This window comes from Gobius niger (assembly GCF_951799975.1).
Source record: "Gobius niger genome assembly, chromosome: 16".
Classification (NCBI taxonomy): Eukaryota; Metazoa; Chordata; class Actinopteri; order Gobiiformes; family Gobiidae; genus Gobius; species Gobius niger.
In genome coordinates this window covers 22,664,263-22,808,441 of record NC_136867.1, presented here as the reverse complement: position 1 = coordinate 22,808,441, position 144,179 = coordinate 22,664,263, and the positions used below count along the sequence as shown (strand labels likewise).

General features: G+C 41.5%; 4 protein-coding genes across 5 annotated transcripts; 2 read left to right on the top strand and 2 right to left on the bottom strand.

Annotated features, from left to right (window-relative positions):
- Positions 1-30,905: 30,905 nt before the first annotated feature.
- Positions 30,906-45,085, bottom strand: hhipl1 (HHIP-like 1). Its single transcript, XM_079573445.1, has 9 exons — positions 44,342-45,085; positions 41,018-41,664; positions 39,597-39,740; positions 38,574-38,902; positions 37,201-37,327; positions 36,970-37,115; positions 35,369-35,450; positions 33,580-33,662; positions 30,906-31,752 (listed from the first exon to the last, which is right to left on the bottom strand). The coding sequence occupies exons 1-9, from the start codon at positions 44,639-44,641 to the stop codon at positions 31,184-31,186; spliced, it is 2,427 nt and encodes an 808-aa protein (XP_079429571.1). The 5' UTR covers positions 44,642-45,085; the 3' UTR covers positions 30,906-31,183.
- A 257-nt stretch (positions 45,086-45,342) lies between these two features.
- Positions 45,343-92,051, top strand: ccdc85ca (coiled-coil domain containing 85C, a). Its single transcript, XM_079573545.1, has 6 exons — positions 45,343-46,180; positions 81,975-82,054; positions 84,824-84,916; positions 88,128-88,220; positions 88,301-88,399; positions 91,152-92,051. Exons 1-6 carry the CDS (start codon positions 45,535-45,537, stop codon positions 91,239-91,241), a joined length of 1,101 nt encoding a protein of 366 aa, XP_079429671.1. The 5' UTR covers positions 45,343-45,534; the 3' UTR covers positions 91,242-92,051.
- A 46-nt stretch (positions 92,052-92,097) lies between these two features.
- Positions 92,098-99,556, bottom strand: LOC306976298 (cyclin-K-like). The gene is made up of 9 exons (XM_079574218.1): positions 99,003-99,556; positions 97,347-97,428; positions 97,120-97,251; positions 96,943-97,048; positions 95,317-95,544; positions 94,904-95,070; positions 93,837-93,867; positions 93,688-93,759; positions 92,098-93,457 (listed from the first exon to the last, which is right to left on the bottom strand). The coding sequence occupies exons 1-9, from the start codon at positions 99,176-99,178 to the stop codon at positions 93,012-93,014; spliced, it is 1,440 nt and encodes a 479-aa protein (XP_079430344.1). The 5' UTR covers positions 99,179-99,556; the 3' UTR covers positions 92,098-93,011.
- A 1,983-nt stretch (positions 99,557-101,539) lies between these two features.
- On the top strand, positions 101,540-127,338 carry setd3 (SET domain containing 3, actin histidine methyltransferase). Of its 2 annotated transcripts, none has more exons than XM_079573492.1 (13): positions 101,540-101,648; positions 105,942-106,060; positions 107,245-107,337; positions 107,433-107,581; positions 108,019-108,091; positions 109,065-109,321; positions 113,601-113,659; positions 115,440-115,554; positions 117,026-117,100; positions 117,361-117,527; positions 121,792-121,877; positions 124,381-124,541; positions 125,968-127,338. In XM_079573492.1, exons 2-13 carry the CDS (start codon positions 105,958-105,960, stop codon positions 126,403-126,405), a joined length of 1,776 nt encoding a protein of 591 aa, XP_079429618.1. In that variant the 5' UTR covers positions 101,540-101,648; positions 105,942-105,957; the 3' UTR covers positions 126,406-127,338. The 2 variants fall into 2 exon arrangements, with proteins under 2 accessions (XP_079429618.1, XP_079429619.1); XM_079573493.1 differs by lacking the exon at positions 101,540-101,648 and adding an exon at positions 101,661-101,742.
- Positions 127,339-144,179: the final 16,841 nt, after the last annotated feature.

The window sequence follows — 144,179 nt, the reverse complement described above, 5'->3', positions numbered from 1 at the left end:
TTTGGCTTGATTTTGCGTGGAGAGATGGAATGGGTTTGTGGTGTGGTTGTTTGAATGTTTTCTATTTTCTCTCGCATGTTTGGAGCCTTTCTGTGTAGAGTTTGCGTGTGCTCATGTCTGGGTGCTCTTGTTTCTTCCAAATCGACCTAAAACCTGCACAATAGGCTAATCTTCCAGCTTGAAAGTCTCCTTGCCGAGACACTGGCTCAAGATCTGGAGAATTGCCCCTGGGCGTTGCACTTTGGTCGCCGACCGCACGGTTCACGCTCTATTATCAGGGAACAACGTTTTTACTTGAAACATCTGCGCTCTCGGTTGTGTAACGCTTAATTGGAGCGTTGGGGTTTGAAAAGATAACGTGAAAAGGAGACAGAGCCGCGACATCGTAACCAGTGTCACATGCTGCAGTTATTTTGGTCGTTAAAGGACCGTACCTGATTTTGTTTCTCGTAATGTAACAGAATTAGCTTTGTCCTCTTCCAGTATCGTAAACTCAGATAATTGTGGAACTTATTAAAGCATTTGTATCGATTTCATGGACTTGCAGGATAAGTTTGGACCACAACTTACAATTTAATTTACCTGCACTGTCTTTAAATCAGGTATAAGGCCTTAAAGGGACTATAAGGAGTTTAAAAATGTTAAAATTATGTATTTTCCTCGCCCTACATGTTCCAACAATGCCCTAATGTGTAGAATGAGCCCAGACCTTTTCACCACAACTGCCTCTAAAATCCTGCACTGTCACTCAAAAAGGTGTCATGCACGAGCTTAATATAGAAGGTGCAGTTACACGTATGACCTGAGGTGGCAGTAGTGAGCATAAAATGGCTAACTTGCATCTAGCCCCTTTAAATGTCCTCTGCAAACACAACAATAACAGTGATATGCAAAGGTTTTTGTGCAGTACCTTGTGGTTGCAGTGATCCCTGTTGCTCCATCTGTCATGTTAAAAGTGAGAAAGTTACAAGTTGAGCTGTTACTTTTTTCCTTTGGAGTTTGACATTTGTTTAGTGACAAGGTGCAACATGGCGGCAGATGTCACGTCATCTAGCAAAAAAACGATTTTCTAAATTGACGACAGGACTCGAGGTCAGCTGATTGGTTTTTCCTAAGGCCGATGCCGATATGCATGGATGGTATTATCTGATTTTTTTTCCAAATGTCTTGTCTATGATCCTGTGCACGATGCTTCTAAGCTGTAAAATGTGTCAGTGTTGAACTGTGACAGGAGGGGGCGCTTTATTAGAGGCAGGGGCGGATCTAGAGGTGGCAGCTTCCACCCCTAGTAAAGGTCTTGCCACCCCATGTCAGTCAGGTTTTGTCCTTGTCTGGAAACCTGGCTCCTCCAGGTGCCAAGATGATGATTTTTTTTATTATTTTTATTTTTTTAACTAAAGTTTACATTTTACCTGAGTATTTTTTTTAATTGGTTTATTTGGTCGGGGCAGTGCATGTTAATGAACATACATGGGTCTCAGAAAGGCCCCGTCCAGGTGGGAATCGAACCCGAGCCCTTCTAGCTGTGAGGCACGTGCGCTAACCGCTAACTAAATTGACATCCAACTTTAGTCGACTTAAACGAGACTAAAATTGAAGGACATTTTCGTCTAAAATAGGTTGTCAAAATGAACACTGCTCTCAATCACTTTTGGTTCCAGAGAAATCGGCTTTTCTTGGCATTAGATCGCCCGATAGCTGGTATGAAAAAACACCCAAATATCGGCCCGATAAATCGGCCTCTAAACAGGACCACGTGAAACAGCTACATTTTACGTCAATGTTCAATTATAAACCTTGATTCTCATATCTTTATTTTAAAAACAGTTGGTGAAATACAGTGTTTTGTGAGTGTCGTCACCTGAAACCTCACCATAACCAAAGAGGAACGTCCCGTTGCGAATCTCTGTCCTCTCCCACATAAAATAAATGAACACAATCCATCTCCCCAGCCCCCCCACTTAACTTACTACTTTTAAATGAGACTATATTTCTCACTCAGGAGCCTGGGCCTTTCCCTTTGTCAGTTTAATGTGAAGACTAATATTGTTCATTCCCTTTAAACCAACAGGACCACCCCCCGATAAGCAGCGCTGTTTCAAAGAGCGCTCTCCACCGACCCCGCGGCCCCCGCGTCAACAAACAACCAGGAGGTGACAAGTTACAGCGGGGTTAAAAGGAGCTAATGGCACTGTCAGCAATTCACACCTAACCAGGCACTTCAAAGAGGAGGACGTCGCACTGCCATGAGACAATGAAACAGGGGCAATATATTAGTTAATGAGAAAAGATATAAACAGGGCATGGGTTAAAATAATGATGTAAGTTTGCAGGGAAAGTTAAAGGATTGTCAGCAGGAAAACACACTCCCTAAAAACAAATACACAAACATATAAAATGAAGATGATATGAATGAGTTGGAAAGTACTACATGGGTTAAATGAAAGGAATAAGCCTGAAGCTTTTTGGATACTTTCAACAAAGTAGTATTACATGATGGTTTATAAGTGTAATCCATCACAAGGGTAAAATAGTGAAAATAAAATAATAAAAATCCCCACTAGCTGTGCTTTACAGCCAGCTAGTCTTCCTGGGGTCCTTGTTAAAAGCATACATATACAAACATTTTGTCAATATGACAGACAACAGACATGAAATACATTATAAAAGAAAATACAACAAGTACAATGTAAACTTGACATCATTCTCCATCCTCAAAGATATTCAACACCAATATAGTTCTTAAATTGTTCTTTAAAAACAGATTTGTGGTCTATTTGAACCAGGTTTAGTGGCAAGACGTTCCATCCTTTCATAGCCCTATGGACAAAAGTGTTTTTGAGAAAATTTGTATTTGCTTTGGGAATTAAAAACTGTCCTTGTGATGCATGTCTAGTGCAGTCACAAGCAGCAGTGTGTTGAGATGTGGATCCATAAAGTTTCTCATTCCCATTAGGCTGTGCTATGCTTGTTTGGCTAAGGTTAATGCTTTCGACAAGTGCATCATACTTAATTTGTGTAATTATTTATTTGCAGGCAATGGCTTACATTTGTATTGTTCTCTACAATCTGACAAGTGTCCAAAAAGCTCACTCTGGGATGGTTGTCTGACAAGTCTGCAGTTGCCCTGGGGTAGTCTAATGGAAGCAAGGCTGCCAATCTGTGCCAATGACACCACAGAGTCGCCGACCACCACCAACTAAACACAAAGGACACAATGACAGCCTGCACAAGTTACACACATTGATTGTAAACTAAGAATGGAGTAATTGTGGTCTACTTCTTCCTGAAACCCCGAGAAATAATGATAATAATGGCTGACTCTGGAAGTTCCTGGCTCCTGTGGACTTTCCATTAAAACTCTTTTGCTCTTTCGCTAAGTCATTATTGAACACAGACTTGACCTGCATGTGTCTGTCTTAATGCCCACTACACTGCCCTATTTTCCCCCCCATGCTGAACACGATGGGGGGAAGCCATGCCCTTTCCTGCAGTAACATCATTTAGAACTGCTGTTTCAACACACTTGTTAGTGACCGGGTTCAAATTCACAGTGAAAACCATGTAATCCAAGCCTTAGTCTGGACAAATCAATCCAAAACCAGATCCAAAAGTCAACCAGATTTGTTTTTTACAGTGCAGTTTAAATTCAAGATAGCAGCAACCTCCGACGGGCATCTGTTTGGTCACAAAACAAGGGGCATTATGGGAAACGAGCCGGAGGAGGCGTGGCTGTGAGCATTTGCTTCACTTCCTGCCGAGAGATCAGTGAAAACAAAGTGAAAGATGGAGGGTCAGCGGAGGTTAAGTAACAAGAGTCGGCCCCCAAAACAGAAAAACAATCGGATCGGGCTCGGCGTGTTTTAGTTACGAAGATGAAAGGGCAGATATAGAGGGTCATGACGCCGCCGCTGGAGGGGCATGACGTCAAATCCCTCAAAAGCACTTAGTCATTAGAAAGCGTAAATCAATACAGAGGTGCCCGCAGCTGTTGGCCTAACCTGTGGCTACAGCTGTCCCGGGGCACGATGACGCAAATGTCACGTCACAAGGACTTAATCGAGTTTGAAATTTGACGCCCAGAAACCCAACACACTAAAAATGTTCAACCTATATTCTGATTTTTAAAAAAGCCTGCACTCGCTACACTGGGCGATGACAGATCTCAACTTTATCTATCCTCAAAAACAGATCGACTATGACTAACTACGCTGCCTGACCAAAAAGATTTCAATAGTTTCCACTCAAAAAAAGGACAAGGTAATCTCATTGGACCGCCTTTAGCTTTGATTACGGCGCATTCGCTGTAGCGTTGTTTCAATAAGATTCTGCCATGTCAAAAGATCCAGCGTTGAGTTAATTTTTCACCAACATCTTGTATTGATGATGGGAGAGTGTGAGCCCAGCACAAAGCCTTCACCAGCACATCCCAAAGATCCTCAATGGTAGATGGACTCAACTTATTTAGCGTCTTGTACCTTTATCAGGCCCAAAGTGCTTTACAGTAAGGAACCAGTCGCCCAGTCACACTCTCATTCACACACTCTCATTCATGACAGTGTGCATTTTGCGGAAGCTGGGATTTGAACCCATGACCTTTCGATCATGAAACGACCTTCTCTAACACCGTCGCCTCAATGGGGTTAAGATCTGGACTCTGTGACGGTCAATCCATGCGTGAAAAAAATGTCTCATGCTCCCTGAGCTCTTGGCATTGTCATTTTGGAATATCCCTGCACCATCAGGGAAGGAGAAATCCATCGATGGAATAACCCGGTCTTTCAAGATGTTTGGCTGATCTCATTCTTTGGGCACATCAAGCGCCCTTTCCACGTAACACGCCTCGGTCTACGTACTCGCCTTGTCACGTATCAGTACATGCTTGTGTTTCCAGATGGAATCATTCAGAGATGCCAATGGCAATACTAGAGGAATTAAGCACCTAAAAGACGAACTACGAAGGTAAGCAACATGCAATTGCTAACACCACCTAAAGTTGCACTAACAGCAGCTAAAGGCTAATATAGGCAAAATCCCTTTTTAGAAGAGCAGTATGATGTTGTGAAATATTAAATCCATATGACCAGCATGTTCCCCTCCTGGGCTTCGTTCCCCTGGTAGGGTCTCCCATGGCAAACAGGTCCTATAAGTGACGGGTCAGACAAAGAGCGGTTCAGAAGCCCCTTATGAGAGACCAGCAGGCCTGGGTAGAATCGTGAGGCCGTCCTTCTGTGGACCCACCACCTGCAAGAGGAGCCATAAGGGGCTGGTGCACTGTGATTTGGGCAACTCCAATAGCTGCCCCCACAACCCGGAAACGGACAAGTGGAAGAAAATGGATGGATGGATGGATGGATGGATGGATGGATGGATGGATGGATGTTAATATGAGAGCTGTCCTGTCTCTCATTTCCCAAGCAGAGGCCAGAGTCTGTTCACATCACGTGAGTCTCGGTTCAGCATGCTTTGGCCACAGCCAGAGGTCGGTGCCAAAACCAATGCCTAGTCAGACAAGGTTTGGCCTCGGCAGTTGAAAAGCTCACCCAGCCGGGTTGACCAGACACTGGGCTGTGTGTCTGTCAGTGGAAACGCCCCTATTTAGTGTTGTTGAACCTAGAACTGAATCTATTTGTAACATGTTGTAGAACCTTTACAATAACATGTTAAATTTCAACATTCTCTTCCCGCATTTTAGTAAAGCTAATCCCCTTTATGGCTCACGGGGTGGAGCAAAGGAGTACTCCTTGTCGGACTGCATTATATTGTTGTTTTAAAGGTCAAGGTGTGCTTCACTGTGCCCATGGGGAAACTGGTCCTCTCCATTCGACCCATCCTTCAGAGCATGGGGCTACACATCCGGGGCATTGATTGACGGCAGTGCAGTCCCCAGTGGCCCATCTCTGGAGTTTCAGCTATTTGGTTCAGGAAGCGTTTTCATGTATGGATCGGCCGCCGCAGAGTCCAGATTTTAACCCCATTGAGAATCTTTGGGATGTGGTTACACTCTCCCATCATCAATACAAGATCAAAAACCCATATGTGATCATTTTCTGCTGACTTCTTAGCCAGGCATTATAGCTTTTATCGATACGTTTATAAACATGTCTTAAAGTAGGCTGTGTTTAGCATTGACTCACACATGTTGCTGTTTTAAAATCACTTTTCTGGATATATTTCTGTCAAAGCGAGTCTCAGAGCGCTCATGTGAAGTGGACTCAGGGGGGGGGAGAACATGAAGTGAGAAGTCATTACAAAGACTTGTTTTCCTAAGCAGATAAAGCCGTTTGAAGGTTTGACTCCCGAGACCCGAGAGTCCGGAGAGGGAGGGAGAGAGATGAGCGCACATAGAGACACACAGACCGAGGCATGCGTGGTTTATGGTTCCGAAGGGGCAGTAAACCGTCGGGCTCCACAGAGGTGAGGGCCAGGGCCGTGAAACCAGATGTCGAGTTTCACAACATACCGCAAAGACGCACCGCGCTGATGGACACATGTGGACTTGTACTGCTCATCTGATACTCGCCAGACACCACAGAGTCTGGTTATAGGTAACACAGTGTTCTTGACTCAGTTTCCAAATAATAGATCTACACAAAAACGTATTATTTCATTCATGCATTCATGTATGTCAAATGTACAATGCAAGATACGGCACAATTATTTGCCTAAAAACCTGTCACTGCATCGGACAGATCAGTTTGTGGAGGCTAAACAACTTTCTCCAGCTAAACTCATGAGATGATTGTTTCTGGCCCATAGACACAAAGAGAAAGTGTCATCAGTCACCTTGAGTCTCTCTCTCTAAAACCTAAAAACTCAGGTTAGAAATCTAGGAGTAATCATGGACTCAAACCTGAACTTAAACAGCCACATCAAAGCAATAACATCAGCAGCTTTTTAACATCTGAAAAACAAAATCAGACTTAGAGAGACTTGTCCATGCATTTGTCTCCAGCAGGTTAGACGACTGTAACGGCTGCTCACTGGCCTCTCTAAATGAGCTGAAAGCTGCAGTACATCCAGGACGCTGCTCCTCGAGTCCTGACAAGAACCAGGAGATATGACCATATTAGTCCAGTGCTCCGGTCTCTGCACTGGCTTCCTGTCACTCAGAGAATAGACTTTAAAACAGCTCTGCTTGTGTATAAGTCTTTTCATGGTTTAGCACCAAAGTACATCTCTGACATGTTACAGCCATAGCCTGAGAACTTCAGGGAGGAGTTTCCTGGTGGTTCCCAGAGTCAGGACTAAACATGGCGAGGCTGCGTTACAGTTTCATGCAGCTAAAATCTGGAACAGTCTTCATGAGGAGTGAGACAAGCCTCAACTCTGACAATGTTCAAATTCAGGCAGTGTTTTTTACCCGTGCAAATGACAGTCAAAAGTGTTTTATCTGCACTCTTGCTTTTTACTGTAATGAATACATTTTTACGTTGATGTTTTATTGATTTTATCTACTTTTATGTTTTATGCAACTGTGAAGCACTTTGAATTTCTTTGTGTATGAATTGTGCTCTACAAATAAACTTGCCTATTTGTGTTGTTTTTACGGTGTTCGATAAGCCCAAGTACAGCCCTTGTCTTTAGTCATTTCTGAACTCAAACAAAACAAAAATACACCTGGGTTGAATACATTACAAAAGCATAAATGAAATGATTCCTATAAAATGTCTAAAATTGCAGATGAGTACCACCTGAAGAAGACAAAAGGTAACAAACTTCGCTCTTTGCGCAGCCTTTCAAATACGCTCCAGTCACATTCAAGCAAGTGTCTTCCTCAAGCTGGACTCAAACCACCAACATTTTATTTATTTATCCTGGTTTGGCATCGACCAGCTGAGCCACAACCTCCCCCAGTCGCCCCGAACACTGCCCCCACTCATCGGCGAAGGCGAAACCCTGGGTGCGAACTGAACCATTAGCACTGGCCTGGAACCTGTTTACTCACAGGCCACTTCCCAGAACTTGTCTAATGCAATTCGGCGCGATGCCAGAAAACCCAGAGGCTGGAGGAGCGCGGAGGCAGGGAACCAAACACAAGCCTGCCCCTGTGTCTGTGGAAGCCTCTGACAGATGTCCAGTTTCTGTAAGCAAATATTTGACAGGTATTTAGCACGAGGATGAATGGGCTTAAGAGAGGGGAACGGGGAGAGCCTCACTGAAGTCAGAGGCGTCTGGAGTCGACAGAAGATGAACTATTACCATGCGCTTGAGTAGCCAAAGTGTGTTTCTCAAAGTAGTTTTGCCACACAGTACTTTTTTACATCTACTAATAATGATTTCAAGCAACAATAGCCACTCAAACATTTGGTTACTCTGTCGAAGGAGGAGGCAGCAGTAACCGGGCTAGAGCCAGATTTTTTCATGGACAGTAGCACAATTGTTCACAGGCAGTAAGCGAGGCATTGTAATGTACATTCATCATCTTCCAAAGTCCACAGATCGTTTTTATATGATTTATGACCTGTACGCTGAACATGCCATGATGATGTCTTGATTTCTGGCACTGCTAGCGTGAGATAGTCTGTCCTTGGCACATATTCTAATCGTATAAGAAAGGTACAAAGATCAAAAAGTACAGTATTTTAATATCATTTTAACACAATACACAAATAAATACCAAATAAATCTGAGTTTAGCGGATACATTTCGTACTTGGCTGGATCTTAGAGTTAAGGGGAACTTTGAGTAGAAATAAAAGCTTCGAGGGGTATGTGAGACAACAAAGGTCAGGAAAGACTGGTATAAACCATGTGTATTCATTTTACAGTTTCATGCTTTATCCATAAACTCTCCAAATGGACTTCTATATTTTGCCAAAACTGGGTGACATGTCTTGACCAAGGACACAACAACAGTATAATAAATTTGAGTAAAAAGAGAAACAAAACACACAATCATAAGACACATAAAACAAATGCCAAACAGTATCTTCAAAATCAATCCATCAATCTAGAAATTGCGAGCGTAAAATCAATACAACATTTTATTTTAACCCCAGATTTTCTCCAGTTTGGCATCATCCAAATCTAAAAGCTTCTTGATAGAAAGAAAACAAAGAACAACAAAGAAAGAACTAAATTGTGACAAGAAAATGATGAAAAAGTGACAAATAGCCACAAAAAAGTGACAAAAGAGTGGTGGAAAAAACGCTTTCAAATGAGACGTTACCCTGGCCTATAGGCTGTAAACTCATGATCGAGAAGCTTTTAGATTTGGATAAAACTGAACTGGGGAAAGTTTGCTTGGTAAGTTCAGGGGATAAGAGGTTAAAGGTGCATTATGCAACCTTTTACATGGGAAAAATATGATATTTGTGCGTTTTTGACCTTGTAGTGACCCAGCGGCTGTATGAGTGGTCAGCATGTCGCATTTATTTTCCACAGTGGTCTCTAGGAAGCTACAAGACCAATTGTTTGGAAGACATATAGCCGCTGGGTCACTACAAGGTCAAATACGCACGAATATCAACTTTTTCCTCATAAAAAGGGACTATACGGAGTTTAAAAATGTTGAAACTAAGTATTTTCATCCCCCTACATGTTCCAGCCATGTCCTAAGGTGTAGAATGAGCCCAGACCTGTTTAAAAAACTGCCTCTAAAATCCTGCACTGTCACTCAAAAAGGTGTTAACTCGGGTCCGAAGTGCTGTCCTGCACAAGCTTAATATAGAAGATGCAGTTACAAGTATGACCTGAGGTGGCAGTAGTGAGTATAAAATGACTAACTTGCATCTAGCCCCTTTTCCCTCTTTACTCAAGACTTTCAAAGCAAAAAAAATGATTTTGTTGTTTTGCCATTTCCCCTTCTTGTCATAATCAGTCCATAATGTTGTACAACTAAAATAAGTTGACAGTATGTTAAAGTAAAATAAGTTAAACGTATGTTAAAGTAACTACCACCTCTGTCGCCTTGTCTCTCATTTCCCCCCCCGATGGCGTCTGGGTACAATAAGATAACAGTATGTGGTCTGTAATTTCCAACCATTAGTTTTCGGGGGGGGCTTGTGGAAACCCATTCAGAGCCACACCAGTCCGGGATTAACGGGAACTTGAGACCTCCAAAGGCAAGGTGTTTCCGAGGGAATTATCTGTTATCTCGGAGCCAGAGGAGCCCGGGATTATGTCCGCATTAAAGAAGCGGAAGGGCCAATTCGGGGTCAGTTTACAGATGTGGAAACTGTCACACGTTGCAAAACTACTTCACTGTGCCAACCAAAGCATGCACAGAACGCTGAAAAACCTCCAAACCCCTGAATTCCACTCATACAGCAACTATACACCCCCCTTTTTTTGGAAGCGCAGCTCAGCTTTTGCAAATTTCTGTCTTGATTTTCCCCAGACCTGCGCTCCCTTCAATCCCAGATGAATATCAATTTTACATCTTACTCCCGAGAACTACTGAGCGCTTTGTTAATCCTATAACTTTTATCATTTATGACACACAAAAAGGCCGAACCCTTTGGCTACATCTCTGTCGGTTTTCCCACAAGCAAAAGAGTGTGGAAGAGTCAAAATACAGACGCTTTGACCTAGTTTATGGTTAATTTCTCCAGGTCTACCTCCGGGAAACAAAACGTGCATGCGAAAAAAGAAAAGAATTGGCCTATACAAGAGTAAAAACATTACTCAGTTACACAAACATTGTTGTCAGCAGACATTAGAGTAGATATATGGGGCTTAAAAATAGACGTTAAGGGACTATACGGAGTTTAAAAATGATCAAATTAAGTATTTTCCTCCCCCTACATGTTCCAGCCATGTCCTAATGTGTAGAATGAGCTCAGACCTGTTCACCACAACTGCCTCTAAAATCCTGCACTGTCACTCAAAAAGGTGGTAATTTGGGTCCAGTGTCCTGTTGCACAAGCTTAATATAGAAGCTGCAGTTACGCGTATGACCAGAGGTGGCAGCAGTGACTATAAAATGGCCAACTTGAATCTATCCCCTTTAAAAACAGGATTTTGGGCACCTCAGCGTCTCTGTAAGAATTAAATAGTTATAATAAAATTTGCTCGAGCTTGTGGATACTTTGACTGGGGCTACTCCTGCTGGCAGCTGCCGGAATAACTTTCTGTTCCGATTTACGAGGTGGTTTACAGCTTCAGCACAGCGTTATAAACACACTTTGGGCAGAGAACAGCTCAGAACTGATATAATGTTGGATCATGAGCTTTAAAACCAGGGAGCACAGTTCTGTGTACAGAACAAACAACAGTGTAGAAGAAGATAAAGCTTAAAGCAGTACTAAGTAACTCATGCCCCTAGATGCCATAAGCGCCACTGCAGGTGTCAAGTTGCGTTTTTTTACTAATTATTTGTCCATGAGAGTAAATACTACACCGACAGAAAAGACAAAGGGAGAGAGGGATATTGTACATCCAATTACACAATGCAAATACTTTTCTTCACTCAAACTTGGCTGTAAATACAGTTTAAGTGGCGCTAGCCCACAGTCAGCTTTGCCTGTTAGCCTGTTAGCTTCTTCTTCGTGATTCCATTAGTGTCTATTGGTGACTCCAACCCAGAGGCAGGAAAGTTGCAAGTGTGGTTTTCTGGCCAGGGGGAGATGAAAGACCCCCCCAATCATCCCATTAACCCTGGTATTACCCCCAGAAGGACTACGAAAAGGAATTATTGAGGAAAACAAGTTACCTAGTGCTGCTTTAAATTAATAGCTTAGCCCAAAACTCTGTCTTTGACGAGGGAACAACACGTTCATTTAGAAGGATATTGCCACCTGAAGACTGAGCATACTGATGAGTCTAACCATGTCCTTTTGTAGATTTTCTTGTTTTGAAAATAGTGCTTCATCCACATGATAATCAATTACTCCATCTTAGATTTTGACAGAGTGAAATTCTATATTGAATCTGGAAACAGTTCTTTTTGGCTGTGCACACATGATTTGAAAACTAACCCTGTCCCTGAAGTAATTTAGCTGCTCTGCTTTAGAAGCCATAAGGAATACTGTAGTTGAGTCCTTGAGCAAGATATTCCACCCATGTTTGGGCCTGGCTTGGTCAGTTTTGGCGAAAAATAATAGTAGCTTAGCACAACTTGGGAGTGAATGAATAAAGCATGATCAACAGGATAATGGGAATCTCCTCCTGGATGTTCCACTATGTTCTGAGCCCAATCACGAGAGAGAGAGAGAGAGAGTCTTTTATTTTAAAAAAGTAGCTACATTGAAGTTGTCGTATGGGAATTTGAGTATCTAAAGTGCTGTGGTCAACTTTATCGAGTATACAAGCAATGCCCATATTTTTAAAGCGTATTCATGTAGTAAGAAAGATGGAGGGCTCATAGCACTAGCTCACCCTCTGCCTTCACGTGTTAAGTATCCCATGTTATCAGCACAAAGCCTAATCCCCACGTTCCCTGAGCGCAAGTGGTCCTAAAGCTTCGGGCCGCACAAGCCAAAAGAACCAGTGGATTCAGCCAAAGTTTCCTTATGTCTGTAATTAAGTAGCCTATGTGTTAACAGGGAAGAGAGGGAACACGCCAACGAAAACAGCCTCGCGTTTCTCATGTGCTCTCGGGCCGGTAAACTCTGACACCTTTAAATAATGAACCAATAATGCAATCATTCTGACAGAGGACTGCTGAAAACTTACAGCTTACTGTAACGTTTAGAACCGACAAGTGATTGTGCCAGAAAAGCTTTTTTTTTGTATTCACGTTTTGTTTGACGACTTAAAAGCCATACAAAACCTAACCTTGATTGTGCTGCATGAATGCTTTGGGGTCTGGGCTGCAGTACATAAACTTTACCAGGCTGAGGGTTGTGAGTTCAACTCCCTGACATTTTGCTGAAGATCTTTTCTCACTCTTCAACCCTCATTCATATTTGTCATGTATAATAAAGCCTGCAAGTCATATCTTAAACTAGATCGGGGTAAATCTTAGGGTGTTGCTCAGGGATCTGTCCTTGGTCTACATTTATTTTGCTTCATTTTGACAGACATAACACAAATACAAGATAATGTTACACCACAAAGCATGTGAAATGGTTTTAGGCAAAACATTTTTAATGTATTTTACATATGTTATATACTCAGCCCTGCTATTGAGTTTTTATGGCCCCCTATTCAAAATCATGGCCTATTCATGACGTGTAAAAAGTTAAAGCCACACCGCATAACATTGTACTGAATGAAACAACATTTATTTTAACACATTGAATGCCAAAAACGTAAAAACTTGTTTTTTGCCCCCATGCGTTTCAAAACTACACTCTAATACACCTTATGTGTGATTTTGGGAGCTTTGTGATTAACAGAACTGAAATAAATGATCAAAAACTTGTCAAACTTAGTCACAATCTGGACATTTCACAATATATTATTGCGTTTCTTTTCTTCTTCTTTTTTAGTCCGAGGGGGCGTGATGTTGTGCAGCGAACAGCTGTAGAGCCGACACTTCTCTCTCGCTCTCTGCTTTGACAAAGCTGAGCAGCTTCCCATAGAAAGATCGAAACACTTGAGATTAACATTAGATTAACATTTCTTGGAGTCTTTAAATGGTTAAAATCGGTCCAAGGACGGCTGACAACACGCAGTGTTTCTCAACTTGTCAACAATGTTGTCCTTGAAAATTGACTTGAAACTGAGTTAGTGCCCATCCAGAGGAGGAGAGAGCAGTTAATCAGAAAGGAGAGTGTTTCATAAAACACGCAATATCAGTTTCTATAAAAAAACTTAGACATAGAATTAAACGGTTTTCACCTACGGAGAGTTTCCAGTCTCACCTTTCAAACGAGCCATGGCAGTGTCCATGGCTATAACATAGAATATGCTGTGCTGCTACAAATATCATGAAAATGGTCTGGATTGTTTCCCAAAACAGTGTGGCACTCAATGTGTTAATATAGATATTTTTAATAAAAATAAAAACAGCCCAAACTGAGGGGTTCACCTCTCATCTGACTTGACTTGTTTCCATGGAGATGTTAACTAAAGGCAGCCAAATATAACATTTAAATAGGTCAGGTTCTCATCCAAATCAATTGTTTGATTACCCACCACAAAAAATAAATTTAAAATTTTGCTGGTCATGAGGAGCATGTTTTGCATCTGTGGCAACAATGTTAACACAATTACGCAGTGTGCCTTTAAGGTTAAGGTGTTCTTTATTGCCCCTGTTGGTAAAATTGTCATTGCATTTGCACTGTCCACTGGGGCAACCCGTAAGGAGAGTGGGTGCAGCAATAGAGCTTCCATGGACTCATCTCCAGGAGGATGAAGTGTGTTCAATGTTTGTCCTCTTAGGTGTACAAAAATCGCAAAAACCTTACGGTAAATGATGTTTTCAAAATGGCAAGTAACAAATATGTGCATATGTTCATTAAAAACTAAATATGTGCATGTTATGTAACTTTGGGGCTTTGTGCAGTGACCCTGAGGCCCAACTTATCACAACAGAACAACATTGTAAACAACACCCTTTCATTAACACCAAGATGAAGTCATGCGATCAGAATCCCTGTATAATTTGCCCTTCAAACCTTTTTCTTAATATCAAGTGGTACAGGAAAGCCTTTTGCAGAACGGGGCAGTCATAAATAACATCTGGTCTGAAGCTGAGGTTGATTCATGTTTCTGTTGGGGCTGTGCATCTTGAGTTGATGCCTGTTTATGTTGGATTTTTACAGCATATCACTCTTCTATGGCGGCAGTGTGCGGGCCAACAGTGCAGCTGCAGGCATCTCAGCGGGGAGCCATAAAGCTTAACATATATACTACAAGGGCCCGATGCCAAGAGGAGACGGTAAAAAGCGCGGGACAATGCTGATAGATAAGAGGGAAGAAATACATTGGAAGTTCAGAAGTTGATTGATGTGTTTGTTCCTCTGGCGGCTTCTCAAGACAAACTCAGGGCAAATAAAGACTAACTTGATGCATTATTCAATAACAAAGTTGGATATTGTGACTATGATTTAGAATATTTTGATACACTAGTTGGACATAGGAGGAAGACTGGAGTTGGAGAAATGTGTGAGGAGGATGGAAATAAAGTAGAGGTGCAGATATCGATGCAACAGAAACGATGCAACAGAAAAAGTTTTGATGGAAGCAGGTTCTGTTAGTGGAAGAGCCGATATACAGTACTCCCACTGCATCGTATTTATTGTGATACGCATTGGATGGCGGCAAAAGTGTGTTGTCCCAGCCCTACTGTCTACACCGTTCACAGTTTTCTTATTGGAGATTCCCTAAATTGAATATAGCCAAGCCAGGAAGTTTGTAAAGTGACAGAATAATAATATGTTTAGTGGACAAGAAGATTACTGAATTACTGACATATACAATATTTAAACTTTATTACTGTAAATTAAGGTTGCAATTTTCACTACAGTACACAGTAATTGATATTACAGGAGTAATATTGTTTTTCTTAATGTAAAATCACAGTAACTTACCGTAGTTCACATTACAGTATCACTAGAATGAGTGTAGCAGTGCATGTTCTCTCTTTACCCACATCTAAAAGCTGTTTAATGACAGTGTAATGCCTCATTTGAAAGCTAAGACCTACAAATGTTTATTGTCGCTGTGTTTATGTCACATTTTTGAAGCGCTTTTGTCGCTTTTTTTGTCGCTTTTTTTTCCATTGCTTTTATCGTTGCGTTTTTGTCACGTGTGTGTCACCTTTTTGTCGCTCTTTTGTCACTTTCTTGTGTTATTGATGCTTTTCTGGCACTTTTTGTCGCTCTTTTGAGACTTTTGTTGCTTTTTTTTTTTTTTTTTCCATTGCATTTCCACACTGGTTTCCGTTGCTATTTTGACGCCTTTTTCAAGAAGCTTTTAGATTCGGGTAAAGTCAAACTAGAGAAAATAGGCTTGGTTCAGTTGGGGGTTAAGAGGTTAATATCACTAGTGTAATTGGCAGTACAGCAACTTACTGGAACCCTGTTGCCAGTTGGTTACTGTAAAATCTGCAATAAATGTCACAGTGTTTGACTGTGTTGACAATATTATCTGTTTGTGGACTAGATAAAAAAAATAGACTTTAGACCCAACAGTCTTATCAAAGGGCTGCTTACAGTAATTTAAAAAAAAATCTTTTTTAAATAGCATTGCTACCCCATTGGAATATGATTGTTTAAAAATATATCAGCAATGTCATATACTATCGGTCAGCTATTCAACGCCTTATAAGTGAATATAAATCTTAACAATCTAGTTAGGACTTCTCGTACCAAGAATTCCCGCCATGTAACCTCTTGTGACAGCCCTTATTTTGTAGCGCTGTGATAATATCTGCCTCATACATCTGCGTAACAATGAGGACACCGCAAACCAGATCCGATCACAGTGATGTCATGGCCGACTTTTCTCCCTCAGCGCGGTGCAAATCAGCGCTGCCATAATGTTTTCATTTCCACAGGATTACTTCAAACGGGGCCGGGGTACGCAGCCTCACCTCGGTCCCCCCAAAGGAGCCAGCGCAGGGGGAAGGAGCGGCGTCTGAGGAGGCTGTGGTGACACTTGACCTCGACTTAAAGAACGCCAGGTGTTTGAGTGTTTACGTACAGTACGGAGAAGAGAAAGTTACTTCATAAAATCCCCCACGATGACTGACAACATCCACACAATCATTGCACTTTTGCCAACATCAACACATACTCTGTGCCCACTGAGGAGCCCTTGATAGAGAATATTTATAACATTCAGCGCTCGTGCTCCACAGCTGAAGGTTAATTTTGTGTGGAGTTTTCCCTGAGCTTGCGTAGCTTTCCTCTGGGTACTCCGGATTCCCCTACCACTAAAACATGTACAATAGGCCAGGATGTGTGAGTTCCATCAGTCTAAACCAGGGCTAATTGTGAAGCAACTTTAGGCGTCTGGAAAAGCCTATTGCAACCTATTAACATCTTTCTGTCATCTTAATGTGAGAAAAAACTTATATATTAATGTGTATAGAACCTTTCAGTGACCCAGCGGCTGTATGGGTTTAACTACCCATGGTGCCTTTACTTTTCATCCTGGGCAGGGACGTAGCACCAAATTCTGGGCCCTGGGTACTATATGCTTAAATACTAGGGAGATCCTCCCGTAGACCATGGGTATAGCTATAGTTAAAGATCCATAGGACATGGCAGTAGCAAAGAGGGACTACTTAGCCCCAAAACAGCAGTTATTTTTCAGTCAAGAGCTCCTTCCTACGCTTCAGAACTCATTTAAAATCACTCGCCTCTGACGACTCAATCAAAGTCTCCATCACGTTCGGTCTGAATGCAGTATAATAGCAACAAGAATTGCGCTGGACAACAAAATGAGTAATTTTTTGATCACAGCGCTGCTCAGTGAATGAAATTTTGGGAGAGCAGAACGCCCAAATTGAAAGTGCTGGTTTTAGATAGAACATAATAATTATTAGCATACCACATTAAACCAGAGGGCAGCATGGGATATTTGTGTTGGGAATAACACATTTGTGACTTAAAAAAAGGCATTAAGATGCTATTTTATATATATGTATTTTTTAAAATGATACTATATGTTGTCTCGATGGCCCACAGGCATGAACAAAAAGTGAAGGGCTTCAGCCTGATTCTCTCGTTTAGGTCACTTTATTTCGGTCACCTTTCTGCCACTCTTTTGAGGCTTTCTTGTCGATTTATTTTGTTGCTTTGTCATTGCTCTTTAGTTGTGTGTTTTTGTCACTTTTTTTGTTGTGTAGTGGTTGCTTTTCCAGCACGTTTTTGTGGCTCTTTTGCTGTGTTTTTGTCAAATAATAGAAGTGTTTTTGTTGTGTTCTCGTCTTTTGTAATTGCTTTTTGTCGCTCTTTTGCCACTTTTTTTGAATATGGTTCCCTGATCCACTTTCGGGTCCTGACCCACCAGTTGAGAACCACGGTCCTAGAGGCCACCGGGATGGAAAGCAAACGCCACTGGGCCACCTCGCCTTTCCCCTATAAAAGTTGCACAATGCGCCTTTAAAATATCATAAGGTATGATATTGCAATAGCAAATTTAGTCGATTTACAGACTTCGATTGGTCATATTTCTACTCTTCCTTCCACGGCTGAATGCACTAAGTCTCTAAACTATTCATGACACATTATATATATGAACAGTTTATGAAAACGCAAACTCCAGTATTTTATCCTCCATTGTTTTACGACTATCTGGCCGACAATCCTTTAATGCTTTGGATTCACATTCACAATCCATATATTTATCTGTGTATGTTTTCATTTAAACATATTTGCATTGTGAGTCATGGGACATAAATATATATGCACCAACATATGGGGCTCAAGCCACTTCAAACCCTCCCTAGAGCCTGGGTTTTTAATATATAGCGAGCAAGAACAAAGAAAAAAGCAGCATCTGGTCGTCGCTTGACGATACACGAGCATAAACAACAGGCTTAAAGGCTTCACGTTAAATGAAATGTTTGAAAGATTGTCCTTAAAGTATGGTACTGTATTATTCATGCCATAAAGTCCAGGTATGCCCGATCGTACATCTGTTCTTCGGGGGCGAAAGGAAAGTATAATTTCAGGGCCAGTGGCAAAAACGCTCTTACCTAACAATCCGCTTTGAGAATGGAATAACCTTTACTCTCCAATTACCTCCGCATAAATCCCTTCCAGAAAAGAAAAACTTCCACAAAAGTTCAAAAACATGTGGTCCAGCAGCGGAAACTGGTTCTGATTTAGTCAAAGATCTGAAGTGTTGCTAGCGCTGAGGTAAAACGGTGAAAAACGCAATGGAACTTCGAAAAAGGTAATCGTACTTTTATCAAAACATTTTAGCTCCACAGAATTTGGCAGCCGCGGTGTGTTTAAAGAAGGCTGTAGGAACGTCTTTTATTAAATGCACAGCAAGGAGGTTTGCAGTGGCCAGAAATCTCCATGAATCTCTGCTGGTGACAAGGTCAGAAAAGGGGGTCAGAAAAGTCTCTTCCAACAATCTCGAACATGTTTGGGGAAGTCAGTCTTTGGATCGGCTCATTTATGGTAGTTCCTCCAGACAAAGCGTATTTACTCTTCATTGTGATAAAGTTCTGACGTCTTTGGGCTGCACCAAAGTTCATCTTTTGTGTGTGTGAGTGTGTGAGAGGTGGTTTGGTCCATAAAAGTCTGTTTTCTTAAGATGTTATCAGTTCACACAGTTTGTATTGAGGACCAGCTTATGCTTAAACACAGTAGTTCTCAAACTTCATCGGGTGGTACTCAGGAAAACCTGCAATATTAATCAGATATTATTTCATTTATGCTTTAGTAATGCACATAAGTCATGTGTTTTTCTGATTTGGCACATTTGCAGCTCACGACAGTCAAGTGTTCCGCCACCTGTCTATGTCACTTCTTTTTCTTGCAGTAGTTCATGAGAAAAATAACAGAAGCACTAGAGAATAGCACTATTTATGCATAGGCTTCATGTTTTGAAAAGCTTGGGATCCTTAGTTTAGTTTAGTGGTCCACATCCATCCATCCATCCATCCATCTTCTTCTGCTTTATCCGGGGCCGGGTCACGGGGCCAGCAGTCTCAGCAGAGATGCCCAGACTTCCTGATCCACACACACCATGCCTGGAACACCTCCCGCGAAACAGATGCCCGAGCCACCTCTATGCCGTCCACTGTAGCACTTTGAGATTTGGTGTCAAATGTAAAGTGCATTATAAATAAAATGTATTATTATTATTATTATTATTACCTCAGCTGCTCCTTTCGACGTGAAGGAGCAGCGACTCTACTCAGAGCTCCTCCCGGGTAACTGAGCTCTTCACCCGATCTCAAAGGGTGCACCCAGCCACCCTGCGAAGGAAACTCATTTCGGCCGCTTGTATTCGCGATCTTGTCCTTTCGGTCATGACCCAGATCTCATGACCGGAGGTGAGGGTGGGAACATACATCGTAGGGCTGCTCGATTATTGAAAAAGTAATAATCACGATTATTTTTGTCATAATTGAAATCACGATTATTCAAACAATTATTTGTTGCCTTTAAAAAAAAAATATATATATTTATTAATATAAAACCTATGCTGAATATTTTCTATTTTCTGAACAATGATCGCGAATACAAGCGGCCGTAATGAGTTTCCTTCGCAGGGTGGCTGGGCGCACCCTCCGAGATCGGGTGAGGAGCTCAGTTACCCCGGGAGGAGCTCGGAGTAGAGTCGCTGCTCCTCCACGTCGAAAGGAGCAGCTGAGGTGGCTCGGGCATCTGTTCCGGATGCCTCCTGGTCGCCTCCCGCGGGAGGTGTTCCAGGCATGTCCTATTGGGAGGAGGCCTCGTGGAAGACCCAGGACACGGTGGTGGGACTATGTCTCCGAGCTGGCCTGGTGTCGCCTCGGGGTCCCCCCAGAACAGCTGGAGGAGGTGTGCGTGGATCGGGCAGTTTGGGCATCTCTGCTGAGACTGCTGCCCCCGCGACCCGGCCCCGGATAAAGCGGAAGAAAATGGATGGATGGATGGATGGATGAACAATGATAAAAGTAAAAATAAATGATTTCAAGTTTGCCTCAATTAAGGAGAGGTCTCTGTTTCACACCTGCCCCCTGCTGGCCAGCCCTCACACCTGCGCAAGTAAACTGAGTAGCGCGGCCTGATGACATCATCACACAGCGCTGTTTGCTTTTATGTAACTCAAAAGCATGAGCCATGGCACGTGAAATGCGAAGGGAAAATAATCCCAGCGCCATGAAATAATGCAAGCATGCAAAAAAAAAAAAGTGTAATAATCAAAATTGTAAGATACCTGAGATACCTGACGCCGCAAGCATCTCGGTTGTTCACGAGCGGTCCACATTTAGACCTTTATTTAACCACTAATGTGCCAAGACTCAGAATGTCTTTGTCAGGGAGTCCTGGCCTCGGAGAGAACCTTACTGCATGTTTTTGGTGGTTGAGGAAACAGAATCTACACAGACCCTGTAAGCACCAGGTACCTCTCAGCCAGTCTATAGTCCTTCGCTGGTCTGTATCTCCAGACTAAACAACTCCAGTGTTGACTATTTGATCTGGGCTGAAACACTGAGGCTCCCAAAGTTCACTCGCACCTCCCTCGCCTCACACTCACGCGGGTCGTTCCCGTGTTTATCTCCATTATCTGTTCCTTTGAGTTCCCGTGTTTGCCCAGCCTTTACAGCCGCTAAGGGTCAGCGGAGTCCAGAGCTGCCGGGATGGAGAGAGAAATGAGGATGTTTGAGAGAGAGTAGAAGGAGAGTTTTTTTTTTTTTTTGGTGGAAATTATGACCTGGGAAACATGGCTGAAGGGATCTAAAGGGGAACAAACTAAATGAAAAACAAACGTTAGCCATCTGTGCTTTATTACAGTAAAGGAACAGGGAGGACTGTACAAAGATGTGGTTCTTGTAATAAAGTTCCGGATGCAAACACACTGACATGGGACAGCGGAGTAAATGTCAATCGCTGCGAAACACTCTCTCCTCTTGTGACGCCTGAAACGCCAAAGTGCAATGGGATTTGAAAAGTTGATTTATCGACTGCTGCGCTGGCAAGAAGACCGCATTGGAAACAAACTGTGATTCATTATTATCTAGCCAGGATGACAGACCACATCTCATCGTGAGGCAGATTTTGTGAAAGCAAATCTAGGAAAAATTGTCCTCATTTGATCCAATCCTTCAAAGGCACTGGATAAGCCTGACGTGGGGAGTTGGGAAACTGCAGTTCAGCGGCTACATGACCTTTATGAGAACCAAGATCCTGGACAGAAGTAAAGCGCTGGGTAGATTTTTTTGGGGTATTTCCTTATATTAGGATTCTCACATTAATACATTACTTTAACTCTTACTTGAGAAAAGGTTTTGGCTTTTCTGATGCTGCTGTCTTCATTAAATAGGACTTTATACATTTAATAAAGCTGGGAGTGTGGTATGATCTCACTCAAATGTTTTACTAATGAAAGAGCCCCCCTGCAGCACAGTGGAGGTGTCACGAGAGGAGCTACAGCGACAAAAAAGGAACAAACGAGGAGGTATCCGGGCAAGACTCGCAGCAAAGCCACACATGCCTCTATCCCTACTATTTTTCTGTCTAATGTTTGTTCACTGGAGAATAAGATGGACTGTGCTCTCCCCAGAAGATGGTGAAAGACTGTTGTGGCGGAAAAAGAAGGAGGAGGTGAAGGAGCTGACCAGTGCAGGACACCACGCTCTGAAACAGGGACAAACCCAGGAGGTGGTGCACCATTTCAGAAGAGTATTGAAGGCAGCACTGCGGTTTCCCTATACCTCCTAAAACCTGCTGGTCAGGTTTCGTTGTACTATTGAATTCAATGACAAATAAAGCATTCACTCACTTATATTCATGTATAATTTAGTCATGTTTGGTGTTCACTGGATTAGACGAGTTTACACCCAGTTCAGACATAATTTTGTCCAAAAAAAGTCTATTTAGACACTTTTTAGATCAGGTTTAGTCCTGGTTAGATGTTGATTTAGGTCTGATGGTACTTAAAAGGTAAAGTATTAATTAGGTTATCCTGTATATCATATCTACAAATATAAAATAAAACATAATTCATCCATCCATTTTCTGCCCAAATCACATTGCACCAGCCCCTATGGCTCCTCCTGCAGGTGTTGGGTGTTAGAGGGTAACATTAAATCACTATTTATCATACTAGGTCAGGCTGTACAGTGGTGCTATCTCAGTCATAGCCTTGACTGTGGTGCTCAGACTCTTGTGTATCAGTGTGACGCTCTGAGAGGGTATTTATCCCTTTTCTGTGGAAGCATAGACAGATTTGAATGGTACGACTAGCGCAATGTCTCGAGTTCACGTCTCCGGGTCCCGCACCGATGGTAAATAAACTTCTCCTGTATAAGACATCCAGACTGATGCCTGTTTTTCATCTATCCTCTCGAACACCATTGTTAATTCTCTAATAGTGGGTTCAAAGAAGGACAGCTTCACGATTCTAACCGGGCCTGTTGGTTTCTCATGAAGGGGCTTCTAAACCGCTCTTTGTCTGACCCGTCACCTCGGACCTGTTTGCCATGGGAGACCCTACAGGGGCACAAAGCCCCCGACAACAGAGCACCCAGGATCATTCAGGTGCTCAAACCCCTCGGGGTTTGTTGCATTATCATCCTCGTTTTCAACTCATTTTTTTTCACTATTAGGTATTTTTTTCAAGATTTTTTTTAGATTTGGGTGAAGCCAAACTGGAGAAAACGTGCTCAGTTCAGGCGGGGGTTAAGAGGTTAACTTCTTTCCTGCCAAATATTACCTTGCAGGAGGATTACGGTTCTCTGGCAGGTTTAAACGGACGGGGAAATCCAGAGAGACCAAATTTCAATCCCAGGCAGAAAGTCCCGGTGTCAAACCTTGAACCTTGTAGCGGTGAAGCGAAACTGCTCACTTTGTGCCGAAAATGTCTGCTTTTATACTGAAGGACAAACCCATTTTCCCAGGTACGAGCCTTTGATAAAACCATCAGCTTCACATGTTTCGCAACCTGCCAAAAATGGATATCTGCTGTACATGACTCTAATAATACCTAACATGTACATGCATACGGCCTCATCATATAAATATAGCTCGCTGTTCACACTATTCGGCCGAGGAGCGTAAGTTGTTTGGTTTGAGTAACGTTAGCCGGTGTCGAGCATTATGCGGCTTCCCTCTGCACTCGGGGGCCTTCTCATGTGAAACCATAACCGCCGCATTACCGAACTGAACCGTGGGGATCAGGACTTACCGAAATAGGCATTACAGAGATCTCCTGAATATATTTAGGAGGCGTTTACAAGAAGGAAAGGGAGTTGTTTTACTTCATTAGAGACTCAGGAGCGACACAGCAGCCAGAATCGAACAAATGAATCGTTACTGCGAGATTTTACTGTGATATTAGCCTAATTATTCCTGCAAAGTTTAGAGACCTACTCAAGCAACTGTTAGTGACTGAGGTCCGCTTTAGTACTGAAGCAAGAAAAACAATTACATTTGAAAGTTTCTGTTACAGAAGTAGAGCAGCACAATATACTGTAAAATCATTGGTTAAGCCATTCCCAAAGTGACGGACATCGCGGCCCCCTGATCCCCCAGTATTAATAAACAGATCCATTTACAGGAATTTCTCATTATTTTACAGCTAAAATATCAGATCGGATCTCAGTGCTTTTGCTGCAATTACCAGTATCTCAATACTTTCAATACTTGTGGAGGTATTTTTTATCCTAAACTCCTTTGTTTTCCAGAAACATTTATAGAGCACTTTGTGTTCATGCACTTTTCAATGTTAACACTTCCATATACGTCAAATGTCATTTGGTTTATAAACTTTGGACACATGATTGTTTTCTTTTGACACATTTTATGGTATATATGACATATTACTTATCATAATGACTTGCTGTATTGTAGTACATATCAGATCGGCCCCTGAGTATCAGGATACATATCGGATCGCAACAACAATGTATCGTCCCAGCCCTAATAAATACTGTTTTTGTGCATTATAGGAAATAAATGTATTTTTTCCTTTTTAAATCAATATTTTTCTCAGTATTTGTTTTGTAAACAAGCTTTGGGGACCACCATGTTGTGCCCCCCAGGGGGCCCCGGACCCCACTTTGGGAACCACTGGGTTCTGCACAAATTTCTAGAGCCAATGTGGAAACCAAGCTATTGACTACGATCCATTAATATGGACTGCTGCTACAGAGTATTAATACTTAAGGCACACTGCGTAACATTTTGCATTCCTTTTTAGGCTATTTTTTAACGATAAACATATCTGTAGCACTATAAATGGTTGTTTGTTATCCTATTTATTGGGTGAAATGTTACTTGGTGTGGATTTAGGAACTGTTGCCTGGAGGTCATCACACTTAGTCTTGGACACAGCCTTTTCTAGAACCGCCACATCTGGCAATTTCAAACTTTGAAATCTATTCTAATAATCTGTCTATTGTATGTTGCTTTAGAAGTAATTTACATATATCCATTACTTTTTTTTATTTATCTATCTCGTTATTTATCCTGCTCGTGGTCCCTAATGCGAGGCTTAAAACCAGGAGAACATGACCTTCTCTGTGGTCGGTCGGTCCCAGGCTATGGACCATCCAGCTTTATAAGACCCACTTTTAGTCTCTGGCTTTTTGACGCTACATGAGCTTTGATTTGACTTTACTAGTTTAGTTTTAATATGGACTAGTGAAGATAGATGAAGCACTGATTCTGTTTCCACACTTTTCAGATATTGACCCTTCTCTCACTGTTAAAACATGCTATGTAAAAAAATAAAGCCAAATCTCCTGCGCTGCTCCCATCACGCCGCATGTAAATGATCTATTCAAAATGAAAGTCAATACCCACCTTAATTTAGGAGACATTCGCGGGAACTTTGCGGCTCGGCGGGTGCATTTCAGTGACACAGAGGGGTGGGGGGGGGGGGGAGTGATGGATGAGGGGGAGGTTGGCACAGCGTCGGCACCCCAAGCTGTGAGGACACTAGGAGGGGAGACGAGGAGGCGAGGAGACGAGGAGGCGAGGAGAGGCTCTCGGCTGGAGCCTTCATCCCCTCGGTCCAGTCACCGGTGCGTCGCCTCAGGGCTAAACTTAGGCCGCTCACGTGCTTCTTGTGGTCGGGCTGCGGATGGAAAAAGACATAGTGAAAATGTATGTGGGCGGAAGGAGGCTAATTATGCTGATGCTAACGCTATTTAAGGTCGTGGAGGTACATGCAGTATATACCGCAGCTTTTAAACGTTCACACAAAAACAGCACTCAGATGGTTTAAAAATTGATACCCAAGTCTGTCGTGCAAGTCGAGGGCCTCTACATGAGCCACTTTTACGTAACAAAAATGGCAGAAAGCTACTGAACTGCCAAGAAAAAAACGGCGACAGAGCGAGTTACGATCAGTTTTGTAGGTTGTAGCTCTCAAATGAGGCGTTACATTGTTGCTCTCCAGTCTAGATGCTTTCAGATTTGGGTAAAGCTGATATACTGTATAACTCTGCAACTTAGATGGTGTTCAGTCACAAGATTTGGTAGCAAAGATGACATTCCAACACAATATGCGCCTAAATGTTTACAGAACGTGCTCCAAAACAAATCATTTAGCTTTGGAGGGCTACTGTTACATTGGAGTTATTTTATTTTTATTATTTTGAGACAGCGAATGGAACAGGCCACCGTTTTTTCCATACTGAGATATGTTCTTACCTGAGCTTAGACGAGTTGATACGTACCTGTCTGGTCTTTGTGCCCGTGGAAGAGATTAGTAGCTTCCAACTTCACCCCCGTTTGGAGCTATAGGAATACATTGGGAGAGGCCAAATGCAAACAACATCTTTGGTCGTTTTGCGTGACTGAGGGCACGCACAAAGACCAGACAGATACGCATCAACTCGTCTAAGCTCAGGTAAGAACATATCTCAGTATGGAAAAAACTGTGGGCTGTTCCTTTAAGGGGCACACTAGCAAACACACTCTCATTTAACCTCGTACCCCTCGCCTGAACTGAGCACATTTTCTCCAGCTCGGCTTTACCCGAATCTAAAAGCTTCTCGACTGGAGACCAACAGTGTCACATGAAAGCTAAGATCTATTAAACTGATTGCAACATTTTTGTCACATTGTCACAAGTGTTTTTGTTTCTTTTTTGTGGCTTTTTGTCACTTTAAAAAAAAAAAGTGTCTCTTTTTCTCATGATTCTGTCAGTTGTTGTTCCTTTTTCGTGTTGCTTTTTTTGTCACATTTTTAAGCGTTTTTTGTTTGCGCTTTTTCTATTTTTTTGTCAGGATTTTGTCGTTTCTTTGGTTGCTTTTTTGTCATTTTTTCGCCACGCTTTCGTCACCTTTTGTAACCTTTTTTTAACAGGGAGAACATGCAAACTCCGGACAGAAAGGTCTGAGAATCAAACTCAGGACCTTCCCTACTAAACCTAAGTAAAAAGTGTGGGTTTCAATGACTTTTACTGTCAGTTTTCACTGATTAAGACTTTGTTCCAACTCTCACCTGGAGTACTTGTTTCATGGCATTTCTGACTGCTTCTGGGTTCATCTCACCTGAAATGAGAAAGTAAAACAGTCAATAGAACAAAGAGCAATTTTCTATTGGCAAATATATGAATCTAAAATAAGATTCAATGTAGTGAAACAAGTATCAACTAAATAATAACCTGAAATTTAGATTATTATGCTGAATATGCATACAGTATCCAACATGTTGTCAGTGGTTGTCATGGCCAGATGTTTTCCCTTTTTTCTTAACTTGTCACTCAAATCGTGTGCAAACAGAAATGTAACGGCTCTTCAGGCCCGACACTCTCCCAGGCTATACTTTCCCAGATGAATATATGTCAGGTTCTGCTGACAGGAATCCATTCAGGGCTGAGGTTCGAACCACAAGCCACAGCCGCCTCGCAGTTTGTCAAACGGAGAGCGGCGAAAACCTCCTAAACACACTGAGGTGATCTTCATGTTTTCACTGCAATTAACGGATTAGAGGGTTTGACAGAAAGAGCTGCAGTTTTCTGACCTTAAGGAATGCACGTGTACGAGCGTCATGCGTTATCTAAACAAAATCAGGGAGGAAACAGGTCTGCAGCGGGACTGGACAAGGTTTAAATAGGAGCTAGACTAGAAGAACTAAACCAGGAATAAAGTAGGTGTATAGAGTTCTGTGTAGCATATTAATACGTTTTTATTATGTGTACCCAAACTTTAGGCTTTGAAAAGGTCTGTTTGAATCATAGAGCTGTTTTTGGATATGGTCACATTTATAAAGCGCTTTTGTATCTTCATTAGACACTCCCAGTGCTTTACATCAAGGAACCTCTCACCCATTCATAAAGTATTTTCCTCCCCCTACATGTTCCAGCCATGTCCTTATGTATATGAGCCCAGATCTATTCACCACAACTGCCTCTAAAATCCTGCACTGTCACTCTAAAAGTTGTTAGTTCGAGTCCGAAGTGCCGTCATGCACAAGCGTAATATAGAGACTGCAGTATAACATGACCAGCTTGCATCTCGTCTCTTTAAATAAAGATTTTTTAAGAATGTGCTAAAATACTGTTGGAATAATGACCAAATGCCCTTTTACTGTATAATAGACAAGACTAAACCAGAGATGGTCAGGTTAAAAAGAAAAAGAGAAGTCCTGTGACTATGACATGCCTATAACAGGTCGAAGCCACAGAGGCACATTAAGAATTTATTAACCTCTTAACCCCCTCCTGAACAGAGCACATTTCATCCAGTTTGGCAATACGCAACTTCGAAAAGCTTCTTGAAAACAGTGTCATAATAGAAACAAAAATGAGATAAAAACAAGGATGAAAATGCAACAAAAGAGCGACCAAAAAAGGGACAAAAATACGACAGAAAAGAAGCAATGTCAAAAAATGTCCAAAAAAAGTGACAACAGTTCAAGGAAAAAGATCAGTTTAGATAAGTTTTGTAGGTCTTAGCTTTCAAATGAGGCATTACACTGGCCTTATAGGTTTGAGTAAATCTGAACTGGAGAAGATGAACTTGGTTAATCCCTTTATAAGTAACTGTGTCTTCACTCAAGGCCAATCTCTGCAGAGGAAAAGATCAAGAACCATGTTGCAACACTGCCATCTAGTGGTGAGCCTTACCTTTACCATATGGTGAATGTTACTGTTGTTCCTCTGTGCCTTTTTCTCTTTGGACTTCCTGTAAAAAAACAAACTATATTTTAAAAAGGGGGAGATTTAGATGGACATATGACTTTACTGAAGCAATTCACGCCAATACTACAGATAAATATTAATGGAGAGTAGCATTATTACTTGACCACATGGGGGCAGCATAAACCAGACCAAGGAAAGTGCACTTCTGGTCAGCTTTTTCAAACTACTCGGGACCACCGTAGATAAATTATCTGTTGTTGTGATGATTCTGGGTGTTTGTGCCAAAGCTTCTGTAGAAAAAGTCGGCACAGGCCCCAGCGAGGATCGAACTCGCGACCCCTGGTTTACAAGACCAGTGCTCTAACCACTGAGCTATGGAGCCAAAGATGCTAGGCTAACAGGCTAATTCAAATTTCACCATATGTTCAACGCGCACGTTCATATTTCCTGTAATTGGGTCAGACAGTCAGCTCTAATCTAATTTACGCATCATTACGCACCCGATTGTTAAGAGTTTAGATTGTTTTAGCTCCAAATGTAATATGTAATTAGTGATTTAAATTAGCCTAGATTTTACTGACTAAATGTTTTCAACTGTGCAATATAGTCCTAAACAAATGAACAATTGAACTTCCTTACCTTTGCTGGTTGGTCAGAGTTTGAAAAAGCACATGTTACTTTAGTTAAATCTTTGTTTAGCCACGCACATTTATCTGACATGGCTGACTTTAACCCCTTAACCCCCGCCTTAACTGAGCACATTTTCTCCAGTTTGGCATTAACAAAATTTAAAAGCTTGAAAAAAAAAATCCAAGACGAAAACGAGGACAAAAACGCAGCAAAAAACACAACAAAAAAAACAACAAAATGTGACAAAAACATGAAAAAAACAAAAAAACAAAAACATGACAAAAACGCAACATATATGCACTGAAAAAGTAACAAAAATCGACATAAACACTCGCTTGATCACCTTAATAGGTCTTAGCTTTCAAATAAGGTATGACACTATTGCTCTCCAGCCAAGAAGCTTTTAGATTTAGGTAAAGCTGAACTGGAGAAAATGCGCTCGGCTCAGGTGGGAGGGGAAAGAGGTTAAATATGAGTGCTCACAACAGTGATCAAAACACCTTTAGTCTATATGAGGAAGAACATTATTTGAGCAAAAAGCCCAAGAAGTGACTTCCTGTTTCAATCCAGCACACCAAAATAAAAGCACCATCTTATTCATTTGTTCAACTTTCTTTCTGCCTAACTATTAGCAGACAAAACACTTCAATGTGTGTATTTAATTATATTCCTGTAATGTTGCAAGTACCTGCTGAACTAATCAATGAGAAGAGCTGTGTGCTTTTATTCTGGCGTGCTGGATCGAGACAGGAAGTCATTTCTTGGGCAGCGTTGTTATGATATGAAGTTATGCAATCAGTAATGCGTCACAGCTCTACTTCCGGGGTCGTAGATGTGTGCGAGAAACTACAAAAAACTCTTTAATACCACAATCAATGTTTCTGAAACTCAACAGAAAGTTACTGAACATACTTATTTATCAGGCCCATTAGCCAAAAATGCTTTACTGTATTTACCAAAATCTGTATTTCCGGTTTAGCGGAGAAAAATGCTAACGGCGCAGCAGCTACGCTAACCCCGGAAGTCCTGACTTTAGTAAATATTACATTTTTACCAGTAGGTGCGGCATTTTTGGCTAATGAGCCTGAGAAATAAGTATGTTCAGTAACTCTCAGTTGAGTTTTTCAGAAATATTGATGGTTGTTTCTAAGAGTTTTTAATGTTTTTTTCCTCGCATATTTGCCGGTTTGCTAGTACCCGGAAGAGGAAGTCGCGACGTCACACTTAACAAACGTATTGTGGGTAAAGGCCGAGCTGAGCGCCTCATCTTTTGGGGAAAAAAATAAATAAAAATCATCTACTGTACTTTACCCAGTCCCTTTAAAGGGGCTAGATACAAGTTCGCCATTTTATATTCACTACTGCCACCTCAGGTCATACATGTAACTGCACCTTCTATATTAAGCTCGTGCATGATGGCAATTCGGACCTGAAGTGACACCTTTTTGAGTGACAGTGCAGGATTTTTGAAGCAGTTGTGGTGAACAGGCCTGGGCTCATTCTACACCGCATATTGTTGGAACATGTAGGGGAAGAAAATACATAATTTTAACATTTTAAACTCCGTATAGTCCCTTTTAAGACGGGGCTAGTGCATCACATCCATGCCTCTCACACAGTCCGGTTAAAATACAAAATAGGCTCATCATGTCGTGGATTCACTGATTCAGTTTAATCTTTACATTTAAAATAGGCAACATGTCGATTTCCTGAGTTTATTGTCGGGCAATGCTGCTATAGTGGGGTTACTGCTTTATCTACGCACAAATTTACATTCACATCAAAGTTCAGCCGATACATTCAGTCTATCATGATTAAAGTGCTTGTTTCAAAATTGAGAGAAGTGCAGATTTTAGTGTTAAGTGAGCCTGCGAGATGACGCCAACCTTTTCTGTTAGTAACAAAGTATCATTTTTTACCCTAAGATCTCTCCAAACGTCGACATTTCAACATTCTCACACATGTGCAGACCCGGTGTGCGCATGCTGAGCACAGATCACCCCCGCGTCTTCGTAATGGGCGCAGTTATGTTTGCCCACTCCGGCGTGCCTGCAGTCCAAAAGGGTGGCCTCCGTGCCCTCACACTGCACATCGTCCAGGAGGATGGGCATGTGCTTCCCCTCTCCAAACTCAGAGTTCTTGGCCGCTTTGAGGGCGTGCCTGTAGCCCAGCTGCCTGCACACCACCGCCGCGTTGCTCATGGTCCACAGATCGTCGCAGACTGTGCCCCATTCCCCGTTTATGTACACCTCCACCCTCCCCTGGTCGGTGCGGCCCTCCTGCTCCCCCGCCAGCCTCACTGCCCCGTCCAGACCGTCGCCCTCGCTCCTGGCCTTGCCCTTCTTGCGTCTGGGCTTCCTCCTGGTGGTCCTGGGTTGCCTGGTGGTGGTTGTGGTTGGCAGAGGAGCGGTGGGGTCCAGTCCGACTTCGCCTAATTGATCGATGAGTTCTTGTAGCCAATCGTAGGACTCAGTGGGCGTCGCTTCTGGATCTTTCTTGTTGGACGGTTCAATACCTATAGGAGCTGTTAAGAGAGCAAAGAAGAGATTTACATAAGCATGAACTGGGCCCAGATTACCCAGACATTCTTTTTTTTTTTTTTTTTTTAAGGAGGGGTATTATGCAAAATCAACTTTTTAGAGCTTTAACATGTTACAATAATGTACTCTCATCATAAAAGATACCTGGGTGTATGTTTCAATTAGAGATTCAGCTTTTTTGCTTCTGTAAGATATTCTGGGGGTTTAAGTATTAACACATTGAGTGCCAAAAACGGAAAAACTGTTTGTTTTTTTTGTTTTTCTAATTGCGAAACTAGATACTCTAATACAACTTATGTGTGATTTTGGTAGCTCTGTGATGAACAGAATTGAAATAAATGATGATCAAAAACATGTGAAAAGTCACGATCTGGACATTTTTTTCTTTCCTTGTGTGGTGTAGCAAACAGCTGTAAAGCCGACACTTCTCTCTCGCTCTCTGAAGCGTGTTTGAGAAAGCAGAGTGGCTTCCCATGTACAGATAGAAACAGTTGAGATTAACATTTTTCTGAGTTTTTAAATTGATAAAATCGGTCCAAGGACGACTGAGAAACATCCTGTTAAAGTCTTCAATCCGAGAACCAGGCTGTTTAAATGCACACGCGATCATTAGCGAAAGCGATCGATAACGCGGTGTTTCAAAACATGTCAACAATGTTGTCCTTGAAAATTGAATTGAAACGGAGATATTTAGACATTTGCCTCTTCCCATAACGTTAGTGTCAGTCCACTAGAGAGAGGAGGAGAGAGTTGGAAAGAGGAGTTAATCAGAAAGGAGAGTGTTTCATAAAACACACATTATAGCTGAATCTAGAAAAAAAATCTGTGATTTTGATCAAAACTAGCCTCTGTTTAGCTTTGATTTCTCAGGAACTGAGGCACATAGAATTAAACTGTTTTCACCTACGGAGAGCTTACAGCTTTCAAACGAGTCATAGCATGTGTCCATAAGTATAACATAGAATATGCTGTGGTGCTACAGCATAGGTATCGGTTCAGGATCGGGTATTTGGAATGGATACACGATTTTTCCCAGTATTGGCGCCAATATCTGATACCAGTATTGCATCCCCTATTTTCGACCCACTTGTGCATCTTTGAGTAATATCTGAGTAATATCTTCTTGATCCCTTGCTAAGCTTAATCCTTTCAACGCAGAGTAAAACCACTTCACTTCTGCCATGAGTTGCCAGATCTCTGTCATTATTGAAACAGCTGCGCAGCAAAGGGGAACAAGAGGAGGGGCTTATGGGGAGATTGCTCAATAATCTGGAAGTGAAATTACTGTATATTCATTCAGCTGTTTTAGATCAATATTACATTTATTAATCAGCAAAGGTTAAGATAGAAATAAAGATAAAGATACCAAATAGCTGTAAAAAGCATAATGTGGGGGGCTAGATGCAAGTTGGCCATTTTATACTCATTACTGCCACCTCAGGTCTTAAGTGTAACTGCACCTTCTATATTAAGCGCATGCATGGCGGCACTGCAGACCCGAATTAACACCTTTTTAAGTGACAGTGCAGGATTTTAGAGGCAGTTGTGGTGAATAGGTCTGGTTCTACACATTAGGACATGGCTGGAACATGTAGGGGGAGGAAAATACATAATTTTAACATTTTTAAACTCTGTATACTCCCTTTAAAATAAGGCCTTCTCAAATTTGTTCTAAGCTCAGGAAGTGCCTGCACTGAACTCCAATAGAGCACTTCCAGATTGACTTGTTTCCCAATACTAGAATAGAATGCAATGAGAACCCCCTGGCCAAGATAGTATAAAAAAACAAAAAAAAACAAAGCTTCACTCACTTTCCTGGGGAACAAACTTGATGAGGTTGCTTTTCACTCTGACAGGAAGAGGCTCGTAGTGGCACTGTCTTGGCGGAGCACGTCTGAAAACCAAACACGTCCAGAGAAAACAGAAGCCGTATGTTTTAGCTGCAAGTTTGAAACAGTCTTACAGTGTGTGCGTTCTTATTCAGCCTAAATCAAAACACGGCTTTCGAGAGGTTTCTAAATGAGTTTGATGGCTTGAAAGCAAATTAGGCGACACAATCATCCGCCGCTGTGAGAGCGCGGGACCGAGCCAAGAGCTGTCTGCAGAATCGTCAGAGAGGGGAGATTTGCAGAGGCAGCTTTTTAACACTTCTGCCAACTTCAATTCACCGCTTTCCTTGAGCAAAAACAGTGAAAAAGCCCAGTCTTAATCAAAAAAAGAGACAGGGAAAGCTGCGCAGAGAAAACGCAAACTCGCTCCTAGCGTTTCATCCCATGGGCTTTTTTGGAGAAGAACGACGCGGCTGGTTTTGCAATTGAAAACATGTGTGCGACTTCGGCATGCAGAGTCGATAGTTATTCAAGCCATATTACCAAACAGGAGGAGGATCCAGACTTTTTTTTATCCAGTGAGCGACTTTTATATGACACAAATGTTAAAAAACAAGGGAAATTAACCTCTTAACCCCCACCTGAACCAAGCACATTTTCGACAGTTTGACTTATGCCAAATCTAAAAGCTTCTTGAAAATAGCGGCAAAATAGTGACAAAAGCGAGAAGTAAATGAGGAGGAAAAAGTGACAAAAACGGACAGAAAACTGATGAAAACGGATGAAAAAGTGACAAAAAACAGATGAAAAACTGATAAAAATGGATAAAAAAATGACAAAAAACTGATAAAAAAGGATGAAAAACTGATAAAAAAAAAACTGATTAAAAATGGATGAAAAAGTGATGAAAAAGTGACAAAAAAATGTTAAAAAAACGATGAAAAAGTGACAAAAAATGGATGAAAAACTGATAAAAACGGATGAAAAACGGATAAAAAGGCATAAAAAATGACAAAAAACTGATAAAAAAGGATGGAAAAACTGATAAAAACTGATGAAAAACTGATTAAAAACGGATGAAAAAGTGACAAAAAAATTATAAAAAACTGATGAAAAAGTGACAAAAAACTGATAAAAAACAATGAAAAAGTGACAATAAATGGATGAAAAACATATGAAAAACTGATAGAAAAACAGACGAAAAACTGATTAAAAGAAACTGATGAAAAACTGATTAAAACGGATGAAAAAGTGACGAAAAACTGATTTAAAAAATTGATAAAAAAGTGACCAAAAAAAATATAAAAACTGATAAAAAAGTGATGAAAAAGTGATAATACAAAAAGTGACAAAAACTGTTGACAACTGATTAAAAAAAAAAGTCCAAAAAAAAGTGATGACACGGCAACAACACGAGGAAAAAGATCCACTTCAGTGCACTTCAGTTTTGTAGGCCTTAGCTTTCAAATAAGGTGTTGCTCTGGCCTATAGGCTGTAAACTCCAGTCGAGAAGCTTTTACATTTGGATAAAGCTGAACTGGAAATGCACTCGGTCAAGGCGGTGGTTATGAGGTTAAAGAGAATGACTTCCTTTTTTTAGCAGTTTTACCTAAATGTTTGCAGACTGTGTTTAAATGTTAAAAGACAGAGAAAATGCATCTGACTCATCGAGCGTGAGTAGAAATGTGGAAACCCTTTGGGAGCGACTCTGAAAGGACTTGCAGAGAGACAAACAGTGGAAAGTGTTAAAAGTTCTGTTATAGTTTCTTACCTCGAAGGATCCACTACTTTATAAACAACCCCGGTGGCTGAGGTAGCACTCGGTATCCCCGTCGACATGAAGTACAGCTCGCCTGATGGAAAGACATGACATCAGGAGGAAGGATTACATAAGAACTCGAGAAAACTACTGCTGCTGTTTCCACTGTGAAGAGTGGACACGAAGCTGGAGCTCAAATCTGATTTTAGTGACAATTATGGTGACATGTTTCTCAATACCAGTACTTTAACGACACTTGCGATACTTTTTCAGAAACTTATGCTGAAATATTTGTCATTTAAAACCAGAAAACAGAGCAAAAATGTGCGGAAGATCGGGATCCAATGTCAAGAAATGTGTGAAAAATGGGGAGTCATTTTGGGGAAAATTGGGAGAAATTGTGCAAAAAAAAAAATAATTGTGCAAAAATAAGGAAGAATGGGGGTAAAAAATTAAGAAATTGGGAGAAATAGAGAGTAATTGTTGGGGGGAAAAAAGAGCCAAAATGCCAGGAAAAAAATTGGAAAACGAGAAAAAAATGGGTCAAAAATGTGAAAAATATGTGTAAATTGGGGCACTGCACAATTTTGAGGAAATATGTTATTGCAATTTACTAATATTAGGTTTGCAATTTACATTTTCAACATCAACATTCACAGAAACCGATTAGTAACATTTGATAGAAGATGGAAGAATCACATGCATTTCTGATCATATTTGTAGAAGTCTAAACTACAGGGTTAGCAGGATGTATAACATCTGTGGTTCCCTAAGTAGGAGCCACTTTTACATTTTTGACATTTAACCTCTTGACCCCCACATGAACCGAGCACATTTTCTCCAGTTTGGCTTTACTCAAATCTAATAGCTAACAAAAAGGAGAAGAAAACGAGGATGAAAAAGCAAGAAGAAAATGACCAAAAAACACCATAAAAGAGAAATAAAAAGAAACAAAAAAACTGGTGAAAATGCAATAAAAAAGCCATCAAACAAATCAACAAACAAAAAAGGAATGAAAAAAAAAAAAAAAGTGACCTGAAAAGGACGAAGGTGCAACAAAACAGCAAAAGAAAACGCAACAAAAACATAACAAAAAAAGCGACTAAATTAGATGAAAGAGAAGATGAAAAAAGCGACGACAACAAGGCAACAAATGAAAAAACATCTTTTAAGATCAGTTTTGTAAGTCTTAGCTTTCAAAGGAGGCATTACACTGGCTCCATTCCAGAAGCTTTCAGATTTGGGTTAAGCCAAACTGGAGAAAATGCACTCGGTTAAGGTGGGGGTGAAGAGGTTAATTTGATGTATTTTTGAAACAACATATTTTAGTGAAAGCCAAATATCAAAATCCAGTATTCAAACTAACAACATTAAACCAGATTTAAAATGTTTTGCATCTTAAATTATTATAAAAGCTAATTATACTTTACAGAAGCGAGTCCCCAGTGGTTTTGGGAGTCGTGACCTGAAAAGTGTGGGAACCCCTGGTATACTGTACATACTAAGACCCCATGGAGGCAGTGCAATCGGACAATTTCGACTGGGCTTGTGTTTCATTGATCAACTCCACTATATCTGGTAATATTTCTGGTTAAACGCCAGCGGTTCAGTACCTGCTTCGTCCTCAGCGAAGGAGATGATGTACTGGTGGTAGTTGTTGATGAGTCCGGGGAAAGCGCAGGTCAGGCCCATGCCCATACAGACCTCATTGTAGCGCCACTGCCCACTGTGCCTGTCCTCACGCAGGCTCATCAAACGCCTGCAGAAAAGTACACACATCAAAAGATAACAAATGATGACTGATATAAAAGGTGGGGTTTGTGAGGATTTGGATAAAGCCGCACCCGCTCATGAAGTCTCCGAATATGTACATGCTGTTGAGGTTTGGGTATTCACAGCCTCTGTACACGTACCCTCCGGTCACTGACTTGCCCTGTTTGTGAGGGTAGGCGTAGATCGGCAGGACATCGTCTACAACAAGAAAAAAAACATATTATAACACAATGTTGCATTTGTGGGAGAGGTTTTCAAAAATAAACAAGAGGGAGTTGTTGAGAATTAGAGATGTTCGAGTTCCAATAGGCCTTTTTTTTACCCTGGTGTGAAAACTGTTTATACTTTAATTTTGGGGAGGAGTTAGACAACTTAAACTTAAAGGCGCATTGTGGAACTTTTTGTGAAAAACACACACAAACTTTCTATTAGCTTGTACCTAAAGCAGAACTAAGCAACTCATGCCCCGAGAGGCCATACGCGCCACTGCAGGTGTCGTAGCATGTTACGGTTCTTTACTCATTAATTGTCCGTGAGAGTCAATACTACGCTGACAGAAAAGACAAAGGGAGAGAGGGATATTGTACATCCAAATACACAATGGAGATAATTTGTTTCACTCCAACTTGGCTGTAAATACTCTTGAAGTGGCACTATCCCACAGTTAGCTTTGCCCGTTAGCCTGTTAGCTTCTTCTCCGTGATTCCATTAGTGTGTATTGGGGCCTCTGACTCGTAGGCAGTGAAGTTGCAACTGTGGTTTTCTGGCCAGAGACACCAGGGGGAGATGAAAGACCCCCCCAATCATCCCATTAACACTTGTATTTCCCCCAGAGTGACTATGGAAACGATTTATGAAGGTAAACAAGTTACTTAGTTCTGCTTTAAGCTTTTGGTGGCCCAGCATCTGTATGAGTTGTTAGCATTGCGCCTTCACTTTCCATCACAGTGGCTCCAGGATCAAATATTTTTAGAGTTTCTGGTAGGTTTTCACTGCCTGACAGACCCTCTCACCAGAAAACCTACAAAACAACTGATCCTGGAATTGTAGAGACCACTGTGATGGGAAGAAAAGCCGCCATGCTAACCACTCATATATACTTTTTTTCCCCTCCACATAAAAAGTTCCTTATGGCACCTTTAAAGCACTGCAATACAATATGATGTTATCGCCAAAAAAGCAGATTGTCATAGGGATCAGATCACGATATTGCCCCGCCTCTGTCCTTGTTGAGTTTTACATGTCCATTTCTGTTCGGTAAAGGGTTTAGACAAAAAATAGCCTCTTCACATTTGCATTGGTTTCAAGGGTTTGAAAGTTATGCCCTTGTGGTTGCAAATCTACTTAAAATATATCCTACATCCTGATTCTAGGATCCACAACCGGAAAAAGCCATGTGACTAAAGCCCATGAGCATGTTTAGGAGTTTACTGTCAGGTCAAACCTAGCGAACTGTTGCGACACAGCTTCTTGTCGTAGCAGGAGAACCCCTCTTTCGCCCTCCAGCCGTAGTTCCTCCCTTTCTCGATGATGTCCACTTCTTCGAACTTGTTCTGTCCCACGTCCCCGCAGAAGATGCGCCCCTTGCCCTCTTTGGAGTGCGGGTCGCCCCTGTCCACGGAGCACCTCCACATGTTCCGGACCCCGTAGGCATAGACCTCCGGCCGCGCACCCCTCTCGTGCACGAAGGGGTTGTCGGGGGGGATTCTGTACAGTGGGCCTCTGTCGTTGTTGTCCACGTCGATGCGGAGGACTTTTCCCAACAGAGCAGACCTGGAACAAGAAGACTGAAGGTTATCGTAGTAATTATACAACCACAATGACCATGATCCTTTGCTTCATTCCAGTGCAACAAACATAAACAAAAAATGCTAAAATACAAAAATACCCTGACTTTAGAATTAAATGTACAGATTTTAGTTATACTGAAGGAGGACAGAACTATTTTTTCTCTATTTCTTGAAATATAATAAATTATATAAAATATGGGGGGAAAAATGGACGTAAATGAGGAGGAAAACGAGGCAAAAAAGGCGACAAAGCAGTGATGAAGACTTAATAAAACCGCAATAAAAAAGTGACAAAAACACAACAAAAACCTGACATAAAAACATGACATAAAAACACCAAAAATATCAGTTTAGTAGGTCATAGCTTTCAAATTAGACGCTACATTGGCCTTTATAGGCTGTGAGCTCCAGTCAAGAAGCTTTTAGATTTGGGTAAAGACAAACTGGAGCAAAGAAGAAGAAGAAGAGGAGGAGAAGAAGAAGAGGGGAGAGGGTGAGAAGAAGGATAAGAAGAAGAAGGAAACGAAGGAGAAGAAAAAAGTAGAAGAGGAAGGAGAAGAAGAAGAGGAGGAGGAGGAGAAGGGGGAGAAGAAGAAGCTCCATGACGATTGCCTTGTCAAAACATTTTCAATTTCAAAAGTAAGGTGAGCTGCATATCATTCACTGGATCTCCTTACTTGTTTTGTGCGTTCCCGAATTTTCCGAAAGGGTCTCCCGCCATGCCCCCATCCCCTGTGAAGATGTACAGGTATCCATCGTCTGCGAACAGGAGTTGACCTCCGTTATGGTTAGAGGCCGGTTCATCGATTTCCAGAATCACTCTAAAAACAGACAGCATTGTAAAGAGCATTATAAACAAAGTTGCCATTGCCAAAAAGGCAAAAGACGAACAAAAAAGTGACAGAAGAGTGATGATGAAAAAAAGTCTAAAAGGTGACGACAACAGGGCAACAATGCGAGGAAAAAGAGCCATTTCAATCAATTTTGTAGCTTTAAAATGAAGCCTATAGAGTTCGGGAAAGTCCACAGGTACCATGGAGATCCGCCATCTTTGCAGCTGTTAGCATACATTTCCATTGACTAACATTAGCTAAAAACAGTATAAAAAGTGGTGAATAAAGCCATGGAACAACTCCATTAGCTGCTGAGTTACTGCTGGTAAATACATCTAACACACTGTGGTGTCCAAGTGTTTTAATGTGAACAATAACTGTAGTATTTAAACCAGGGGTGTCAAACATACGGCCCGCGGGCCTGATCCGGAGTTATGCATTTTTAAAGAATAACCAGAATGCTCATTTTAGCCACTAGGGGGCATTAAATTTAAAAAAGGAAAGAGTTCCACACGTGTCCAGCAGAGGGCACTGACATAATAAGAGCTAAGGATATAAACAACACATTATGTAGCCATGTGGTAAATGGACAGTCTGCCCCAAGGCGGCTGTTGCTTCAATAACAGCTTACCACCACTGAGTGTGGAGTCAATGAATAATGACTGTAGTCATTATGTTGTAGCACTTTGAGGAACTTGTGACACAGGCTTGTAAAGTGCAATACAAGTGTAAGCCGTTGTTATTAATGAAGCTACAGTCAAATTGGGGCTTTGACCAAATCACAGCTTATTATTATTATTCATTTTTAAGAAAAATGTTCTCTATTTTATGCGACCCGCCATGGGAACTGAATTTCTGAATTTCCGTGACCCAAAACGAGTTTGACACCCCTGATTTAAACTTTTAAAATCTCCATTAGTTTACAACTGCTGCTAATCCCATAATGCTTAGCGATATGACATCACATTCCCGAACTCTATGGGCTGTAAGCTCCAATCAAGAAGCTTTTAGATTTGGATAAAGCCGAACAGGAGAAAATGGGTAAGGCGGAGGATAAGAGATCAAACCTGTCATATACACTCTAATGCTTATCAATGACATTTACGACATTATTGATAACGGCACAGTCAATTTAAGGACTTGTATTGGTTTTTAATGCCCTGATGGAAGGAACACACACAGCAGGACATTTTTATTATTTGCTTGTGAAGTCAAATCTAACCTTCAGCTTCATAGATGCCTGTAAATAAATATTCCACACCTACCTCTCAGATCTGTGGTCCACTGTGTTCATATCATGCGCCGACACCCGAAACTCGCTGATCCTTATCCGCTCATCGAACCCCACCTCTATGGAGTAATACACGTACAGCTTCCCATTGAGCTTGTGCTTCGGGTGGAACGTCAGCCCCAGGAAGCCTCGCTCGTCGCCTTCCCACGACGACGTCAGCACGGATTTGCTGATGTTCAAGAACGGCTTCTCCAGCTTGGATCGATCGGGGAGGTACGCCCACACCAGGCCCACCTGCTCGGCCACGAAGAAGCGATGCGTGCCGTCGTTGGCGTGCACCATGGCCAGCGGGTTCCTCAGGCCGTTCGCCACTTCTTCCAGGCACAGCTGCAAACAGCCGTCGGTGTCGTACTGGACGCGGCCGAGGTTCTGAGACAGCTGGGAGTTGCTGAGGATGTGGGGGTAGCAGTAGTCGGTGTCGTCCAGCTCCAGGTACCGGCACAGCTGTCTCGGGTTGTCTTTAACTTCGAGGATGTGCGGGTCGTCCGACAGGTGGGGGATGGTGGCGTTGCACTTGTGATAAAACTGGGTGCAGAAGTCGGGGCAAAGGCCGGGGATGGAGCGGACCGGGGTGTTGGGGTCTTCAGCGTCAAAGAGGTGGGCGGCGTAAGGAGAGCATTCCTGAAAAAACAGAAACAGTTCATTGAGTTTTGAGTCGTCAAGTCTTAGGGCGTTTTCACATAGGCTCTAGTTAGGTCGACCTAAAGGTGCAGCTCTCTTTGAGGTCAGTGAGAATCCCCTTTAGGCCGGTCTAAACAGCCGCTCCGAGTCCGGGTGAAACAGGCGATCTCGGAGCGACTTTACTCAAACTCTGTGTGAGGCTGTGGTGTGAAAGCGGTCGACCTCGGGCTGAACTACTCTCGCTTTGATGCCTCTTTTATGAAAGAATGAATACGCGCTTGTTACGGCCCAAGGCCTCCAGGTTCCCTCCTTTTTGTATATTTTTGTTTGTGTGGCCTAAACCTGTTGTCTCCCATGTACATGTTGCTGCTGTGGTCCTGGACTGCGGTTGGTGGAGTGCATTGGGGGTCCTGGCTGCTGGTTGGGTCTCTGGCTTTGCTGCCGCCTGATTGGGGGAGCAGCTCAACACCTGTGGGGAACTCGTTACAGCCACCTGTGCCAGCCACTCCTATAAAAGGACTCCACCGTGGCTCATTCAGGGCTGCTGGTCATTGTGGCCAGTACGCCATTTGTATTTGTGTCCCTTCGTGTCAGTAATGACTGTGTGTCCAGGGAACACTCGTGACATTTTGTCTGTTTTCCTTCGTGTCTGTCATGACTTTCAGTGTTTTCCCGGAACACTCGTTTTAGTTTGTCTCAGTTTGTTTTGTTACTCGTTTTGTTATTAGGGCTTTTGTGACAAGTTTTGGAGACACTCGTAAGCTTTTGTCTAGTTGCTTTTGTACACTTGTTTTAGTATCTTGCGTTTGGTTAACCCTTTGTACATATTGTAAGTAGCCTTTGTTCTTATGGTTATTTTTGCCATTCCTTTGTTAAATTTACCTTGTACACTCCTTTTATTAAATTACAACTTTATTTTACCATTTTATATCTTGTTTTTTGTTACTTCCTATACCTAGCAGAGCCGGGTCATAACAGCGCTGCTCCTGGTCACCTCTCGTGAGAGGTGTTCCAGGCATGTCATAGTGGGACAAGGCCTCGTGGAAGACCGGGTGTCGCCTCAGGGCCCCCCAGAACAGCTGGAGGTGTGTGTGGATCGGGAAGTCTGGGCATCTCTGCTGAGACTGCTGCCCCCGCGACCTGGCCCCGGATAATGCTGAAGAAAATGGATGGGTGGATGAATACATGCTGCATGAGGACGTTTGGATGTCTGTTCTGACGAGACAAAATAGATCAACTTCATCCAGGTATGTCTCTCTTTCCTGTCTTTCCCTTTCTGCTGCAGTAAAACGTTTCTCTTCATGTGCTGATAAAGTGTATTTCTCCTTGTTTGAGTCGCTGCATTGACAGGTCGATGCCCGTTGTCATGGGAATAAGTTTGTTGGCTGTGGCTGATGGTGCAATGTTTGGTGTGGTCAGGCGTGAGAACATGGACTGAACTAACTCTAAAATAAATACAGTTGGAACTCCTCCCAAGAAGACCCAGGACATGCTGGTGGGACTATGTCTCCGAGCTGGCCTGGCGTCCCCTCGGGGTCCCCCCAGAACAGCTGGAGGAGGTGTGTGTGGATCGGGAAGTCTGGGCATCTCTGCTGAGACTGCTGCCCCCGTGACCCGGCCTCGGATAAAGTGGAAGAAAATGGATGGATGGACAGTTGGAACTAGGGCGGTCTCATCTCCACAAGGCGCTCCAACATGTGTGAAAACGCCCTTAAAGACACTACCCCTAATATTTTTACCATGACAGGGCTGGTCATTAGGAGCATGCTTTGTATTGCTGGCAACAGGAGAATCCAAAATGTTACACAGTGTGCCTTTAAGTTGTCAAACTAACTTTCGTTACAGAACTTCACCGGGACGAGTCAAGCACATTTCACACAATTCTGGAAGAAACACTGTCACGGTAATGTAGCCTAAACAAAAACTACCAGCTATTTCTGTTTCACAACTAGAAAAAATAGACAGTGCAATTATTCATATTCTATAGCAGTAACAGCACCCTGAATGGAGCTTGTTGGAATAAAATGACCAGTTTTTTGTGTTTTTTTGTGTGTTTTGTGAGACAGCATAGATCTTTTTGTATAAAAGGCTAAGCACTACAAACTTTTAAATCTGTTTAAAGGTAGTTCTTGAGTATTTTTCCTCATCATTTTACTGGTTTAACTTAAGCATATGTGTAACAGCGCAGTACTTGCACTTCTAATTAAGTAGATTTTAAGCTATGTACTTTTACTTATTAATCATATAGTCTTAAAAAAACACTTGGTTTGGTGTTTTCAATAAATTGTTTACTTTATTCTTGGTTCACTTTCATCTTTGCTTTTGGCATTGTAAAGCTTTGAACTGTATTAAGATTAATCCAACCAAAATGTCTCCAATTTTTCAACTGCTTTTAAATTTTAATCAGGGGTATTACAGTGTGTTATGTCAGTCTGTAACTCATCTTTTATAAGTTATCTATAAATCATTTGCTTAGTATTATTCGTTGTTTGACATTCTGAAAAATGACCACATGATCCTACAATCAACTCCACCTGACTAAAGAATAAATGGATTCTTAAATACAGCCAAACACGCGCGGTTGCTGTAAAAGTTACCATGTTTTAGTGCAGGCTGGACTTGTTTTGGACTCCACAGCCCCGCGACCTTTGTCCAGACATGCACGCGCGCACTTTACCTGGCACAGCAGCTCCTGCACGAACCCGGCGCAAGACGCGTAACCATTGTAGTCAAAACGATTCATGACCCTGTAGTATTTGGCCATCAGCTCCTGGTCTCTCTGGTAGTCACAGCAGCCAAAGTCCTTGTACATTATGCAAAACTCCAGCTCCCTCAGCGGGCGAAACGGCGGCTTGAAGTCCAGACACTGCGGGTGTAGCAGCGCAGGTGAGATCCACAGGGCCAGAACCAACACGATGCCGCCGGGCCAGAAGAGCCGCGTGTGCCCCGGGACTTTGCCACAACACTCCCGCATCATGGCGCGCGTCAGTCAGTGACCGTGGACGAGCTGCGCTGCTGCTCTGGCCTCTCTTCCTGTGCGCACTTTGCTCGGTCTGCGGGGATCAGCTCCGTGGCTCTGACGTGGTGAGTGTCCTCGATCACCCCGGGACAGGCGCGGGACAGAGAGGCGTGTGGTCAGTTGTTCAGACACACGGGCCATCTGCCGCTTCAGCGCAGAGGGAGGGAGGAGGCGACATGTGAGGAGGTTACAGCAAAAGTTCAATCTTCCTGAAATAGGCTTTGATGCTTCGTGTCAAACACATTTGGTTTGTGATTTTGTTTGTTCGAATCGTCTTCACTCGTGCGTCATGGTCACAATATGTTTAACCTCTACTGTCTGAGGCTTTATTTTAATGCACACTTTTTATGTATCCTATAACATCTGACTCCTACCTGAGCCAGTAGATGGCGCCACGTGCTTATGTTGAAATAGGGCAGTTTTAACCATACACTTTTACAGTTATATTAAGTTGAATTTAGCCTATACATTACACATCGGTTGCTAAACTATGTCAAAGTTTCTATCAGGGGGAAATAAACTAATGAAGTCCATAGCTGCGCAGGCTGCCTCCGCCAGCAGAGGGCGCTGTGCTGCTATGTGCCTGTCTACAGAGGGAACACCCCCTCCCTGTGTGTCCCTCCCAGGCCGCTGTTGGACACCGGCTTTAGTGCGTGCCTCCGCGTCTCCAGGACGATCTGCAGTCTGAGGAGACGCACTGTCCGCTGCTGGACTCGGGTCAGTGCTTTTTGGCCTCGTGTGGACTTTACTGCCTTTGTGCCGGAATGAACCTGCTTTTTATGACAACGTAACCTGACCATCTGAGCCCGGGGGACATTTAGGCTGTTCATAGGTTTTGAAAGAGCGGCACCATGGACGGGGCGGAGGTGAGCCAGCTGCCCGACGAGGAGCTGCTGATGCTGGGGAAGGAGGAGCTGCTGCGGCGGCTGCGGAGGCTGGAGAGCCGCCACATGGAGCTGATGATGGAGCATGGGAACATGATGAAGGACGTGAACCGGAGTCTGCAGGTCCATCTGCACGAGATCCGCGGCCTGAAGGAGGTCAACCAGAAGCTCCAGGACGATAACCAGGAGCTGCGGGAGCTGTGCTGCTTTCTGGACGACGACCGGCAGAAGGGCAAGAGGGTGTCCCGGGAGTGGCAGCGCTTCGGCCGCTACACGGCCAGCGTGCTGTGGAAGGACGTGGGGCTGTACCAGCAGAAGCTGCGGGAGCTGGAGGCCGGTCAGGAGGCGCTGAAAGCGGAGAACTCGGAGCTGAAGGAGATCGTGTTGATGCTGGACGAGGAGCGCAGTGGCGCCGGCTCACGCAGCTCCATCGACAGCCAGTCCAGCCTCAACAACCTGAACGGCACCGGGAGCGTCCGGGATGTGGGCGACGGCAGCAGCACCTCCAGCACCGGCAGCGCAGGGAGTCCAGACCACCACAAGTCCTCAGAGGCCAAGATGGCATCACTCCAGAGGTCCATGGACGACCTGTCCCGAGGAGCTGGACTCAACGGTAAGAGGCTGATGTTGATGTGGTTTTGCTCTCACAAGAACAGCCTTTTACTTTAGACTGTCTACATTTGTTTTACATTGAATTTCACTCTTCACTCACTTTGGTTTCTTTAGTGCCAGTTCCCATCACCAGGGGCACGTTGCATAATTCAAATCAACTTTTAAAACCTCTGAGATAAGACAAAGATGTAAACGAGTGGAGTGCTCTGCTGTTTCACTCGACCTCGGCCTGGATTATCTGCTGCAGAATGGCCTTGTAAAACTTTTATCTCGTTTTGCATTGGGCGATAAGTGTTCAGTAAGTTTCACTCTCAGTCACAGAGTTTACTGGCAGGAGTGTTGCCTCGGACGCTTCCTGCAGACCATTACAGTCACAGAGTAATTGTCAGCAGACCCTCAGATCTGAGCACACATATCCCTGCCTGGATGATGTTATATTGTAGTTTTTCCTGATACCATCTCGGCTCCAGTTGCCGCAGCTTAAATGTCAATGACTTCGAAACAAACAGAGCTCTTTGTAGGTGAGGGCAGCCCCGGAGAGATGTGTCCTTTCACGCTGCGCTGAAGCCTATATTATTCATAATAAACAGCACTGTACTGACATCGTAACCATAAGCCATCCATAACTAAACACAGTGTTGCACAAAGAATGGTCTGTGCATGTCCATCAGCTACATGTAAGCTATTGAGCATCTTTTAGGAGGACTGAATTTTCCAGTTTTGTGAGAACAGGAGGAGACTCTGCGCCTTAGGAGTTTATAAACATCAGGCAGTCGGTCTTTACACGCTACTTTTGTTCACCAGCATCATTGCAGAACATGAAGTTGCCTATAGTGTTGAGGAGACTTTTGATTTCACGTCAGGGGCTGCACAATACTTCACCAAATTATTGTTATTGCAAGAAGTTGACGTAATATCCGTATCGCAAGAAGCCAAAATATATTGCATCAGGATTGAGGTCTTCATCCGACTGAGATTTTGTCACGTTTCTTGCCAACACGCCTAAACTTAAAGGCTTAATCACTTAGAAATGTGCAAACGATCAGATATAGTCATGATTTTGCTTGTTTGGTTGAATATTGGTCTTGTTTTTGGTATTTTTCTGTGTTGTTTAGTCAATAAGGTGTAAAATTACGATTTGTACTGGAAGTTACTGTGTTGGAATTGTCACATTTCCTAATGTAATGTTGAAGACAGTCGTCGAATATCACAATTTATTCTAATATTGTGCAGCACTGGTTCACTTAAAGGGGAGACGTCACAGGCAAAACCTTTTCTTTTTTTTAAATTATCTTTAGGTTTTGGTCCAAATTTGTCTCGTGTAAAGCGTCACCTGGAAACAAAAAATCATACAGAATCTTCACCATAACATTTCAATAAAGATCAAGATTCAATGTTTCTCCATAGATTTATTTGGGAAATGGTCATTTCAAGGGCCATTTTCTCAAAATGCATTTTTATCACATTGGTGCAACAAAATGTCCACATAAGTAGCACCTACAGACTTCAAATTTCCAGCCTTGGACTGGAAAATATTTTTGGAAGTTTTTTTCAAAGGGATTTTTTCAATATCTAAGTCAGTATTTCCCAACCAGGGGTACGAGGGGATAGTTGGAATTATTGCAGAGATGATGACTCTAGTATTTCTATTATTTTCAAAGGAAAGTTAATTTTAATAATGTTTCTCAGCATAAGGTTTTTAATTTGAGAGTATTTTAGCTTCATTTTGAGCACAACACTCCATTAAATACTGACATAAATGAGTTTAAGTGACCACTTTGAAAAAATACTGGCAAGATTGTGGGGTATGTGAGGCAAACATTTAAATTTATACCGATTTTTCCACTAATAAACAGCTTAAAGCTAGATCTCCAAAATCCTCTCTGAAACAAATCTTTGTAACTAATATGTCAACAAAGAAAACACATCAATTTAAACCTGGTACAATCCATTATTCAGATTTTGTCACTGAAAATACGGGAAATTTGGGTCATCTTCAAACAGAAAACTTGCAATGCATTTTTTTCACATATTCATGCCCGCAATCTACAGCCAAAGTTTCAAATTGATATCTCTAAATGCAAAAAGTTTCCCTATTCACCTGCAGTGCCTCGCCTTAAGTTTGTGAGTGTTGCAGGCGATGTTGCTGTTACCATTTGACTTGAAAGGCTCGCCTATCTTATTTCACTACACCCAAACCCTCTGTGGCGGTGGTTTGCGGCGCACGTCTCCCTCTTCCTCCTCAGAGTCACCTTGTAGTCTGCTGACGGGGGCTCAGTCTGGTCGGGTCTGGCGCAGCGCAGATGGCACGGGCCTAATTACCCCAGATCATCACGGCTGAAGTCGGGGCTAACGAGGATTTAGTGCCTCGGCGTCCTGTCAGCGCCGCTATAACTTCTGTTGCCAAATCACGGGCTGGAATGCACCGACGTATGGGCACGCTACAGAAATATACAACAGTAGTACGGGTTGTTGAATAGAGAGAGGCACGCTATACATTTCCTATGTCACAAAATAGCAGCGTATTGTTTCTCGTCTCATGTGTCGCGCTGGTTTGTCTGAGGCTCCTCTTGTTTACTCCTGCCTCTGGACATGAGCTCAGGCTAAAACGTGTTCAAGCATCGGCTTCATATTCTTGGTATTTCTGCGAGACTGTAGCACACGTGTCAGTCTGCTATGTTGATTTACTTAGCAGTGATACAAGGTGGTATATTTGTTAGAGCTTGTACTTGTGACTTACCTGGTCTCCTTATGCCCCTAGAGGCCATAAGCGCCACTGCAAGTGTTGTAGCATGTTGCGTTTTGTTACTCATTAATTGTCCGTTAAAGTAAATACTACACTGACAGAAAAGGTAAAGGGAGAGAGGGATATTGTACATCCAATTACGCAATGGAGATCATTTTTTTCACTCAAACTTGGCTGTAAATACTGTTTAAGTGGCGCTAGCCCGCAGTTAGCTTTGCTCGTTAGCCTGTTAGCTTCTTCTTCAATATTCCATTAGTGTGTATTGGTGACTCCGACCCGGAGGCAGGAAGTTGCAATTGTGGTTTTCTGGCCAGAGACACCAGGGGGAGATGAAAGACCCTCCAGTCATCCCTTTAACACTTGTATTACCCCCAGGCTGTGAGCTCCAGTCGAGAAACATTTAGATTTGGGTAAAGCCGAACTGGAGAGAATGTGCTCGGCTAAAGTGTAAAAGCATTACATCAGTTTGAGATTATCAACATTTCTCAGAAAATATGTTTCCTAAGAGAGGGAACTCACAACAATGACATTGCTCAACTATTTTTGCTGCGCACATTTGTCAAAAACACAAAAACTAAGGACTAAAACTAATTCAGCGCCAGTTTGTCTGAAATGTTACAATCTTTTGCCCAAAAGTTGCGCACTATGTCCAATTTGGTTTTGAGTATCGACATTTTCCCTCACACCCTCGTTTGAATGTTTACAAATCTTACAAAATGCAATATGCCAAGATTTTTTGCATTTGTGGCATTAAAAATATAGTTTATGGGCATTAAAATGGCATTACCTGTTCCCACCTGTAGAACCCCTGAAATATGACCTCATAAAATGCTTCATTACCACCAGGCCTAGATCAAGAACAAATCAGGACTAAATCAGGACTAAAACGGGTTTGTTTTGCTACTTTTCCTACTTTTCAAGTGTCAGTGCTGAAGAATAAGATAGTTATTCTCACATGTCTTTCTGGAGAGATATGCAAAAAAGATCCAGACTTACTATTGTGCCAGTAATGAAAAACAACAACCCTGGGGCTGTCTCAAGTTGGTTCGGTTCGAGCCTCCCTGACCGCTGCAGCTGATGGGGATGAGATGAACTTGTAGTCGGTGGTTTGTGGGTTTGTAATAGGACGGTCAGGGCTGATGAATGAGGACACAGTGACTTTGGGGAGCGCAGCGTGTGCAGGTGATGGATCCTGATTGATTTCACAGAGAGGAGTCTGTCATTTTTCAGGACTGGGCTCCTCATGGTCAGGGTCTGAGGCTGCGAGGAGGACGAGATGTCCAGTCAGATCGATTTTACAATAATTTTGATAAAACTGGGGAGTGCTGACCCAGAGCTGGATCTAAAATCAACTATGAATGCACCAATGCCGATATTGACTCAAAATTCATTGTTGACTCTGTATGTCGTAATTTATGTGCTTACAGGTAAGAAAAACAATATTTCTTTGCATATTGGGGTCAATTTGGAGATACTTCTTTCCATTATCCATTAATGGCAGATACTCAAAAGTTAAACTCAATTATCGGTACTAACATCTAGAGATCGACGGCTTGATAATTGGGTATTTGCAATATCGGCTATCGGCCGATCTAACGCCGTTAAAAGCCGATATCTCCAGGACCGAAAGCGATAGAGACATCTCGTTTTCACATTGGAAAGAGATAAGTCAGGGCTTTAAAATGAGTTCTCCCACAACTTTTCAGCCTCTGGGGAACTGAGAAACATCGCAATAAAAATTGGTTAGCTACAAGTTTGTTAAATACAAGTTTCACCAACAAAACCTCAGTCAATATGGACATGCTGCAGCTCATTTTGAAGCAGAGAAGCGTGAGAATCCAAGCGCTCAGTCAGTTTCAACCTCCGCAGTTGCATTTTTGATCGCCGCACAAAATGCCGCGGCTAGCAAGAGTATGCTAATGCTAGCGGCAGCATGCTAATTTCTTTAGCCTCTTAGCCCCCCCGCCTTAACCGAGGGCATTTTCTCCAGTTCGGCTTTGCCCAAATCGCTCATCCAAAAGCTTCTCGACCGGCATTTAAAGTCTAAAGGCCATTTGAAAGCTAAGACCTAGAGAAACTGAAGTTAACAGATCGTTTTCATGTTCTTTTTCGTCAAATGTTTTGGTCACTTTTTTGTGGCTTTTTATAGCTCTTTTGTGGTTTTTATGTCACTTTTTTCCTGAACTTTCATCTAATTTTTGCCACTTTTTTTGAGTTTCTGTCACTTTTGTTGCATTTTCATCCTTTTTTTCTTGTCGCCATTTTGATGCCTTTCTCCAAGAAGCTTTTAATTTTTGCTAAAGTTGAAGTGGAGAAAACGTGCTCCATTTAGGCGGGGGTTATAAATCAGCCCTATGCCCCTCATGAAGCGCCCCCTGCTGTCACAGTTCAAAATTAACACAGTTTACACTTTCGAAGCTTCATACACAGGATTATAGACAAGACATTTGGGAAAAATCAGCCAAAAATATCACAATGAAAGCCGGAAAGGTGTGCTGTCTTTACATTAGAGTTCCCAAGTTCACAAAGCTGCAAAACTTCCCCATTTGTGTCTCGAGAACCTTTATTTATGGCCTGCCGCGTTGCTCCATAACAGAAAAATAATTGCAAAAGCCAATGGAGTGCAGGGGAAACTGCTCAAAGCAATTATGTCGTCTTTTCAACATGGATTACGCAGCTGCAGTGCTTTTCCTATAAATCTGCCCCCTATATTTCCAATTATAAGCTCCGAGGTGCATACACAAAGAGCTATTCTGCAGAGGGCTGTAAAATGTGCACAGTTGTGTATGGGAGAGGTTGTTAATTTGAATTACTCTTTGGGGAAAGATGTAAATGTCAATTAGTCCTGACGGGCTGCAGCTCCCGGACTCGGCTTTATGGTTTTGTCCTTCACATGTGTATAGTGTGTCCTCCTTAAATACAGTATGTGGATTTTTATGACTTTTTGTGTGATAAAGGTGTAAGGTGTGAGGTAATTCAAAGGGAAACTGTGATGACTTTGCGTTTTTCAAGAATAAGGTATAAGAAGGGAGTGGCCAATACGCAGGAGTACAATTTGTCTTGTTATGGTCAGTCAGCCGTCTTAAAGAGATCTTAAAACTGTGAAAACCTACTCGCCAAATGTTGTTAAATGTAATTCTCTGTGGGTTTAGCAGCGAGAGAGATGTGCTGTATCTGGATGAAGGTTAGCGCTCCAGCTGCCTCTCCGTGAAACGATTTGACTCCCGATCTAGGTCAGGCCTTTTGAGGGTTGACATGACCAAAAAAAAAAAATGTTGCCACAAAAATATTTGCTTGGACTGGATTCGCTAAGGATTTATTTTTTACATACTCACACAGTCATACAGTCATACAATGTAGAAGGAAAGTGTTTTTGTACCTTTCTCAAAAGCTGATGTGTTTAAAGGAGTTTAGAAGTGATTTTGTAACTGTATTTTTTGCTGCCTCTTGGCCCCAGACTCCCATGAAAAGGAAATAAAAAATAGTAGATCTCAGTCATACCAAAAATGTAGGATAAATAAGTTTAAAGGGACTATACGGAGTTTAAAAATGTTAATATGTAGACTGAGCCCAGCCCTGTTCACCACAACTTCCTCTTAAATCCTGCACTGTCACTCAAAAAGGTGTTAATTCGGGTCCGAAGTGCCGTCATGCACGAGCTTGATATAGAAGGTGCAGTTACACGTATGACCTGAGGTGGCAGTAGTGAGTATAAAATGGCTAACTTGCATCTAGCCCCTTTAAAGACATGAAATAGAATACAAAATAGAATTGAAATGCAATACTAAAGAAATATAGTACTGAGGATGTCTCCGATTTCCATTTTGCCACTGATGAAATGTATATTGGCCATGATTTTGAATCTCCATTCATTTTATTTTGCCCCGCCCACTTTTGCTTCTTTTTGCCACGGTTTGGCACTTCCATTGTATTGACACTTCCGGTAATGCGCAAAGCCCATTTATTAAACAGGCAATTTGCAAGTTAGTAATTTTATACTCACTACTGCCACCTCAGGTCATAGGTGTAACTGCAGCTTCTATATTAAGCTTGTGCATGACGGCAGTTCGGACTCGAAGTAGCTCCAGGGTCAATTGTTTGGACGGTTTTCACTGCTGACGGACCCTCTCACCAGAAAACCTACAAAACAATTGACCCTGGAGAGTTGTAGAGACCCCTGTGATGGAAAGTAAAGGCGCCATGCTGACCACTCATACAGCCACTGGGTCACTACAAGGTCAAATACACACAAATATCAACTTTTTCCACATAAAAGTTGCATAATGCACCTTTAAAGGAATAGGCCACCGTTTTTACATACTAGAATATGTTCTTACCTCACTTTAGCCGAGTTAATATATCCCCGTCTGGTCTTTGTCCGCGCGCTCTGCCAGGCAAACGGAGCACATACGCAGCCTCTCCCACATGTCACATAGCTCCGAAAAAGCTCACGATAGAAGCTACCAAGCTCTTCCACGTGTTCCCTATTTAAATAAAGTTACGTGAAGTGTTTTCATGCGAAGTATATTTACACAGAAATGTAACATGTCGATTTTATAAGCAAATAAAAAGGGGGACTATATTGTGAGGCGTAATGATACGAGGAGCAAAACGTCTGCGCAGTAACTCCTAAAGGTTATTGACGGAAGTGAGCGGGGGAAGTCTTTAGGAGTTACTACGCGGACGCTTTGCTCCTCGTATCATTACGCCTCACAATATAGTCCCCCTTTTTATTTGCTTATAAAATCGACATGTTACATTTCTGTGTAAATATACTTCGCATGAAAACACTTCACGTAACTTTATTTAAATAGGGAACACGTGGAAGAGCTTGGTAGCTTCTATTGTGAGCTTTTTTGGAGCTATGTGACATGTGGGAGAGGCTGCGTATGTGCTCCGTTTGCCTGGCAGAGCGCACGGACAAAGACCATACGGGGATATATTAACACGTCTAAAGTAAGGTAAGAACATATCTTAGTATGTAAAAACGGTGGCCTATTCCTTTAAGCTTTGAATAAACCTGTAAAGCTGAAGTAATGGCCTAAAGAGCCCTACACAAGGTCAAATTGCTCGACACTGATTTATTTTTACAGGTTTTGCAGCACCTGGTCAGGTCAACCCGTGTCCGTTGAGTTGAGCATCGGTCTCGCTCTAAAACAAGTCTGACAGTGAATATTTATAAACCGTGACTGAATTGTATTAGATGTTCTGGCGCGGTGGGTTAAACGGCAGAACCTCTTTGCGTCTCCGGATCTTTTCATGTGTCCTCACCTCCCTTCGCTCAGGTCAGGAGGAGAAAATCTCAATTTACTGCGGTTTCTAACTCACATTCTGATCATTCCAGCCGTGTTTGACCGGTCTGCGGAGTCCTGGGGTTTGGCAAGTTCGGGCAGTAACACACATTTCGAAATTTTAAAGGAGAATTGTGTAGTAAAACATAGTAGCAGTCACTTACTAAAACTATAGTGGCTGCGATCTGATATTGTGCTTGAGTTAGTCTTTTATTTGCTTTCACGCACATCAAAGTCACACACACCTGCAATTGCGATCTGAAAAGGCCATCAGAGCGACTGAGCGAAGGTTTACGGCTTTGTCCTGCTGCTCTGTGGACTTTCTCACTTTAGTCCAAGGGCTGAAGGATTTATTGAACTCAGAGGGACTTCAGGCGACTTCTTCAAGGGTTTTTGAAAGGAAAATGTGTCATCCGTATTTGACTCGTTCTTTAATGTGTCTGGGGTTAAAGCTGGAGCAGTGCAGCCTGTCCTGTATACATGGTCTTCATGGGCATTTAAAGTCATTCAGTGAATTTTGCCAAGAAATAAGACCTTGGATATGATTAAAAAGCATTGAATTTGATTCCAGTGGCCATTTACATTTCTTTGAAAAATACTGGCACTGCTTAATGCCCGCTGTTATCGAGTGCATTTTCTCCAGGTCGGCTTTACTCAAATCTAGCTTAATCAGTTTAACGTCTGATTTGAAAGCAAAGACGGACAAAACTGTCTCATTTTTTAATATTTCATATTTCCGTCACTTTTTCTGTCACTTTTTTGTCACTTTTTTGTCACTTTATTGTCAAATTTTTTATCACATTTCAATTATTCTTTGGTGGCGTTTTTGTCGCTCTTTTGTTGCATTTTCATCCTGATTTTCCTCTCATTTTTGTTTTTATTTTTAAGCTGGGGTTAAAGAGGTGAAAGGGGCTAGATGCACGTTGGCCATTTTATACTCACTACTGCCACGTCAGGCCACATTAGGACATTGTTGGAACATTTAGGGGAGGAAATTAGATAATTTTACAATTTTTTAAACTCCGTATAATCCCTTTAAAGGTTCTATACCTGACTTTTTGATAACAAACAAAAAAAGAAAGAGGAAGCCACAAAATTTAAATGTCAGTTGTGTCTTTACTCATTCCTAACTTTCCCCCAAAATATTTGTAGCATCTCAATTCTTCACAGAGACGAGTTTATCGGCACATTGCAAAGCTTTCAGGGTCACTTTTCAGGGTAAATTTCCCAGAAATGCAACAAAACAGATACAAATTGATACAAATGTTTCATCATTAGAGGCACAGTGTTTTTCACAAATGTCGGAGTTTACAACGTACTAAAAGAGGACAAAGCAAATTTAGTTCCACTGTTTGGAAAAATGCATGGAAATGGCATTAAAAAGCATTATATTTGACTTGCTGTAAACCCTGCATTGTCTAAACAAGGCGTCTTAACTAAACCAAAAGATTTCGGCCCCGTGTCCCTATTTCAGACCTTTTTTAGTGCTGGTGCTACAGTTTGAGAACCACTGCTTGAGTTTCTTCTGTTGTTGTTGTATCTGAGGTGCTTCCTGGGATTCCTCACTTGCTCTTTTAAGTCACGTCGTGGTTGTAGATAAGACGTTTTTTTTGCTGATCTGTGTGAGAAACCCCAGAGCCTCCTCTGACCAGTTTATCTGCTGCTGCTGTCATCAGGGTCACATTCACCACTCACTTTGAGATAACATTTCTACACTCTCGACTTTCACAGGCAAATAAGAACATTGTTATTTTCTATGTATTATTTGGAATTTTGTTATTATGGTCATTCTTTGATGTGCAATGAGAAGGGCTGGGTACTGTTAAACCATCCCAGTCTGGTATAAAAAAAAGGTTTAGTTACTACTGGTATTGAAAAAATTAAAGCAGGTACGGAAAACAATAGAACAATAGTCTTTATTCAAGTTTTCATGATGTTGATCATCAAAAATTGAGGACAAAGTTGTGGATTTTTATTTTTTTTAAGTGGAAATATTGAGGAAGAATTTGAGAAAAAAAATTGAGAAAATTCAAAATAATTTTGAAAAAAATGGGGGGAAAAATAAAAAATGGGAAAAACTTTTTCTGCGCTTTTGGTTGTTTCACCTCAAATAAATGATACAAATGTTAAAGATTAAGTGTAAGGTAAAGGAGTAAATTAGCATTATTAATCTGTTTTATATGACAAATAATTTAGTGTAGGTGTCGAAGGTATCGTTCAGGTATCAGTATCGAAAACCAAGTATCATTAAAGTACCGATATTGAAAATAAATGTAACTGTACCCAGCCTTAGCAATGGGAAAGATTAGGAAGGACATAATGAAAAGGTCTCACTCCAGTTCTTGATACTTTTGCCTTTTGTCAAGGAAAGAAAAGAGGAAAAGAGAGTCGGACTTATAAGAGCACATGAACACATTCTTAGTCAGACACTCGATTCGACCATAACCCTACATATACGAGGGAGTATCCAACCCAAATGTTGTCGATGTGCCATTACTATTAAGGTTGTGACTCACTATTGACTGAGAAGACACTCAGAGCTGACAATAAACATAAACCTTTGCTGTTTTGTTCCCACTGGGTCCCGCTGCTCCTTTTTCTCTGCAGCATGAGCTAACGTCCCGTGTCAGTGCACCTTTAGTCACACATTTTTGGAGGGTCAGGAGCACGAAACAAAAGGTGGACAGATATTAGTAAAGCAATGCAAAGTTATGTGTGTGGATGTTTTTCCTATTCCATATTGTTGCGCTTTGCATTCACAACTTTACCCTTGCAGAGCTTTAAATGTTTACTCAATTCTGGTTTAATAAAATAGGTGTCTAGCTGATAGCTTTTTGGGCTAAGCCTCCTAATCTATTGCTCTAGACGTCTTATCTTGTTTGTTTACTTAGGTGCTTCTCAACACCCCTGTAAGCCTAAATAAAGCCTCATGCATGAAGCAACACAGTCTGACGAGGATGTTTCCCATCCAGTGTGGGAAGCAATCTTTCCCAATCGGAAGTTATTAATAAAATTCAGATAACATTTTACCCAACTGCAAACTCGCCAAACTCATGTTAAGCTTTATTTATACACTGCCCACACTGGAAAATGACCATCTTATCTTAGATTAATTGCTAAAAAAGTGCTTGAATTAAGACAATTAGTGCTGTCCTGAAATGAGAGAAATTAACATGTGCACTTAAAGGTGCATTATGCAACTTTTATGTGGAAAAAAAGTTGCTATTTGTCTGTATTTGACCTTGTAGTGACCCAGTGGCTGTGTGAGTGGTCAGCATGACGCCTTTACTTTCCAACATGGTGGTCTCTACAACACTCCAGGGTCAATTGTTTTGTAGGGTTTCTGGTGAGAGGGTCCGACAGCACTGAAAACCGTCCAAACAATCGAGTCTGGAGCATCCTTGAGTCCACTGTGATGGAAAGTAAAGAGCCGTGGTGACCACTCATACAGTCGCTCGGTCACTACAAGGTCAAATATACACAAATAAATATATTTTTTCCACATAAAAGTTGCCTAATAGACCTTTAAAATCACATAAAAACACTTGAAATTAGGTCATTGTTTCAGTTCCATTGGCAAAAAGATGCCACAAATCCCAATGTTTCAAGCACTTCAAGACAAGACAGCATTTTCACCATCGAAGATCCATTGTTGCATTCATTTTTCACCGAGATCTTGTATTGATGCTGGGAGAGTGTGACCACTACGCAAATCCTTCTCCAGCACATCCCATTGTAATCTTGGAATATGCCCATATCATCAGGGAAGAACATCTTTAAAGAAACTCTGGCCCAAAGATCGAAGCGTGCACCCTGAGGAGCAGGAGGCACAAGTCTGCAATTTACACTATGGGGGCCTCACCATGCAATATCCGGAAAGCAAGAACTGAAATGATGGAATTTTTAAGCCAATAAAGACTTGATAAAGCAGCTATTATCTGCGCTCAAAGAGTCCTAAATTGGTGCTATCCATAACCACCTCACTGACTGTGTTCTAATGGCTCTCCGGGGACCAATAAGTTAAACTGCTGCACAATGGAGCTGTCTATACTACTTATGCAGGAATTTAGCAACAGAGGCCTCCGTTAATATGCGTCTCCTTCATTACATTTGTGGGTATATCTTTGTGTTTTCTAGACTTTCTAACACCAAGTTGAGCAGTTTTTCATCGTCAAGTCTGTTTTTGGGGCCACAAGAACCACCATCATGGGACGATACAGACACTTTCACATTCAGTTCACCTGTAGCTATTAGTGCCTTGATATTGAAAAGTTATGATTGGAAAGGGACAAGTATAAAAACAATAATGGATAAGACATTAGGGCTGGGCAATTCATCGAAATCGCAATCTCAATGTTTGTTAATAATCGTCTTGGGACTTAATAATTGTCATTTCTACAACAAATTCTTAGACAGTGAAAGCACATAATTTTGGAGTTTGAATGAGAACAATGGAAGATTTTTGTATAATGAAAAATACTGAGGTTTACTTAAAAGGTTTATCTTGTCTCATGTTCTTGAATCAGCTAAAATACATTTGTTTTTGCAATGGAAAAATTAAATCAAATTGAAAATCGAGATCGTTCAATTTGCCATCGCCTGGCCCTACGACATATATTTATCAAAATACATTTTCTACATTATTATTATTACAATAGCTTTACACTTTTATTTTTATATATACCTTCATTTCATTTGAATACTTCGAACTGCAAATTTTACTTCTACAATTTACTTCTGCTTCCTTTTTCTCATTTTTCCAGGATGCCTATACTAGTCAAGGTATGGCATTGTCCCCTAACAAGTTCGCACACAGAAGTTCTTAAAGGGATTAAGAACTTCTTAAAGGGATCAGGATTTTTGACATAGGGCCTCATTTCCTAGTTATCCAGAGTGTATGTGTGTGATTTGTGGGGATTTTTTTTTTATTCATGCAGTCCTTATATTTGAAGAGTTTAGTGGTGCTAGGCTAGTGCATGTCTATGGTAACTAGTAGCCTGCATTAAAAACAGTCTGACCCAAGCACAGTGCACCTGAGGCGAATCACTTATAACACCAGACTACCCATATAAATGTCTGTGTTGACTGAATACATTTTTGAATATAACCATTTTGCATTTAAAATAACTTATTTGAGCAGCATCAGCTTCCTGGTTGTAGCTATGCAGCGGCGGAGTGATCTGCTATGTTATCGGATCTACTTTGTTTACCTGCGGCCAGCATTACTACACGAAAGTGGCGCTTTCTACAAATCAGATATGACTACCCGATGATTTTGAAGAGGTTTTTAATGCAGGCTACTAGTTACCATAGACATGCGCTAGCCTAGCATTAGCCTAGCACCACTACACTCTTCAAATATAAGGACTGCATGAATTAAAAAACAAAAATATCTCCAGAAATCAACAACACTCTGGATAACGAGGGAATGAGGCCCTTTATCAACCATCCTGAAACATCCCTTTAAGCAGTCATCTGTACTGGCTTTTGTTGAGTTCAGTTGCAGCCTCTTTTTGTTTGTTGTGGCGCAAGATTCAATATTAATCGATTATATTTCACTACATTGGAAATCCCCTGGACGACTTTTAGTTCATTTAGAGTGTTGTAAAAATATACTGGATTCCACTAAAAATAAGATTTACCACGGATGCCTTAATATTGTATTGTTTTGGCGTGTTTGGCTGTGTCTGCGCCGCTCTGTCGTGGGCTGGATTTACAGCGTGCCGTGGGGAGCGGGACTGTGTTGTCATGATAATGAGGCGGCATGGGAAGTGCTTTTGTCTGGCTGTGTGGAGCTATGGCGAGCTCTGGGCAACACTATGGGAGAATAACCCCCTTTTTTCAACCACTATCTGCTGCCCGTGCATGCTTTTTCAATGGGCCTTTATGTCAGCGGAGCCGTACGTGCGCGACTGTGTACTTTGGAGAATTTGCTGATTTTGTGCACAATATGAAGTGTACTTGTCGCACTGGGACTGTCTTCATCCTCGCCCCCTCCTTCCATCTGTCCGTCTGCTGCTTCTTTCACACACTCACGCTACGTTTTTGAGGAGCGAAGGGAGGGGCGACTCAGGCTAGTTGCTTTACACATAAAATGTTCGTATTGACATATATTGGTGGGAGAAGTAAATATGTTGTAGGGCTGTGCGATAGGAGATTAACATCGTAAAAGTCCAGTCTTTATGCATTACATAAAGCATGTGCATGTGCTTTACTAAATGTGATAGATTTTACGATAAAGCATAAAAAGATAAAGTCCAGGCACTCGTCATTTGCAAACATAAAAGAGGGTTGTTTCAGGGTCAGAAACATTAAAAAGCAGATTAACATGTGTCCGCTTGCACCTTCTTCAGGGTGTGTAAGGCTTTATCTTGATCTCTATCTATTGAATATATAAAAAATACATAAAAGTTAAATATTACTTTTATTCATGAAACTGGCTAGGGCTGGGTTTGATTAATCGATTAATTGATTTGAATCAATGTTCCTTTGAATAGCCCAATATCAATTAAAAAGCCCCTAAATCGATTATTTTGATACCTCTTTTTCCCATAATGCCATTTGACTTCTTTATTTTTGTTTTGGTCAGGTCATGTTAAATAAAAAGTTAAAGCAATACTTCTACTGAACAATATCCATATGGACCCGATTTAGACTTGACTTTATTTGTATGCGATACATAAGTTCATATTCCACCAGAACATGGCTTAAAACAGTTTCCCAAAAGATTCTATTTTCCCCCTCGACGAAGCCACGCCCCCTTCTATGAAGAGATGCCGTGTGTATCTACAGTCTGTAAACTTTTAGATTCAGGTAAAGCCGACCTGGAGAAAATGTGCTGGGTTAGTAAGAGGTTAAACTATGCACTTAATGATCCAAACTTGTCTAACGGAAAAAAATGCCACTAGTTTGTGCCGCTTTCTCATTGATGCAGAATCTTTCCATTCCCAATAACTCAAATAATAATCACTCCATTCTTTCTTTCACACCATTGACACGTTGAAGCAAAAACGTGTTCCTGATTTATAACTGAGAGCAACTGACTGACCCAGACGCAGCGGCACATGTGACAACGCGAATCAGCGGCTGTCAACTGGTGGCCCACGGACCAAATATAGGTCACAGGAAAACAATAAAGTCAAAGACTAAGTGCTCAATTAGACTTAATGAATACACCCGGCAATTACCCAAAATACACAATAGAGGAAAGGCTATTACTGCAATTAGGAATCTTTTAAATAGCTAAATAACGACGACAGATATAACTTTCCTTCACTGGGTTAACTTATGCCTCTCTTGCACTTATTATTATTTTTATTGTTCAGTCAATCCTAAACAGCACTTGTTGCCTGCTTTTATCCAAAACGATGATGAAACAATACACAGTGGAGCCCTTTGTAAATCCTCCCTGAGCCTCATTAGCCCGAGCTCGTTTTGCTGTAAAAATCAGAGCTGGCGTTGCATCACAGGATTTGTTTTGGAAAAGCCGCCTGGTCAGGAATTCCTGCATTCCACCGCGCGAGCATAATGGACACAAAGCACTGTGGGAAAACGGGCGCATCCAGGAAACAATAATAAAGGCATTGTTTTTGAAAGCGCACGGTGACAGCGGAGGAAGCTTCACCTGCTCACTCGGGAGGGAAGGGGTTAAATGCGCTGTTTTGGATATTTAGATGCATGTTTTTGTAAGGACAATTTATGCATTAAAAGAGAAAAAAAGGAGCCACCTGGGTTCAACTGATTGTGATCTGGGGTTTCTGCAGTTGCTCAGGTCTAGGTTCAGGAACACTGTGTACTAGAATGAGATCACCTGATGACCAGAACATCCTGAATGACCAGAATATTCTATCAATGGATTTCTTCTTCCCTGATGGCGCAGGCATATTCCAAGATGACAGTGCCAGGATTCATCGGGCTCACATTGTGAAAGAGTGGTTCAGGGAGACATCATTTTTACACATGGATCGGCCGCCACAGTGTCCAGATCTTGAAAAATGACATTGAGACATTGCAGATGCTTATTTAAAAATGGGTGCTGTGATCGAAGTTGTCCAAGAAAATATCAGAGCGTGTGGTGTTTTGGTCAGACTACATGTTCCAACCATGTCCTAGTGTGTAGAATGAGCCCAGACCTGTTCTCCACAACTTCCTCTAAAATCCTGCACTGTTAATTTGGGTCTGAACAAACATTTATATGGTTAGTCTGGCGTTATAAGTGATTTTCCTCAGGTGCACTGTGGAGTGTGTCAGACTGTTTTTAATGCAGGGTAGCTGATACCATAGAAATGCACTAGCCTTGCACTAGCCTAGCCCCACGAAACTCTTCAAATATAAGAACTGCATGAAATACAAAAAAAAACATCTCCAGGAACCAGCAACACTCTGCATAACTTGGAAATGAGGCCCTATGTCAAAAATCCTGATATGTCCCTTTAATATAGAAGCTGCAGTTACACATAAGACCTGAGGTGGCAGTAGTGAGCATAAAAATGACCAACTTGCATCTAGCCCCTTTAACCGAGCACATTTTCACCAGTTCAGATTTACCCAAATCTAAAAGCTTCTCTACTGGAGCTTAAGGCCTATAGCCCAGAATGACGCCTCATTTGAAAGCTAAGACGCATTGCCGCTACTTTTTGTCACCTTTGTCATTCTTTAGTGGCTTTCTTGTTGATTTTTCGTTGCTTTTTCATCACTATTTAGTCATGTTTTTTGGAACTGTTTTTGTCGTGCTCTCGTCTTTTTCACTCAACTTTTTCATCAATTTTTTTGTCTCTTTTTTGCCACTTTTCTGTCGCTCTTTTGTGGGGGGTTTTTGTTGCTTTTTCGTCACTCTTTAGTCGTGTGTTTTGGCGCTTTTTTTTCATTGTGCTACTGTTTCTTTTCCGGCACATTTTTGTCACTTTTTTCAGCACTTTTATTTGCTTTTAGATTTGGGTAAAGCCAAACTTGAGAAAATGTGCTCGGTTCATGTGGGGATTAAGAGGTTAATTGTCCCCACAATGTACTGCTGTATTAAAAAAAAAAGTAATTAAGGAAAAATAACTTCAGTTTGAGACATTCACTGTGGACATAATAGTCGAAGTGTATAAACTGTGTATTGGCCTGAAATCTGCCTATGATCAGAATAAGTCTATGAAAATTTAAAGAAGTTTTTAAATACAAAGGAAAACTGTCTGGCCTCAATATGGCATAGCTCCTACTGTAAAATAGAAAATATTACTCACAGGATTTGGTATTTTCAAAGCTTATAGCACAATTACAGTATCATACAGAGGGAAAGCTATGACCTGCCCACTGTCCAGGAACGAAGGAAGGAACTAATGAACTAAATAGGGCAGTTTAGATGTTGCAGCTTATTATACAGGACAAATACATAACTTTGTGTTTCGGGATATGCAGTAACAGTGTCTAAGTTTCCCATGTGTAAGTCATCTGGGCGTCTGAACTCTGCTGAGGAAGGGTTTTTTTCTCCTCTGTTACCAGCTGTGTGTCCTATTTGTTTGAATTGCCCCGCCGTTGTCTTGTTCCTGTAGCAATAAGCAGAGGAAACATTTTTACATCAGAGATTAATCACTTTTTATACCACTAGTACTACTACTGATAAACCACTGCTTCTACTGGATGCTACAGGTTGTTTGTTTTACTGCACAATGAAAGTGATTGAAATCTGTCCCGTCCTGGTTTCGGCTAAAGGAGCGGCCGGCGACAACAATAGCACTGCATTTATGAAGCGTTGTGATTGTATTCGGCGGACAGACTCTGATGGATTGCAATGAAAGAGAAATTGAAACACTGTTGTTTCATCATCGTCGTCACAAAGCCAAGCAGAGGAAACGGATGTGGAATAGTTTGGTTCGAGTGAAGCGACAGGTTTTTCTTGTATCGGCAAAAGCTAAAGTGGACCAAGCCGTCTGACTTTGTTGAAGTTGTCTGAGTCCAGTCCAGGCTCCTTCCAGGCGCCAGAAGTACAAATTCCATTCAAAATCTCCAATGACTTATTGAAAAATTCAGATAATGATAAGGGTTTACAAGCACGAAGAAAGTTATGTGCAGTGAAATGCTTTTATTAGTTTTGGGTTTATAAAGTTTTGGATAAATCTTCAATTGTTTGTGTGTTTTATGCTGCTTTACTTCTTTTGAATCATTATCATTGTTATTTTTAAAAGTCTGTACAGATTTTGAAAAGGATTTTTACAAGGGCGGAACTGTTGAACTCCAGTTGACCTCTGTTAAGGTTAAGGGACTGCTCCTACTACAACTACAACTACTACAACTACTACCAGGGCTGGGTACTGGACATTTTTTCTATACCAGTACTTAAGTAATACTTGGTTTTCGATGCTGATACCTGATTTATACTTTTTTCCCATACCTGAACTAAAATATTTGTCATCTAGAACCAGAAAATAGAACAATAATGTGTGGAAGATCTGCGGGTTCATCTCCAATGGCAAGAAATGTGTAAAAAATGTGGAATAATTTGGGGAAAAATGGGGGAAAATTGGATCAAATTGAAGCTAAAATAAGGAAAAAAATGTGGTAAAAAATTTAATAAATTGAATTCAAAAATAGGGAAAAATTGGGAGAATATTGGTAATGAGAAATTAGCAAAACAAGTAAAAGTAGGGCAAACAAAATTGGAAGAAAAAAAAACATGTATTTGAGCTGAAACAACCAAATCCCTTCCTTTAATGCTGTCCGTGGACCAACAGCAACAAAACTTGGATCTAAAGAGTCTTGCCCGGATACCTCCTCGTACCATGACTGACATAACTAACTATCACGACTACTACTACTGCCGCTCCTACTACTGCTTCTGCTGCTATTACTCATATTTCCACTAACTACAAACTACAAATACTGCTACTACCATGCTCACATAACAAACTATTACTACTACTACTACTACTACTACTACTACTACTACTACTACTACTACTACTACTACTACTACTACTACTACTACTACTACTACTACTACTACTACTACTACTACTACTACTACTACTACTACTACTACTACTACTACTACTACTACTACTACTACTACTACTACTACTACTACTACTACTACTACTACTACCTGTCACAATAACAGAATCTATAGTTTGATATATTGAGGTAGGAAACTGTCACGATAAACGATATTGTTGAAGACCTTATAATGCATCAGAAACAAACTTGAAAGCTTAAAAATGACACTTAAGCTCTGTTCAAAAAGTACTTAATCTTAAAATATCCCACAATGAATATGAAATGAAGTATTGTATGAGGTATTACATTAGAACAAATAAAAATAAATGTTAAACGATAGATATTTGAGCCCAAAAATGTATTGTTTGTCTGATTTATTGAACGATAAGTCGATATAGTAATTGTCAGGACAGCCCTACTACTATTACTACTACTACTACTACTACTACTACTCTGGTTTCAAAGTTTTGCACACAAGGAACAGGTCATTTGTGGTTTTGTAATTGCAGTCATTCAGCTTGTGATTTAGATGGGATTGCAGTTGCACCTCTACAAAAGAGTCAGACTCTAACTTTCCGTATAGCCTATACTGCATGTCTGCTTTGTCCACATTAGTTTGTGTTGATGTCCTAATTGTCTCTGACCACAGACAGCGCTGGTGTGTGAACTGTGCCCCGGCCATCTGTCCGACGCCATTGTCCTCGTAACAATGGGGCGCGGGGGCTTCAAAAACTGAGCGGCCCGAATGGGAGCGTCACTGCCCCGGCACGAAACCCCCCTGAATGTGCGACCGTCTTCACCGCCGTGTCTCTGCACCGATAGGGAGGCTCCGTGTTTGAATTATGGCAGCTCAGGCTCATAAATGTGATAGAAGGTTCTGGACACGTCAGGGTCAAAGTTCAGGTGCCACTATCTGCGCTGGTTTTACGACGCTCATGCCCCTGCGATGTTTGGAGAGAGCTGAGAAAATGTTTGCCTCAGAGAAAGGACACTGGATGGATAGGATTGATTGAGACGTATGGATGAAGAGGTGGAGGAAGGACCAAGATTATTATGAATATTAATGCTAGGTCTGTCATGATAACAACATTTGAAGTTCAATATATTGAGGCAGGAAAATATCGCTATAAACGATTATTGTGGATCACTTGATGACACTTTCATTCTCACTAATCCCTTGTTCTAAAAGTACGTGGTAACATATCTTGCAACATATCTACCATTAAGATTAAACTGTCATTTTATTGGACGATGAGTCGACAGGCCTCAGTAATGCGCAAGTTAGTTGGAAATGTCTGAACATGAGACTGTAGAAAAGCGATGGACCAAGTGAGGTGTGTGCACTGGGCAAGCTAACTGAAGCTTTTAATGCTAGCAGTATGGCTAGGATTCTTTATTTTAGAAAAGGGGTGAAAACAAAAAAATGTGTGTGTTCAGGAGAGCAAGGAACTTCTGAAGCCTGAGTGAACCACCGACTTCTGGGTTATAGATACAGACGGCATCTCTGTAATCGCCCATATATGGTCATGTTTGAAAACAGTTAAGGGGGAAAACAATTTGGAAAAAAATCTAAACTTTCTATAATTATTCAAAAGCTACTTTAACAAATGCTGAATTATGAAAATAGGTTTCTACAAAATAAAGATACAAAGACATGGAGAGGAGCAAAGTGGTTCAACAGCCCATAAACACATAAATAACAGAGATTGCTAACATGATGCTTCATGTTAGCATCGTGCTAATGCTAGCACTAGCTACGACTAGCGTTTTTTTGCTTCTACTGAACAATCTGCTGTGAATAAACATCTATATGGACCTAATTTAGACTGGACTTTATTTGTATGTGATAAATAAGGTTATATTTCGCTAGAAAATGGCTAAAAAGAGTGGAAATTTGTGTTTCCCAAAAGAGTCTGTTTTCCCCCTCGGCGAGGCCACGCCCCCTTCTATGACGAGATGCCATCTGTATCTATAAGACGACTTGCTCTACCATCTGAGCCACTGTTGCCCAATACTTCTAGTCTCCCACCCACAATTACTTTTTACAACAAGATGATGATAGCTTACACTTGTATTGCGCTTTACAAGCCTGTGTAATTAAGTTTCTCACAGGCCATACTGTAGTCGTTATTCATTCACTCCTTACTTGGTGGTGGTAAGCTTCTATTGTAGCAACAGCTGCCCTGGGGTAGACTGAATGAAGCATTCATTCTGGCCTGTTGTTTTTAGTAATTTCATTTAAGCCACACTGCGGGACATCTCAGGTGTTGCCATTTCACAAGAGCAACTAAACAAACATGCTAATGATACCAAACAGTCTCCTAATGTTCAGCTCAGACACAGTGTGGTTTGTAAAAAAAAAAAAGACCTGGTCCATCTGAATATTTTTTGTTTTGTTTTACCAATAATAACACCCAAAAGTATATATCTGCTAAAGTAAATGTTATGTTCGTATGATGACCTTATCAGTGCTTGCCATAGGCTTTGTTTGGTCTTGTTACTTAAGTGGAGAAAGTGGAGAAACATCAACATTACAAAATCCCCCTTTAAGGCTGAACTTGTAATGAAGTCAGCGAAGCTCATTCAGAGCGAGAAACCTGAGCAGTCGTGCGAGGAGACGGGTTTCAAACTTACCCCGAGGCTAACAATGTACATTTTTAAAGAAAACAAATATTACCTTTAGGCAACACATAATCTTATGACCTGATGATGGCTTGCTGTTTTCCATTAGCGGTACTAAACCAAATTAACTGATGTGAATGTACTGTATTATGTTGGGTATTAACTGTGCCAATAGCCCACAGTGGATTTATGCAAAATGATATAGCGTGCTAGTGTAGAGAAGTAGGTCAGTAAACATAGGCTTATTCGCTTTGCCTCACCTGGGATACAATTCACGTAACGCAGAGGTTCACAAACCAGTTCCCTTGGTGGTATTCAGTCTTCAAGAATGTAAAGTTTAAGCTGGGTTTCTCTCTCTTTTTATTTTGCTTTAAAGGAACAGGCCACCATTTTTCCATACTAAGATATGTTCTTACCTGAGCTTAGTTGATACAAACCTGTCTGGGTTACCTATAACTTCATCATGTTTGGAGCTTTAGGATTATACTGGGAGAGGCCAAATGCTAACAACATCTTTGGTCGTTTTGCGTGACTGTGGGCATGCACAAACCCCAGACAGGTACGCATCAACTCCTCTAAGCTCAGGTGAGAACATATCTCAGTGTGGAAAAACGGTGGCCTGTTCCTTTAAGGCTGCGCTTCTTGAATTACTCCGTTATCAAACCGTGAAAGTCGGAAGTAGTTTTGAGTAAAATCTCTCAGCTGTTGCCTAAATGTGTATCTTTTGTTCATTAGAAGCTCGTCTCAGTCAGAGTTCATAGCGAGACAGAGTTGAGATGTGAACAAGCGTTAGCTAGTGCTAATTTAGCATCTGACTTCCTGGTTTGCGCTGGAGGAAAATTGCTCTATATTTTGACACACAGCGTACATGGTTAAATTTTCTAGAGCTAGATGCAAGTTGATCATTTAAATGCTCACTACTGTCACCTCAGGTCATACGTGTAACTGCACCTTCTATATTAAGCTCGTGCATGACGGCAATTCGGACCCGAAGTAACAACTTTTTGAGTGACACTGCACCTTAGGATTTTGCTGGAACATGTAGGGGGAGGAAAACACAGAATTTTTACATTTTAAACTCCGTATAGTCCCTTTAACATGTTGCGTTTACAATGTGGGTCTCTGGTGCCAAATTAAGTTTACTCTATCTAAGAAAATATACAGCTTTAAAGCTTAGTTTAGTGTTTGGAAATCATCAAGCATCGGCCTCTTGTGTAATTTGTGCATGATTTTGTATGTTCTGCCCCTACATAGGCCAGCCAGATTGCAGTGTTTTCTTTTCTTGTAGTCTGGGATGTCATTTTATCTTCCCGAGTTCACTTCAGACAAGCATATAAACCAATCAGAGAAATGCATGGTCCGTCTGTTTCAAAACTTACGCCTGTGAGTGATGTGCTCCAAATCAAATGAACTGCTGTGATAATTGGACCACCCTGAAATTGGACGGTGGAATAGATTTGCTATCAACATGTTCCAGGCGCGTCTGCGTTCAAAAAGAAAGTGCTCTCTGGGCTAACATTGTGTATGTGATGTACAAACACACACATCCCCTTGGAATTGTAAGGTTCTATTTGCACTCTGAGATTTTGAGGTTTTTGATTTGGCCTGTTACAAATGGGAAAAAATGCTTGTTCATGTACGGGCGATAAATACAGAGCCCAAAATGTATTGTTTATCTGACATGTATTGAACGATCAGTCGCTAATTCACTTGTTTACCTTAATGAATCCTTTTCCGTAGTCCCTCTGGGGGTAATACAAGGGTTAATGGGAAGATTGGGGGGTCTTTCATCTCCCCCTGGTGTCTCTGGCCATTGTGTCATTGAGTTGTGACACAATGTACAACATCCCTCTCTCCCTTTGTCTTTTTTGTCAGTGTAGTATTTACTTAAATAATGAGTAAAAAACAGCAACATGCTACGACACCTGCAGTGGCGCTTATGGCCTCTAGGGGCATGAGTTACTTATTTCTGCTTTCAAAACACAGCTAAACGCTCTAAGTTGAAGTTTTCACTGCATTGACCACTGATCTGTGGCCCTTGAGACCATATGCACTTCAATATAGAAGTTTAGAAGTTTTAGATATGCGGCCTTTGATGAAAATTGTTTGGACACCCCGATATAGTGTATAGAATAGGTCCAGGAACAATGAAATGTCAACTTGATTTTGACGATTTTACTTTTCACAAAACGTGCAGTACAGTACATGTATTATTGGTATCTGGAGCACTTACAAGCTTTATATTCAAACATGTGTGTCATGTTTGTTTTTTTCTTTGTATAATGTTTGACTACTTTTTCTCAGAATTACAAGACAAATTTGCCTACGGGTACAAATAAAGCAAATAAAGCTAACCTTGGTGAATCTATACTAAAATAACTATCTTGCTCAAAAAGTCAACAGAATTTTCGCAGTTTTCTCCGAATTCCAAAACACAGTGAGCACATGTGCAGGAATGTGCCTGGAAGTATAGGTGCAGCCTCTGTTCTGCATTGTGATGGATGACTTAAGTTTGGATGAGAGCCCAGTCGGCGTCACTGTGGCATCTGGTCGTAGTAGAGCGCAAACTAATGCGCGAGCGGGGCTGCCTTTTAGTCAACTGAGCCGCGCTGCTTTAGGTTATAAAAACATGCGCTTTGTGCGTCCGTTCATTCATAGCCACGGCCCCGAGACAAGACCTACTTCTCTTTATAGATATGAGAGGCCTATGAGCGAGGGGGGTTAGAAATATGTGCTTCAATAAAATCTTGGCAGGGGGGAGTCGGGATTAGATAAGGTTCAAAGACTTTGGCAGGTCAAAAAAGAAGGGAGGAGAGTTTGCATTCAGCTGAAGAAGACATAAATTATCGATTTATTTGAAGTTGGTCGGTCAGTCCGTGCAGCTGAAAGAGAAAGTTCCTGCCTGCAGTGGCTGTAATGATAACAGTGCAGGACACCCACATGTTTTGCATAGTTTTCATCAGGGCTGCACTATTTCTTTTTCTCATAGAGACAGTATTTACCATCTAAATAATTACAGTCTTTGTTATTTTTTAATTGTAATCATTCATATAGCCCCAATTTTGGTATTATGTCCTATTAGGTCCTGTTTAGGGCTGGGTACCTGGTATATTTTTTTTGACACCAATACTAAAGTATTTGTCATATTGCTGGGTTGCAGGTGACATCACAGCATTCTAAAGGCCTATACTATTATATAGAGGAAAAATCATTTTGTCTTTGAGGACATTTTTGGTCTCGTACAGAGAGATCATGGTCCAAGTGACTGATATTAATGATCATTTTTCTAATCCCTACATTTTCTTTTTAGCTACGACTTGTGAAAGTGTAATGCTGTTAATAGGAAAAACTGGCCCCCCGTTGGGTCCGGTGACATCATCACACTCTAGAACCTGCAACCCAGCAATAGAACCATAAAACAGATGAATAATGTTAATTTATTTATTTTCCTGCTGTCATAATTCTGCTTATTTAGTCATTCTTTATCTCCTGATTCACTCCCTGCTCCTGGATTGTGCTGTTCCTGTTCATGTTTTCCTGCCTGCCCTGTTTTCCTGCTCTCCACGCCTGCTCCCCATTTCCTCGTCAATTCGGGGAAGGGTATATATATACTCCCTCAGTTCAGTCAGTCTCTTGCTTGATTGTCTACCTGTCAAGAGAGACAAACAAGCTCTGTGAAATAATTGCAAGTTTCTGATTGTAAAGAAATCTGTTTTGTTTTCCTGTTTTCTAATTAAAGAAGTCGTGTTTGGGAAAATTTAAGTTACCTGCCTTTGTTTTGGTTTGGTGCCTGTTATTTAGTCTGATTAAGATATTTCAGTTTTACTTTGCTCCACACTGTGTTGCATTTGAGGTCTAATATATCTGTGATACCTGCCATTTCATTTCTTTTGCATTTGTATTATTTGAATGAGGGGAAGCAACCAAGAAACTTCCATTATCTACAAGAGTGCAGAAAAAACACTAAAGTTTTTCTTATTTTCCTCTATTTTTAACACGTTTTTTCTTAAGGTTTTGTCCCCAAAATCCTCCGCTTTTTTTTAAATTTCCACACATTTTTTCACTTTTATGATTTTTTCCCCCCAATTTTCCAAAATTATTTCCCATTTTTCTTTTCTTATTTCATTTCATTTTTCATGATTTTCCCAATTTTTTTCATTTCCCCCCCAAAAATTACTAAAAATTTCCTTTTTTTTTCTCCCACTTTTTTTTTCTTTCAAACTTGTTTTCACTTTTGTCTTTATTTCACATTTTGATGAATATCTGCATCAAAACTTGAATATAAAGATTATATATTTCTTTTCGGTACCTGCTCTCAATACTGTTCAATACATTTTATTTTTATTTTTTCAATACCAGCAATACCGAAACCTTTTTTTCGATGCTAGACAGGTTTCGTTTAACGGTACCCAGCCCTAGTCCTGATATAAAAACCTCAACAACAACAAATTAAGGATAATTCTGCTGAAACATGTCCTCGTCAATCGATGTCTGACATGAGTGTCTTCCAAAAAGCAGATTCACCTTCAACTTAAAGGCGCATTGTGCAACTTTACATGTGCATTTGACCTTGTAGTGACCCAGTGACTGTACGAGTGCCGCCTTTAATTTCCTCACGGTCTACAAACGTTCCAGGATCAGTTGTTTTGTAGGTTTTCTGGTGAGAGGATCTTAAACTAATACAGTGTTATGTAGCTGTTTCTTGCCATATTGCCCTTTTTTGTATCCTGGCAACCTTTAAAAGTCTCAGCACCAGTCTGTCAAAATGTCTAAACAATCAAAGCAGCCATGTGTAGAAAAATGTGAACAGATCAACACTGCTGCCTTTCAGCTCGACTGCGTCCAAAGGTTTTTGGCCCCAACGTGTCGGCAGGTGTGAATTAAAGCAGCTGAGGCAAGTTTTCCTCAAGTTTAGCCCCTGGGTTTCATTAGATTTTGACCACATTTAAATCTTATTATGGATTTTATCACTTCATTGAACGTGCATTGTATGATTGCGTCTTTTTCTATTCGACTACAAACCCACGCGTTTTATGTGAGAGTAACCTTTCAGTTTTTCCAGATTGGTGGAGTCTTGAACCGTGGACAGGATGAGGAAGAGTCTGGTCCTGTAGAGGTTTCCTTGAAAAACTGGAGCGGGACCAGGTTCAGCGCTGGCTCGATCCCAAAAGTCCCTGGCCCAGCTGCAAAAATGCGAGGAAAGGAAAAACTCGGCTGCGGCCCCTCCCTCCATTCTTCCATTACTCAACAACTATTTCAATGTGTCCCTGAAAACCATTGACGGAAGCGCGAGGTTTCACTGCAGTGCTGTTGTCGGGTTGTCGAGTAAAGAGTGTGAAGAGTTTGCGTCCAAAGCTCACACACTTTGCTTTATTAAGATGATTTGATAGTTTTGGAGACTCTTAGATAAGTATGGAATGACTGTATGTTAAATGATTGTGGAAAATATCGTCCCTCATGAGTATTTATCAGGTCACAGCCTCCAAAACTGGCTCAACTGTGCTACTTCAGCTCACCTCAGCTCACCTCCATCTCCCACTGCCGCATCCTGTGGCACCTTTCATCTGCTTGTGTTTATTCTTTCCCCCGTCGCTGCGTATAGGAGCGCATGAAAGCACAAGGCGGCTGATACTGTCTCGTATTCAACAAGTTTTGATCCCGGAATCCTATTTGCTTATGCGACTCTCTCGGTGGTCTCATGATCTTTCCCAAAAAACGAAAGAATGTGGTGTCGCAATGTCTCAATTGTTTAGTCTGTGCCTTCACGCGAGCGAGACGTTATTAATTGTAGAAAAGTGTTGTTGTGTTAAAAAATTGCAGACGATCTTTAACACCCTCGAGTCCGGTGGGCCGGAGGCGTTGAGCTGTAGGTCGGAGACTGTGAGGTGAGCTGGACATTTGCTGACTGGATGTAATTTGAGTTGGCTCTGCGTCCTTTGCTTTCATTTGGTCAGCATCCTCTCCCCTTGTGGATTTATCCCCCTCTATGTAAATTTGAGAGTTACTCTGAGGTCAGCAATGTCTCCCCCTGTGACTTTGACACTGCAAGCATCGCCACACAGCTGTAGTTTGTTTTACCGTCAATTGGACAGAATGTTTCCTGCATTGTGTTGATTTAGACATTAGGGCTGGTCGCACTGCTTTATGACCGCGACGGTAGGGGCCGTCATTGCTGCAGTGCTTCCATATATGGGCGGCAAAACAAGCTAGTTTCCCATTAGAAAGCATTGCACTTTAGACATAACGCTGGGATAAGTGCAATTAAAAAAGAATCAGGCTGGTTTTCGTAAGGTACATATTAGAAACCTTGTATAGTAATGAGGGCGGGACTTTGATTGACAGGCCGCTAGCATCAGAGCTAATGGCGTGGCTATGACCAAACTACATTAAGTGAGTCTACATTGAAGATCCCGCCCATTTGCCCTTTTTTAGGAACATGTTTCGTCAGAGCTGGGTAGTAGGAGTCTGTAAATCTGCCATGATTTCCCTTTCGAACGTGGTCAGTAAACGATGCCAGTACTTTAACAATACTTGGTTTTCAATACAAATACCTGAACGATACTTTTTTCGATACCATTACTCAATCATTTGTCATAGAACCATAAAACAGATGAATAACTTTAACTACAAAAGAGCATAAAAAAACACCTTAAAAATTGTTGGTTTTCCCCAATTTTTCCCCAATTCTTTAAAAAAAATATATATATATTTTCCCCCAATTTTTCTTATTTTTTCCCCAATTCTTTACATTTTTTTTCTTCTATTTTTTTAACCAAAAAATTCTCCCCCCCCCCCTTTTTTCCCTTGTATTTATTAATTTATTTTTGATGACCAACAGCATCAAAGCTTGAATATGAAGTTTTTATACTTTTTTCAGTACCTGCGTTCGATACTTTAATTTTTTCTATACCAAACCAGTATCGTTTAACAGTGTCCAGCCCGACCTAATAGACACAAATAAAATCCAGATATCGTGTGTGGACCATTTATAAAGCGTCCCAGCCTTGTGGTTTGGACCTTTATTGGAATTTACAAAATGTTTTCCCTTGACTTAGTTTTGTATCCATTTCATTCTTTGCAACATTTGTTAAAAAGCACAATATCTTATCTGGGAACTTCTATCAAAATTGTTCCACCTTCTTTCATACCTCAGTTCCTGTTAGTCGTGCACTGCGCGGCACAGGCATTGATGCATCGGACCTGGATTTTATGGAAAATCTGACCTAAAATCTACAGAAGTGGGTCAACAACAGGCTCCGCACAGAAACAAAGAAACTCAGGGCGGGATTCCCACATCAGTGAAGCAAAGCAACACTCCCCTGTTTCCACGCTTTATAGATAATAGGACACTAATGCATGTTTAGCTAGAGGCAAATGCAATTAAAGCTACAGGCAAATACAATTAAAGTGCAATTCTGCTTTATGTTTTTGGCTTTTCCTATAGGGTTTGCCATAAGCTCCCAACAAGTGAGCAGTGATTTGCATATAGATTGATTGGACTGGGATTTGCCCAACATTAGACAATCCTTTCCCTTTAGTGCTGGAAAGCGTTGTACACAACTAAATGCGTGTGATTTTATTGCAATGGGTCTCAGTTGAGAGACTCTACTATCTCCGAGATGGTTGATTTGATCTGACAGAGCACTCTACTTCTGTGTCCTTAGGCAAGGCATCTCCACAGTGTTTGTGATTAACAGCCATGTTTTTATAATGTGACTGAAGACTGAATGGGTAAGACACCTGATTTAACGTTTTTATTCATTTTGGAGTGGTACAGTGCATAGATACAGACGGCATCTTTGCAAATGCCCATATATGGTCATGTTCAAAGCAGCCACATGGGGGAAAACAAAGAAAAGAAAAAACTTTACTTTCTCCACCATTACTTAAAGGGACTATACGGAGGTTAAAAATGCTAAAATTATGTATTTTCCTCCCCCTATTTGCTCCAACAATGTCCTAATGTGTAGAATGAGCCCAGACCTATTCACCACAACTTCCTCTAAAATCCTGCACTCATGCACGAGGTTAATATAGAAGGTGCAGTTACACGTATGACCTGAAGTGGCAGTAGTGAGTATAAAAATGACCAACTTGCATCTAGCCCCTTTAAACAAATGCTGAGTTATGAATATGCTTTTCTACTAAATAAAGATACAGAGCGACCAGGAAACTATGCTAACTTCATGCTACGTTTGCTAACATTAGCAAAGCGATGCTAACGAGTGCCGTTTTTCTCTTAACTCCCCCTGGGCTAGGCCACACCCCCTCATATGATGTTGGCGTCTGTATCGATGTGCCTCACCTGAGCCTGAAGAAACCGCGTCCACACCAAAACACTTGAGACGATTTACCATTAATGTAAACTTTTTTTTTTTACATAAAGAATTGCACTATGCAATTAATCGATCGCCACATTTCTTTGATTATTGTGATTATCGTGCTAGAAGATAGTCGCTAAATCCATCAGACAACCAGTGCCTTTAATTTTACCGGGAGTGGGTACGTCTCCATGGAGATGTGACTAAAGTCAGCAGTATTTAACATTTCAGTAGGTTAGTTCCTCATCATCCAAATCCATTCTTTGATTACCCACTGCAGAAATAGCATTTTCTGTGTCGAGCTGCTCATGACTTGAGCTGCATGTTTTGTATGGATGACAACTGTATAGTCTAAAATGTTACACAGTGTGCCTTTAAATACTTTATGTCTCACTCAATATGACATTTACAGCAGACAATGAAGAGGAATATTTAATATTTGCCCAATACAATTTCTGCAGTTTCAGTGACATAGGCAAATATCGTGATTATATCATTAGTTGCAATTATTTTGACCCAAATAATCGTGACCCCAAATTTCATTATCGTCCCATCCCTATAGTGCACATTTAAATACATATTAAAATGTACATATAATGTCTTGTGTCAGATTTGTGAAATTCTCTGTATTTTCTTCCTTAATTTTGATCCTCACGAATAATCGTAAAATCACAATGTTTTTCCTCACAATAATCGTGACTCAAAAATTTAGAACCGTGACATCCCTAGACTCGAGATCCATCCAGGGACCTTCTTTCTGCGAGGCAAAAGCTCTCACCCTTGTGCCTCTATAGCGCAGCTCTACGTATACAGTATAAAGTCAATGCATTCTTTCTATTATAGATCTCTTTCACTCCCGTCGTCCACTAGTATCAGTGCTCTTTGTGAATGTCCGGGTCACTGCTTGCTTTTGGCGTGGCTCGCTCCCTGAGAAACGAAAAGCGAAACTCCTAAAGAAACGCTCTCGCTCTCCTCATTCATGCCTTTGTTTTTAGTTTTTTCCGGTCGCCAGCACGCCGCTCGGTTCTGCAGGAATCTGGACAGGAGGCTCGAATGACTTCCAGGACGACAGACGTGGCGAGAGGCTGGAGATGGGAGGGAACAATGTGTGCTCTGTTGTTGCTCCTCCAAAAAAAAAAAATCTCTCATCACTTTATCCCGCACCTCGCCTGTTTAAGAGACGTGCTTTCACCCGACATTTAGAAGTTAATAAACTCACTGATATATACATAACATAGCCGTTTTTGCACAGGTCTCCCTTCTCATATAGGCTCATTCAAGTGCATATAGATCTATATATATCTATATAGTCCACACAGTCCAGCTATTGTAACGTGATGCTTTGCTGTGGTTTGTGTAACTAAGGGTTAGTTTGGGAAATCTGTGGTTTGGCCGAGCTTCTTGTGATGAATGAAACGAGTTTGATTGTCCCCTAAACAAATGTGTAGGCTGTATATACTGAGAGGGAGACTTTGAGCTGAGGTTCAGTTAATGCAGAGGAAATTCTGTAGTGCGGCTGCTGTACTGAAAGAAACCTCTGATTTTAAATGCAAACATGGACTTGATTTTGGATTATTTAAAAGGCAGTTTAATCCCTCTTTCTCAAATAAAATACTCACATATAACACTGCTTTTTGTGGCATCCTCTGCACTAGCACTGTAACTAACGATTATTTTGGTAATCGATTAATTTGCCGATTATTTTAACGATTAATCGTTTGCCTGTAAAAGACAAAGATTTAAAGGGACTATACGGAGTTTAAAAATGTTAAAATGAAGTACAAGTAGGCCGAGGGGGAGTTAAGTGAAAAACGGCACTCGTTAGCATTGCCTCGCTAATGTTAGCAAACGTAGCACAAAGTTAGCATAGTTTTCCTTGTCGCTCTGTATCTTTATTTAGTAGGAAAGCTATTCATAATTCAGCATTTGTTTAAAGGGACTATATGGAGTTTAAAAATGTTAAAATTAAGTATTTTCCTCTCCTGACATGGTCTAGCCATGTCCTAATGTGTAGAATGAGTCCAGACCTGTTCACCACAACTGCCTCTAAAATCCTGCACTGTCACTCAAAAAGTTGTTACTTCGGGTCTGAAGTGCCGTCATGCACAAGCTTAATATTGAAGGTGCAGTTACACGTATGACCTGAGGTGGCAGTAGTGAGTATAAATGGACCAACTTTCATGTAGTCCCTTTAAGGACATGTTTTTGGAGTAAAATTAAAGTGAATGTTTGTAGGAGGTTCTCAACTGTGTGCAAGTCGACACGTTTCTGTGAACAGGTCATTCCTCATTTGAAAGCTAAGAACCTCTATAGTTAAAAGCTTTAACGACTGGAGGCTGCACTGGCGCTGACTGGGACTTTATTGGGGAAAGAGCTGGAATTGAGGAAGTTTATTTCCAAACTTGTTTAAAGGAACAGGCCACCGTTCTTCCATACTGTGATATGTTCTTACTTGAGCTTAGACGAGTTGATACAAACCTGTCTGGTCTTTGTGCCTGTGGAAGAGCGTGGTCGCTTCTAACTTCACCCCGTTTGGAGCTATAGGAATACATTGGGAGAGGCCAAATGCTAACAGCATCTTTGGTCATTTTGCGTGACTGAGGGCACGCACAAAGACCAGACAGGTACGCATCAACTCGTCTAAGCTCAGGTAAGAACATATCAGTATGTAAAAATGGTGGCCTGTTCGTTTAAACCTATAGGATCTGGCAACAATAAGAGTGGAGTTAATTCTGCTTTCTGTTTGGATAATTGTCCTGATCATTTAATGTATAAGGTACCACCCAAAGTTTGACAACAAAGTCGCTTTTCAACAAAAATACTAAATCTTCATGTCCTTTTTTTCTGTATTTGAGTCTGTGTAAGCCAGAAAACGAATAATTAGTTGTTTCAGCCCTACTCGCACTGATTCCAAATGTGCAAGATAATGGTGCACAGGCTCCGCAGACCATACGGCTGGGAGTTTGTTCTTCCTCACCATTTGTTTGAGCACTTATTTTTAGAACTTGCATTAGTACAACTTTATTCTACGATGGTTGGTTGGATGCTTTTGCATGTGCCGACACTACTCTGGAACAAACAGTACCACAGTAAGGGGCGACCTCTCAAAACACTGAGTGAACGTTTTGCTCCGGTACACTCTGATAACGGGATAAAAGGAGCAGTCAAAGGATTACAAGTCATCCTATTCAGATAACCATAGTCAGTTGACAGCGTGGTATTCACTATCACATGCGTACGAGGAGTATTTCTGCTCGTCTTTTCACAACGTGTTCCTTTTGCGTTTGTTTGTGTAGGTAAATTTAGCTCTGAGGAACCTTGTGTGCAGTCAGTGTGTTGAGGGGCTGGTCCCACGTGAGGCCTCAGGAGTCGGGACACAATACAGGAGAGGACCTATGCTCTGCCTGACTGCATAGATATGATTATACGTGTGATATAACTGCACATAAAGGAGCTTTTTTGAGCAGAGATATCTGATCTTTTCCACCAGAGCATGACCTTCTTTGAACGTCTCCTAGTTTTTCTTAAATGTGCACTTTGTCTTTATCTCATTGACACATGAAATAGCAATCTTAGTCGCCAGATCTTGTAACAGTTTGGCAGGAGGTTTTTCTTTGATTGCCGTTAGTCTTCTGATCGGCTGAGAGCATTGTTGTCTGTTGTGAGCCAGGTACAGGGTTCAAGAAAACGTAGATTCACACTGGAGCATTGATTTGTGAGATAATGACAAGTAATAGTTAGACAGTTTGTATAATAGTTAGAAATGTTGTGCTTTACTTTCACCCAGGCCGTGATTTGTGACCAGGTGAACTTTGCTCTTGTCCAGTGCCGAGCCGTATTTGCACTGTCATGCTGATGAAAGGAAAAGATGATTAAAGGCATTATTTCTGTGTGATTATTATTATTATTCAAATTAGGGATAATGATTTGTGTATGTGACAGTTTTGTGATTTTATAACAAGATATGGTGCATTGATTGTTTCCAGTCCACTAGTGGTGCTCAATGGCCAATAACCTCAGGACCTATTTTCAATCTCTCGTGACAAAGCACATCAATCATAGTTTTTATTTAATTTTATTGTCCATTCACTTGAGTTTACACTGCCCAACCAAAGAAGTCGCCACAAAAAAAAGATACGCACTCTAATAATTTAGCTTTGATGACAGCACGCATTCGCTGTAGAATAGTTTAAAGCAGAACTACATAACTTGTTTACCTTAATAAATCCTTTTCGCAGTCCCTCTGGGGGTAATACAAGTGTTAATGGGATGATTGGGGGGGTCTTTCATCTCCCCCTGGTGTCTCTGGCCCAAAAACCACAATTGCAACTTCGCTGCCACCGGGTCGGAGTCACCAATGCACACTAATGGAATCACGAAGAAGAAGCTAACAGGCTAACGGGCAAAGCTAACTGCGCCACTTTAGCAGTATTTACAGCCAAGGGGAAAAAAAAGATCGCTGTCGTGTAATTGTGGCACAATGTACAATATCCTTCTCTCCCTTTGTCTTTTCTGTAATATTTACTCTCACGGACAATTAATGAGTAAAAAACCACAACTTGCTACGTCACCTGCAGTGGCGCTTATGGCCTCTAGGGGCATGAGTTACTTAGTACTGCTTTAAGACAAGCATGTTCATCTCTTTCTAACTTAGTTCTGCTTTAAATAAGCTTCTGCAATGTCAAAAGGCCCAGTGTTGCATTCTTTGTCATCAAGTTCTTTGTATCGATGATGGGAGAGTGTGACCACTGCGCAAAGCCATCTCCAGCTCATCCCAAAGATTCTCAATAGGGTTAAGATCTGGATTCCCTGAACTGCTCTTTCACAATTTGAGCCCCATTCCAGCATTGATCAAAAGACTGACTATACAAAAACTGCTGACAGAGACCTGGAAACCACTGAAAATTATACTGTGATCCGGTCCTAACCCACCAGTTGAAAACTACTGCTCTATTGGGTTACTTTGGTGCTTCAATAGAGGGATTGGCAAAGTCTGCCTTGGTAGAGGACTGTGCGTTCCCTGTATTTTTCAAAATTGTCTTTGTTGTTCAGACTTGGCACCTTCACGGATTTCCTTTTGAAAAGTGCCATCCTGTTTTGGACAATAAAACACTTCCTGTTTCAAAATGCTCAAAGCGGCTCTTCCTTTTGACTAAAATAACCGGCCTCATGTTTTCTTTTACCGTATATGTGAAATACCTCCAAGTGCTGCAGATCTGCTCTCATTGCAGTATATCCTGGATCTTAAAACTTTCCACTAGTTAAAGGTCAAGTGGTTCTCAGTGTGAATGTGTACCATGGACTTTAAAGGAAAACCATTACATAACTACGCCCAGGCTACATATATTGTTGCATTGTGTGCCCAGTGACAAAATCAATTTCTCTTTTATTTACCGGACATTCCTCTGTTGTGCTTTTGAAAGCCAGAGGAACATTCGTGCAAACATGGCTCAGACAATCACGGAGGGGAGCTGTGCAATTTTAGGATTAGCGAGCTTAAAGAATCTTTGAGAAAATCAACACAGACTCTCAACCAATATATGCTCAGGAGGTAAAGATGAGAACGTGAGAATGCTGAGAAAAAAACAGGAGCATGTTTGTTTCTATACCAAAGGTGGGATCAAGTGATTGTTTTGTAAGTAAAGGTCCATAGTGACGCACAAATCCAGGCCTTGTTTTATTTCCAAGCACTTTCAAGTCTTTGTAGAAATTTAATCAGAGTTGTATGAAGGGATTATCAAAAGTCATTAAATGAAATGTGCCAAAATCTACATTGGTGGACAATTATCAAGTTTTCTCGAGTCACGTTCCTTAATTTGTTTCTTGTTTTTTTTCCAGATGTGTCCATCAACTACATCAGGCAGTTGGAGAACAGGATGAGGATGCTGGAGGATGAGAACAGACAGCTCATAACACAGGTAATGAGTCAAATGAGGTGAATTCATGTTACAAGGCCTTGTTAGTTTCTTTGTAAACGACATGGTCCTGTTAACCTCTTGCCACCCACCTTGACCAAGAGCTTTTTCTCCAGTTCAGCTTTACCCAAATCTAAAAGGTTACAGCCTATATGCCAGTGTAACGGCTCATTGGAAAGCTAAGACCTATACAAATCATATAAATGGATTTTTCTTTGCATTGTTGCTGTAACCTTTTTCACATTAATTTTCATCCAATTTTTGTCACTGTTTTCCCACGCTTTATTTTTGTAAAAAAAAAAAAAAAAAAAAAAAACGTTTTCATTGCATTTTTGTCACTTTTTTGGTCTTTTTGTCTCTTTTGTCGTGTTTTAATGCTTTTTGTGGCTTTTTGTCACTTTTATGTCATTTTTTTGTCACTTTTTCTGGCTTTTGTGTCACTTTTTTGTCACTTTTTTGTCGCTCTTTTTGTCGCTCTTTTTGTAATTTTTTGGTAAATTTTTGTAAACTTTTTGTCACTTTCTTGTCGCTTTACTGCATTTTTCACTTCTTCAATGAGTTTTTGTTGCTTTTTTGTTGTTTGTTTATACATTTTTGGTCACTATTTTGTCTCTTTTTTTGTCACTTTTTTGTCGCTTTTTTATGTTACTTTTTGACGCTGTTTTGTGGCTTTTTCATCCTTGTTTTCCTCTTGTTTTTGCCACTATAATCTTGGGTAAAGCCAAACTGGAGAAAATGTGTTTTGTTTGGTTTGTTTAGAGGTTAATACGAGATATTGAACTGGGTTAAAACGTGTCTAAATGAAGTAGAAAAACCCCATCGAGAGCTCTTGTGTGTAACTGAATTACGTGATAAGTGAAGGCCTCCCTGTCAGACTCCGGCCCATTTGGTGTTTGTCAATAGCAGCGTTTCAGGAGAACATTATGGCCCACTTATCCAACCAACTGTGACTCTGTTCCCCTGAGTCCTGGCTCTGCAGACTCGTTGCTTTGCCAGGACCGAACAGCTTAGACGTGAAGATGTCCCTCTCTGAAGCAGGACATGAGCCAGTCTCCTTCCTGAGATACGTCCAAAAGGAAATTCAGCGAATGTAACGCCTGATCATTTTATATGAATATAGGATATACAGGATTAAAGCTGCAGATCCAGGCGGACGGTCATAGAAATACAGTGCCTCTGAACCCCCGCCATAACCAAGTGTATGTTCTCCAGTTTGGCTTTACCCGAATCTAAAAGCTTACAGTGTATTGTTGACAAATATTTGAGTAATCGATTCATCGTTTTCTAGTAAACACAGACTCAAATAGAGCAAAAATAATATGAACATTTTTTGATTTTTGATGGAAACCTACTTTTTTTTTTGAAGTTATGGTGTGTAGTGTTTTGTACATTGACAAAAGTAGTTCATATCTGTCTGGGTCTCATCCAATCAGAAAGCAGAATTGACACTAGAGCCTCCACAAACACTCACTGTTACTCCACTTTAGCTTTATGTGATTAAAACAAATTTATGCAATTTTCATATCACCATTCACAGCCAAGCAATTAATTTATTCATTGTAAAAATGAATCGGAAGATTAATCGATTACAGAAAATAAGCGTTAGTCGCCGCCCTAAACGACTAATTTGAAAGCTAATACCAACATAACTGATCTAGAAGGATCTTTTTCCTTGCTTTGTTGCCGCGTTGTTCACTTTTCTGAAAACAAATTTCATTGCTTTTTTTGTCACATATTTTTGGGACTTTTCTATTACTCTTTTGTTCCTTTTATTGTTCTTTTCTGCCTTTTTTGTGGCTTTTTGTCACTTTTTCTTTTATACTTTTTTGTTGTTTTTTGGTCACCTTTTCGTAGTTTTTTGTCACTTTTTCAGGCTTTTTCGTTACTTTTTTGTTGCTTTTTTGTGACTTTTTGGTCTTTTTTTTTTTAGCTTTTTTTCTTCTTGAATGGGACAGCATGTATTAATGAACAACAGGAGCTGTAAGTACAATTGGATTTAGCTCAAGGCTAGTTTCCATCCATAGCCCCATGGGACGGGGCAGCAGGTACACAGAGAAACATATGGTACATGTCACAAGAAATACAAAACAACAAGGACAAAGGACAAAACAAAACATACAAGTCATTCAAACAATAGTTACAGTTACAGAAGAATTACAATGCAATACACACACACAAGACAACATAAAACACAGGGGAGAGTAGCTAGGTGAGGTAGGCTAATGTTTAAGGTGCTTTCATTATTGAGGTAGATGCTGCTAAAGTGCTTTTCATCACTTTTTTGTCACTTCTTTCAAGAACCTTTTAGATTTGGGTAGAGCCTAACTGGAGAAAACATGCTGGGTTAAGGCGGGAGTTAAGCAATCGATAAAAAATGTGCTATATTAAGAGACTAACAGTGCGTGTGGCTTGTTATTTCTTCCACAAAGCACTATGTTTACAATCTAAGCCTTTGGAAAATAATTTAACTTTACTACTAGACGATAAATACAGACCGCAGATTTCTATTGCCGTCCCATTTCACTACAGTTTTATTACATCTCACGGTACAGTCGGCCTCATTAGCACAAATAAAGGCTATTGTCTCTGTAATGACTGCAGTTATCACAAGCCACGGTTAGGCGCTATAAAATGTGTCTTAATAACAATGGGACCCCTGTGTACCGCGGCCTGTTCGCTGTTGATACAAAAACGCGTTAATTTGCAATTTGAACTGTCTGGTTCCAGAACAAAAGGAGTCTTATTATGTGTGCTGTGTTTTCATTGCCGCAGGTTAACGGCGATGATGTGAAGACACTGAGGAAAAGCCTGTCTCTTTACCACTCGGAAAGTCAGCTGTCAAGTTTCCAAGAAGGGCTGCATAATGTAAGTGTAGTACTGACTCCTCTGAATCCTCAACTAGCTTCATGTCTTCTCTCTACATCTATAAATCTAATGTTTGGTCTTCCTCTATAGTCCCCCATCTACCCATATATATTCACTGTCTCTCCACTGGAAACTCCAAAACACTTACTACCTTGAACTTCTGTCTCTGAACTGTACAAGACACTTTGCTCCACTTTTTTTATCGAGCGGCAAATTATCCCAATGTCATGCAATATAATTCAAAGCTTTTGGATGCTCAATAGGAAAGGAAGAAATAGAAAAAACATATCTGCTCCGACTAGAGTTCACATTGGGCCCAAAAATACAACTTGATTTGGGCCGACCTGTTCGAAACGGACCCAGACCCAAAACGTTATCTGGATGAGCTTTATGTTTAACCTCTTACCCCCCCGTCTTAAAGGAACTTTTGTATTTTCTTCCCCCTACATGTTCCAACAATGTCCTAATGTGTAGAATGAGCCCAGACCTGTTCACCACTACTGCCTCTAAAATCCTGCACTGTCACTCAAAACGGTGTTACTTTGGGTCCGAAGTGCACGAGCTTAATATAGAAGATGCAGTTACACATATGACCTGAGGTGGCAGTAGTGAGTATAAAATAGCAAACTTGCATCTAGCCCCTTTAAGCGTTTTTGTCGCGTTTTTGGTCACTTTTTCATCGCTTTCAAATCTCGTTGATTTTTTTTGTTGCCTTTTCATCACTCTTTAGTCGTGTTTTTGTCACATTTTGGAAGTGTTTTTGTGGCTTTTTTGTTGCACTTTCGTCACGTTTTTGTCACTTTTTCTGTCACTTTTACTGTTGCTTTTTCATCACTCTTTAGTCGTGTTTTTGTCACATTTTTATCATGTCCTTGTTGATTTTCTGGCACGTTTTTGTCGCTCATTTGCCACTATCTTGCCTTTAGATTTGTGTAAAGCCAAACTGGAGAAAATGTGCTTGGTTCGGGTGGGGGTTAAGAGATGGACATGCTAATCTTAAAGCAGTACTAAGTAGCTCACTCCCCTATAGGCCACTGCAGGTGTCGTAGCATGTAAATACTGTGTAAGTGGTGCTAGCCCGCAGTTAGCTTTGCCTGTCAGTTAGCCTGTTAGCTTCTTCTACATGATTCCATTAGTGTGTATTGGTGACTCCGACCCGTAGGCAGTGAAGTTGCAATTGTGGTTATCTGGCCCGAGACACCAGGGGGAGATGAAAGACCCCCCCAATCATCCCATTAACACTTGTATTACCCCCACAGGGACTACAGATAGGACTCATTAAGGCAAACAAGTTATAGTTCTGCTTTAAATGTAGCTTTCTCTGCACTGGATTTTACAGACTCTATGAAGCACTTACTTGAAGGAGGAGACCTGTGGCTGAATTACTCAAACAAGTATCAATAGGAGGACTAACATTGCTCCATATTTCCATTAAAATAAAAAAACAAATTAGCTTTAGCATCTTCTCACTAAATCGACCCCACATTTCTGTCATTTGATACAGTCGTTGTATTTTGAAACCCTCTTACTGCCGGTGTAAAGGAGCAGACCCACCACACTTCACTGTTGTTTAATAAAATTGCACTCCTATCTTTTTATTAGCAGCCACGGTAACCCCCGCTCCCTGCGCTCATAACAAGGACCTTATTAAACTCCAAAAAAACGGGGGCAGCTTGTGATGTTGTGATTTAATAAAGTGGCCGCCGAAAATCAAAAGCCAGTCGTTCGTTCGCGGAGCCACAATTTGATTAGTGCACTTTCTACATAAACAAAGCTAATCATTTTATTACATTTTACTCCTGGCAAAAACATGGATGGGGCCTGGGAAAGTCTGTACGTGAAGATCAGGTTTAGTCACAGTTTTCATGTCAGACTTTATAGATAATGTGATTATTGTTGTATGCAGTCGTGAGGAGGTTACTCTGTTTTTGCAGAGTCCCAGTCCCATGGCTTCTTCTGATCATTTCAACACTCAGATTGTCTCTATTTTAATGGGTTATGAACTGAAGAAAGTTACTCCCAGCTCGGACAACAGATTAACGTCTTAAACCCCTGCCTTAACCAAGCATTTTCTCCAATTCAACTTCAACCAAATCTTGAAAAAAACGTGTCAAAATAGCAACAAAAACATGATGAGGATGAAAATACAACAAAACAGGTGACAGAAAAAGAAAACAATTGAGAAAATAGTGAAAAATAATGCAACATAAGAGGCAACAAAAAGTGAGGAAAAAGCAACAAAACAGGTGACCAAAACGTGGCAAAACAGGTGACCACAAAGTGATGAAAACACAAAAGTAAAACGCAATAAAAACCCAACAAAAAAGCAACAAACACAACACAAGTGGCAACACAAAGTGAGGAAAAAGCAACAAAACAGGTGACCAAAAAGTGATGAAAACACACACAAAAAAACTGAAAAAAACAAAACACAACAACAAAAAAGCACCAAAAATACAACAACAACACGGCAACAATGCAATGGAAACTCTCTGATCAGTTTTCTAGGTCTTAGCTTTCAAATGAGGCGTTATACTGGCCAGTCCAGAAGCTTTTAGATTTGGGTAAAGCGGGGGTTTTGGTTTTACTGATTGGAGTAGCAGTGCCATTTTCTAAAGTTTATGAACATTATCATCTTGTTTTTTTTTAATTCTAGAGAATCCTTAAAGGGACTAGATGCAAGTTGGCCATTTTATACTCACTACTGCCACCTCAGGTCTTAATTGTAACTGCACCTTCTATATTAAGCTCGTGCATGACGGCACTTCGGGCCCGAATTAACACCTTTTGAGTGACAGTGCAGGGTTTTATAGGCAGTTGTGGTGAACAGGTCTGAGCTCATGCTACACATTATTGCTGGAACATGTAGGGGGAGGAAAACACTTATATTACATTTTTTAAACTCTGTATAGTCCATTTAATGCTGCAGAAGTTCCTGAAAAGAATTGAGCATCAGTCCTACTTTAAAAAAAACACATTGTAAGCTGGTAACGTTACCTCTCTATTGATTTAAGTCAGTATCCGTTGGTGATTGATCTTGTCCCACATTACTGCGAACACAGCTGCTTTCCTGTAACCCCCGTCGCCGTGGGAACACCCCTCATACCTCTCCTGATCCCACCTTTGTTTATTTTCTTGTGATATTTGAGCTTTCTCTGGGTTTGCTCAGCGGTTGTAACGTTTGTGATCCCTGTGCCCCCCCCCCCCCCAGGGTGCAGCCAGGACCCCCAGCGGAGAGCCGTCCCCGACCGGAGCCTACCTCTCCCCGGGACAGAAACCAGAGGCCGTGGTCCATGCCATGAAGGTACCGCGGCTCTCATAGTGTTACATTTTAAGAGTGTCCATGCTGTTGCTCACCTTTCCGCTCTGTGGTCATGTTCGCAGGTGCTGGAGGTCCATGAAAAGCTGGACAGACAGAGCGCCCAGGAGTATGAAGAGGACCTCAGCGAGAAGGAGAAGGCCATTGTCAGAGAGATGTGCAATGTAGGTTTGAATCACTCCTGATTAACTCATTTGCAATTGCTAAAAAAAATAAAACACCATTACAATTGTTAACAGTGAAACTTATACTGTATTTGAACATAGATGTACGTCATATCTGTGTACAAATATAGGTCATGTTTGTGAAGTAGTTACAAAACTTACCTTTAGGCAGTGCAGGTGACGTGTGTGTAACCATGGGCCCCAATGGCATTTTAGAGTAGTTTCATAATGTGGTACTTTTTACTTCCACTTATGTAGTATCTTATATAGTATCTGTAAAAATAGTTACTTGTTCCACAGTGAGTACATTGAGTGTCAAAAGCGTCATTTGACATAAAATTGAAAAAAATTTCCTTTTGAAATACTAGGATTTTTACATCATTTTTATTTCTCATAATTTATGTCACTTCTGAAACATAAATCAGACTTTTACACCTCATAACCCCCGGCTTAACCTTGCATTTTCTCCAGTTCAGCTTTACCCAAATCTAAAAGGTTGCAGCCTATAGACCATTTTGACACTTTTTTCAAGAAGCTTTTAGATTTGGGTAAAGCCAAACTGGAGAAAATGTGCTCGGTTCAGGTGTTGGTTGAGAGGTTTAATCCGTGTTTTTCAACCTTTTTTTGAGCCAAGGCAGATTTTTTTCGATGAAAAATTCATGAGTCACACCAACAGCAGAACATGTGTCTTGAATAGGAGCACAGTATAGTCTCGTCGAGCCACAATGCCACTGTAACCGCCACCTGTCGCATTCATGCATCACTAATTCTCTCGTCTCAAAGAAATGAGCTACTGAGCACTTGCTGATATGGAAGAGTATTACATGGTGACTCTGTCGATCACTGGAAACACAGACACTCCAAAACAGCACATTATTTGCGGAAAATAATTTATTTATATTCAAAAAATACTTTTTCAGACCCACTAGGCAAAATTGGATAATTTCCACACCAGACAATAGCTCACACACACTGGGTGAAAAACACTGGATTAAACAGTTACTCTGTACTCACAGTTCTCAATTAGTGTTTTTTTACTCTTACTGAGTAATTATTTGCTCACTACCAGTGTTGGGGGTAACGTATTATTTCTTTATTTTTTCTTAAGACATATAATATGCACAGATTTGTACATTTGTGGCATTAAAATGGCATTAAATTTGACTTGCCTCTGTACTATTTTCAGTTCATATTTTATCAAAAGTGACTCGGTAACACTTTATTTTACACTACCTTGATGCATTGCACCCAACTAAGTTTAGTACAATGTAATGTGCCGTGTATCAATTCGTAATAACTATGCAGTACATACACAATGGAATAATGTGTATTTGTACTTTGGAGGTACATAATGAAAAAAGACCCTTAGGATAGGTCTTAAAGGGGCTAGATTCAAGTTGGCCATTTTATACTCACTACTGCCACCTCAGGTCCTACGTGTAACGGCTTCTATATTAAGCTCGCGCATGACGGGAATTTGGACTTTTTGAGTGACAGTGCAGGATTTTAGAGGCAGTTGTGGTGAACAGGTCTGGCCTCATTCTACACATTAGGACATGGCTGGAACCTGTAGGGGGATAAAAATACTTAGGTTTAACATTTTTAAACTCCGTATAGTCCTTTAAGGTTAGGGTTAGAGTTTGGGTCTTGTGTCTTGTTTCATTATGCACCTCCAAAGTACTAATACACATTATTCCATTGTGTATGTAGCCTGTAGGTACAAGTTATTACACAGTGTTACAGAGCACATTACATTGTACTTAATGTGGCAGGTTCAATGTATCAAGGGTAATGTAAAATAAAGTGTTTACCAGTAACTCAAAGTAGTGTAACTCAACTACATTTGAAACACTAATATGTAACACCACTACTTTTTACTTCTTCTTGAGCAAAATGATTTCAAAGTTGCATCACTTTAGGTGATCTACCCATCTCTGGGCATCATTGGTTGGTTAATTTGAACTAGCCGTAGTCCAGTTGGTGGGAAAACACATATCACTAAAGCACTGCTCGCAAATCTAGAACTGTTAAAGGGATATTTCAGAATTTTTGACATAGGGCCTCATTTCCTTGTTATCCAGTGTGTTGCTGATTTCTGGAGATATTTTTTTTGTAATTCATGTAGTTCTTATATTTTAAGAGTTTAGTGGTGCTTGGCTAGTGCTAGGCTAGTGCATGTCTATGGTAACTAGTAGCCTGCATTAAAAACAGTCTGACACGCTCCACAGTGCACCTGAGGCAAATCATTTATAACACCAGACCAACCATATTAATGTTTGTGTCGATAGAATATTTTTTGGAATATAACTGACCTTGCATCACATGAATGATCGCATTTTGAGGGACTATTTTCTAGCAGATCCCTCCGCCGCTGCGTAGCTTATTCAACCACGAAGCTGATGCTGCTCAAATATAAGTTATTTTACATGCAAAATGGTTAAAATTACTCTATCGACAAATACATGTATATGGTTAGTCTGGGGTTATAAGTGATTTGCCTCAGGTGCACTGCGGAGCGGGTCAGACTGTTTTTAATGCAGGCTAGCTGATATCGTAGCTCTTCAAATATAAGAACTGCATAATTTACAAAAAATATATCTCCAGAATTCAGCAAAACTCTGGATAACTAGGAAATAATGCCCTATGTCAAAAATCCTGAAATATCCTTTTAAGACAAACGACAAATGAAATGCATGCTCATTTTCACTCTGAGCTAATCATTTCCCTCCCCATTTTTTATGTTTTTCCTCAGGTGGTGTGGCGGAAGTTGGGAGACGCTGCCGGTTCGAAGCCCTCGGTGAGACAGCAGCTTTCAGGCAACCAATACAAGGCGCCTTTGTAGTGGATGGACCTGTAAACGAGTGGACTATCTCCAGTGTGTCTCCCATGAGCTTCAGACCTGAAGGACATTGTTTGGGGTCGCATATCAGTCGCCATGGATACAGGACAGCTCTTCATCGTTGGATACGACCACATGAGAACGAGACAAATTCAAGTTTCCGCACCTGCTGCTGCATCATACCTCTGGATACTCCTTGTAGCCACTTTTGATCATTTCCCTTTTGGACGATTTTATTTTAGCTCTCGTTTTGTTAAAGTACCAGTCAGGCACTTCACTGTTCCCGCAAGTGTTCACAAACATGCACTTTTTTCAGGAATATCAAAAGTTTCAGCTTCATCTGTGCCTCGTGCTGCGCTCAGCGAAGGAAAAATCCACAAACGCGATGTCCAAGAACTGTTCAAACGTTTTCATTTCTTTATAGATTACAATGTAAATATAGACTTTGAAACTTAAGGACTTGAAGTGCAGCCGTCGCTTTGTGGTGAAGAGGAGACACTTTGAATTTTGTTTATTCAAGTCTGCGATGTCAACATTTCGCCTTTTAATGTCTGTTTATGTTTCATTTGTATAATCTCAACACCACAGTCACCAACGAACTAACCAGATACTTATTAACAGTGTATTTATACTTTCTCATTCAGCTGTTAGGATGATTATTTTAGTCTATTACTTTTAAATGCAATGAGTCTAGAATAAATAACCCCAGTGTCCATTGACCAAACTATTGTCCAGTTCAGCGCCTCATCAGGTGAAGTCCATAATTTGTATATTTAACAACAGAATATTAAATTTGTGAAACGTGTCCTTTATGGTAAATATTTTAGCAGCAGCTCACTCTGACTGTCTCTGCAGAAAGTATCAATAAGTAAGTATACTCATTATGAAAGGCTGAATCATTAGGAGCAAGTGAAATATGTACAATTATCAGTATAATTTTAGGTAGTTAATGCATCTACTCCAAAAGTGGATTGTTTTTTGTCATTTTTATGAAGATGAGCTCAATGATAAAGTGTTTGCACCATGTGCTTCAATCTTTTCCATTTGTCTTTAGTGTAAGTCCTGTTTTTAGGATTAGAAAGTGTACATTATGATGTATGTGCGTTTGAACGCAACTCTAAACCCTTAAACAACTTTAGCCTCAGACTCTGGTAACATTTGTTCATCTGTCAGTTCAAACTGAAATGAAATAAAGTTTTATATTTGACTTTTACACACGGCTCTGTATAAATTTATGACACAAAGACATATTGACCAACTTGAGCACAGTTTCATCAGGGTCAAGGCTCAAAAGAACTCATAAGAGGGAAGATAAGTCTATGCTGACATCTAGTGGCAGAAGGTATGTACTGCAATAATCCCCACTGAAACAGACGATGCACAGTGCTTCATGTGTTTTTAGTTGTAAGAGACATTACAATTACTTTTTTGTAAAAAATAATAATAAAAACATGAAATAACAGTCACATGGCTGAACAACACAGTCCGACAAGAATTGAGCGAAACAGCTGTAAACAAACCTGCATGAACTTAAGACACAGAAAGCTGGTGTTTTGAATGGTGTAAAAACTATAAAGATGTCAATACTTCTCATGATACTGTCCTTATCTTAACATAATTATTTAATAATAACATACTCATGGCATGATTTTAAAAGTGAAATGATAGCGAGAGCTTAGGAAGACAGTATTTCACATAATACCGTACTAAATACTTCTAAAACCGCCTCCCTCTCGAACGACAGTTTCACAATTGAATCATCACGGCCTCAGTTTACCTCATCCACGTGCCCCGCCCCATCCCGCTCACAGGGGGCATGCCGGGGGGCAGCGGAGGGGGCAGCTGACTGTGTCCCGTGGTGGCGGTCGGAGGAGGGTAGCCGCCGGCCAAACCCGTGGCGAGGCCCATGACGGAGGGGGGCGGGGGGGCCAGTAGGTAGCTGTAGGCCGAGAGCGGGGGGGCGTGGTAGGAGGTCGACCCGGCAGCGGGGAAGGGGTGGTACCCCATGGGAGGGGCGCAGGTGGCGGGCACAGCCGGGTAACACGACGCCTCTGTCTTCATCATGGACTGGAGCGTCTGGTAGCCCTCGCTGGACACGAGGGAGCTGGAGCTGGGGATGTCCAGGGGAGGAGGGGGAGGCGGAGGTGGGCAGTGGGGCAGCGGAGGGGGGGTGGGCTTGGGCGGGAGCTCCGGGGCAGGCGGGTACGTGGGTTTGTGCTCTGGAAGAGAGATAAGAGAGACAAATAAAGTTAAGAAAGAACCAAAGCAACCGATTAAACAAAGTGCCATTATGTTTGTATCCAGCCCGAAAAGATTAAGGCTTTGAAGAAAAAATGAAAATAGAGAAATTAGAAGATGTTTCTGTTTTCCACCTTCACCTTTAAAACCATTATTTTACAAAGACAGCACATTGATATGTTATTTTATGGCACATAATAAAAGTATTTACCTGGAATGGCCGCGGGCGCAGGAGGCGGAGGAGGCGGGGGCGGAGGAGGGAGCAGCTCCGCCGCTGAAAGCTCTGAGCAAAGAATCCAAAGTTAACACTCAAAACTTTCATAGATGTACTTTATGTACTGCACATTATGGGATATTTACTTGTAGGCTTGCTTTCCTCTTTAGGAGACGGCTGAAAATACAGAAACATTTCGTACAAGATTAACAAATGGTACAGCGTTTGATTCATCTTAACAAAATTTAGTTACAACAATAGGGGCTGCGCAATACATTGACAAATGATCGTCGGTGCAATATGAGGTGACGCAATATCAGTATCGCAAGAAGCCACAGAGAACTACACCTGAAATTTACACAGTCATTCACTTTAGTCATGATTTACTTAATTTGGTTGATTCTAAGTCTTCTTTTGACACAATTGGAAGACACGTTTGCATTTAATGGGAGATTCTGTGTTGAAAAGGTTCAGTAAAAGATTTGTTCTCATATCGTGGCAGCTCTAGCAACTAGTCTGGTTCACTTTTGAAACAACATTGACCCACTGAAGTTATTAATTAGCTAATTGGAAACTCTGAAACTGTATGGGGATCATTTACCAAGCTCTTGCTCATGTGCAAAACGAGTAGCTTGTGCTCAGCTCATGTGGCTCAGCAGCAGAATCATCTGCACATTTTTAACTCGTGCAACATTCTCTCACAGTTTTAAAGGTAAATTAGGTGAATCTAACTAATTTAGGACCTGTCGTGATAAATAACCCTCTATGGGGGTCATTTACCAAGCGTTTGTTCATGTGCAAAGCGGGTAGCACGTGAAAAAGTGGATCATCAAAAGAGTCTTAAGGGGACTAGATGCAAGTTAGTCACTACTGCCACCTCAGGTCTTGCGCGTAACTGCAGCTTCTATATTAAGCTCGTGCATGACGGCACTTCGGGTCTTTGCTCATTTTACATATTAGGACATGGCTGGAAAATATAGGAGGAAGAAAATACTTAGTTTTAACATTTTTAAACTCTGTATAGTCCCTTTAATTTATCCGTTTTTTACTCATGCAGCATTGTCGTATTTACATATCAGATTTGGGGCCCTAATACTGCAAGACAGGCAACATCACATGGTAAATTAAGTGCAACATGCCCATCCCAACTCAGCCTGCACCCTCTATTTAGTGCCTGTCGTGATAAATGACACCCCTGAGTGTTTAGAATCACCTGAGTGGGTTTGGGGGGCCGCGGGCTGGTTTGAGGAGAGGCCTTTTTTGCAGGGGGAGGTCCTGTGGGGGAGGAGATGGACGGGATGGAGGGATTGTCGCTGCTCGCTCCGTCAGGGATCTGCTGCTTGGCCTGAGAGTACAGGTCGAGAATCTGGTGGCAAATATCTGAAAGAACAAGGGAAAGTTAAGGATTAATTTAACTCATCTAGAAGCTCCCTCCTTGTTCCAACCACCAAGCCACTTATATAAACACAATTTCTCTCCCCATCCAGCTACAAGCCACATTACTTCTTGATCCAAATATCAACCTGAAGCAGCATAACAAATCCGCCACCTCGAGATTTAAGCGCCAATGTTTGAACATATAAAAACGATTCCTGGCATCTCACATTTTTACTCCTTACTCATTACCTTCCAAGACTTCCACGGGAACATCGTGCACAAACTGCTCCCACCAGCGCCGGGACGACTGCTTCGAGGTCCACTCCTGGATGTCGAATTTACAGAGCCGTCCCGCCAGATACATGACGGCCACGGCGATGATCTGAGGCTCCCACTGCAGAGCCACCATCGTGCACAGGCTGTCGTTCACGAAGGTCCAGGCCATCTGAACCAGCTTCTGAACCTTGCTCTTGTCACCTGGAAATACGGACACCAACAAGAATCAGACGACTTCCCTAATATTTACAGATTAGGGAAGTATTAAATATTTTAAGTTTGTGGTTCCTTCAAGCTTTGGGTAAGTCGTAGATCCTTCATGTAAGACGGGGCACATCTATTTACGGCAAGTCCTTGTTTAAACTGCATACAACACTGTATCAACAACCAGTTTATTCCTTCATTGACCCAATAATTGACTAAACAGTGTATTTGGAAACTGGAGGCATGGGCAAGTGAAGTGTTTTTTTGACTTGTAGTTACTAGTTCAAAAGTTTGGAAACGCTTTTTCATGTATTGGTTTTTCTTTACTTTCAAGATTCTCACTGAAGGCGTTCATTTATGAATGGACACATGCCTTTTGCTTTGATTACTGCTTTGATTACTGCTATTTTGACAATGGGCTTCACCACAAATGGTTTTCACTTTCCTCCCTTATGAAGCTCATTGAGAAAATGCAAAGAATAAAGGATGACAATTTTGAAGAATTTAAAATAAAAAACATAATTTGAGTTATCCGTGATTCAGGTCGAACATTGAGATCATCCAGTCAAATGACTCTGGAGGTGTCGAAATCACAGCTGAAAACTAGAGGAGACTCTGGAACAGCTCTCTCTTAAATGTTAAAATAGCCCAGTCTAATGAAGCCTAGGCGTTAATTCAACCTGGTAAACTAATTTCAGCCTCACCGACTTCCAGCCAATAATCACTTCCGAGAGGGCCACACCTCCACCTCAGCCCATCAGCGTAAGAGCCGCACCTCCGTAGCAGCCAATCATCGCCCTCGGTCCCGCTTTTAAGCTCCTGCGACCCACCTCCACCCCATCTCCGCCTCTTCTACCTGCTGCATCTTCACGGGTCTTCCATACCACCACCAGTGTCCAGGCTCCGGGGAAGACATCCCTAACTCCAAGCTGTTCATCCATACTGACTTTCATACATCGATGTCTACCACCGGGGTCTGATCGCCAAAACTAATAAACATAAACCAATAAATCTTCCTAATCGCTGCTTTTGTCTGTTTGAGTCTATCCAGGTTGAATTTCTGTTTCTTTGTTGAAAACCCATCTTTTTGTGCTGGCCTTGAACACAAGCTGAGGTGTGTATTATTGCTATTGTTTCATGTTGTATATCTGGCAACTGTTTTAATCATTAATAGCACTTTATAATGTTTGCTGTACAGGTGTAGCTGTTTTTAAATGTGCTATATACATACATTATTTCATTATTTCACCCTTTTTTGTTTCCTACATTATAGTGTTCATTCGTAGTTTAATTTCTGAGAATCACAGTACTTTTCATAGGTACTGTATACACCAGCATGTAGGGATTATATACAGTAGCCTAAGTTGACGTGCACCACTGAATAAGAAGCAGTACCTTTTAGCTGCTTTGCGTAGCGCAGGAGAAACTGATAGGGATGCTCTACTTGCAGGTCAAACTTGATGGTCTGCAGCAGGATGCGCTCCAGCACCATCACTTCCTCCTGTTGAAAAGTGCACCAGTTATTTAGCTAATAATAGAAAAGACAATCTGCTGATGGTCACAGGAACAGACCTTTGGATCGTCACCAAACTGAGCGAACTGGATGTCATTGAGGAGGCTGCGCGCCGTCTTAATGATGTCTTTACACTTTTTGGGTGTTTCTTCCACTTTTCCGGCCAAGAAAAGGCAGCATCCTCCGGTCACCTACACAGGATAAAGTAAAGCACTGGGGTTACGCACAACACCACTGCTTAGGATTAAAATATTTTTTAACTATAACATACGTATGCCACACTTACATATCTGGGAAACTGCTTAAATGAATGGAACATGTAAAAGCGATGGAAATAAACGATCCCAGTGGCCAGCGTTTCATAATGTCTGTAGTGTAAAAGATCAAGGAATGTGCAACATATTTACAATGAAAACACTAGTAAGCTAAACATGCCCCCATTCCGGCTACACTGAATAATACAAAGTTTCTGCACTGTGCAATACATTTATGTGATTTTCATTATGCTGCGTGTATCTGAGTGATCTCTGGGCTTCAGCTTTGTCTTTGACATCCTTGATGGCCTCGGTGTTTTCCTAATCCAAAGCACACTTTTTCCTACAGGGCTGCAACAGGGCTGCAACTAACGATTATTCCGGTAATCGATTAATCTACCGATTATTTTTACGATTAATCGATTAATCGCTTGGCTGTGAAAGGTGCATGGAAATTGTATTTTTTTTAAATTTTATCACATAGAGCTAAAGTGGCGGCGCTTGAGGACATGTTGATGGAGTAAACTTAAAGTAAACGTTTGTGGGAGGCTCTTTGTGCTAATTCTGCTTTCTGATTGGACGAGACAAAGACAGATATTTATGAAATTTACGATGTACACAACACTGCAGACCCTAACTTAAAACACAAAGTAGGTTTTCATCCACATTACATAATTTTCATGTCTTTTTTGCTCTATTTTAGTCTGTGTTTACTAGAAAACGATTGATCAATTACTGAAATAGTTGACAACTATTTTAGTAATTGATTAGTTGTCGATTAATCGATTAGTTGTTTCAGCCCTACTACAGGTACATGTTTGCAATAGTGATGGAAGGTCAGGTAGGGTTAGTGTGTTTAATCAGGCCATCTTGCCCCCATTCAAGGTTGACATTCAGGACTGCCACATTTATTTTGCCGATTTCAACTACAGCTTTGCTCCTGTCGCAGAGTTCGGTGTCTCTGGCCTCACAGTAAGTGAGGAACACATAGTTATTTTAGTCAGATGGTCATTTATACCCATTCAAAACAGACATATTTTGTTTCTCTCTTCTGCGGCTGTTTGTGCCAAGGACACTGAGCCTTCACCAGGGGAGTCTCACATATTCCAGGAATGGATGGACCAAAAAGCATTATTATAATTTTGTAGGTTTTTTTTGTTCCCAAATTCCTAATTTTCCGTGAATTTTGGAGCATTTTTACCTGGTCTTCTCATGATGCCTTTCTTTCATTGTATTAGACATAACACAGTTTAAAATAAAAGAACACGACTCAAGTGTGTCATGTATTGTCATGTTTTGATACATTTTGATGACAAATACTTTTTATTGGGTGTATTATCTCGGGTAAAAATCACCCCGCGTTAGTGATGTTGTTTTGAAATTGAGCGATAGTGTTCTTGGGTGAATACATTCTATAGTTCTATTTGAGATTGAGACTTTACTTGTTAATACAGCAATTGCTAGTATAGGGCATGTATTTTCTGACTGTCCACACTTTTTCATATTAAGAGCTGCCTAAAGTGAATTTCTCCACTTTTTAGTTCTCATCTTAAGATTATTATCATGGTTATTTGCCTGCAAAGTAATTACACACATATATGCACCCCAGTGTACATCAGCTAAGCATCACAACGTCTATCAGTCCATGCAGCATGAAAGAATTATCAATGACTTCCAGTAAAGGATACAGTCCCAGCCGAGTGCCCACGTCGAAGATGAAGCGGGCTCCCTCTCTGCGGTACCTGGCCTCGGTCGCAGGGTCCAAACCCTCGGACTGGGACGGGGTATGGGCCAGGTCCTTCTTGTCCCAGTACCAGCATGGTTTTATATCCAAAATAGACGGGTCTTTCCTGTCCCAAAACATGGAGGTTCTGCTGTGATCCGAGATGCAAAGCCAACGCTATGGAGCCCGTGCCAGCAATCTGCAAACGTCCACTTTCGCACTGATACTATTTACATCCAGCTTTCCATGGAGAACATAAACTACTAGCATCTGATATAGCTACAGCAAAAAATACAATATTATCAGTTTATTAAAATGAATAGGACTACGATTTCAACATAAGATAAAAATTACTTATATCGCAGAACAAACGCCCTCCTTTTCGTCCAGGTTTACAACTCTATCTAAAGTAATTTTCATGCATTTTCCGCATTATAGAGAAATAAATATAACATCTACACAGAGCATCCTAACAAAGGCTACATCCCCGAACCGCAACAGTGTCCGTGATCGACAGCCTCACCGACCAATCACAGCAGCCACATCGGTGCCTTATAAGGAAGTCTTCAGCCATCTGGTCGATATCAGCCAATTGGGACTCTTAGTGGGCGGGGAATGTGTTTTATTTAGCTATTGTCGACCAATCGCAGCCAGGATTCATCCGAGTGCCAATGAGAATCCGGGAATTTTGGAGGCGTAGCTCAGCGTGACGCCAATCACGAGCCGAGGCGGAACGCGCTATGTTCCAGGCGTTTTGCTTTGGGGGCGGATGTTGATCAGTAGTTTCACTTTTTGTCGAACTACTATTATATAAAGTCTGTATTATTTTAGTTATGTAGGGTATTAGCGAATTTGTGCAGCTTTGAGTGTGCTTATTAAACTGTAGTATTCTAGTATTATGCAAGAGTAACGTTACTTTGAAATCATTTTACTCGTACTTGAGTAGGTACTGTGAGTAACTGAGCGAAAAAGTCGGATTTATTTTCAATGACGCCATAAATTGTGAGAAACAAAACAAAAAATAATTTAAAATGTGTGATATTTCCAAAGAAAATTCTGAAAAACAAAATATTTTTAAAGAAGAGGTGAGCGAGACGATCTATATCCTACAGCCTCGATCAAAATGAAGCATTTGCCACTTAAGTATTTACTCACCATGGAAAATATAACAATTATTACTCAATTAAGAGTGCAGATACTTTACTCAAGTAGAAGTAAAAAGTACTGTATGATAAAACTACTCTAAAAACAACATTTTATTCAAACAGTAACTGAGTTATTATTTTGTTCTTTTAAGACAGAAGGTTTGTTTACCTGCATTACTAGTTACCTGGTGGTGGTGGAGGTGATGTGTGGGATGCAGCTTAGTAGGGAGAGCTTACGCCCCCTCACTGACTGATGCCTTCTCCAGGATGGCGTCCCAGGTGTGGGATAAGGTGTACGCTCCGGCGTCCCGGTTCATAGATGTTGGTGATCTCGATGGCTTCTCTGATCCAGCAGTGATACTTGTTACTTTCGGCACGGATGACCCTGGCGTTGTCCCAGTGCATCTAGTGGCTTTCCCTCTTACAGTGGTCTGATATGGCTGATTTGAGATTTTCTTGCAGTGCTTGTTCTTTTATTGCTCTTGTTAGTCTATTGGCCGTCTACTTTTCACAGTCCTTCTGGTGTTCTTTCTTGCGTGTGCTGAATGATCTCCCTGCCTCCCACATATGTTTTATTGCATGATGGAATTTCATATATGACATCACATTTCCGGTCTTGATGGATGGATGAGGGAGATCACAGGAAGAGATCGTTAATCTAAGAAGTCAGTTAATCTAAGAAGACAGAACCTTTTACAAAGTAACTGATTACAATGTACTTAAGTATTACCCACCTCTTGTTGCCAGCAGTACAAACAGTACAGTACAAAATGCACCTAATGACCAGCTCGACATGGAAAATGCAATTTTGCAGTGGGTAATGAAAAACTGGATTTGGATAACCTATTTAATATATGGCTCCATGGAGACAAGCTGGAGCTGCCTGCCCCCAGTAAAGTCAGGTCTGAGGAGAGGTGAGCCACTCACAGCAAACACATTATGTTTGAAAACATCAATTGATATGGCTGTAATAAAATAAATGCTTGTATTCTATCCTTACTTTTGGATGAAATGTTATGGTGTGTGGATTTAATTATTCTCTATGAAAATGTTCACCCACAAGTTGATTTATTTATTCATTAACTATTCTTAGTGAGATGTTTGAGAAGGAGGGTTAGTTTATTCTGTGTTGCCAGAGATAATGCCAATCCATATTCACAAAATATCTAAAAACAATGTACCCACACAGTCTTCAAAAACTATTCAAAACATTAATCCAATACTTGTCAATAACCTTATCAGGTATGACGTATAAATGTAGGCTATTTGTTTTGCATTTATGTTCTATTTTTATTACATTCGCCAAACTTTCTCCCAAACACATAAACGTTACGAGGAGGCGTGCGCGCGCTAAACCCCGCCCACTCGGACGAAACGCCTTGATTTTACTGCACACGGAGGCGCTCGGTCAAGTTGGGTTTCCGCGCAGAGATAGAGGAACTACTGCTGCTGTCACTTATCAAAAGGTATGACTGAATCCACTTCTAAATGTTCCGTTTCTTTGCAACGTGTTCGCGGCCCCTGACGCTGCTCCTCGTGCGCGTTAGCATGAGCTTTGCGGTAACGGTTTAGCAACATTGTAGCTCCTTTCGTAGTATAGTTAGTCATCAGATTAGCCTCCACTCAAAAACTCCGGCTGATCCTCTATTACTTGACAGATTAGCAGCTAGCAGGTTAGCCCGTGGTCTGGTTTCTACATTTGGAGCGTATGAATGAGATCTGTCCTCAGCTGTGCTCCAATTAGATCGCTTCTCCGATGGGCGTGCTCCCTCCAAACACGCTAGTAGCTGGAGCTGCTGCTACTGGCCTGCTACTAAAAAGCTTCGAGAGGGGCCGCGAAATGATCTAAGAGCAGGGACCGAGGAGATCCAACTGTAGAATGTGGAAAGACTAGCAAGAAACTGGAAATATGTGCTCGTTTGAGTCCTGTTTGGTGCTCGTGCGCTTCACACCAGAGTGGCCACATCAGATAGGAAAAAGTGAGAGTAATTGAGCAGTTTGGTGAAAGAGACTGGAGGAACAAAAGCTTTAACATAACTTAGCTGTGAATGTAATAGTTAAAGGTTTAAAAGCACTTTATTCCCCAAACGCACTTTTTAATTCGTAATGTTTACAGACAGCAAGATAGCACGAATTGCAACATATTATAAACCTCAACGTGTTTTGTATAATAATATATGTGTCTTAACAGCATTCTCTAAACAGGTGGGACTAAGGCCTCAATGACTGTGCAGTTTAACCAAAAGAGACACAGGTTGTCAGGCTAGTCCAGACGACTCTGCCCCGATTGTTTAGTCCAGATTTGTAGTTTTTAGCAGAGAGTAGAAAATATTTACTGGAGCATGAGTGGTGTTGCTTTGAAATAATTTTACTCAAGTAGAAGTAAAAAGTAGTGGCCCCAAAATAAAAGTACTTTGAGAAAACTGTGAGTACTGAGTAACTGTTTGAGCGTAAAAGTTTGATTCATGTTTCAGTCGTGACAGAAATGATTATTCAGACAATCCCATTAAAACATATTAGAATAAGTGAATCCTTATGAAGAATTAAGGAAACAAAACACTTTTTTGTAGAGCTGGGACGGTCCACTTTTGTCACAATCCGATACATATCACGATACTCAGGGGCCAATCTGAGTAATTATAATTACAATAAGTAGGGCTGAAAGATATATCGTTATCGTATCGATATCGAGATATGAACATTCAAAATATTAAAATCGAAAAAGCAAGATAGAAACGATATCGATAGAGACTAGGGCTGAACGATATGGACAAAGTTTCACATCTCGATATTCATGCCAGATATTGTTACGATACGATATAACAATGGGTTAGGTGAAATCACAAGAGTACAGTTTTATTGATGAAAATCTATCGTTTATATCTTGCCTTTTCGATTTTAATATTTTTAATGTTCATATCTCGATATCGATCCGATAACGATACATCTTGCACCGCTAGTTTTCACCTAACCCATAGTTGTATCGTACAGCATCGATATCGAGATATCTGGCATGAATATCGAGATATGAAATAATAAGTGATATGTTTACCTTAAAATGTGTAAAAAGTCACGTGTCCAAACTTTATACACCAAATGTCATGTGAAGTATTTAGATTGAAAAGTGTATTAACACAAAATGTAACAAAGTGCTGTAACTGTTGCTGGAAAAAAAGGAGTGTATGATAAAAATGCCTCCAAACACAAGTATTGAAAGTATTGCGATACTTGATGAAGTATTGCGATACTTGATGAAGTATTGCGATACTTGATGAAGTATCGATGCTTGGTATTGCAGCACAAAGTATTGCTATCCAAGTCCGATATTTTGTCCCAGCCTTAATATTTTGAAGAGTTGCCACTTAAACAGTGTCATGAGTTACTTATCTTACTAAGAGTACAGATGCTTCATTTTTATATTACTCAAGTAGATGTAAAAAAGTAGTGTATTGGGAAAAAAACTACTTACAAACTTCAAAAAGTTACTTAAATACATGTTCTTGAGTAAATGTAACCGAGTACTATCTACCTCTGGGTTTTGGCTTTGTTTTCGACACTTTCTAAATTTAGCACAGGCACAGGGCTACAGGGGATCAGCTTCAATCCTGATTTTTCTGAAAGTCTCGCCAACTGCAAAATGATTTCATAACAGAGGGCACACACTGTTCAAAGATGTTTTCAATAAGTTCATGCACGAAAAAGACATTCCTCATCAGTATCAGTGCAACGAACCCCCAAACCCAGTTTCACAAGAAAAATGTCAAGCTTGTTTTTTAGTGTCCATGTGTGGTTTTATGGTGACCCTTATTGGCAGCTGCTCTCGAGTGCTTTTGAACAGCTGTCGACTGCTGACTCCACTGTGGATGTGACCAAAAAGTCGTTCAATAGAAAGAAAATCACAAAAGCACACCCTAATCTTACCTTGTGGAAATATAATACAGCTTACAAAATGCAGCTCTCATGATTCCGTAATTTAATTCTATTGGTAACTAATTACTATCAACGTTCTCAATGCTATAATGTTGTCTTTTGATTTGTATGAGATTCATGAGTCACGATGTCCCGACAAAGCAAGAGCTGTGCCTCCAAATTAACATAAATGTTTCAATGCGCCTGTTGTGCGAGACAAAAGGCAGAGCAGTTGTCATTGGTGGCGGAATTCACTTCAGTAGTTTAAAGTCTATAGAGTCTGAACATACACAGAGCAGCTGCATTTGATGATGTAAGCGCCAATGTCTGTCTACTGTACTTCACAGGAAACCAGGGAGAAACGTACTGTGCTACTAGTACAGAGAAGAGTTCATTTGTGTTTTTATTGAAGCAGTACTAACGGGTTTACCTTAATAAATCCTTTTCGTAGTCCCTGTGGGGGTAGTACAAGTGTTTATGGGATGATCGGAGGGTCTTTCATCTCCCCCTGGTGTGTCTGGCCAGAGAACCATGCTTGCAACTTGTCTGCCACCGGACCGGAGTCACCAATACACACCAATGGAATCACGAAGAAGAAGCTAGCAGGCTAACGGGCAAAGCTAACAGCGGGCTAGCGTCACTTTAAACAGTATTTACACAGCAAAGTTTGAGTGAAAAAAAATGATTTCCATTGTGTAATTGGGTGTACAATATCCCTCTCTCCCTTCGCCTTTTCTGTCAGCGTAGTATTTACTCTCCACGACAACTAATAAGCTAAAAGTACACCGCGTAACATTTTGGACTATACTGTTGCCAGCAAAACAAAACGTGCTCCTAATGACCAGCTCAACACAGAATATGCTATTACTGCAGTGGGTAATAAACAAATGGATTTGGATGATAAATTAACCTTAAAGGGGCTGGAAGCAAGTTCGCCATTTTATACTCACTACTGCCACCTCAGGCCATATGTGTAACTGCACCTTCTATATTAAGCTCGTGCATGACGGCAATTCGGGCCGAAGTGACACATTTTTGAGTGACTGTACAGGATTTTAGAGGCAGTTGTGGTGAACAGGTCTGAGCTCATTCTACACATTAGGACATGGCTGGAACATGTAGGGGGAGGAAAATACTTAATTTTAACATTTTTAAACTCCTTATAGTCCCTTTAAATCTCAAAATTGACTGCCTTTAGTCACATCTCCATGGAGACGAGTTGGAGACGTACCCACTCCTGGAAAAGTTTACAGTCATATCTTGGGAGGGATGAGCCTCATCAATGTCTGTACATTTATGAGGTATTTTTCAATGATGAAAATATCTGTATGTCATAAAATAGATGCTTGTATTTCAATTTTATTTATTAGGTGAAATTCTTCGCGGTGTGGCTTTAAAAAAATCGCAATTTGCTATGACACCTGCAGTTGCGCTTGTGGCCTCTAGGGGCAAGAGTTACTTAGTACTGCTTTAAATGGCTAAATTGTAACCCAGTCACTCCTTCTAAACCTCTCTTGGAATGATTTTATTTTACACTGTAATTCAGAATTGTTTCTAGCTTAATATAAATCACAAACAAAACAAAATGCTTGAACATGATAAAAAGTGTTGCGCAAAAGATCCACATATTTGTACTGGGTTTGATTGTAGGGAATGAGTAACCAAACATCGCCGGGCTTATTTTGTTATTGTTGAGATCCAGCCAATGCAAACACAACTCTACTCACTGAGATGGTTCTTTTATCGGGCGCCAGGGTTAATCCCAACCTGTTGTGGGTTTGGCCCAAGTGTTTTTGTCAGGGTAGATATGTAACTAACTTCTTTTCTCTGTCCCTTTTTTTTTTCTACAGTTGTCCGTTTAACAAAATGGGGAAGAAGAGTCGAGTGAAGACTCAGAAGTCGGGCTCTGGGGCGACGGCTGTCATTTCTCCCAAAGAAATGATGAACCTGGTTTCAGAGCTGCTACAGAGTATGTTGTTCACACGTACACTATTTAACTATATAGTACACTGCAAAAAGTAATGAACTAGATCAGTATAAACGTCTCAATTTGAGCATAATAATCCAAATTTTAGTTGTTTTGACTAGTTAAGACGTTGTTGGGCATTTGTCCTAGATTATTTCACTCGTTCTGAGATGTTTCTGACTCGTTTCAATACATTTCGTCCTTATTTCAGGTAATTTTCTTTGCCAATGGGGTAAGAGAATTTGTCTTACCTCATTGGCAATTTTACTTTCTTATTTCAAGCGAGATTTACCTTAGAACTGGTCTGAAATGTCCTCAAGCAAGCAAAATAAACTATGCCCGATCAGAAAAAGTGTCTAAATGAGTGAAAACCGACAAAACAGGATGCATTTCCTCAATTCAAGTCATTTAAGCCAATGCTTGATATTTACTTTTTGCAGTGATACTATACATGGAGACAGGGGTTTTCGCAAAATTACTCTTATTATGATAAAAAAAATATGAGTTCTCAGTCCACATTGGCGCATTTGCAGGTGGGAGAACAAAGAAATGATCTGCTAAACTAATATTAGGCATTATACAGAACTCATGGACATTTTTAAGTTTGAAGCGGACGTTATAGTCCCTAAAAATTAACAGCTTTTGTGATTTGGTAGTTGTGAACAAAATGAAGCAATTTCGATTTGCGATTTGATTGTGAAACTTGCCGCCCGTCCAGGAGATAACTGCTGCTTTATCATAACCACAGAGCTACATGACGTCAGTTGTGCATAGAAAAAACTTCACTGAAATAGAAGTTCTTGCACCGAAGTCTCTTGGAGTCGAGTTAATGATTAAAAGGGAGAGAAAGGGCACATTGCAGATACAAAACTTTGCAGTGCTGTTTGACTATCACTATAAAAATAAAACAAAGAGAAATGTTTTATAAGAGGCATCAAAAACCCTTAATACTGTCACTCCGGGAGACACTCGCATCATTAAAGCCTGTAATATCACTAGAAAACCATGCTTTGTGGCCATTTGCTTGATTTGATATAGTTACTGTTTGGGCACTGGAATATAAATTGTTGTTTTTCTTTATCTCTGTGGATTATAAAGACCTATGACCTACCATCAACTCTGAACTAGCCTAATGTTGCCTGAAATGGCACACATTTTGATTGTTTCTCTCATTTCTGTCTCTTCAGAGTGCAGCAGTGCAGCGCCCTCTGCTGGTAAAGAATGGGAGGAGTACACACAGATCAAGGCTCTGGTGGAGAAAATCCGCAAGAAGCAGAAAGGTGAACTTGCTTGCAGATGCTCAACAATAGTAAAGTTATTTTTTACGCTTAATATCTACATGACACTGTGATTATCTTGTCTTCCATGTTGCCAGGTGTTTCCATCATATTTGAAGGCAGCAGAGAGGATCACTTCTCAGACTTGTTGGCCTGGGCTCAGGAATGTGGGGCTTCGACGGATGGATTCACTGTGGCCAACTTCGGGACGGAAGGCTACGGCCTGCAAGCCACCAAGGATATCAAGGTACACGAGTGCTACCGTAGTAACTTCTGTACACAGTTTTAAAGCCAAGTACCACCTTAAAATAACCGCATTTCCAAGTGTTACCAGACAATGTTTAGGATTTATGAGCAACGGAAACTCTTACTAAGCAGCTGAACTAAAAGATTGGCTCAACATGATGCCAAATGTTCGATGTCTTAATGTATTTTTTTTTTTTTGTAATAGCTCTGCCAAATTGAAACTGTAAGTGAGAACGCTTGCCAGTCAAAATTTCAGTTCCTCACCTTTTTTACTTCTTTAATCCAATCCTTTCTTGAACTGCGCACATACGGGCTAAATCCGGTCTGAAAAGCACATTTTGAAAACAAGAAGAAACGTCAACAAGATAAATGGAAGAAAACAGACATTGCTGGAGGCTCTTGTGTTGAATAACACTGGCTCTGTGTATGTGTGAACAGGCAGAGGAGCTGTTCTTGTGGATTCCCAGGAAGATGCTGATGACGGTAGAATCTGCTCAGAACTCTGCACTGGGTAAGGATTTCTCACTGGGGTGCTTATCTGGCTTCTCACTGGCAAAGTAGTACAGTATACTCTTCTTTAGCTGAGGTCTGGTTCCTGAGCTGAGCGAGTTAGCTGCGGGATTAGCCCATATTGCAATTTGATTGGTTCAATTAGCTTATTATAAGAAATAGGAATTATTTAAGATATACCAAATTTGCACATAACACAAATTGTGTCTCCATGGGGTCTTTTTGTAATAAAAGAAATTGCTGATCCTGTAGTTAAGACGCCTAACTACATGTGATTGTCAAATATTAAGGCTCTTGGACGGTTTAAAGCTTCTACTGTCAGCTAATTCTTGATTTTAACCTCTTACCCCCATCTTAACGCCTCATCTGAAAGCTAAGACCGACAAAACTGATGGGAACTTGTTTGTCGCCATGTTTTTGCCACACATTTTAAAGCGCTTTGTCATGTTTTACTGTTTTTGTAGCCTTTTTGTCACTTTTTTGTTGTGTTTTAGTCGCTTTTTTACTGTCATTGTTGCTTTTCCAGCACATTTTTGTCACTCTTTTATTGCTGCTTTTTGTGTTGTTTTTGTATTTTGTTTTTCTTTGTCGTTAATTTCCCTTTTTAATTGTGTTATTGTTGTTCCAACACATTTATGTCACTCTTTTGTGCCTTTTTTTGCTGCTTTTTATCCCTTTTCAATCGTGTTTTTGTCACATTTTTTTATTGTCTTATTGTTGCTTTTCCAACACTTTTTTCCCAAGAAGCTTTTATATTTGGGTAATGTTAATGTTAAACTGGAGAAAATGTGCTCCGCTCAGGTGGGGTTAAAAGATTAACTTAAATTACAAATCTTGTTCGAATAAGAGAAAAGATCCTTAGTGCAAACTCCTGTCAGGAAGAAGCCGCTCAGTCCAGGAATCATCCGTTCTTTCCTTTCTTCTCCTTGTATGTACATGTTCAGTGTATCATATTTCTTGTGTTGTCTCTCTAGGTCTCCTCTACAGCCAGGACAGGATCATGCAGGCCATGGGAAACGTGACTCTGGCTCTTCACCTGTTGTGCGAGCGGGCCGACCCCAGCTCCCCATGGCTGCCGTACATCCGCTCCCTGCCGCCCGACTACGACACTCCCCTGTACTTCCAGCAGGACGAGGTGCAGCAACTGTTGGGCACCCAGGCAATCCCGGACGTCCTGAGCCAGTACAAGAACACGGCCCGGCAGTACGCGTACTTCTACAAACTCATACAGGTGAGAGGAGAGGACAGTTTCGTTTTTAAGTACACCTTTCTCTTGAGCTTTCATTGGTGTTTGTGTCGAAATAGTTCAGTAAAACACACTGTAAAATCATTATTGCAATATTCAAGATCGTGGGCGCGCATGCATCACAGCTAGAAGGTCCCAGGTTCGATTCCCACCTGGACGGAGCCTTTCTGTGTGGGGTTTGCATGTTCTCCCTGTGTCTGCGTAGGTTTCCTCCAGGCACTCCGGTTTCCCCTACCACTAAAAACATGTACAACAGGCCAGGATGAATGACTAGTGTGTTTTGAGAGTGCGAAATCGGATGGAAATGAACCTAAGGCTACATGAACTGTCCCGACCCAATAAATAAATACATAAAAAGACTATACTCATAGTATATGCATAGGGTTCATCCTTGTGAGCACTTCTAGTTAATTCTTGGCATGGCCAGTAGGGGGAGACAAATACCTGCTAAAGAACTTGTGATTATTTTGACCTGCTTTTTATATCATAATGTCTGACTGCTGTTTTTATGCACAGTTATGGCAGTATTGTTGTGCTTGTGAAAGCGACCTATTACTGTGTAGTGTGTAAGTAAAAAGTAAAATCTGTAGTTGAGCTTCTGTGGATTAATGATTAGACTTTTTAAATAGGTTATCAATTTCTTCTAAAAAGAGATTCGCTGCGTTTGTGTTAGATTTTGTTTCCAACATTATGAGGAAATCCAGAATGCAGTAAACATTTTTATGATTTTTTTTTTTGTTAGGTTTTAACTTTCCTAGTAAGTCAACAAGTAAGGGAAATCATATATATATATTACCACTGGGGAACATGTAGAAATCGTTTGTCTGATACTTAAGTGCAGTTTCGACCGTGCACACTAGGTGGGAGTGTTGTGCTCTATATGATTGAAATCTGTTTTGTGTTCACCAAAATAATACACAGGCATTTTGCGCTTTTATTTTATTTTTTATCAGCTGTGGGGTTTGGCCTTGCCCTGATCAAGGCTCTCAAAGTTGCATTCTTGGCCATTTGGGCTGTTTTACTGCTGTCATATTGCTTGTGTTGGCTGCAAAAGATAATCTCAAACTCCACTTTACTTTTAGTCCTATACACCTTTTATCAGATGTGGAATGTCATGCTTTCCAAGTAGTACACATGGTGGGAATCAAAACTCTCCTTAAATAGAGGGCAGGTGAGTTTGTCTTCTGCGTTTTTGCCCAGGCTTGGGGAGAGCATGTAAACAACACACAAACAGACCCCAGAAGAACCCCTCCTTGCTGAATAGACTAAAAAGTGAAATCACACCATCTTAATTTGGGATGCTCTCTCTTCTTTCCCGCTCCTTTGCTCTCACAGAAAAAGACACATCCAAACTCGCCCATCGCTTCAGTCTGTGGCACTGTCCCCCCTCCATCCTCCCTCCCTTCCTCCCTCACCCCCCCCCCCGCCTCACCTCCCTCCTCCTCAGATGACCGGGCTGGAAAATTAGCTTGTCACATTGGCTTTGAATTGAATTGACCTGAATGTACCTTCCTCAAAAAAAAAAGCCCTCTCTATCTCTCCCTTCCTCCCTCCCTCCCTTCCTTTCTTTCTCTCGCCGTGAAGTGTGTCCGGCGGTGAGTTGGGTTGCATGATCAGGGCGCCGGGGCTGATGTATGCTGATGTATACAGACAGATGCAGACAGGACAATTACTGACATGCGACAAAACATGGAGATGTGGCGCCGGGATGTAGAGCTATTTCATCAAATCACCGGACAGCGTGTAGGTGGGGTGTCTGCCGTGGACTCGTATTTGGAAATAAAGTGTCAATCCAATTTTTGGGGCTTCTATGGAAAACATGCATGCAGTAACCAAATGTGTATGTTGTAGTGCAGCATCACAGAAATATAGCAATATTTCAGGACATTAGAGGTGTTTACTTTTACCTTTACATACAAAAATACCCCCTTTTAGTCTGGGTCTGTGGCATAATGCTGGTTTAATTGGGCGTTTACACATGATTATATACAAACACTATCCTAAGAGCGCATGCTATTGTAGAAACCGCCTTCCAATAAAGATTCTCACTTCATATTTCCATTAAAAACACCATGTCCAGACTCGTCGTCCACTGTGCGGCCCCGTGTTTGGCTTTGGCCCACGTGTCTGTCTTGCACCCGGCTCCTCCGCTGTGGCACATGATGGATGACCCCTGTCTGTGGATGCTAATACATCAGGAGCTCAGCGTGAGCGTGAGGCTGTAGACATAGTTCGTTCAGAATGCTCTTTGCACCGGTGTCCATCTCCCGACGTGTCTGGCTGGCGGAGGGGTTTTTTATCTTCGCGGCAGTAGTTGATCATGTGAAAAGAAAGTGATCAGATAAGCCGCCGGTGTTAGGGCTACGCTAATGAACCGGCTTTATGTATGAATCTGCAAGCTGTTGCATGGATAGCGTTGCATTGTCGGACTCTGAAATCATTTTACTGTGTTATCTTTAGTGATAATGTTATGAGCCTTAGATGTTACAAGACATGGATTCATGTTTTTGTTGTGGATCTGCTTTGGCTAGTTTGATGAGGTGTAATGTAATGTTGAAGAGGTGAAAAAGTGGATCAGGAAGTAGCGCTCATTTCAAACACTCCCTAGTTTACACCAGTGTATCAGGAAGTTAAAATGTTGACTTTAAGACATCACTTTTGATTGAACTTTTAAAACGACTCTCAGTTCTGATTGTATGTGCGATTCACGGGAAGTGCAATGTCTTTGGGCAAGACGCTGCAAAAAATGCTGGTCAACTTGGCCGATATAGCAAATCACTGTCAGAATGTTATTATCACAATATTAGCCTCTTAACCCCCACCTTAACTGAGCACATTCTCTTCAGTTCGGCTTTACCCAATTATAAAAGCTTCTCAACTGGAGCTTACAGCCTATAGGCCAGGGGTCTCCAACAGGCGACCCGCGGGCCAAATCCGGCCTGCGAGATGATTCAATCCGGCCCCTGACCTGTAGATCACAAATTCCTGAGTATGTCAAAAAAGAAAGTAAGTCTCTTGCCTGGAGCTTTTGTTTATGGACCCCAGCAATACACTCTCGATATATTTCGGCCCCCAGCGAAATTTACTTACCCCTGCTATAGGCCTTGCAGGGTATAACCTCATTTGAAAGCTAAAACTGAGATTTTTTAATGCATTTTCGGAGCTTTTTTTTGGTAACTTTTCTAGTTGCATTTTGATCCTATTTTTCGTCTCGTTTTCATCGCTAATTTGATGCTTTTTTTCAAGAAGCGTTTAGTTTTGGGCAATGCTGAACTGGAGGAAATGTGCTTGGTTAATGTGGGGGTCTAGAGGTTAAGTGACGCAATATCTGTGTCTCAAGAAGCCACAATTCCTCGCAAGATCACTGAGGTCTTCAGTGTGAGTGAGATTTATACACAACCCATGGTAACTTATGGAAAGTGATTGATTTGGCTCCATTATAGCCTTGTTTTGGTCCAAATGTGGTATTTTCATGTATAGAGCTGGGTGATTTCTCCCCCCTATTATGAATTATGAAGTGATTTGACTCGATTTTATTCGTTGTGCAGCCCTTTGGTGTAGTATCATACAGTATAGGGTAATAATTGTACAGTTATGTCCAATGTATAAGCATGTCCTGCGTTTTTTCTTCCTTCTACTTTTCTTTCACTTTGTTCCTGCTCTTTAGGCCCTCCCTCTATCCCCCTGTCCACTTCATTATGCATTCTCCTGAACTGCCCCCCTCTCTCTCTCTCTCTCCCTCTCTCTACCTTCCCTCTCTTTCCCGTTTAAGCTAGGGACAGTTTGCAAATGGCTCTCGTAGGTGGCGGCTGTGTGGCTTTAAATGTGAAGGGGGGGGCCGGGTTGGCGGGTGGCATGGGCGAGAGGCAACACACACACACACACCCACACACACACACATGCATATACTAGGCGCTCGCCGATCCCCTCCACGGTGCAGGCTCAAATTGATGAGGCAGATTTATGACGGCTGCTGGCCACAACAAATTAAGTTGACAGTGATGTATGTGGGGGGGGGGGCCCCGTGTCACGCTGCCGCCGTGGTCGAACACACACACACACACACACACACAGCTACACGCGCATTGATATACATGCGCAAATGCCCCAATGCTGCCCCCGTACTCCCAGTCCTTCTTGTTAGGCGTCCCTGTCAGGCGCCCCCCCTCTAGCATACCTGCATAATGAAATTCCTCATACTGATTTGTGTTTTTTTTTTTTTTTTTTCCTCCCCTTTCCTCTCGCTCCATCCCTCCATCCCCAGACTCATCCAGCCGCCAGCAAACTACCCCTGAAGGACAGCTTCACGTTTGATGACTACAGGTCAGTGTGTGTGTGTGAGTCTCCTTGTCCTGTTTTCAGCCTGGTCTCTCCTCACACGCCGAGGCGCCGTGAAAAAGAGCAAGGGGGAAATGCTGATTCTTCTACAGCAGCGACCCACTTTTCAACCAATTTGTGGCAATAAAAGTTCAAGTGTTACTCAAGGAGAAGTAAAAGTAGACGCCAAATTAACTACTCAAGTGGATTTCTATTTGGTGAAAATTCAGCATCACTGTTTTGAGCATAAAAGTATGATTTTATTTTTTGGTCTTGACCCCACTGACATAAAATTAAAGGATGTGAAGTTTCTATGGTAAGCTACACGTTTAAACATGCCAACATAAAGCTTTGTCATAGATTTACTCACTATGGGAGGAGTAACCATATAATCTTTTTATTAAAATCAAGGTTCTGAGGTTTTTGGGACTCTGGAGCCTGTGCTTCCGGACAAGATGGACCCGTGTCTTTTCCCAGGATGATTCAGAACACTTCCAGTTCACTTAAAACTTAGAATCATTTCCATGATTAAGTCCTGACCTGTTCTCACCATGATGACCAAAAACGATAAGGAATCAATGTAATCATATTTCATTTTGCTTGTAAAGAGCATAAAATCCAATAAACAACAGTTTCCCTGCCCTGTAGTGCTCACGGGTGTCATTAAAGTGATAGTCTGGAAGTCTCTAAATGTTTTACAAATTTCATAAAATGTGCAAAATCGACTACCTGGTCTTGCATTTTGATGTAAAGTATGTAAAAATATATATAATTTTTTTGTAAAGTTCCTCCTTCCCGGATCTCAGCAACTTATCAGAGTCTAGTATCCTCCCGCGTTGACCAATGAGGCGAGCTTTTCCTATGAACCGGCCTGTCGGGTCCAATCAGGAGGAGGGGGAGGAGCTTGATGGTAATACTTCTGTTCCTGCTCTCCTCATTTTTACAAACTCGGACGGATTTATCTCTTAACCCCCACTTTAACGGAGCACATTTTCTCCATTTCGACATCATCCAAATCTGAAAATGCTTACAGCTTATAGGCCAGTGCAACACCTTATTTGAAAGCTAAGACCGACTTTCTTGTTGCTTTTCTGTCGTGTTTTTGTAACTTTTTTGTGGTCTTTCTTTTTCTTTTTTGACGCTATTTTTGTGTCGTTTATGTTGCTATTTTGAGTCTTTTTTCAGGATGATTTTAGATTTGGGGAATGCCTGGATACCTGGATAATAACAGGAGAAAATGTGCTTGTGTAGGTGGGGATTAAGTGAGGGGAGAAATTTCATTGTTAACTTTCAATTTTCATACTCTCTCTCCTCTCTTTGCAAACTTCCAGACTATCACTTTAAGAGGAGAGCACTGCAGTTAGCCATTCCATTATTTCCTTATGTTTTATGACCATTCTACACTTCCATCTGTTACAGAGTCCCTTTGTCTCTAATTTCTCCCTTTTATCTTGGTTCTGATGCAATCCTCTGCTCTGTCTGGCAACTTCCTCCGTCTCACCATCAGTGTCAGCCCTACGGTGGTGCTGTTGTAAAGCATCATATGAACGCTTACCTATACAGCACCCCCGCCACACTTACGCTGGCAGCTTTGGCAAACAACAAAAGCTTTATAATGGGAATCCTTTGCTCAAAATACTGTGTGGAAAGGGACATGTCTACTAACAAGAGGATGGTTTTAGTGGCCCGAAGTGTTACCACAGATCACTGCTGGAGGCCTGTAAACCTTTTCATGATGAGCATTGTACATATAGTGTCTTGTATTGACGGTTGAACTTTTTGCCAGGTGGGCCGTGTCCTCGGTGATGACCCGTCAGAACCAGATCCCGACCGAGGACGGCAGCCGCGTCACTCTGGCCCTCATCCCGCTGTGGGACATGTGCAACCACACCAACGGACTGGTGAGGGAGTCGTCAATATGCAAATCTCTGCAGCACGATGACCGAGGGGTTTAAAGCCTGCAGCGCCTGTGCACGTTTTCGGCCTCTGCGTCTCGACATATTGCGAACTGTTTCTACCCTGCTCTTCACCCTCTTTCACGTTATACGCTGTTATCAAAAAGCCTGCAGCAGTTGTCACAACAATATTATTACAGTACAGTCCTGCACTATCTTCTAATATCTACAAACCTGTGCCGTCATGATTGTTTTTCTTGTCATCTGTGATTTTTTTTTTAAACTAACAGCTTATAGTTTAGTGAAAATATATGAAGCATTTAGTTATTTCTTCATTAACATTACAGTAGGATAAATGTTCCCGTAAATTGTTTTTTTCTTTACTTGTACTTCAGCCTATCATGACATCTATTCCCCCACAATGTTTTGTCAATTTAAAGAACTAAGTAACTTGTTTTCCTTAATAAATCATTTTCGTAGTCCCTCTGGGGGTAATACAAGTGTTAAAGGAATAGGCCACCGTTTTTACATACTGAGATATGTTCTTACCTTAGCTTTGACGAATTCTTTAGGACCTGTCTGATCTGAAACACAGCGCAGGCGGCGTTAGCATTTAGCCTCTCCCTCTCTCCACTATAGCTCCAAAACAGGTCAAGATAGAAGCTACCAAGCTCTTCCACGTTTTCCCTATTTAAATATGGTTACGTTAAGTGTTCCACTACAAAGTATAATTACACAAAATTAAACAATGTGGATTTTCTAAGCGGATAAAAGGGGGAACTATATTGTAAGGCGTAATAATACCAGGAGTAATTTGGCATCCGCACAATAAAGAAGATTACTGCGCGGATTTCGAACCACTCCAGCTCCTCTAAGAATATATCTCAGTATGTAAAAACGGTGGCCTATTTCTTTAATGGGATGATTGGAGAGTCTTTCATCTCTCCCTGGTGTCTCTGTCTAGAAAACCACCATTGCAACTTTCCTGCCTGCGGGTCGGAGGCGTAATACACACTAATAGAATCACGAAGAAACAGCTAACAGGGCAAAGCTAACTAGCCACTTTGGCAGTATTTACAGCCAAGTTTGGTTGAAAAAAATTGTGTCAGAGTTGTGGCACTGTTGTGGAAGCTAACAGGCTAACAGGCAAGCTAACTGCGGGCTAGTGCCACTTAAACAGTATTTATAGCCAAGTTTAAGTGTCAAAAATGATCTCCATTGTGTTATTGGATGTACAACATCCCTCTCTCCCTTCACCTTTTATGTCAGCATAGTATTTACTCTCACAGACAATTAATGAGAAAAAAACGCAACATGCTACGACACCGCTTACGGCCTCTAGAGGCATAAGTTACCTTTGTTCTGCTTTAAGTTGATAAAAGTTAATACATTGTTGTGACAAATTGCCAGCCTCGAATATGGTTCTGTAACTCTGTTTTATGAAAATAACTAAATGTGTGTCTTATTTTGTTGGCAGATTACCACGGGCTACAACTTGGAGGACGATCGCTGCGAGTGTGTGGCACTGCGTGACTACAAAGAGAATGAGCAGGTGAGAATACGCTCAATGTTAAACAAAAAAAAAGTGTTAGAAAAGTGCAATTTGTACATGTATTTATTTCATTTCCAAGGTCATTTTTAGTTCTCCATAGCAATGAGCAATAATGGAAGTTTAAAAACAAAAGTTCTCACGGCCTTCTTTGCTGTTTTGTTTTTTTCTGCCTGAGAATGCCAGCATAGTGTTTCTCATGACGCTCTGTTTTGATGGAGATCCTCTGTCGTCAGTCACTGATGATTTATCCCTCCCCTCAGATCTACATCTTTTACGGCACGAGGTCCAATGCCGAGTTCGTCATCCACAACGGCTTCTTCTTCCAGGACAACGCCCACGACCGAGTGAAGATCAAGCTGGGCGTCAGTAAGAGCGAGCGCCTGTACGCCATGAAGGCCGAGGTGCTGGCCCGCGCCGGCATCCCAGCGTAAGTCAGCTCCTCTACACCAGTCTACAAGCTTTAGTTCATCTATTTCCTCCCGCTGTCTCATATCAACTCAAGCAAAAACTCGGACATTTTTTGACACATTTCAGCAGTTTACGTACATGGCACTCATTTATAGAAGAGTTGAAGTCATTTGGATTTCAGTAGTTCTACAAAATGCTGTTTCTCAAAATCCATTATTTACAGCAGCTTAGTTTTGATCTCATCTTTATTACACCTTTAGCATTTATTCTATAACTCGGACCACTTCTCTTGGTGTCCTGGCTCTTTCACCCTGTATTAGAATACTTGCATTATGACTCTTTTGCCCTCTGCTGTAGACGGGGAAGACGGTAGCATGTTGAAATGACATTGATAATTAATGTGTGTGTGAACAAAAACACTTGACGATTTATGTGTTTTTAACCACTTAAAGGGGTACCTGATCTTTTTTTGGTGTTGTAGAATACATTTATTTTTGCCACCTCAGAGTAAACGCAGCAAAACACGGACCTTGTTGTGTTGTCTTCACCTAAAGTTTTATTGAGCAATGGATGATAGAAGTCTAATCTAAATTAGTGGAGTTTATCTTGTTGGTGGCCGCCCTGCTTCACTTTGTCACCACTCAATGCTGTATATGGGTGTGAAATGTGCATATAATCACATTCTTTGAACAATTTGAATACACAGGAAGGATTGTGAGAGCTAGAAACAAGTTTAGGCTAAAATATGTCACTGTTTGAACAGGAAAAATGAGGTACCCGAGCTTTAACCCCCGGCATTAACTGAGCATATTTTCTCCAGGTCGACTTTGCCTGAATCTTTAAGCTTCTTACAGCCTATAGGCCAGTACCTCATTTGAAAGCTAAGACCCTCTAAACTGATCTAAATGGATCTTCACGTTGTGGCTTTCCTGTTGCGTTCTCATCCATGTTTTCGTCTCGTTTTTGCCATTTTTTTGTGGCTTTTTTGTTTCCTTTTTGTTGTGTTTTCCTCCCCGTTTTCGTCTTTTTTTCCTCCTCATTTTTTTCATTTTTTTCATCTTTTTTCTTGTGTTTTTCTCGTTTTTGTAGCTTCTTTGTGGCTTTTTTTTTTTTCCTCTTTCTTCGCTTTTCTTGTCATGTTTTTGTTGGTTTTTGTCGTGTTTTCATTTTTTTCATCTCGTTTTTGTCGCTATTTTGACACTTTTTTTCCAATATATATGTGTAATGCCAAACTGGAGAAAATCTGCTCGGTTTGGACGGGGGTTAAGAGGTTAAAGCCATATTGTGGAACATTCCAGGTTGTATGTTGCTTTATGCCACAAGAACAACACATTTGTTACACTCAACTAGCCACTAACTTAACAAAACATTTGAAAGAGAAAGTTTTAATACTTGGCTTTCGGCTGCCTGATATCAAATCGAAGCTGCGGCATCTCCATGGAAACGAGCAGGTGATGTCCTGCACCCGGCAAAGTCATTTCTGTGGAAAGGTAAAGCCCGTTCATACCAAAGAAATCATTTTTGTAAGTATTTTTTTAGCAATAAAAACACCCGTAAAGAAGACAACCCATGTTTATTATTTTAGTTTTTGGTTGAAAAGTTGGGCAGTGTTGCTTTAACCTAAAACATGTTGAGCGTGTGAGTGCTTCAGTACGTGTCAAGGACCCCTCCAGGCTTACTCCAACTTCACAACCTTTTACAAAGCCACACTTTTGTCTTCCTTCAGTAGATGTTTCAGCCAATTAGTCGCCCCTTTGGCATAATTGAATCACATAATATAAATGTTGCAGCAGTTTGCCTTTTTTTTTTTTTTTTTGCCTCCCACAACAGCGAGTATCAATTCACCATCCGCCCCAACACTTTCATCACCAAGAAGCTTAATCATTTTATCATTAGCCCCTTAATTTTATGCAGCGTTCTGTGCTCGGCATTTTTAATCAGACGTCTTTTAATCTCTTATTGATGACAGCCCGAGTCTCAACAGTGGAAATTAAATGAAACAAACCCCATTGTTGCTGTGGCGCTCCGTTAAAGTGACAGATTTACTCGTAGATCATTTTCAAAGGAAACGGGCTCTGATCGGCGGCCGGGGCCTCGCCGAGATGCCAGGCGGCTGCTGTCATCAAACTGTGTGTTTTTTTTTGTTTTTTTTTTAACAGCAAGAATCACGCCCGCCAAAGTTCATCTGATACCGGATGATGGAAATGAGCGTCGCAGAGCTGAGATCGCATTAGGATTTTGATTTACACTTCGGCACAGATATGGGTTTGCCACAGCCTCGCTCTAACTAGTTGTCGTGAAGTGTGGCTGTACAGTATTTCAAAAAGTACATGGAAAGTTTTGACTTGGCCGACTGTGTTGTACCTGCAACTAACTGGACGCTCTCTACAAGTTCAAAGTGAATCTTCTCAATCACAAATGAGCAAATGAGTGATTATTAAGATATCGAGACTTGAATCATAAATGCTCCTGTGCCTGTCGACGCTAATGACCGAAAGCGTACTTGTGTAAGCCGAATGCCCATCTCGACTGCGCATGCGTGGGTCAATCAGGCTCCTATTATCGGCCCAAGCAAACCACTCCGCCATTGAAATGTGTGAGCGAGTTCAGGTAGCGGAGCGAGAACACTGAAGTGAGAAGAGCCATAACAGTGAATTATAAGGCTTACGGGCATTAGTTTAAAGACTATATGTCTCAAGTGACATTTCTTGCAAATATTTATGTTGTCATCTTGAAAGCGAGGGAAAAGTCAGGACGGCGGCTCCGTAGGCAGTAGTGGACCATATTGGACCATAGTGGACCATAGTGGACCATAGTGGACCATAGTGGACCATAGTGGACCAGGGATCAGCCCGAAACAGACACCGCCACTTTTTAAATCTTTGAAATTTGTCTTGAAATCACAGGGAAAAGTTTCAAAATGGTGTTGATGTTGGATATAGTGGGTACATTTCCGTCTGTCAAATTAGCGATCGATTAAGTAAATTTAGATGGCATAGCCTATGTGTGTACATGGATCTCTCTGGCCACAATAATAATAAATAAAAAAAAGATTTCGTTGACTGTCCACTTCCTTATAGACAAAAAAAAAGAACTCTACGTGTTTATTTCTCATTCCAGTTTAAATGTCCTGAATATCGGTGACATGAGATCACAGTTTCAGACCCTGCACTTTGTCCAACAGTCGCCAAGGGTCGCCAATGTTTCTTTCCGTTTCTGACCATCTCCGTACGCAGCCGAGGTTGTAAAAATAGACTTTAAGCTCATATTGTAACAAGCTCCACGGAGACGACGAAAACGCTTTAAATTATCAACGTTCCAGCGGTTAAAACGGTCCAAATCAGAGCTTTCTTCGTTGCTTTACGCTAACAATCAATATTTTTTGGTAGCCGAAACAAATTCCGTTACCCATAATGCAGCGGGCGACCCGAGATGGGCATTCGACTTTTTGCTGCGGATTACTTTTTTCTTCCATACTTTTGTCAGTAAGTAATCCTTCAACAGTGTAATAGTCTCACCCTTTTAACAATGCATTTGATCTAAATTTTTAAAAACAATTTATATGGAGCATTTCGTAAAGTTTCCCCAATATTCAGCCCTTGTTTCCAGTGCTCTGCTTCCGACAGAGAGCTAACTCGCCCGTCTGGTTGCTCTGCAGCCGAGCAATGGACGGAGGCCTAATGTAATAAGGAGTCTGGGGAGCGCGTAATGTGTTTGTGTGCCGTAATAATCCGACCCTGTGCTCCCATCGCCACATCGATCACTTTGCTGAAACGGGGGGGAAAAATATTGTCCTCTCCGCAATTACACCCGCGATGTGATATTATGTATTATATGATGTGCAATAGATTCTGCTGATCCCGGATAGTGCTCGGACATTGTTTCCGTGCCGCCGCTGACTTCCAGTACGGGAAAAAAAAAAACAGGATTTAATCTAGTGGCGCTTCAGTGGCCGCAGTGCTGTGTAAACGCGTTAGTGGACAGTCTTTGATTTGGTTACCTGCCCCCGGGGACACAATCTTCTCAATAGAAAAATATTATAAGCACTAAAAAGCATCACAGGCTAAAAACGTAGCTCAGCCTCATATACTCCTGCCCCATAATTCAACCTCAAGCTGTAAACCACTTGGGGGAAAAAGAGTAAATGAATATATAGTCCATTATGTAGATGTAGAGTTTTACTGTACGAGGTGTTTTCATCTATAACACTTCTTTTGTGAGATCAGGTCATAACTGTATATAGTCCGGTTTCATTTATAACTTTGATACTCTGTGTGTTGCAGGTCATGCGTCTTTGCCCTTCATTGTAACGAGCCGCCGATTTCCGCCCAGCTCCTCGCCTTCCTCAGAGTCTTCTGCATGACGGAGGGTAAGTCAGTACAAAACATCAAAGTCAAGTGCTCAAAAAAATGGATCTAGCATCGTCTACCAAAGAGGCACAGAACTTCTGAAGGGTCCCGTCATTGAATGAATTATTCCAAAATTTAAGGCCCTAAAGGGACTAGGTTGGTCATTTTTATACTCACTACTGCCACCTCAGGTCTTCCGTGCAACTGCAGTTTCTATATTAAGCTCGTGCATGACGGCAATTCAGACCCGAAGTAATGACTTTTTGAGTGACAGTGCAGGATTTTAGAGGCAGTTGTGGGTCAGGTCTGGGCCCATTCTACACATTGGGACATGGCTGGAACATGTAGGGGGAGGAAAATACATAATATTATCATGTTTAAACTCTGTATAGTCCCTTTTTTAAAGTCCCGAAAAGGCATTAAATCGTATTCAAACTGGCATTAAATCGAAGTTCCATTTTTCTTTAGGGACAGAACTCATAACCATGACATTGCTCAACTATTTTTGCATACATTTGTCAAAAACATAAATTCATGTTCAGCAGCTCGTGTCCTGATGAAGACCAGGAGGCGGGACCACATTACACCGGTTTTAGAATCGCTGCATTGGCTCCCCGTTTGTTTCAGGATCAACTTTAAAGTTCTTTTAGTGGTTTTTAAATGTCTTAATGGTTTTGGTCCTCCTTATCTTTCAGAACTGCTTTTACCTTATGAACCTTCACGGCCCCTCGCTCCTCCGGCAGGGGTCTCCTAGTTATTCCTAATGTCAACAAAAAGACTCACGGCGAGGCGTCTTTCTACTATTAGGAGCTCAGGGCTGCAGAGAATGTTCATGTTTTTAAGAGTCTTTGCGATGCCCAATCCCGTCAGACCTAGGAAGCTAAGCAGGGAAGGGCCTGGTCGGTACTTGGATGGGAGACCATTTAGTAACCAGGAAGCCTAGCGAATGTAGTGTGTGAGTGAGTGAGTGGTTGGTGGTGGTTGGAGGGGCCTATGGTGCAGACTGGTTGCCTCGCTTCCGTCAGTCTACCCCAGGGCAGCTGTGGCTACAATAGTAGCTTACTATGGAGTGAATGAATAATGCAATGTAAAGCGTCTTTGAGTGTCCAGAAAAGCGCTATATAAAACCGATGCATTATTATTATTATTAAGAGCAGGCTCAAGACCCACCTTTTTAGCTTAGCTTTTAACTGACTAATCTATTTATTTAATCCTAATATATAAAATATATATGTATATGTAAGTTTGATTGATTTTGAAAATTGTACACACTCTTTTGCTCGAAGTTGCCTGTTGTGTCCAATTTGGTTTTGAATATCAAATGTGCCCTTCATTCCCCTGTTTGATTGAATGTTAACAAATCGTACAAAGTGAAATATGCCAAGATTCATTTGTGGCATTAAAATGGCATTATAAAGCACTAAATTTGACTTGCTCGATGATTTGTTGTAAAGGCAATTTGTCGATGTATAGTTTGAAAGAATGAACCAGTCTCATCATAAGTCATACTTTATTGTCCCAAAAGGTATATGTGTCCTATCCTTTAACACGGGGGGTAACCTCACCCTGTAAGGAGCTGTGTCCAGGAGCTTGCTTTTCACATGACACTTAATTTCTCAAACATGCGTGAATGAAACAAAACCCGACTATACTTTTTGAAATGCAAACGTGTGGAAAAACATTGTCAAAAGTCAATAACATGTGAGCCTTAAAACAAAGAGGCCATCCACTGACTGCAAGCTCCTTCCATGTCGGAGGCAGAGCAGAGGAGAGCAGGGCCTGTCCGTTCCCGGGCTGGTTAATTGATCACGGCAGGCCACCAGATGTGGGGAAGGAGCAATCCACCGGGGGGGTTTGCAATATTCATTGGCATGTATGCAGAACGGCAGCGGTGTCATAAATCCCCAAGCGCGCAAGGCCACATCCTCCTCTGTCACCGCACTCATCTCCGGGACCCTACTTGATATATTATTCACACTTTTTGCTGCATGTTAATTTTTAAAAGGGGCCCGATCCGCCGCCCCTGGTTGTGTGCGGGGGGTATCATGGCCGGGGTGCGCGCGTGTGTCGACAGTTCTTAGCAGATGCAACATGATGGAATAGCGTGTGCACACAAGCGGGGCGCACCAGTGGAGGCTCTTTCATCTTCGGCGTGTAACTAAGCCATGTTTAACTCGTCACATCAAAGGAGCCAGGAGAAAAGGTTTCGGGAGCGAGCAAAGACGCCGGTGACTTTTAGCACATCTGAGGCGTTAATTTGTAATATTGTCCTGCCCTCAAGTGTCAGCGAGATAATGGCTGAGGTCAGTTTTGTTGTAACACCTGACGGCAAGAAGGTTTTATTCTGGGATCCACTGGGGCATTGTGTGTGAATATTCTCCTTTAAACACGATAGTTCAAGATCTAGGCCTTGGAAAACTTTTGAAAAAGGCATGGCTGACTGCACTAAGCCAATGTGAAACACCAACCTTAAGTAATTGTTCAAGGTATTGTGTTAAAACCTTTTTGTGTTTGTTGTCACAGAGGAGCTGAAGGATTACCTGCTCGGAGAAGGAGCCATAAACAAGATCTTCACTCTAGGAAACAGCGAGTTCCCCGTGAGCTGGGAGAACGAGATCAAACTATGGACTTTCCTCGAGACCAGAGCGGCTCTGCTTCTGAAGACCTACAAGACATCCTCTGAGGTTCGTCATTCTGTTTAACCTCTTACCTTCCGCCTTTAACAGAGTGCGTTTTCTCCAGTTCAGCTTTACCCAAATCTTAAAGCTTTTCGACTGGAGGTCACAGCCTAAAGGCCAGTGTGATGCTTCATATGAAAGCGAAGACCTACAAAACAGATGTAGGTCTTGAGTTTTTGTAGGTTTTTTTTTTGTCATGTTTTGGTCACGTTTTCATTGTTCATTTTTTTTCCATTATTCTTTAGTTGTGTTCTTGTCGCATTTAGTCCCCGTTTTAAAGCGTGGTGTCCTGCACTGGTCACCTCTTCCTCTTGCGCAGCTCCCTCCGTTCCACAACAGTCTTTCACCATCTTCTGTCCATTAGCCAGAACAATTGTAGGAATAGAAGACGTGTGTCTCAACTAATGGGCGAGGAACGCTCTTCTCTATGGTCCTTATGACGGGGAGCTGACATTGCTGTAATACCACCCCCTGGTGGCCAGGGGCGACTCCAAGAGACACTTGGGAGCATTGATTCTAATTGGACTTCAAACGTCCGGCTTAAAAGCCTGGCTCCAAAGCTATGACCCATGTGACAATGAACCACACTGTTTTTTGTTTAAAAAACAGAAAATCAGAAGCATTTTCAGTGCATTAACTGGCTCCAGCGCCTGTCAATCAAGCTCTGGAGCTCTGTGGAGGCTCCGCCCACCCCGCGAGCGCAGGGCTTCCCGCCTTTTTGCCCTTTTAAGGAACAGGCTGCGTAGAAGGAGACAGTGTGGCCATTACGGTTCACACACGACTCAGGAACCTTTTCAATTAATGGGGCTGAATGGGACCTGCTCATCTTTATTATATTATATCTATGGTCTCAACTGTGAGTCTTGCCCGATACTTCCTTGTTTGTCCCTTTTTTGTTTCCTGTAGCGCCTCTTGTGACGCCTCCACTGTGCTGCTAGTGTGGGGGGCTCTTGGTGCCTCTTCAGTGTTTCAGAAGAAATGTATAGGTCTCAAATGTCTTTGGCTCATACGCTACCTGTTTTGTTTACTTTTTAAAAGCTGCTTTCTTCAGGACCATTATGGACTCTTTGTTGTATTTTTGTGGGATTCTTTGGATTTTTTTTTACTGCAAAGACGTACAAAAGCATCCAGTAAAACAATGTGGAAATACAGTTTGCGGAAAAATGCAGCTGTTCCAAGAGAGAGGAAGGTTGCTGCTTGTTTACAAGTTGCCATGACACTTAAAACATTATCTTTTTTTATTTATTGTGTTATTGTTACTTTTGCAGCACATTATTGATGCCCTTTTGCCACTTTTTTGCTTTTAGATTTGGGTAATGTCAAACTGGAGAAAATGTTTTTCTAAGGCTTTCGACCTTTTACAATTTAAAAAAGACAGAAGAATGATAAAGGGCCTTTTAATACCATAACCACAACTCTCATCTCGTTCCAGGAGGACCGGTCTTTACTGGAGAAGCCCGACCTGTCTCTGCACTCTCGCGTGGCCATCCAGCTGCGACTGGCCGAGAAGCAGATCCTGGAGAAGGTTTTGGCGAGCGGACGCGAAAAGCGGCAGCAGTTCGAGAAGAAGCAGGAAGAGGGCGCTCCCCTGCCACGCTACGAGGAGAGCGACATCGCCTTGCTCGAGAACTCTGACGCCGAGGGGAAACTGCCCATCATTTTACGCAAGCTGGAGGAAGTGGAGGAGCGCCCCGAGGAGGACAATCACCTGCTCAACGGCGACAAAGGCGAAGAAGAAGAAGAAGAAGTTGTAGAAGAAAAAGTTAGCCAAGATGTGAATTCAAATTTGGACTCGGATGAAAAGCCTATCGAGTCGTTGAAAGGCCAAAAAGAAGAGGCCAACCTAAGTGCCAGCCGGACTGAAGAATGAAAAGGAAATATCCCGAGATCTTTTGCCACCAATCGATCGACTTAATTTATTTTTGTGTCTACTAAAAAATGACTCAGAAATACGAGAAATTTTAATTACAAATTCGCCGAACATTTCGAGGACTGTGCGTAATCCGACGTGGCTTTACTTACTTAGTTGTCCGCTTGTTTCAGACGCTGCCGCCAGCGCGTTTACCGGATCGCCGTGGCGACGCTGCACACTATTAAGTAAAAACATCGCTTAATCGTGTGTGGTGATTTAAGAAGCGTTAACAATATGCGTAATGGTTTGAAACGCAGCTTTTTTGTGGTGAGAAAGAAGGGAACCGGCTCCAGATATATGGGCAGAAAAAAAGAAAAAGTAAAGATAAAGGCGATAGTTATTTCTGCAAAGCCAAAATCTCCGCTGTTGAAAACTGGTTTATTACGGCAGTTTGTCTCCATCTGCGTCCAGTAAGTTTTGAGTTTGACAATCGTATCCTCTCGCTGCTAAAACGTAGGCCAACGCTGCCCATTGTCTTTGGTTTCTAAAAGTTATTTCCAGCGGGAAATGCGTAGGACGGAGGAAGTCTTTTTACACGTCTCATTCACTCTGCTTATTTTGTAGTAAGAAGTCTATTAGAATCATTTTGAATGTACTTGTGTAAAGTTATAGTGATTATCTATGGATGACACTGAAAGGGAGAGAAGAGTGGCCTATAGCGTTGCCCCCCCACCCACCCCCGAAAAGCCATACAAGTCAACGAAACGAGGACGCTCATGGAGATTATATATTATTTTTGTCTAAGAATGAACCTGTTTAACTCTTTGTTTGAAAAATAAGAAGGCACTGTTTTGTTTCTTAAGGTTGTCTGTCATTTTGAGTTGTGGTGATCCCGGTTACTGACACTTTGCACTGATAATACACAGTTAAACAAAGTCCCCGTGCCCAAGTTTCTTCTACTTCCACTCTAAAGACGAGCTGAAGGCATCAAAAAGATACCATGGATACTTTTTCAGTGATTTTTAGAGCTTGTAGAGTGGACAGAGCCTCCGTGGTCAGTATTTAAACTATTATGACTTAAGTTATAGCCAATGTTCAAAACAAACAGTGGTGTGGCTGCTTCTCTGTCAGGAAAATAGAAAATTACTGAAACGTGAATGTCATTTAGTGGATACAAGGCAGAAAAGCAACTTGTAAAAATGGATTCTTGAGGAAGTAGCCTAGGGATAGACAACTCTCTTAAGGACACACAAAAGTAGGGCTGGATATTGTTAAACGATACCAGTCTGGTATCGGAAAAAAGTTTAGGTACTACTGATATTAAAAAAAATCAAAATCAAAAGCAGAAAACGAAAAAAGTTTTGATGCTGTTGTTCAGGGGAACACATTTAAGACATTTCCTTGGTTGTTTCAGCTCAAATAAATGATTTCCTCCTGCCCCAATTCTTCTCCCCCAATATTTGCCATATTTGCCTCTTTTTAGACATTTTTTTTCTTATTTTTGCCCCAATTTTTCTATTCTTTTTTTTTATTAATCCCAATGTTTTCCAATTTTTTCTCCTTTTTATTGTTTTTTTGTTTTTGTTTTTTTACATTTTTCCTAATTTTTTTGCCACAATTATTCTCCATTTTCCACACATTTCTTGACATTGTACATGGGGCCCAACAATGTAAATTTGCAGATCTTTCACACTTTATTGTGCTGTTTTCTGGTTCTAAACAGCAAATGTTTTTGTATAGGTATCAGTATTGTTCAGGTATTGGTATCAAAAAACAATTATCGTTAAAGAACTGGTATCAACAAAAATGTAACGGTTCCCAGCCCTACACAAAAGTCCCACTCACGTCCACTGCAAGTCTCAGATCTGACAGAGAAGTTGGCGAACGAACGCTACATTTAAAGCAGAACTAAGTAACTTGTTTACCATAATAAATCCTTTTCATGGTCTCTCTGGGGGTAATATAAGTGTTAATGGGATGATTGGGGGGTCTTTCATCGCCCCCTGCTGTCTATTGCAACTTTCCTGCTAATACACAGAATCCCGAAGAAGAAGCTAACAGGCTAACGGGCAAAGCTAACTACGGGGTAGCACCACTTAAACAGCATTTACATCCAAGTTCAAGTGAAAAAAAATATCTCCATTGTGTAATTGGATGTACAATATCCCCCTCTCGCTTTGTCTTTTCTGTCAGCGTAGTATTTATTCTCACTGACTATTAATGAGTAAAAAACCTCAACATGCTACGACACCTGCAGTGGCGCTTATGGCCTCTAGGGGCATGCTTTACTTAGTTCTGCTTTAAAGGTAACTGACATAATAAATCCTAAAAGTATGGTTTAACCCCTGGAATAGGTCTGTTTTGCTCTCTCAGGTTGTTTTCGTGCCGTCACCCTTGGCTGGAACGATTAGACAATGGTTCTTTACAACTAAAGAATGTGTAAAGTTAAACAAATCACCCCATGAATGATTTTGAGTTGGGGCTAAAGCTCATTCTGAACTAACGTGCCATTTCTCTTTTCTATTGTGTTGAGCTTTTCCTCATCACCGTTAAAAAGGACTTCTACCGATGTATGTTTTGCTACTTTTCTCACTCTGTATCCTACTTGCTTTACATGTGGGATCCAGCTTGTCTAAATCTAACACCAAATGCAGTAGACACAAGTTCCTAAGCTGTCGTTTGTACTGGCTAGTTTTGAGGACGTTTCACTGTGCAACTACAGATGTTTTAGCTGCAGGCGAGTTAAGACTAAGGGTGTCGATATATATTCCGCCTGCTGCTAAAATACCATTAGTTGCTGACAGAGCCCACTGGGGGGCGAGTCTCGAAACGTCTTCATCGCTAAGTTGTACAGGAAAGTGCAGTAGTCGTAGGAATCTAACTTCAAAAATGTACAGAGAAAAGTCAACACTAGCATCCAAAAAAAAGGCAGAGATTAAAACTCATTTCTAGTTCTTCCCGTGTGCTGTTTTTTTTTAATTCTATCTCCGAATCAAAACATCTTCGCCTCAAGACGAGCGAGGGTCACCACGTGCTTTATTCCTTTCTTCTCTCTCCTTTTGTTGAGCGAAAATGGCTTATTTAATGCATTTCCCCTCTTCCATGCCCCCTGGCCCGATTACGAATTTATAAAAGAAACATTATCTTGAATCATTTAATTCGGGGCAATTAAATTTTGAAGTATCCCGTACATTATTCATAGTTCCCTAAGATAAAACCGCTTTAATCCTTGAATATATTATTATAATGGGCATCGGGGTGGGCAGCGGAGAGAGCGGCATGTCCGGTATTGTTAGTTCTCGCTGTGTCAATGCGCCGGAGCAGACTCGGGGACCACGTTAAGTCCTTCCGTATGAATTATAAACCGCTTTCTATATTAGCAAGGGGTAGTCGGGGGCGCAGACACGGTCCAAGCCGCAGCGGGATAGGGGCCCGTTGTCATGCCAGTGTTTACGGATGTCACGGATGCGTAAAGGTAATGGACAGGTCAGCCCGGTTTGAAGACGGTGGTGGATTTACAGGAAGGAAGGTCGGATTCCTCATTCTACACCTTCCTGTGTGGAGTTTGAATGTTAACGCTCGCGCCCGGGTGGATTTCTTCAAGTTTTACCACCATCTGTCAACATGTACAACGGCTAATTCTTCAGTTCGGATCATGCTGCTTCCTGGCCAGTGCACTGCAGCTCCTCAAACGACTGAGCGCACGGACAATAGTACAAAATTCTCACTATTAAGGTTCATTATAGATATAGAAGGGGGCATGGCTTCACCGAGGGGGAAAACGGAATCTTTTGGGAAACACAATTTTCCGCTCTTTTTGCCATTTTCTGGTGGAATATGAACTTATTTATCACACAGAAATAAAGTGAAGTGTAAATCGGGCCCATATGGATATTTTCTCACAGCAGATTGTTCTGTAGAAGTGAAAAAACGTCAGTCGTAGCTAGCCGTTAGCATTAGCACGAAGCAGAATGTTAGCATTCTCTGTTGTTTATGTATTTATGGGCTGTTGAACCACTTTGCTCCTCTCCATGTCTTATCTTTATTTAGTAGAAACCTATATTTATAATTCAACATTTGTTTTTTGAATAATTAGAGAACGTTTAGAGTCCAGAGATGCCGTCTGTATCTATACAGCAGCTAAAATCTGCCTCGTTCTCCTGCTGCAACTCCATACCACAGCAGCAGAACCATCAGCCTCTTCATTTCTTCCTCTTGATCTTCACCAATGTCCAGATGTCGTCACTCAGTACAACAAAATACATTTTAGAGAATTACGTTTAGAGAATCTGTATTACTTTGCTTAAGCAGTATTTTATACAGTTTTTACTCATCTTTATCTGGTAGGTAAATGCAGCCTGTCAAAAGTTAGGAAACACTTTTATGTTTTGTTTTTTCTTTTATTTCAAGACTATTTACATTGTAGATTCTCACTGAAGGTGTTCATGAATGAAGGCTGTTAAAAACCATTTCAGATGAAGCTCTTTGAGAAAATGAAAAACAAACAAACAATGGAAATAGTGTAACCCATACAAAAAAAGCGTTTTGACCGATACTGTATATGTTCACCTTTACTTATTCACAGAAATTAAAGATACGTAGCCTATAAAGTTAAGTTTCAACACACCAGGTTTAGCCCTGTTGTGTTGCCGTACAGGTGGGGACAATATTTGTATTTCTGAAGCTGAAAAGTAATGATTCACAACACTTTCTATTCTGGTGACATAAGCATTTTCTAAAGCCAACACTAAAATAATCACTGAAACTACCTGCCAGGGTCTAAGTCCAAAATATGTTTCATTTACTCAACTGGGATGAACTAAATCTTGAGTTAAGAAGTTCAAGCTCAGTTGCACTTTTGTCAAATTCAGCCTTTTTGCTAAAATGCACTTGACTCATTGTACATCTATTCACGCTCAGAGCGCCATGTTGGGATGTCCAAAGCAGCCTAAAATAGCCGCCTAAACAAGCCAAAGTGTCCCGAAGCATTGGCCGCTGCTGTCCCCTTCTCCCCTGAGCATGACTGACTATGATTCAATGCTCCAGGCGGCTCATAATGGAAGCGTACATTTATTATTAAAGAGGAGGGAGGAGTGGCCTGGCGTGAGAGGTCTTAATCACAGAGGAAGGAGGGATGCACTCGACACGGAACGGAGGAGAGATGGAGGGAAGGACCAGGAAGACTCGTGTCCTCATGAATAATCCAGAGGGGCAGTAGTCACGGCTCCTCATAGGGATTGGCATCAGTCAACTTTTTAATCTAACCAGCCAGTGCTTAAAGAAGTCGGTATAACGCACTGCATAACCTCAAAACAAAAACCATCGCCACAAAAAAGGTCTGACATTTAGTTTGACACTGCGTTTGCTGTGACTTTGTTTCAGTAAGCTTCTGTAAAGTCTAAAGATCCAGTGTTGCGTTCGTTTTTCACCAAGATCTTGTATTGATGATGGGAGAGTGTGACCACTTTGCAACGCCTTGTGCAGCTCATCCAAAAGATTCTCAGTGGGGTTAAGATCTGGACTCTGTGGCGGCCGATCCGTGTGTGAAAATGATGTCTCATGCTCCGCTCTTTAACAATGTGAGCCCAATGACTCCTGGCATTTTCATACACCTGTGCCATCAGGGAAGAAGCCATCCATAGAGGGAATAACCTGGTCACCTGACCAACTGCAGCAACCCTGAATCCAGAGGCATAGCTTGCCATAAGGCAGGGCAGGCAGCTGTCTGGGCCCCCCAACCTGTTATTCAGAAGCCTGCAGTAAATGCTTCATATACAGTCTTCATAAGGATTTTGGTGATGCAGTTACATCATATCTCCACCAATGCTTTGTGGCGCTGTTCATTCCCATCCTGCTGCTGCTTTAGTGAGTCATGGTTCCCTAATGTTCACTTATAATGAGCAGTGGACAGACTTTGTTACTCATGGCTCCACCAGATTATATTTCTAATAGTGAAACCAGTTTATTCTAACACTTTTCGTGACCTTAATAACCTCAGCCTTCTGTTCTGAGGAAAATGGATGCAGAGAACTGCATTATAGGAATTTTCAGGGCACCCGCACCTGCCCAAATCTCTCCCAGTGCCAGTACACCGAGCGGACACCAGAGGGCCCCCTACCAACATTCTTGCTTGGGGGGCCCTTGTGCGCTTGCTACGCCACTGCCCGGATTAAAACAGTTTGTCAAATCCAGGTGGAGACTTTCTTTTGGTCATGCAGTCCGCACCGCCTTTGCGTCAGATCTTGGAAGCTAAGCAGGAAGGGCCTGGTTGGTGCTTGGATGGGAGATCGTTTGGGACCAGGAAGCCTGAGGGAATATAGTGAGTGAATGATGGTGGTTGGAGGGGTCGATGGCACAGACTGTTGGCCTTGCTGCTGTCAGTCTACCCAAGGGCACCTGTGGCTACAATAGAAAAGCGTGATATAAAACCAATGCATTATTATATCCTTTTTAAAGGAACAGGCCACCATCTTTACACACTGCGATATGTTCTTACCTGAGCTTAGACGAGTTGAAACGTACCTGTCTGGTCTTTGTGCGTGCCCTCAGTCACACAAAATGACCAAAGCACTTGTTAGCATTTGACCTCTCCCAATGTATTCCTATGGCTCCAAACGGGGGAGAAATTGGAAGCTGCCACGCTCTTCCACGGGCACACGCAAAGACCAGACAGGTACGTATCAACTTGTCTAAGCTCAGGTATATTTCAGTCTGTAAAGACGGTGGCCGGTTCCTTTAAGATGCAAAAATACACATCCAATATGCCCACTGGTTCTAAACTGGCGTGTTTCGTTCAACATTTCGTTCAATATTTAGCCGCTGAAAAAGCGTTCCTGAGATTAATCAGTCATTTGGTTATCATTTCAACTTTTTTGAGATTATTAAACGCTTGATCAGCAATCGTTTGAAGGATAATGCAGCTTTTCACATGACTTCTATACAAAAATTCCCTCCTTATTCTATTTAAGCCTTGTCTGTTTTTGTTTCAACACAATTTGATGGATTTTTTTTATTATTCTGCAACATTCAAGACAGTTATCAAATACTGCAGTCATTTTTCTTATATATTATCCATCTGTTTAAAAGGAAGGAGGTCTTTAGAACAAGGATAAACTACATTTACATTTCAGTATGGTATTATTAATCCAAATTGAGCCACCAGTATTGGGGTATGGGTGTTTTGTGTTTTCGTTGGTTTTATCAGGAAGAGCTTTGGGCGTCGTAAGTACATTATAGTGATGAAACAAATGGGCTGGTTCACTGTGGCTAAGACTGAATGAACCTCCTATTGTCTGGTATTTGCGTCTGAAGTATTGCACTCTCCATCTACACGTCGTGTTTGCTCAGTTGTGGATGCTCCTTAGGTCCACGCTGGCTTATTCCATCTTCCAGTTCGCCGCACAACTTTGAATTTTTAATCCAACTTTAGCTGACAGAAAATACTCTTTAGCAACAGAGAAACAGCCTCATGCATTATAGACGGCGTGTCCCTGTTGGAGCGGCGGGCTGTGGCTAGTGGAGTTCAGGGGTCAGCGAGAGCACAGGATTCATCCCACTGCTGCCGTGGAGTTATTTTTGATAATGGACATGTTGTTTGTGGGAACTTCCTCGTGTGGTGAATGGGGATAGGATGTCATACTTAGAAGTTGTGTTTCCAGTTTCATGTTTGCTAAATGGCCAAACTTTTTCCTCAGTGGGCATGAATGGGAATGTACTGTGCCCGGACTTAAAACATCACCACAAAAAAGGTCACACACGGCATGAGGCAAAAGATCCAGGGTTGCGTTCATTTTTCACCAAGATCTTGTACTGATGATGAGAGAGTGTGACCACATCGCAGGGCCTTCTCCAGCACATCCCAAAGATTCTCATTGATCTGAACTGTGTGCCGGCTGATCCATCTCCTGCTCCCTGAACCACTCTTTCACAATGTGAGCCCGATGAATCCTGGCATTGTCATCTTGGAGTACGCCCGTACCAACAGGGAAGTAGAAATTCATTGATGGAATAACCCGGTCATTCAAGACGTTTGGCTGATCTCATTCTTTGGGCTCAGTGTTGCTGAACCTAGACCTGAAACAAATGCAGCAACCCCCGATCGGAACAGTTAGACCGGTGGCAACTGTTTTCTTGGTCAGGCAGTGTTTAAGCAAACATATTATGCTCGTAAAGAGTATGCAAAAAGATTTATCATGGAAAATGTCTTATTATTGTGTAAATATTAACACAACAAGCCTTTTCCGTCTACAGCAATGATTCTCAAGAACAGGTAGTGGGTCGTAGAACCGGTTTTGGTGGGTCACAAGCCTTTCCCTTTCAATGTTTTCTTCTGAAGAAGGGAAACACTTCCTAATTCAGTTGATATCCATCCTTCCTTCCATCCATCCATCCATCCATCCATTCCGGGTCCACAGAAGGACAGCCTCACGATTCTAACCGGGCCTGTTTGCCATGGGAGACCCTACCAGGGGCACGAGGCCCCCGACAAAGGAGCTCCCAGGATCAGGATTATTGGTAAATGGTAAATGGTCTCAACTTATATAGCGCTTTTCCACCTACATTAGGCACTCAAAGCGCTTTACAGCAAGGATCCACTCAACCATTCATACTCTTTCATACACCAATGTACGCAGACACTGGGGGCAATGTGGGTGAAGTGTCTTGCCCAAAGACACAACGACAGTGTGCACTTTCAGGAGGTGGGATTCGAACCCCCGACCTTCCGATCACGAGACGACCCTCTCTACCATCTGCGCCACCATCGCCCCATTATTCATTTAAAATAGAACTTACACGTCCTAAGTTTAAATGACTGTTATCGAGTTATTTTGACCGCATGTTCATCGTTAACCTCTTAACCAAGTGCATTTTCTCCAGGTCAGCTTTACCATAAGCTGACCTGGAGAAAAGGTCAGCCAGGTCAGCTTTACCAGCTTTACCATAAATCCATAAGGTGTAACGCCTCATTTGAAAGCTACAAAACTTATCTAAATGGATATTTTTCATCGCTTTTCTGTTACTTTTTCATCGTAAAGTATCACCAGGCTTAGATCAAGATCAAACCAGGACTAAACGGAGCCCTTACAGCCCTACATTTTGCAATTTCACAACTGTAGACGCAGAAAGGAAATCTATCTGGTAAAGTTGGCTCTTTCTTCAACTATCTGCAATGATGCGAATGAAAGCAAGCGGTCTTAATTGATTCTGATCACTTTACAGCAGGGGGTATAGACGGGCGTCATTGGAAGTGTTGGCTGTCGACATTTCCACATGTGGACTCTGATCGGAGGCGAAGGAGAGGGAGGTGTGCGTCCTGCAGCCATCTGAGCGCTGCAGATGCAAATGGCATGCTGATCAGGCCCATAAATCCCCCGGGCCGCACACGCTCCGTCGACGGCCCGCACTGTCGGACCTTTATATTACATTTACTGTAATGGACTCTGCCTGCCATAAACCCGGATTTCCCTTTTTTTTTCCCCACGCAAAGGCTAAATCATGAACAAGGTGCGGAGAGACGAAGAAGGTGGACGAGGCTTCGAAGCAGCGCAGGAAATCTCTAGGAACATGGACTAATGAAGTCAACCTTCATTAGTTTGATATTCATTTAATCTACAGCTTTGATTTCAGATGTGTTTTCTCAATCTGAGGGTTTTAATAATGAGTTCAGTGAAGCTGTTTGAAAAGCACCACCTCGTGACATCAGCAGGTGGGAGGCTTATTGAGATTGTCTCGCATGAATGAAACAAAACTCATGCATTTTTCTTTTTTTACAATTGAATGATGTTGTAACATTTTTAAAAGTTCAAAAAGTGACTTTAGAATAACTACGAGCCCGAAAACATCTTTATTTGAAGGAGACATGACACAAAATTGGCTTTGAGCTTTTAACCTCTTAACCCCCACCTTAACCAAGTGCATTATCTCCAGTTCAGCTTTACCCAAATCTAAAAGGTGATAGTCTATAGACCTCATTTGAAAGCTAAGACCTGCAAAACTTGTCTAAACTGATCTTTCTGTGGCCATACCGCCTTTGCTATGCCCAATCTCATCAGACCTTGGAAGCTATGCAGGGAAGGGCCTGGCAGGACTTGCATGGAAGATCGTTTGGCGAACTGTCTGGCGAATGTAGTGAGTGAGTGAGTGGTTGGTGGTGGTCGGAGGGGCTGATGGCGCAGACTGGTTGCCTCGCTTCCGTCAGTCTACCCCAGGGCAGCTGTGGCTATAATGGTAGCTTACCACCACCGAGTATGGAGTGAACGAATAGTGTAATGTAAAGCGTCTTTGAGTGTCCAGAAAAACGCTATATAAAACAAATGCATTATTATGATTATTATAATCTTAGTCACTTTTTTGACTTTTCTTTTCATTGCTTTTTATTGGTAATGGCATTTTTGTTATTATTCTGTTGTCGTCACTTCATTGTCAAATTTTTATCACATTTTTCTAATTTTTGTCACTTTTTCATCACATTATCGTCACCTTTTTTGTCACTTTTTCTTCACTTTTGTCACTTTTTTCACCTTTCCGTCACATTTTTGTCACTCTTTTGATGTGTTTTCATCCTCGCTTTCATCTCATTTTTGTCAATATTTTGACGCTTTTCCAATAAGCTTTTAAATTTGGGCAAAGCCGAACTGGAGAAAATGTGCTCGGGTCAGGTGAGAGATTAAACATGCTATAATGTTTTAGATAGATAGATAGATAGATAGATAGATAGATAGATAGATAGATAGATAGATAGATAGATAGATAGATAGATAGATAGATAGATAGATAGATGATACTTTATTGATCTCACAGATGGAGAAATTACATTCGATGAGAGAGCATCCGGCGGCAGCACCCATTCAGTGCGCACCACTCTTTTTTTTTATATAATATTTTGTTTAATTTACAAAGCTTTTAATAATCCTATTCACTTTAATTGTTTCTTCTTCTACTGTTACAGCTAGAATCCACTGGGTCTGGGTTCGAAGCAGTTCAGAGCTCAAAGCGTGCTCATCACAGCGGCATCGATTTGGCAGCATGTTGAAAGCGAAGGTTTGTTTTCACTGTTCAATAACGCATCATTCCCACTGCTGCCTTCAGAGGGCACTCCAGATTCAAAACCCTGCCCAGCCCAGTCTCCTCCCTCCTCACTGTCTTCTTTACATCGATGTTTCTTTCCAATTTTCCGTACCAAAAAGAATGGTTTTAAGCCTCAATTATGCATCCGCTTTAAAACAGCGCTCACCGATATTTCAGTTTATTCTTTCTTTTGCTACTCTCCCTCCATCTCGGCTCCTCTGCTTCCTCCGTGTCGCAGCGCGGGGACATCATTCTCTATTCTCCAGGTCAGAGAGGGAACAATTAAGAGTGGAGGGCGCGCGGAGTCGCCGACAGGTGATGAATGGCCGGGCCGGCTACAACTGACAATATGCAGACAAGCCAGATCATTTGCAAATGGATGCGAGGAGATAGAGCGAGGGGGAGTCAGGGGCAGCGGGATGGAGGAGAGGGAGGGGGGCGGGTTAACCCAGTGTACACTCCAAAAAAAGAAAAGGGGAACGTCTTTGTAATGTGTTCTCAAAAATCTGGTCTGAAATGTTTATGTCCATACGAGCATTTATTTCATTAAGTGTGTTTTCTATCACTGAAAAATACTTTAACGAATGTGCACAGTTAGCAAGTCGGCTACTTGTAAGAGTCCGTCAGCCTGCTCATTGTATTTCTCCTGTAGCCGTTAGCATTAGCAAACATTGCAAATTATTAATCCAGATGTTTTCAGCTATTGTGAACCCATCGACCACATTTAAGTGAGGTCAAAGCCTGGTTAGAAATACAAATTAGCGTATAAAAGTTGGCTCATGAGCTAAATGCTAAATTCATCAAGTTTTTGCTTTTTGTGGCATCGGACACACATCCAGTGGCCACTAGGCATCATCTTATAATATGATCATGATAAATAAACCACAAACATTATATAAATGCCATAAACGGACAGCTTACCATAGTGTTGCGCCTGGCTTCACCATTCATTTGAACGGGGCTGTCTGTCTGGCCTATAGCTAAGCATTAGCTATAGCATTTATATAACCAGCATTTTACAGAGTTGCTGCAGAGACGTAGCATTGGTAATATTTTTAACCTGTTACCTGCTGTGCCCCGTGGTAGGGTTAGGACTTGGGTTAGTGTCAGGGATTAGGGTTAGGAGCGGTAAATGTGATGCATAGGCGCCAATCCCGTGGGTGCTGTGGGGCTGGAGCACCCACTCAAATCTTTGGGCACCCTGGCGAGTTTACCCTAATTACAAAATGATTCAATAAATATGCAAATACACAGGCGTGGGGCGTTTCATAGCATCAATGTACGTGCAGAGGTGCCATTTCTTTTAGCTCCATAGGTTCCCAACCACGAGACTGTGAGATCGATCCCAACCTGACCCAACCCTTTTATTTTTGGACTGGGCACCCACTGGGACGAACGTAAATGGGTGCCTATGATGTAAGTTGTGTTTCACTCACACAGATCTTACACATAGTCTTAGAAACTAGAAGGTCTCCACAAAGTATGCATAATTGCTAACCCTGACTCTTACCCTAAACCTAACCTAACTAAAAATGGCATATAACATTTAACCTAAATATTTTGTATGGCTTTAAAGCAGTAGTTCTTGCTCCTAGAGGCCATAAGCGCAACTGCAGGTGTGGTAGCAAGTTGCGATTTTTTTAACTTATTAATTGTCTTGGAGAGTAAATACTACGCTGACAGAAAAGGCGACGGGAGAGAGGGATAGTACATCCAATTACACAATGGAAATAATCTTTTTCACTCAAACTTTGCTGTAAATACTGTTAAAAGTGACGCTAGCCCGCTGCTAGCTTTACCCGTTAGCATGTTAGCTTCTTCTTCGTGATTTCATTAGTGTGTATTGGTGGCTCCGGTCCGGTGGCAGTCAAGTTGCAAACATGGTTTTCTGGCCAGAGACACCAGGGGGAGATGAAAGACCCTCCAATCTTCCCATAAACACTTGTATTGCCCCCACAGGGACTACGAAAAGGATTTATCAAGGTAAACACAACTAAGATTTTCTGTCTGTGTGTGTCATTGTTAACCGATCCCTCTGTTCAATGTAGCATGCTCTTTATAACTGTTGATTTGCACCATCCCATAGTTCATGAATAAAACCTAAGTCTCTTGAATCAGTATGTGTAGGCAATAAAAGTAAGTAACTCTATATCTAATGTTGAACCTTTTAGTCAGAATGTGATGAAATTGGCATTTTCACCAGCCCGGCCATCCTTCGGAGTCAATATGTCATGAAGAAAAAAAAAAAATTGTCACATATCGACTATTTGGGTTGACCAAACACAACATCAACAAATCACCATACAGCGTAAACGCATCAGGCTGATTTTTTTCCACATTTACAAAATACTTTTATGGGGCCGAAATTTTACCTTACAAAATTTAAAAAAAAAAAGAGTCAGATATAGCTCCTTTAACTTAACTAACATTATTGGACCCGGTCAGAGACGCAGCCTCCAAACAGTGTCTAAATCTTCGAGTCAAAGCATCCTGAATGCGATCCATATTTTTGCAGTGCAGGAGCATTTCTCGGTGGCGAGGCGAGCGGCGGAGACGCAGCCACCTGCCCGGCCCTCGCTCTCATTTGTTTGGAGTGATGGAGGATAGAGACAGCGCGGGGCTCAGGGGAATTCAGCGCGGCCCGGGCTTCAGCGCCGGTATCGGAGCATCGCTGTTCTGACCAATCGCAGGCCGCGAAACACCATTCGCTCCCACAGTGTCAAAGGGCCTTTCTGAAGCCGATAGCGCCGCGCTAGTTACTCTGTGCATAAATAAATTGTCACCTGGAAGATAAAACGCACCGGAGTCTATAGGTAAATAGTGGGCGTATTCAAATGCCCCCGTTTTTCTTGTGAAGCTCCAATATCTTCAAGAATAGGCCACATCAGCTCCTGCAGTGGCTACAGAGGGAAACTTACAGCAACACTGATCATTGAGAAACATTTGCCAACAAAGTAATTCCAGAGGTGGTCAGCAACAAAGTACATTTTTTGAGGATCCGTATTCTTATTTGTGTTGAGAACATTCTACTTTTACTCCACGGCCTTTTATATAAAGGCTCCAAAGTAAGAAGTTAAATTTCAACTTAAGAGTGTTATTGGGGAACATCAGAGGTGGGAGTAAGTCACTAAATGCAAGTCTCAAGTCAAGTCCAAGTCATGAAGGTCCAAGTCCCAAGTAAGTGCAAGTCAATCGGTCAAAGCAAGTCTTGCTTTAGTGCCAGTTTAAACTGGAATCGGGTTAAGGGGTTAAACAGGAATCGGTTCGACCTGGGGTTTAGGGGTTAATGCATCCAAAGAAACACGTTGTATTTCCTCCTGCCTTTTCGCGCTGTATTGATTAGATGCTCCGTCGGGAAACCGAACAAGCATGTGGCTAATTACCATAATGCAAACAGAATGTAAATAGATGCGCCGCTTTTACGAAATTAATCCCGATCTTTCGACAGTTTCACTAAAATATATAATAAATATAAAGTCACAGCAAGTCATTGAGAGTCATTGGCCTCAAGTCCAAGTTACAAACGAGTCACAAACAGCAAGTCCCAAGTCAAGTCTTTTTGCAGCTTTGGTCAAGTAGGCTAAGTCTCAAGTCCCGAAAATTGCGACTCGAGTCAAGTCATTTGACTCGAGTCTCTCACGTCTGGGGAACATAACATAAGTTTATTTCTGCTGTAACATTTAAAAAAAAGTTCAATATCATGCAGAAAATCAATGTGAGCGATGTAGGCCTAACCATATTAACCACAGGAAACAACAAAAGGGACCAACGAGGAGATGGTGATAGACTGTGGAGGGAGCTGTGCAGGAGGAAGAGAAAGGACAAGGTGGAGCTGACCAGTGCAGGACACCACGCTCTGAGACGGGGACAAGCCCAGGAGGCGGTGCACCGTTTCAGATGATCAGAGGAGACAGAGGGCAGCTACAGTTTCTCCATCCTCCAAGGTCATGCGGGTGGAGTGGCTGAAGGACAACGAGATCATCGACCCGGCCGAGGACAGGAACTTCTACATCACCGTGGACACAACCTGATCATCAAGCAGGCGCGTCTGTCCGACACGGCCAACTACACCTGTGTGGCCAAGAACATCGTGGCCAAGCGCAAGAGCTCCACCGCCGTGGTCATCGTCTACGGATTTCCCATCAACTAGTGCTCCTCCTGTGACCAAAACAGTGAAGATGGCGGCCGCGACACAACCATCTTTCACCAAAGAAAAAAAAAAGAGTGGTGCGCACTGAATGGGTGCTGCTGCCGGATGCTCTCTCATCGAATGCAATTTCTCCATCTGTGAGATCAATAAAGTATCATCTTATCTCTTATCTTAGTCCATTGCCTCCATCCATCCATTTTCTTCCGCTTTATCTGGGGCCGGGTCACGGGGGCAGCAGTCTCAGCAGAGACACCCAGACTTCCCGATCCACACACACCTCCTCCAGCTGTTCTGGGGGGACCCCGAGGCGACACCAGGCCAGCTCGGAGACATAGTCCCACCAGCGTGTCCTGGGTCTTCCACGAGGCCTTGTCCCACTAGGACATGCATGAAACACCTCCCGCGGGAGGCGACCAGGAGGCATCCGAAACAGATGCCCGAGCCACCTCAGCTGCTCCTTTCGACGTGAAGGAGCAGCGACTCTACTCCGAGCTCCTCCCGGAGCTCCTCACCATTGCCCTTTAAAGGGTTTACATCTAAAATGTACAAAAAGTACTTTCATGTCTCGTGGGTGCTGGTAATTAGGAGACGTTGTGTTTTGTGATATTGATGTTTAAATGATCACACCTGTCATAGGCAAGAGTTTTTGTAATGTGATCGTGCTTTACATGCAGTGGGCGGGGTCAGTCACCGCCAATATTGTTTGCCTTTTTTTTTTTTTAACTAAAAATAACCTTTAGCAACATACAAACAGTCCATGTGTCCAGGCATGCCCACATATTTGAAGTGAACAGGGCGTATGATCAAATATGGCGCCTGCCTTTTTCATGCTGTAATTTCGCTTATTTCACTACGTCCTCCAAAACCAACACATACATCATCACTTAGCACAATTATATAGCACAATGAATGTGTGAGTTTCATCAACTTACAATGCTCAGTTTTCAAGTTAAGTAAAGAAATGTACCATGAATTTAGCCAAACTTGTGTTTTTTTTTTTTCAGACTTCAGAGAAAACAGGAGAGCACGACCGGTCTCTGCTGATTGGTCAAATGCCACAGGGGTGGGATCTGTGATGTAGGGTGGTCTTTTCTGATTGGCTGAGTGAGGACTACATGCTTGTTTACCTTCCTGATGTGCAGCAGGTCATATGTTAAGTGTGGAGAAATTACCAAAAATAGTCACTTGCCCTATAAAGAGTTGACGTGACCATATGCTTTGTTGATTCTAGAAGCCTGACTCTCTAAGAACAGTAGGTGGCGCTGTGACGATGTAGTCAACTTACAACGAGAAATACGCTTTGTCCACACTTATTTAAATGGATTTGTACTTTCTAGTTTGGATACATAACTATATTATACAGCAAATACTTGTACTTTTACCTATAAGAAATAATTTGGTGATTGAACTTTTATTGCTGTTATATGTGACTTCTGCTCAAAATCAAGCACAGGCATATTTCACGTACAATACCGCTTAAAGGACAAAAAAACACATAAAAAATGACTTTAAAACAGATTAAATGGGCTTTTAGTAGATGGTTGACGTTTCTTGTTGGATGAAAAGTAAACAGTTTAATTCAATTTAGTATAAATTATTGAATAAAAATAGGCTGTCATCTTGAGAGGGAAGTTTTAATGCATGAGCAGCAGAGAAGAGGTCTTCAGAAGGTTTTATTTTTGCAATTTATTTGCAACAAAACAACTCAGTCAAAGATCTAAAGGTCTAAATTTGCTTGGAAGTATGCAAAGATTTGTGATTTGAACAGAAAGAACATATTTACAGTGATTTATAAGCAATATTTAAGAGTTACTTAACATTTAACTTTTAGTAAATTTGTTGCTTTCATCAGGCACATCATATTTACACAACACATTTATGTTGTAAGTCTTGCATAAATCATCAACAATCATGCAATAAAAATATACATTTAACACAACGAACTGTAAACTTACAGTTTAAACATAAATTAGGGTACTCTAGAAATGCAGTCAATTGCTCTAAATATTACATACTGAAATACACTTGAACTATCATGAGTGAGTCTTCTGACAACATATTTTCTTTTGAATGATTTCTCACAAACTGCACAACTATGGTCTGTCTTCAGTGTGTGTTTTTTTGTGTTGCTTGAATGTAGAGGAATGTGCAAAGGCTTTGTCACAAACTGGGCAGCTGTAAGGTTTCTCGCCTGTGTGTGTTCTGCTATGTACCTTTAAATGAGAGGACTGTGCAAAGGCTTTGTCACAAACTGGGCAGCAGTAAGGTTTCTCGCCTGAGTGTGTTCTGCTATGTAACTTTAAATGAGAGGAATGTGCAAAGGCTTTGTCACAAACTGAGCAGCAGTAAGGTTTCTCGCCTGAGTGTGTTCTAATATGTACCATTAAAGTAGAGGAATGTGCAAAGGCTTTGTCACAAACTGGGCAGCTGTAAGGTTTCTCGCCTGAGTGTGTTCTAATATGTGTATCTCGAGTATTTTTTTGAGCAAATGTTTTGTCACAGAATGAGCAGCTGAATGTTTTTTCTCCTGTGTGTAATCTTGTGTGCATTTGCAAATTACATTTGTATCCAAATC

Bases quoted from the DNA above. Each gene is read 5' to 3' on its own strand.
- setd3 (XM_079573492.1), top strand. From the start codon at position 105,958: ATGGGGAAGAAGAGTCGAGTGAAGACTCAGAAGTCGGGCTCTGGGGCG. The intron at 107,338-107,432 runs GTGAACTTGCTT...CCATGTTGCCAG, and splicing joins AATCCGCAAGAAGCAGAAAG to GTGTTTCCATCATATTTGAA. The intron at 113,660-115,439 runs GTCAGTGTGTGT...ACTTTTTGCCAG, and splicing joins TTCACGTTTGATGACTACAG to GTGGGCCGTGTCCTCGGTGA.
- hhipl1 (XM_079573445.1), bottom strand. From the start codon at position 44,641: ATGATGCGGGAGTGTTGTGGCAAAGTCCCGGGGCACACGCGGCTCTTC. The intron at 37,116-37,200 runs GTGCGGCTTTAT...ACTTTTCTGCAG, and splicing joins TTCGGAGACTTCATGAGCGG to GCGTTTGATGAGCCTGCGTG. The intron at 33,663-35,368 runs GTAAGAAACTAT...TTTGGTTTTCAG, and splicing joins AAAGTAGTGGATCCTTCGAG to ACGTGCTCCGCCAAGACAGT.
- ccdc85ca (XM_079573545.1), top strand. From the start codon at position 45,535: ATGGACGGGGCGGAGGTGAGCCAGCTGCCCGACGAGGAGCTGCTGATG. The intron at 46,181-81,974 runs GTAAGAGGCTGA...TTTTTTTTCCAG, and splicing joins CCGAGGAGCTGGACTCAACG to ATGTGTCCATCAACTACATC. The intron at 84,917-88,127 runs GTAAGTGTAGTA...CCCCCCCCCCAG, and splicing joins TCCAAGAAGGGCTGCATAAT to GGTGCAGCCAGGACCCCCAG.
- LOC306976298 (XM_079574218.1), bottom strand. From the start codon at position 99,178: ATGTTTTGGGACAGGAAAGACCCGTCTATTTTGGATATAAAACCATGC. The intron at 97,429-99,002 runs GTATCCTTTACT...TTTACACTACAG, and splicing joins GTGGGCACTCGGCTGGGACT to ACATTATGAAACGCTGGCCA. The intron at 97,049-97,119 runs GTCTGTTCCTGT...ACTTTTCAACAG, and splicing joins AGTTTGGTGACGATCCAAAG to GAGGAAGTGATGGTGCTGGA.